The sequence below is a fragment of the Ceratotherium simum genome, chromosome 10 (genome assembly GCF_057802395.1).
Source record: "Ceratotherium simum simum isolate JZ-2026a chromosome 10, ASM5780239v1, whole genome shotgun sequence".
Lineage (NCBI taxonomy): Eukaryota > Metazoa > Chordata > Mammalia > Perissodactyla > Rhinocerotidae > Ceratotherium > Ceratotherium simum.
In genome coordinates, this window is record NC_141909.1 from 37,342,881 (window position 1) to 37,487,059 (window position 144,179).

Consider the following 144,179-nt stretch of genomic DNA (forward strand, 5'->3'; position numbering starts at 1 on the left):
CCTTCTGTTATTATCCCCGCTCCCACTTTACAACATCTAGCAACTGATCTGTTTTCTCTTCCTATAGGTTTGCCTTTTCCAGATTGTCTTATGAATGGAATCATACAATAAGTAGCATTTGGATTTGGCTGCTTTCGCTTAGCACAATGCATTTAAGATGCATCCATATTGTTGCCTGAATCAGCACTTTGTCCCTTTTTATTGAAATATAGTATTACGTTGCATGGGTATACCATGGTTCATTTATCCCTTCATCTCTGACAAACATCTGGCTTGTTTCCAGTTTGTGGTTATAAAGCTACTGCACATTTATGGGCAGTTTTTGTCTGACAACATCATAATAAGAAAACAAATATTTCAACTAAAATTATTTGATGAATCTGAATAGCCAGTTGACCAGAGAATTATACTAAAGGTGCAAGCATATTAAAAAAACTCAACATTATTAGGAATTAAGAAAATGTAAATTAAAACTACAGTGAAATACTACCACATATCTCCTAGAATGAATTTTTTTTAAAAACCTTTCAAGTTCATGGATATGATTGACTTTTGTATATTGATCATATATAGTGCAACCTTGCTAAACTCTCTTAAGCAAATAGGCCTCTTTTATGTCAAGATTGGCCATTTCAGTCTGCTGCCTCTGCACTGAGCCCTGGCGGGGATAGCCACGGTGAGTTTATATTGATCCTGTAAAGTGCTGTTTCCTAGTTCACTATAGCCTTGTGGGTCTCATGGACTCAATGCACGTTGGATTACAGAGCTAGATGTTTTGGCAGCCTGTCTCTCAAGTGGAAGTCTTAAAAATTGGGGAACCAGACGTGGGGTTCAAACCCTTCACTCCTCAAGGAGAAGCTGGGGGTTGTGAGTTCCCTCTTAATTGTATGGTGCTGTGCTGGAGGTCAAGTTTATGGTGAGAGTGTGTCTCAGCCTTTCCCTACCCTTTTTCTTTTTTTCCTGAGGAAGATTAGCTCTGAGCTAACATCTGTAGCTAATCCTCTATTTTTTGTGTGTGGGTTGCTGCCACAGCGTGACTGATGAGTGGTGTACGTTCTCGCCTGGGATCAGAACCCGTGAACCCAGGCCACCGAACTTAACCACTACACCATAGGGCTGGCCCCTTCTACCCTTTTTCAATGTGAGTATTTTCTCCTTTCCCCGATGTGTAGGAGTCACTCAGCTAGTTTCTGGATTTCTTTCAGAGGGAATTGTTCTGTGTGTAGCTGTTCTGTCAATGTGTCTGTGGGAAGAGGTGAGTTTAGGAGCCTCCTCTGTCACCATCTTGGACTGGAACTTCAAAAACTCTTCTAGTAGGAGTTAAGAGAGTTCAACTTTGGTCCTAGTTCAATCATTAACTGGTTGTGTGAGTTGAAGTATATCACTAAATCTCTGTCCATTTTCTCATCCATAAAATAAACTTTGTGGAACGATGTATATCCAAAGCTAAAAATTCTGTGATTTTGAATTATAGAGTTTGAATCCAAGAAAATTTTGTTTGTAAGATGAAGATATTTATCACTGAGAATAGCAGCTAATTAAAATAATAAAATTGGAGAAACATAAAGTGTAACCTTATAGAAAATCCCAAATATATTTTAAATAAAAAGTTAAAGTAGCTTTTAGAAACTGGCAATAGGATGTCTACAGAATGGTTTTTGACTTAGTTAAATAAGAAAGTGCAATGATAGGAAGACTTCTATTAAAGATTACGTAATTGAGTTGCAATCAAAATTAGATGATTTTGAATTGAATCACCTCGATATAAGCAGCAAAAGTTGTATAAGAAGTTACTACAAAAATTATAAAGGAGGCTACTATAAGGACTTGCATAAAAAATTTTTATCAAAATAAAAGTAAAATTGACCAAGAACAAAACTTAAGGATGCTCCATGGGCACATAATACACTACATTTCAAGAAATTAAGCTGTGTGGGTAGGGGACCCTACATGTGAAACATGGGGTAGATTTGTCCAGTTGGTATAGTTGGCAAACAGAGGCCCTGGAAGATCCACCCCAATAATTACTGATCATGGTCAAATCATCCTGCAAGTCACACTTAGAACCATATCCTGGTTACCAATCTCTAATAATATTGAAATCTCAACAGAGTTGAGATGGAAAATTCTCTCACCTTTTTTGTGTAGTAAATAGCTAAATTAGTTCAAGGTTTTTGAACATTTAGGGGAATGACATTTTAGGCTTATGTTTTTATTTTGAAATACTGAAGAGAATTTGATTAATTAGAAGTTTTAAAATGTGTTAAAGAACATTTGATTTGTTGGATTATTTATTTGATCAATTGTGTATTAGTTATAGAATAAGTAATAATTTTTCTCATTCTTGGATATTAAAGATACTAAAATACCTAATTGCCAATTCAACCAGCTTAGAGACAATACTACACACGGGCTGGATGACTTCAGAAGAATTACAATGACTATGAAAAACAAATAAAAATTATAATAATTATAAGGAAGGAAGTCATATTTAAGATTCCCCTATAAATAAACATGAAGAGGCTGAAGCATATTATTAACTACTTATTTAAATCACCTGTACCATTTTACTTCTAAGAATAAATAAAAGATTATTCTATCAATTGTTAATGCATATAAACATTTAAATTATTATTATTAATATATCTTTGTAAACTTTACGACAAAGTTGGTTGAGGAGGTCATTTTTACAATGTCTGAGAAGGGATTTGGCGAAAAGAAGAAAATCTTTAAATTTTTTTCTAGTATTTTTTTAGCCTTTGTCTTTCAGTAATTGCTAGAGGTAAATTTCCCCAACATATAGTTTGTCAATTGACATACGTTTATAAATAGATAAAAGTTATTGATTATTATTAGTAGTATTCGTACTATTACTACTTTAGGTCTTGGACTTCTCTGACTCAGAGTTTAAGGACACCTTTCCTCTAAGATACATAGCCGTGTTTGCACAATTAGCTTTTGTTTAGCTAAAGGCAAGTAGCTAACCCTAAACACAAGTGACATGAAGTATCTAGGGACTGAAAGATTTATAATGGGACCAAATACATATAGGTATTCAATAAATATTGAGTTAAATTCAGAAGCTTTTTCTTGGTACCACCAATCATCTTTTCTTGATTTATCATTCACTGACAATTTTTTCCCTCTTTGGTAATATCTTTTTTCACCTCCTTTCCAAGACCTAGTGCCTTCTTTCCTCTCTTCCATAACAGGATAAACGTTATTTTGTTGATTGCCAATAACATTTTCTTATAAATTATATAAAACTGTGTGTGTGTGTGTATGCCTGTGGGTTTGTGTGAGAGAGATTTACTCGACCAATATTTGATGCTTATTCTTGGTGTCACCTGGGAGCAGAGAAACCTGCTCAGATGTCAGATATCTTTTAGACAGCTCAGTAAGTGGAAAATGACCTGCTCAAGCAAACATATCTTGTTCCTTTTCATCTTGAAGTTCACAGGACTTCTTCTGCTCAAGCATTCTCCCTCCATCTCACCCCTTATTCTTGTTCCCTCCTTGCTTCAGCATACATGATTCTGTCTCCTGCCTTGGTTCTCAGTTCCTTGTGCATCAAAAATCTCAAGGTCTGCCTGTATCCAACATACTGCCACCACCCTGAACTACCCTTTCTTTTATAAAGGATGTGAGTGTAGGTGAATACATGTAAATACCTATGTGGACAACTACTAAATATGAAATAGTACAAGATCTTGGGAATACTGTGAAATCCCACATTATTTTTAGAAGCAGAATGAAGAAACAAAGGGGGGGAGGATGCTATTGGTGACTAAGAAAAATTATTTTAATTTTGTTACAATCTTAAACCCATTTCAGGGTTTTCAGTTTACGACTTTACGTATTTTAATGATTTGCACTTGTAGAGCAATTATAATGGCAGAGAGGGAGATGAGTGGGAAGCAGATTAGGAGTGGGGACACAATCCAAAGGTTCCCATAATCACTGTGAGATTTCTAATGATTCACTTAAAAATTAATGTGCCTTTTATGTTCAACTCTATTCTATGTATAGCAGTGTTCCTTATAATGATATTCTTTGAAAATTACTCTCCACTTAATAAAACTGCCATTCCAAGAAGATTCTGCCAAGTTATGCTTGCATATTTGTGTACTCACCAATCTACCCCTCCCATCCTAGGGGAGATTCATGTCCCACTTTGAGAAACATGGGCTTATTCCTACTAAGACTTTTAGCCATGTTCCTAAAACAGTACTCTAAGTTTTAACCTAAATATATGAACACTCAAATGGTAAAATTATAGGCAGTTGGCAAGGGGATCCTACTGATGCACCCATTTATAAGGAAAGTCCTGATTATTTTATTTGCTTTTTTCTAGGTAACTGAATACCCTGAATCCATCACCAGCTAGCCAAATAGTGCTAAATACTCAACTATGTATATATGAATATAAGGTTCTCCCAAGGGTGGTTAGAAACCACATTGCCAGAGAAAATATGTAGTAATAAGACATAAGAAAGCAGCTCTGAGACCAGAAAGAAGTAAACAAATTATTCAGTATATTCAATAATTCATTAGTCAATAATACTCTAATTTTCTGTATGAAAATATGCATCTATCGAAGAAAATTAGAGTTAAGTTCTAATATACAGTCTTAAATGAATAGTACATGGTAGTCAAAAGACTAAAAAGACCTGAATTAAAAATGTACACTTTTAGGGGCTGGCCTGGTGGCATAACACTTAAGTTTGCAGGCTCCGTTTCGGCGGCCCAGGGTTTGCGGGTTCAGATCCAGGCGCTGACCAACGCACCACTTGTTGTGCCAGGCTGTGGCAGCGTCCCATATAAAGTAGAGGAAGATGGGCATGGATGTTAGCCCAGGGCCAGTCTTCCTCAGTAAAAAGAGGGGGAATGGCAACAGATGTTAGCTCAGGGCTAATCTCACACACACAAAAATATATATATATACTTTTATTTCTTTTAGGTAAGCTATTTAAATAGAAGGAATATTGCAAAACAAACACACTTTTGGTCATATGTCCATGTCTGAAGATGAGCCTTTAAAATGCAAAGGAGGAGGGAATAAGATGGAGTATGGTTTTAGTTGACCAGGGTAAAGTCTAAAGGAAATATGGATGCTACTGAAAATGCAAATCTGAAGCCTAGATGTTTGACATTTCAAAGGTGCATAATCCAACAAGACAGTAGCAAAGAAGTGGGAAAACTGAGCTTGTTACACTCATATTTGTCTACCTGTGCATAGAACTTGATTGTTACTTTGTGTTTATTACATCTATGCCTCTCAAGTACACTCTTTGAAGCTAGGGATACATAATATTGTTTAATATTAACAGAAGAAAAATTGCTTTCCCCAAACAAACTTATGATAGACAATGGAAAATCAATCCCCAAATGTATTGTACTTTGCAGTTCAGCTTGCTGTGGTAGTTGCAGCATTGCTATTGATGTACAACCACACTGATTATAGCTGGTCATCATCTCTCTCCATGTTACCAGCACTCTCTACCTTGTTTGTCACTTGCAAATGTCCTATTGGTTTATATAAGGCTAAGAAATTTGTGACTATATTTTCTCCCTTGAGTTAAGGAATTGGTTATGAGCACACTCACTTAACCAGGACGGAAAAGAGACTCACTCAAGTAGATCTACAAGCTTATTCACCTGATTATTCTATTGATGAGTCAATCAGAAGGAACAATGAAAGAGTTTCCCATGCTACACGGTAGGATATGGAAAGATCTGATAGCAATATCTGGAAAATTTTGCATGTGGATTTTTCCTGGCTTACTCTCCAGTCTTCAGTTCATTTTATCAATATGCAATTGAGGTTACAATGGGTTAAGTACCAAGGCCTCATATTCAAGCATGAAGAGAACATGACATACTCTTTTCATTACAGGAGAAACAAAGGACCAAGGGTCTGTCCCTTTGCCTTATGATATTCAAAATGCCCACCTGGATAGGGCCGGCCCCGTGGCCTAGTGGTTAAGTGCGCGCGCTGCGCTGCTGGCGGCCCGGGTTCGGATCCCGGGCAGCACCAACACACCGCTTGTCAGGCCATGCTGTGGCAGCGTCCCATATAAAGTGGAGGACATGCGTCCCATATAAAGTCGAGGAAGATCGGCCCGGGTGTTAGCTCAGGGCCAGTCTTTCCTCAGCAAAAAGAGGAGGATTGGCATGGATGTTAGCTCAGGGCTGATCTTCCGTGCACGCGCGCGCGCGCACACACACACACACACACACACTCTAAATAAATAAATAAATATTTAAAAAAAAAATGCCCACCTGGGAAACAAAATAGACTGTTCTAGTGCTGGTGGAGATACTGGAAAATTATTTACAGACAAACTGATATTTTGTTAGAATTTTGCTTCTATACTTGAGTCTTTTTAATAGATGACTAGTGGGGATAAGCAAAGGAAAAGTAATAAATTACAAAGTATATACTTTTGAGGGCAAAGAACCACAACCTTGTGGCCTTCCCTTCCTAAAAATACTTTAAGAATATAATTTTAAAACTTCCCAGGGAAGTCACACTCAGTAACCATTGAGATAAGATCTATTTATTACATCTTCCAGTTTTAAATGAATAAATATAAAATTGAGCTCCTAATGTTTCTCTAATTATCAAGTCTTACATTACCAAATCACTCCCACTCTTCCATATGATGACACAAATGTATGTGTCAGTTGGCATGGTGATATAACTGTGCAGTGCAATAGGTTGCACAGAGAAATATTTCTCATCATCTTTGCAAATTATAGATTAGGGCCTTTTATTTTTGATGCACAAAGGTAAAACTAATTATAAAATACATTATATTTTATCAAGTGTAATACTTATTATTTAGGTAATAATAATTTTTGAAGGGGAATAATCAACTTAAAAAAAAATGAAATATAGGGGCCAGCCCAGTGACGTAGCGGTTAATCTCCTGCGCTCCGCTTCAGCTGTCCGGGGATTGCAGGTTCGGATCCGGGGTGCGCATCAATGCACCACTTATCAAGCCATGCTGTGGTGGCATTCCATGTAAACTGGAGGAAGATGGGCACAGGTGTTAGCCCAGGACCAATCTTCCTCAGCAAAAAGAGGAGGATTGGCAATGGATGTTAGCTCAGGGCTAATCTTCCTCACAAAAAAAAAAGAAAAGAAAGAAATATAGAATTGGATTTTCCTAAGGAAAGTAATACATTTTTCCCAATGGATCCCGATGGTGAGATTATATGACAACTGCAATATATTTGTGATTCTTGCTCAAATGGACGAGGAAAGTCAGATCCTCTGAGTATTCAAAGTATAAGAACTCAGAGGGTATTTGGCAATCATTTATTACTGGATAATTATCCCATTACACAGTAAGCATATTCTCCCAATATTCTTGGTATTCCTAATTGATTTCATTTAAATCTTTGCGTTTTTCAATAAAAGAAAGAGCAAACAATTTATATGTATACTTTTTTTAAAAACCACAAATCAGTTAAAAGATTATTTGTCAGATTATCTAGCAAAAATTTTAGTACAGAAATTTTGTATCTAGAATACACAGATGTGATGAAACTTTTTGCCCCAAGAAGTGTCTTACAAAGAGTCAGAGGCCACCCAGAAGCACTCATCTCACATCTGTTTGGAATTCATCTCAGTTCTTTTTTAAGGACTTAAAAATTTCATTGAAGTGTTTCTGCCTTGAAGATATCAAACTAACTTCCCAATATCCTTCCAAACCTTGTTTTCTTATTACAAACTGTTTAATACTAGATAATCACACCAACTGCTTACTTTTCTAAAACTTTACATGCAAAGGGAATACAACATAGGCATTTTAGTGAATGTCTACATTTTCAAAACATATAGAATATAATTGAATATAATTTATTAGTTCTTATTAACCTATTTGAAGTGTCTGACACTCACAATGAACAGTGCCAAGTGCTAGTGCTAAAAAAATGAAAAACATATATATACATATTTATTTGGAATAGATTTGTACATGTAATTTTAGTAGAATATGTAAGGAGTAATACGGAAGACTCCAAAGAGTGAAGATCCAAAGATTCTGGTTAATTATATTACACACACACACTCATTCATCCATTCATTTGATAATGCAATAATACATTAATGAAAGGCTTAAATATTTGTATTCTCAGATTAAGCTTGTAAATGCATTAAGTTGCAGTGAAAGAAAGCAACTCTTAAGTTGCTTTTACCTCTTAAGTTGCAGTGAAAGAAATCCAACACAAGTCTTAGTCAAGATTCATATTTCAGTTTTAAAGGCAGGAAATGAAGCTGCAGTGCCTTACCTGAGAGGAATTTATTTGTTCTGGGAATTCTTCCTTTACTCGTCTCAGATAGATGTCGGCACAAACTTCTATTAGACATTTTTGAGACTCTCTCCAACCTCTTGAGTAGGCTGCAAATGTCTTTTAAAACACTAATGATAAAGAGAGAGTATATTTTACATTTGACTGCAAAGCCTTGGAATGCCCAGAAGTGACTATCCATGCTTTCTTACTGACCCTTTTGCAGACAATGACTAGATATCAGGGTCCTCCTGACCAAATAATTTCTTTCATATTGTCATTATAATTGAAAATCCAGATTCATAAGCCCAAAGGCAAAACAGGTGCTCCCTTCACCTCAGCACACTAATGTTGAAAGTGTCTGCATGAGTTGTGCTGAGGTCGCTTTCCCGGCATCACTAATTCATATGAGTCACAGCTAGCCTCAAGTGTGGATGTAGTTTATGGCAAGCTTTACTTGATAGGAATTGTTATAACTCATAGCCTTTAAAATCTATTTAACTGTTACATAATCTAAATACGAGGATGGTAGAAACAGTTTAAAGCTTTTCCCTCTAGCAAAACTACGGAGGACAAAGCACTTTCTTTAGTCACTTTGACTTTATTAAGAACTCTCTGAGTGTGCTTGTAATCATAGAAATAATGCTTCTCATGGCATTTCTTTTATTGAGCAATATAAGATGAATATAAATTTTGGAACTAAATCTCTCAAAAACACTCTTTCTTTGTAAGCACACATTGCAATTTTTTTCCTCTGGTGTTGAGAGTGTACGGTTATCAATCTAAAAGAACAATGTAGGAGATTGCAATGGACTAGAAGAGATTTATAGGATGAGCTCACTTTAAAAGGAGTCAGGTTTATGAGTTTTCTTGAGAGATGGAGTGCTTCTCTTATTTACTCGGAGGGTCAGAACAATCAAATGATCCATGATACTAGACCAAGATCATCAATGGGAAAGCAGTAGGTGTAGTAAAGATGCACTTTGCTGCATCAAATAAAATGTCCATATATGATGAAAAAATTGTGTCGTAGGAAATGAAATTAGAAGCCCCAAGGAACTCAGGAATAAATACACTAGAAATTGAATATTGCATTTCATAGACCTTTAATTAGCCTTTGTTCACAGAACGGTATCGTGCAATAGCAGTTTTATTAAAACACGTTAAAATAAAATTATGTTCTAAACATGAAATATAATAATGCTGTATGTGAATATATCTCAAAATGATACATCTTAGTGACCAATGTCTAATTTATGACCTTTTTTACTCTTATGGAAAATGAAATATATGCATTTCTGAGTAGCATAAAATAGCAACCCATAAGGTATCATTTCATACATATTTTCAGAGCCTTGTGGAAGTTAGTTCAGGCCCACAGCAAAGTTATGTACTGTTAATATTACTATGTATTTGAGTTAGTGGGACAAATGCTTTATAGTAGCTTTTAAAACTGAATTCCAGCTCTAAGATCTACCACTTACTAGCTGTCTGAGGCCATTGCTCATTGATTTAGCCCCTTGGGGAATTATTTCCCTGTGCATTAAGAAATGACCTAGTAACAGCTGCCTTACCTGAAAATAGATTGAAGTGAGTACCTGGAAAAAGAAAAATTCTATAAAAATTCAGCTGTTGCCTGTTTTGACCAAAAGTATTTTGTATTTGTTCAAATATATTTACAATTAAAATTTAGTTTTTCTTGCCTAATGTCTCCTCCATAACACAGACAATAGGCACTGTAAAATTGCATTTATTGCTGTAAATTTGTTATGAAGTAAATTGAAAGCACTCCAAGATGTGTTATAGAGATGGAAAAAGCAGAGACTAGTGGCAATCATCCAGGTGATTCATATTAAAAAATAACACTTTTGAATTCACTAAAGAACTATGACATAAATGGATGTTTTTACTGGGAATTATCTATTCAGCACCTCCTGTTACTTATATTGTGTTTTTTCGTATTGATATAGATATAGAAATATGTGGATGTAGAAATATGGCTTTCAAAAGTATGGAGAGAGGTTTGTTTTCATCTTGCATAAGCAATCAGCTACCATTTGCTTTCAATCTTCTAGATTTCTTTTGATTCCAATACCTAACATACCCCCTTCTCCAAATTCATTGCAGTTCTCTGATTTCTGGCCTCAGGTTCTCTTATATGAACTCTTGCAGTAAATTTCTAACTAGACTTCCAGACTCTGGCCTGACTCTCCTCTTATTCATACTCAGTTTGTGTTAAGTGTCATCGTTTAAATAGTGTTCTTACTACAATAATAAAAAAAAGTACATGTAACTTTAATTTCACTATGTGACTTCAAAAAATTTCCAAAATGGGTATTACCTAACCAATAGCAGTACTTATATATTTCTGTGCTCCACATCCTTACCAATGTTAGGTACTGTAGGTTATCTAATATTTGGCAATTTGATGAATGTAAAATGATATCTTTTTATTTATTTATTTATTTTTATTGAAATATTATTGATGTACAACATTATGTTAGTTTCAGGTGTACAATGTAGTGATTCGATATTTATAAACATTACAAAATGATCACCATGCTAACTCTAGTTATCATCTATCTCCCTATGAAGTTGTTACAATATTATTGACTATATTCCCCATGCTGTATATTATATCCCCATGGCTTATTGATTTTATAACTGGAAGTTTGTACCTCCTAATCTCCTTCACCTATTTTGCCCAACCCCCCATCCCCCTCCCCTCTGGAAACCACCGTAAGTTCTCTGTATCTGAATCTGTTTCTGTTTTGTTTTGTTTTGTTTGTTCATTTGTTTTGTTTTTCTAGATTCCACATATAAGTGAAATCATATAGTATTTGTCTTTCTTTGTCTAACTTCTTGCGCTTAGCATTATATCCTTTAGGTCCATCCATGTTGCTGCAAATGGCAAGATTTCATTCTTTTTTATGGCTAATATTCCATTTTGTATATATATATCACATCTTTATCCATTCATCTATCGATTGACCCTTAGATTGCTTCCATATCTTGACTATTGTAAATAATGCTGCAATGAACATCAGGGTGCATATATCTATATTGCTAATAATCAGTCTATTCACATTTTATATTGCTTCCTGATTCAGTCTTGGAAAAATATGTTTCTAGGAATTTATCCAATTCTTCTAGGTTGTCCAATTTGTTAGCATATTATTGTTCATAATAGTCTTTTATGATCCTTTGTATTTCTGTGGTATTTGTTGTAACTTCTCTTTCATTTCTGATTTTATTTATTTGAGCCCTTTCTCTTTTTTGCTTGATGAGTCTGGCTAAAGGTTTACCAATTTTGTTTATCTTTTCAAAGAACCAGCTCTTAGTTTATTTGATTTTTCTATTATTTTTTTGTCTCTATTTCATTTATTTCTGCTCTGATCTTTATTTTCCCTTCCTTCTACTAAATTTGAGCTTTGTTTATTATTCTTTTTCTGGTTCCTTTAGGCTTCTTGAGATTTTTCTTTTTTCTTGAGGTAGGCCTGTATCACTATGAACTTCTCTCTTAGAACTGCTTTGGCTGTATCCCATAAATTTTTGAACACTGAGTTTCCATTTTCATTTGTCTCAAGGTATATTTTGATTTTCTGTTTGGTTTCTTCATTGACCCATTTGTTGTTTAGTAGCATGTTGTTTAGTTTCCACATATTTGTGTTTTTTCTAGTTTTCTTTTTGTAATTGACTTCTAGTTTCCTACTATTGTATCAGATAAGATGTGTGTTATGGTTTCAATCTTCATAAAATTATTGAAACTTGTTTTGTGTCTTAACATGTGATCTCTCCTGGAGAATGTTCCATTTGTATTTGAAAAGAATTTTTATTCTGCTGTTTTGGGGTGGAATGCTCTGTATATATCTATGAAGTCCATCCAGTCCAATGTGTTGTTTATTGCCACTGTTTCCTTACTGATTTTCTGTCTAGATACCTATCCATTGATGTAAGTGGGGTGTTAAAGTCTCCTATTATTGTACTGCTGTTGATTTCTCCCTTTATATCTGTTAATATTTGCTTTATATATTTAGGTGCTCTCATGTTGGGTGAATAAACATTTACAAATGTTATATCTTCTTGTTGGATTGACTCCTTTATTATTATGTAATGCCCTTCTTTCTCTTTTGTTACAGTCTTTGTTTTAAAGTCTATTTTGTTGGAAATAAGTATTGCTACCCCTGCTTTCTTTTCATTTCAATTTGCATGGAATATCTTTTTCCATCCCTTCACTTTCAGTCTGTGTGTGTCTTTAGATCTGAAGTGAGTCTCTTGTAGGCACCATGTAGATGGCTTGTTTTTTTTTTTTAACCATTCAGCTGCCCTGTGTCTTTTGATTAGAGAATTTTGTCCATTTACATTTAAATTAATTATTGATAGGTATGTAATTATTGCCATTTTGTTAATTGTTTTCTAGTTGTTATTGTAGTTCCTTGTTCCTTTCTTCTTCTCTTGATCTCTTCCCTTGTGAGTTGACTTTCTCTAGTGTTATGTTTGGGTTTCTTTCTCTTTATTTTTTGTATATGTATTATAGGTTTTTGGTTTGTGGTTATTATAAGGTTCATATATAACAACTTATATATATAGCAGTCTATTTTAAGTTGATGGTCACTTAAGTTTGAATGCATTCTAAAGGCTCTACATTTTTACTTCCCTCCACCAAGTTTTACGTTTTTGATGTCATATTTTACATCTTTTTATTTCATGTATCCCTTAACTAGTTATTTTAGTTACACTTGATATTACTACGTTTGTCTTTTAGCCTTCATACGAGCTTTATAAGTGGTTGATCCACTACCTTTATTGTCTATTTGCCTTTACTGGTGAGATTTTCTCATTCATATATTTTCTTATGTCAGGTTATGGCCTCTTCTTTTCTGCTTAAAGAAGTCCCTTTAACATTTCTTATAAGGTCAATTTATTGGTGATGTACTCTTTTAGCTTTTGCTTGTCTGGGAAACTTTTTATCTCTCCTTCAATTCTGGATGCTAACCTTGCTAAGTACAGTATTCTTGGTTGTAAGTTTTTCCTTTCATCACTTTGAATATATCATGCCCTGCCCTTCTGGATTTTAAAGTCTCTGCTGAAAAATCAGCTGGTAGGCTTATGGGGGTTTCCTTGTACATAACTAGTTGTTTTTCTCTTGCTGCTGTTAAGATTCTCTCTTTACCTTTAACTTTTGACATTTTAATTATGATGTTTCTTGGAGTGGATCTCTTTGGGTTCATCTTGTTTGGGACTCTGTGCTTCCTGGACCTGGATGTGTGTTTCCTTCCACAGGTTAGGAAGTTTTCAGCTACTATTTCTTCAAGTAAATTTTCTGCCCCTTTCTCTCTCTCTTCTCCTTCTGGGACCTCTATAATGTAAATGTTCATAAGATTGATATTGTCCCAGAGATCCGTTAGACTATCCTCATTTTTCTTAATTCTTTTTTCTTTTTGCTGATCTGATTGTGTGATTTCCACTACCCTCTCTTTGGAGTCACTGATCCATTCTTCTGTATCATCTAGTCTGCTGTTGATTCCGTCTAGTGTAGTTTTCATTTCAGTTATTGTATTCCTCAGCTCTGATGGATTCTTTCTTATGGTTATTTCTTATATGTTTTATTTCTTTGTCAAATTTCTCACTGTGTTCATCCATTCTTCTCCTGAGTTTGGCGAGCATCCTCATGACCATTACTTTGAACACTTTATCAGGTAGATTGCTTATCTTTGTTTTGTTTAGCTGTTTTTCTGATGTTTTGTCTTGTTCTTTTGTTTGTAACATATTCCCTTGTCTTCTCATTTTCCCTAACTCTCTGTGTTTGATTCTATGTTTTAGCAAAATGGACTCTCTCCCCCAGTCTTGAAAAAGTGGCCTCATATGAGATTTCCTTTGGGGCCACCTAAGTTTTCTCTGGCCACCTAAGCCAGACGCTCAAGGAGTATCTCCTATTTGGGGGCTATGTATGTCCTCCTGTTATGGCAGGGCCATGACTGCTGTAGCTGTTGGTGGGCTGAGCTGGCCCCTGACTGGCTGTTAGGTGCTTCCATGACTGAAGTGGCACATTGATGGACAGGGCTGGCCCTCTGCCCATCTGTAAGAGATGTCTGTGACTGCCACAGCACATTGGTAGGTGGGGCTGGCCACCTGTCTGTATGTGAGGCATGTTTGTGACTGGTGCAGCACTTTGACAGTCAGGGTTTTCAGCTTGGGTGGGGGAGGAGTGTGCAAGGGGGGCAGGTGCACACCCACTGGCACTAGCAGATTTGAATGAGAATTTCACAGCACCAGTATTAGCAAGGTAGACTGAGATCGCAAAAATGGCTCCCACCAATGTCTCAGTCTCCAGGATGAGTTCTGGCTGATTCCTGCCTCTCCAGCAGAAACTTTAAAGTTAGTAAATGGGTCTCCTTCACCTATGGTCTATGTGCTTTTCAAACTGGTGTTTTTCTACTCGTTTCTGGGTCAAGTGAGTCTTCCCATGAGCCCTTCAAGAGCGAGTTTTCCATTCCCTATGCAGTCATGCCCTACAGAATGTTGTTTTGCTCAATGATGGACCACATATGTGACAGTGGTCCTATAAGATTAGTACTATGTAGCTGGGTATGTAGTAGGCAATACTATTTAGATTTGTGTAAGTACAGTCTATGATGTTTGCACGATGACTAAATTGCATAGCAGAAGCATTTCTGAGAAGGTTCCCCTGTTGATAAGTGATGCATGACTGTAGTTTTATAATTTTCCTGGACGTAATCTCATTGATTTTCAAAGCCTCATGTTTTGGGAGCTCATTTCTCCTGCAGGATCTAAGGTCGGAGTGTCTCAAATCCCTTGCTCCTCAGGGAAAAGTTTCATAGCTTTGAGATCTCTCCCAATTGTGGATTGCCAAGGCTGGGGTGTAGTTTTTTCCTCGGTGAGCTTGTGACACTGCCTTTTTTACCCATCTTGATGCTGCTCTTTTATCATTTGTTATGGAGGCCTTGCTCATCCAATTTTCAGATCCCTTTCTGAGGGAATTACTCCAAAAGTAGTTGTAGATTTGTTGTGTCCATGGGAGGAGGTGTGTTCAGGATCTTCCTACATTGCCGTCTTGAACCCTGTCCACCCCTGTGATTTTTTTTTAATGATTTTAATATAAGGTCCCTGATAACTAGAAGTAAAAAGAATTCCAATTTGGAAACAAAACAAATAAATTTAAAAGATCTAAATCATCTAAAAAAAATGCCTGTTTAACAAAAATTTCCACTAATGACACTGAGGAAAATGTTTAATGGCACTTATTCAAGTCCCTTAAAAATATGAAGACTTTTCCAGCCTCAGGTACAAAATCCCTGATTTATATTCTGTGTGCCAGTTACAGGAATTGTTCCTTCAACACATGTGCTTACCTTTATTTATGTTCTTTACAGGAATGACCTTTCCATTTCACTACCTAGTGAGATCCAACTCATCCTTCAGGACTAACTTCATTGTAACATTCCCTTCTGAGTTCTCACTAACTCTCTTCTTTTCCTGAGGCAAATTTTATAGTTCTGTATCTGATATTGAACATCACCTTATTCACAACTACTTAGTATATCACTCTATCACAGTGAAATATGGGAGATGTTTGATACATTTTGAACCAGGTACCTTTTTGCATCAATCTTTCTTAATGAATCCATATGTGGTTAGGCAAAATGAGCTCTGGATAAACCTATAAAATATGCTTAGTTTTCAGTAGCTACAGGTCTACTTAAAAAAACATAAAGGTTAAAACATTTCTTGTGTAGTATTACTTTAATTTTTTTATCGACTGGAGCATTTATAATGTAATAAACCAAGGGGTATTTTAAAAACACATGTCTAAAGTCACCAAATAATTTAAAGAAGACTATCAACAACACTTTATAAAAATATGTTGACTATTTATATATAGATAGTTGGCATGAATATACAAAATTAATTTTAGGAGGCTCCATTACTGATATACCACTATGAAAGGAAAAAATAAACAGATGCGATACTTTTATATTGTTTATAATTTTATCTTATACTTATCAGTATATACTTAGCATATATTTATGCTATTCTTACTTAAATATGGAGTTTATCTTACAACACTTGAATGCAAATGGAAAATCAAGAAAATACAAGCGTAGTAAATTGAATTAAGTATTTCCAAAATCTTTTCACATTTACAGCCACATGCTTCTGAGATACCTTGCTACCAGAGTTATTGATATCAGAATTTTTCCACATAAGACTGTACCATCAAGAACATCGAAGTTGCAACATTTTAAGGAGTTCATATTGAACTAGTAGCCATTGATTCCCGAGTTCTTAAACACATTTGCACTTACACAGAGCAAGAGAACTTTTGATTGTTGCTTTAGAAATATTTCTAAACACATTTCTAAATCACCACTTCCATCCCTTCCTCTCCATTCCACTTTTCTCCCTGGGGTTAGTGCTCAGCTATTGTCTTTAAGATTTTGCTCAAAGCCACTGATATTCATTAAATTGGTGAACAGTTAGCCACTAATGATTAGGTAACTAGTAACTAAAGATTTTTTTTACAATTATTAATGATAGCTTTTTGTTGTCCGCCCACCCATTGTTAACTGTGCTGCTTAGGCAATATGTTATCCGACTCCCACTAGGTTTCTGTAGATAACATCTCCTTGGTACCTGGGTCACCATGGTAACAAATTTTAGAGCTAATTTTCAGGAATTAGCATCCCCCTTTGTAGCAGAGGAAGAATTTAATTGAATCCTTGAGTTTAACATTTGATATTTAACCTTAATCTGAAACCTTGTAAAATTTGTAATCAATAATTGGTGACAGTTTCTTCTTGTTCCCCTCGTATAATCGCTCACATGGTCTAAGATGACGCAGAAAGTTGATTTTGCAGAACGCAAGACACCTGGTCCCAAGGTACTGATAAGGAATGGATAAAGATAACAACTGACTCAACGCCAGAATGTCTGCTTGGACCCTTGCACCATCGCTCCCCTAGATGCCTGTGGTCATGCCCACCATGGCTTCTCCCCTTTGATCTCCAGTTTAAAAACCCTAACTGCTGGCGCTTCAGGAGGACAGTGGGTTTTAAGACATGAGCCTGCCACTTCCTCATTTGCCAGCAAATTAACAAACTACTTTTTTCTTCTCCTCAAAACCTTGTCATTTTGTTTTGTGATTCGGCTTCAGTGACAAGGACCAATTTTTGGTAACACTTTGTCCAGTTCAGGCTAGTTGAGACCACCAATCCATCAACTGGGCCTGCACAAGTAACTGATAAGTGACCCTTTTGATGTCAAAGGGCTGAAAACTCCACCCTCAGATCATGCTAACACCACCATTTTGTGAACATGCATCCTGTGAAGAGCCATGAAGCTTGACATGCTTGCACGGATCATTGATTACCTCACTTCTTCTTACCTGCCATCACCTATCCCTACACTTCAGACCACCTTGCTCCCTACACCATAAACACCTCTGAGTCCCCATTTTTGGGGAGGTGGATTTGAGATTGGTTCTCCTGCCTCCTTGCTTGGCTGCCTTGTGATTAAACCCTTTCTCTTTGCAAACTTGTCATCTTGGTGATTGGCATAATTGTGTGGCAGGAAAAATGAATGTGGTTTGGTAACATTCATTCTGTAAATCTCAATGCTAGCAGTTTTAAGAACCGTGCAATCATTGATAGCTACTTCATGATTGCAGCCTTAGACAAAAAACCATTGGAAAATGCCACTGACTGTAAGATGTATTTCAGTTTGTGATCTTAAAATATGAAAAAATATGTGACATAGAATCAAAGGAATATAGTATAATATTTACTGACATCAATCTGCAAAATCTTACTTTCATGGTGTATACGTATACCAATTCATCATGTTTTACACTTTAAATATCTTACAATTTTATTTGTCATTTATACCTCAATAAAGCAGAAAAAAATGTTCAGGATTTTATATTTTACATTGGATTAGGTATCTTTTAAAAAGTTTTCTTTTTTTTTATTTTTAAACAACTGTAAGACATCAAGTATACACACAAATTTTTATGTTCTTTCTCCTTTGAGTTAACCATGACAATATTCTTTTCCCAAATTGACATTTGATTCAAGAATTGCAACAGAAAATTTAAACAGTTTAAAAGTTAAGAATCATGTCTTTCTTTAGAGGAAAAAACAGATTCCATTTCACCAAGAAAGATTGCCCCATTAATTGAAAAAATAATTTATATCTCTTTAAAAGAGAATTGTTGGAACCTAAGATGTACACTTGGGTGACTTCACCAGAAGGACATTTCTAAGAATTAGTCAAAATCAGAATGCTCAGAGTAAAGTACAATGAATTCCCTAAAGTAAGCCGTATATTTAGTTGTTTGAAAGTATCTATATCTGACATTCAGAGCTTTAGACATTAATGTACTGACTATAACAACTGATACAGAGTCCCACAATGCTGCTGTAATTTTCATGATTAAAAATGTGTTGTTACTTTTCTTGAGCCACTTTGAAACTCTTTCATTATTAAAACTATGTTAGCTATTCAGATGTGATAAACCTGTAAATCAGAGTAGCTCATTTACAAAGGAACATTCTAGCCAAGGCAGCTAGCACTTAGAGCCCTGCAGGTGGTGTCATTCTCTTCACTTCTCTGCATAGCAGAGTATTTGTTTCTGGGTCCATCAAGCTTACTATATCTTTTTTTTTTTTTTTTTTTCCTTTTCAGTTTAGGTGGGCATGATTCTCAACTATGCAACATACATAACGTCCTTTAATTTTTAGAAAAGTCAACTTCATATCTATTTTGAGTCCCTTTCTGTTAAGGTAAAGGCTAAAGAAGCAAGGAGAGCACTGTGTACATCTAGTCCAAGCCATAGGTTTGCAGAAGTAAGCTCTTGAAATCATTCAATTGTACCTCCTGGCCTTTCCCAGTCCCTTTTCTCTCCTTGCTGCTTCTCTGACATATCCTTGGGATATAGTGATCTTCCTGCTGCTGTGATGTCTTCCCAAGGTATTGGAATCTACTGTATCCTAAGCCTAGATGAACAATACAAAGATTTATTTGGGGGGGGGCTGTCTTGCTGCTTTTACAGAATTTTGCCCAAGAAGCAGAATAAGAAAATCTTATGGAGCTCACTAATCTGGTTGTTCTCATCTCCTTTCCATATCTCCTGAAGCTAAATATCTATAATAATCTCCTTAAGGTCTCCCAGACTCACTTCTTGTTTCTGCATTCCTCTCTTTATTCTTGTCCTTTCGTCTTCTTTCTTCCCCTCTCTTCATCTTCCTCTCTCCCTCCTTCCTTTCTTCCTTTTTGAAGGAACACATTTCTTTCCTAAGATAATTAGTATAGAGCCTATTAGCTCCTTGAACAGTGGGAAAAAAAATGGGAAATTTTGAGAAAAATGAGCTCTGCTTGGTTCCATTTAAATATTAGCCTGCCACATCTGCTGTGGAATTCCATAACCCAGAACTAGAGCCTGAATAAGAGGACTTGGCAACAATTCGCTAAATAATGAAACTTACTCAAACAGACAAAGCTAATAATTTCACTTTTGTTCTTTATTGTTAGAAAAGATTTTATGTCCATGGACCTAGGAAAGTTGTGTTGGGGATAGAAAATGTGAAAAACAAAAGGAGGAAAAAAAATAGACATATATGGGCAGATAAAGCATACTGAGTAAGAGAGGACTTGAAAGAACATTAAATAGAAAATGGTTGTTATGTGGCTGAGGAATGTGTTAAACCTACAGCCCATCAGCCATGCTTTCCTCCAGGTTCCAGAAATAAAGGTGAGCTTAACTTGTAAACCCCTGTCTTTACCTCCCCAAGTATATTCTCCCGGTGGTCTGAATTCTAACTAGTAAATGTATTCTATATGTTTTGCTATGTGGAGGGTGGAATTTGAAAAGTACCCCCCTTTCATTCTGATTGTTCTTGTTGGACTCATTTTCCTTTGAATCCACCAAGAATATGCCATGTGAATGTCATTCTAGATACTTTTAAATAAATTAATTGTACTCAAGTTCATCCAAAAAACAGGCCTTGGGGAATTTAGGGGAATAAAATAGAAATATCTAGATGATTACACTCATTTCAATTGTGGTGGAAGATATGCATTAAGTCAGTTTAGCTATTCATTAAACATATATTTAAAACCTATTGTGTGCCCAGTATGATTTCAGGCGCTAAAACTTGGAAACTTGGTTCCAGAATTCAAAAGCATCTGGGGCAAAATCTTAGAAGTGGTGTGTATGCATATAACTGACCCCTCATCTATAAAATGACAATAAAATCTCCCATTTTATAGAGTTACTTTGAAGATTAAATAGGATAATGCACTTAATGCTTAGCAGAGTGCCTAGTTTATAAGGGATGCTTTACAATTATTAGGTTCAATTTATCATATACCATCTCAGAGGTAAGAGACTTATTCATTGTTCAGCAGTATATGAATACCCAGAGAGATCAGAAAGGGCTCCATAAAATAGATTATAGTTAAGCTGAGTCTCCTTGTTTCTTTTTATTCAGTTTTTTAATCAATTTCATTTAATTTTTATAAAATAGTTTTTTGATTATTAGAAAAGTATATAAGCCCAGTGTAAAAAAGTCATGTGTTAGTGCAAAGTAATAATAATGGTAAGAGCTAATATTGATTGAGGGTAAATTAAATGCTTGCTTGCATTTCTTAATCTTTGCTACAGTACCATGTTTTAAAATTGATTCTGTTATTGAATTCTCTTTTGAGGTAAGTTTTATTATTATTCTAACTTGAGAAATGAGAAATCTGAAGCACAAAATGATTACTTAAATAGTCCTGGGACACATAAAGTTGTGATGCCAAAGATAGACAACACAAATCAGGCAAAATCCTACTACAGAGAAATAATCACTGATATGTGGGCTAATTCTATGCTTAGATTAAAATATAATAGTTCATATTCATGTATATGAAATATGGGTCTGTTTTTGTAATAAAACTCTCTCTTCTACCCTTTACTTTCAACAGCATTTCCAAAACTAACTTTTGTTTAAATAATTACAGGTACACAACCTTATTTTTAATAGCTGCCTAATATTCCATTGTATGTATCACTCATTTATTTAACCAGTTTCCTGATGATGTAAAACTATTTCCAGATTTTCACTTTTGTGGAGAACACTGGAATTAATGTCCTAATGTCAATATTTTTCCTCCGTCATTTCTGAGGTAAGTAGGTTTGCTAAATCAAAGGTTTGAATTATTGGTACATATTGCCAAATATCCTCTAGAGCACTGGGACTGGTTTACAACGGCATTTCAAAATATCCATTCCTATATCTTGGTCAAATCTCTATATTATAATTGTTTGTGCCTTGTAAATCTTATAGTCAATAAAGAAAAGTCTGTTATATTAACTTGCATCTCTTTGGTATTAGTGACTTTGAACATTTTTTCACATGATAAGAAATATTTGTTTTATTTCATTTGTAATAGTTCTTGGTTTATCAGAGATTAAATCATTTCTCTGGAAATTATGTTGCAAATATATTTTATCCCTTTTATTTTTCACACTAAGTTGTTTGTACAAATGTTTTAAATGTTGTATTTTAAAATATATCAGTACTTACTTTTATGTTTTCTGGTTTCCATGTCATAATTGAAAAGGCTTTCCTTAAAACATTATGATAAAAATTGATCCATGCTTTATTTTAGTGCTTTTGTAGTTTTACTTTCTAGATCTGAATATTTAATATACGTGGCATTTATTTATTTTGGTAAAGTTTATGAAGCAACAATTCAATTAACATCCCCTCCTCAATGACAATCCAGTTGTCTTAATTACATTTATTCAGTTGTCCTGTTTTCCTCACTGATTAAAAATGACAACTCTGTGTTTACTACATTTCTACCTATATCTGGAAGAGACTTTTATTCTGTTTCATTGATATGTCTGTCTATTCCCAGTTCTGTTAATAAGACAACTCCACTCCCACCCTCGGCCATTATTTTTTATTTTTTAAGGATATCTTGACATATTTTTCAAGTGAACTACATATATATATATATATATATATATATATATATATATATAGTTTTTACCACATACAAAAATATTTTCTTTTAAGATATTTTTAGTTTTACACTGAATTTGTATTTGTGGAGAAATATCATATGTAAAATATAGAGTCTTTTCCAATGACATTTGTGGAATTTTTCAAATTTATTCAACAGTTCTTTAATATCATTCAACAGAGTTCTATCTTTTAAAAATAGAGATCTTACACATTTCTTATAAGTTTTATCTTTATAAGTTTTATAAAGATATCACCTGGTATCTTTACCAGGCCAGGGTGGAGGGTAGGTTTCGAAAGCACTGAGGAGAACATTTTAAACCGAGGAAACAAATACATAGGACCATGTGCAAATACATAGAAACAAAAACATTATGGGATAGTCCAGGACCTTCAAACTGACAAAAATGATGGCTGGACTGGTTAGTTGAAGGGAGCACTTATATTTTTCCGTGACTGTGACTGTGCTTTAAGGGATGCGATGCTGTGATTTATAACAAGAAATATATATTTGGTCTTTGTCCCTGTTTCTAGCACCCTTGGAATTGTCTAAGTGATGAGAGCACAAAGGTGTCTTTTTTTATGTTAATGAGGTGACGTTTGGACCTCACTAAATGATGGGGGCTGGTTGCAGGAAAACCAGCCAAGAGATTAGAGGGTTGGAACTTTCACTCCCCTCCTGCACCTCTCATCACTGGGGAGGGGAGAAGGCCTGGAGGTTCAATCAATCTCCAATGGCCAATGATTTAATCAATCGTGCCTACGTATTGTAGCCTCCATAAACTCAAAAGGGTGGGTTTGGAGAGGTTCTGTGTTGGTGAATGCGTGTGGAGGTGCTGAGAGAGTGGTGTGCCTGGAGAGGGCATGGAAGCTCTAGGCCCTTTCCCCATACTTTGCCCTATGCATCTCCTCCACCTGGCCGTTCCTGAGTTATACCCTTTTATATTAAACTGGTGATCCAGTAAGTAAAATGCGTTTCTGAGTTCTGAGAGCTGTTTTAGCATATTAATCAAACCTGATGAGGAGGTTGTTGGAACTTAGCTGGTTGGTCAAAAGTACAGGTAACAACCTGGACTTACAGCTGGCATCTGAACTGTATGGGGGAAAGGGGGGCAGTCTTTTGGGACTGATCCCTTAACCTGTGGGATCTGACCATATCTCCAGGTAGATAGTGTCAAAATTCAGTTGAACTGTGAGACAATCAGCTGGTGTCTGGAGAATTGTTTGGTGGTGTGGAGGAAACCCACACACACACACACACACCACACACACACACACACACACACGTTGGAATTAAGTACAGAACCCAAATAGGGAACTATTTTTCTTTATTCCCCATCAGAGTAATCTGACTGCTTAGGTAATTGTAGACTGCTGTATTAAACAGGCTGATTCCATTTTTAATGTTTGAACGTTGACAGTTTTTTGACACCCCGTCCTTCCTTCTTCCCAGACTGCCCCACGTCTCAGCAACCAAGAAGATCCTCACACCTTTGGCCCTTGTGGGAGGCTGGTAATATCAAGTGAACAGCCTCTAGCCCCCAGGCAGGAAATCCCCACTCTGGCTTCACCCCTGAAAGTCAATAAAAGCCGCAAACTACCCCACACTTTGCTCTCTTCTCCCCACATCCCTACTTGAACCCTTCCCTTTCTGGAACTCCCTGCTGGTTGTGAGTACCAAATACACTTTATTCATAGTCATTGGGGAGTGTGTTGTGATATCCAAACACAGTCCTGGTGAGCTATCATTTCTGCCACCAGGTGGACTGATCAAACAGTTGCTCGTAGCACGGAATGAGTGGCTGTTTTCCTTACCTTCTGAGCCCCCCTTTCATGTGCGAGTTGTGGCCAATGGAGCGTGTGGCAAAGCGATGCATGACACTTCCAGATCTGGCCTAATCTTTGAAGACCAATCTGAGAAGTATTCTGTTCCCATGTTTACTGGCTGGATGCTGATACTGCAAGGTGTAAGGATGTGTTGATGATGACAGAGTTGTTAACCTGGGTCCTCAAAACATGTTATTGAGCACAGTCCATTTCATGTCTCTGCCACCAGTTGTTGGACTTTATAAACTTAGGCCTCTGAAATTTTGGAGTTTATCTGTTACAGCAGCTAGCATTATGTTAACTGGTATACTGTTTATGCTGTGTCATTAAATAAATTGTAACAAATGTTATTTTGGACAATTATTTTACCTCTGCAGTTTACTGGAAACTTTCCAATATTATGTTAACAAAAAAACCCTAGGTCTCCAACTCAAGAAAATATACTTGTAAATAAGCAATATCAAATTAAAGTATTTTAACAATATTAAATAATGTTTTTATCATAAACTTATTTATAGACTATAGTCAAATTTATTTTTACTTAAATTATTTAAATCTTTAAAATAATTACATGGATACACTACTTAATTTTCAATTTTTAAACCTGTGCTCAGAGTATCAAGTCTCATAAGCATGCCATGACAAATCATAGTCATGATGATTTTTTCTCTGGCCATTGTATTGATGGAAAGGTGTAGAAAGAGTGACAGCTGAGAAGGAAGATGGAGATCTTTCAAGAAGCAAACATATTAATAACCCTTTGCTGCATTAGGTTTAATTGTTTTTCTTCTATTATTAATAGATTTAACATTCACAAAGTGTTCTTTATCAAAACACGTATATAGTGGGAAGAAAGATAATCAGGAGAGAATACTCTGTTTTACTATATCTTGTTTTACTTTGAATTTAAATGTAAACAACTAAGATAATTAAATTAACAATGACTGAAAATATGCTTTGACATAAAATTTTTTGGTTTTCTGTTTAAAAATTTATTCTGGTAAGTTCACTGGGAGCTAAGCCCAGAGGGATAGAGGCATACTCTCATTTTTGTTTAGTGTTATGTGACTTTGGGATTATTTCCTGAAATGGGAGTGAACAAGTTGTGAAGAGTTTATACTAAACACTTGCTCTAGCACTATTAGTGCTCTAGCACTCTAGTGCTATTCTCATAGCACTAATTGTAATAGAACTTTATTTTTAAAAAAGAAAATTTGAAAAAAATTCAAATCAAGGGAGACAAAAGTAGTAGTAAGTTTCAAACTGGCTACAAAGTGTCAAAGAGTTTGTATTTGACTTACCAAAAACTTGCTCTTTTATCCTACAAATTGCATTTTTAATCCCCAGGTCCTCCTCTTTCAAAAGAGCCTCATCCAGTTCTAAAGTTTCATGATACCTCAAGTAATCTTTATTAACAAAAATAAATGAATAAATCTAGAAAAATTTTACTGTTTTTTCTAGAGTTATCTTTTAGCTCTTTCTCTTCTTTAACAGTTCCCAAGGGTTTTGAAGTGAGGAAAACTATTTTTAAATGACTATTCCAAGGACCATAGTATTAACAATGAAGCTGCAATTTTAAGGACTCATTTAAAAAGAAACTAGATGCCAGGCTTTTAAAGATAAGCACTTAAGATTTTTGAAACTGCAAGTAACATTGTGTGTGACTATGCATAAAGTCGGAGCATTATTTTAGCCCATCTTTTGTGCTAAGAGAATTCAAATGTACAATGACAGCTCTTGGAAGTAAATTCTGAGATAAATATGATTCTGGATAGTTGTATTTTTAAATCTTGCCAAAGTCAACAAAAGTGGATAAAATACTAAAGTATTTTAGCAAGGCATTTTCTAATTGTTTTCCAAAAATCTCTTATGCAAAAAAAAAAAAAAAGAAAGAAAGAAAGAAACACTGCCAGGGGAATTTTAAAATAAAAAGAAGTTTTAAAATTTAAAATATAAAAATATATCTAAACCAAGAAAAAAAATACGATAAACAAAGCTATTCTGACCCATTCTTAGTCCAAATCTGTTTCTAATCCAAAAGACTTTGCTTATTTTTTCAAGGTTAGCATAAATATGCATGAAAAATGCAAAAGACCTTGATATTTCACAGATTTTGACCTTTTTGAGTATGCCTCATGAATTTATTCCCACATCTTGCCATTTAAGTTCACTTTCTCATAGCTTGAGTCCACATATTTACTGACCATTTAAATTACTTACCAACACCTCTCCAGAAGAAGGTATTCATGTTTTGCCTTTGTTTGTAACTGACTTTGTAACTTTTTTCCCATTCTGGAATAAATTATTAGCAATTCTTTGAGCATGCTCTCCTCTCTGGTTCATATTGAAAACAAGTTACTAATGCTTAGGGCCCTGGAGCATGGAGCAGCCATTCTTATTCTCCAATATTATCCTGAATCTGTAGGTTTTGTTTTGTTTTTGTTTTATTTTGGCTTTCTGTTTTTTGTTTTACCAAGCACTTTGGTATCAGAAAAATCTGTTTAATTTTGGCCCTGTCATTTACCATTATATAAAATCAGGGAGTTATAGGCTTTGAGAATTTCACAAAATATTTTCTTAAATGTCAGCATAGCAAATGAAATAATGACAACACATAAGGCACAGTAGAATTCTGCTACAAAATGTAGCTATTATTATTATTAGTCACATTGTTATCCAATGGTGTTCTCATTAGAATTATCCCTCAGTCAATGAACAAGTTACATCACTAGGATCAATAACAAAAAAATAAAAGACAGTAACGTTATAGTTTTGGGATTGGCTTGGAGCTGAATACTGAAAAATCTGCACCGAGGATTCAAAAACCCAACCAGGGGAGACTCTTGGAAGCAACTGGGGACTCTGGAAGGAGGCAAATTTCTATAATCTTACAGAATTAATATAAATGCGATTTTATTGTTTCAGTCACTGGCTAGTAAACCTGAGCATTGTGTTTATGTGATTATGCTATCAATTTCATTCTTTTCCAAATAATATTAATACTGCCATCATTGTGCTTAGACAAGGTGAACATCAGTTTGAAGATACATCCTTACTAAAGGACCAAAAAGGATACTTTGTGATTAATAAGCAGTAAATATGATTTTGTCACCCAAAGGAAGAAAGGACAGAAAGGAAGAAGGGAGTGAGGGAAATTAACATGTAAGAATATTTTATCTGTTCTGCTAGGCACTTTCACTTATATTACATCATCCTCTCAGCAATCCTATTTTTCAGGGTAATAATATATACTGGCTTCACAATAAATCTGCAAAGCTTCAATAGTAACATTCCAGATAGTGAAATCACAAGGGTGTCTGCCCTCATAAAGTTGGTTTGTGATAGAGTCAAGTTCCTCTAACTGTAAAGCCAGAGCTGTTTCTCCCACATCATGTTGATAGAGGAACTTATTTCTGGAAATAAGTCTAAGGTTAATATAAGTTATAATATTTGAATATTATATATTCAAAGAAAATAATGTGGATGAAATTTTCTTAATAATGTAATATATTCCTGTGCAAATAGCATTTCCTCACATGATGACGGTATATAAGCCTTTTTAAAATTTTTGTGAATTCAGTAAATATTTTTAAAAACATATGGAAGACCCAAATATATGATTTAAAAATTTATAATAAAACTCTTCACTTATGTTTTAAGATTACTTCACTTGGATACTATCATTTATAAATTATTTAATTAGTAGGCTTTCTTGAAATGACTAGGATTTTTTGATAGTTTGTGAGAAAAAAACCCAAACTAAGATGGTAAAATTTACCCTAACTTATTTGCCAGGTATTACTCTTTTTCAGGCATTTAGAAATCCTGGAAAATATAAATTGTTCTCTTTATTTTGAAATATCAGGGAAACAGCTATTTTCTGCATGGGAGAATTATATGAGATAGCTCTTGCTTTATTCAAATGCCATTTACTTTTAAATTTCATATTAATCATTAGTAATATATTTCTGCATGCTATTTTTCTGTGTTCTCAGATGCAATATCCCTTTACTCCTAAATCATGAAGTATGTTATTAAATTTAAAAGTGATACTGCGTGTATTTTTGAATCTTTGTGTATATATCAAGGAATGCACATCACATATGTTATGATCAGATTGATAACTCAGGAGATAACAGCACATTAATATTGAATTGATTCATTCATCCCGCAGACTTTAATTTAGCACTATTGTATGCTATTGTACGTTACTAGGTTCCTTGCAGAGATCATAACGCTGAATGAGATAGTCAGAGTCCTTGCTATCTGAAGCTTAAGGTCTAGCCTAGGAGGTGGTTGTGAAAGAAAAATTGTACCAATAAAGATAAAATCACAAATTTTGATATATAAGTACCATTAAGAAAAAGTAACTACCAGTTTGCTCAAAATAGACCTGGTTTATTTCTCTTGTGCTTATACATGTTTAGTTTATTTAAAATGTATATAATGTAATAATATAATGTATATGTAAATGAAAGAGTAAATCTTTCATTTTAAAAACGTCCTGGTGTGAACAAAAATGTATAATAGTCACTGTAATTAATGTTGAAACATCCTTTTATTACTGGAATCAATCTCACTTAATCATGATATATTTTTGCTGATATGATATTGTCTTCTGCTTACTAGTATTTTCTTTACAATTTTTGCATAAGTGAAATGAATGCTGGAATCTTTCTTTGTGCAATCTTTATAAGGTGTCAGCAATATTGTTGTACTTGCTTTTTCGACACTTTGCTATACTATATATTCTGTACTTTCTTTCCATATCCTTTAGATTATTTGGGTTTTACATTGCACAATATTTAGCTGTAAAATCATTTTTTGTGGGGGGAGATTTCTCTTTGATAATATTATTTATTTGTTTTCTACAGAAATACCTCTTAGAGTTTCCTTGCTTGGGCGACATTTAGTCAATTATAGTTTCCAAGAGTGTTTTCAATTTTATCCAGATTTTTAAAAATATTTATATAAAGGTGAAAACTAATATCCTGAGTTTTAAGTTGTTCTCTTTTGATGATTATTTTATTCTTCTCATTTCATATTTTATATATTTCTGATTTCTCTTTTTCTTAATTAGGTTAGTGGTTTGCATAGATAGTTTATTATTTCTGAGTGCTTTCTTTTCTAATCATAAAATATAGATTTTGTATTCATCTACTATGATATGATATATCACATATAATATATATAATATTTTATATATTATATATTTTTTTCTGAGCACTGCTATGTAATCTGATTTTTGTTTTTAAATATGTAAAAATTTGAAGGCATCATGAGCCAAGTCATTGACTTCTCCACAAAGCAACAACTGCTTACTTCACTCTTCAGAAGTTCTCTTTTTCAGGTGACATTGAGAGTGTAACAAGACTTCACTTTGATAAATTTAGGTACCAAGAAAATCCATAATGTAATTCAGCAGTGGTGCTCAATATATAGGAAACGGTATTTCCAAACAAGACACTAACAGTAAAACTTGCTTTGGAAAATTTAAGTCACATTTAAGTCTAAAAATATCAAGTGAAATGTGATCCACCATGTCATAATTTTCTGTTTTAATTTTAGTTATGTTTATTCCTTCACAGCCTTTCATAATCTATGGAATTAACCAAGACAATAACATAAAAGTCAATCTTGATGATCCATTCTTCTTGGTCATCAACATTCATTCTGTCCTTACAGACTTCCACTCCTGTCTTCTCATTAGATTTAGAGTAAATACATATGACTTTGCCTCCAATGACATTACTCTACTGTAAGTCACCATCATTTCTGGCCTGGGTAGTTGCAATAGATCCTTAGTTTCTATCCCTGAATTCACATTTGTACTCCTCAAAATGTTCTTGCACAGTTGCCAGTATGATCTTTATAATCATAAGTCTGATAATATCACTCCAAATTAAAACATCTCAAAGATAAAACTTCTAGAAGATAACATAGGAGAAAACCTAGATGACTTTGGGTATGACCATGACTTTTTAGATACACCACAAAAGGCACAATCCATGAAAGACATAACTGACAAACTGGACTTGGTTAAAATTAAAAACTTCTCTGCAAGAGACAATGTCAAGAGAATGAGAAGAAAAGCTGCAGACTGGGAAAATATATTTGCAAATGATATATCTGATAAAAGATTGTTATCCAAAATATAGAAAGAACTTTTAAAACTTCATAATAAGAAAACCACCTGATTAAAAAGTGGCCAAATACCTTGACAGACACCTCACCAAAGAAGATATACAGATGGCAAATAAACATATAAAGAGATGCTCCATGTTATATGTCGTCAGGGAAATGCAAATTAAAATAACAAGGACATACCACTGGACACCTATTAGAATGGCTACAATTTGAACACTGACAACACCAAATGCTGGTGAGTATGTGGAACGACAGGAACTCTTATTCATTGCTGGTAGAAATGCAAATGGTTCAGCCACTTTGGAAAACAGTTTGGTCGTTTCTTACAAAACTAAACATACTCTTGCCGTATGATCCAGCAATCATGTGCCTTGGCAATTATCCCAAGAAATTGAAAATATGTCCACACAAAAACCTCCATGTGGATGTTAATAGCATCTTTATTCATAACTGCCCAAACTTGGAAGCAACCAAGATGTTCTTTAGTAGGTGAATGGATAAATATACTGTGGTACATCCAGACAATGCAGTATTATTCAATGCTAAAAAGAAATGAGCTATGAAGCCATGAAAAGACATGGAGGAAACATAAATGCATATTATTAAGTGAAAGAAACCAATTTGTAAAGGCTGTATACTGTATGATTCCAACTATATGACATTCTGGAAAAAGCAAAACTGTGGAGATGGCAAAAAGGTCAGTGGTTGCTAGGGGCTGGGTAGAGTGGAGAGCTGAATAAGCAAAGCACAGAGGATTTTTATTATACAGAATATATTATACAGAGTGTATTATACAGAGTATAAAACCATAATGATGGATTCATATCATTATGCATTTGTCCAAACGCATAGAATGTACAATGCCAAGAGTAAAATGTAATGTAAACCGTAGACTCTGGGTGATTATGATGTGTCAATATAGGTTCATCAGTTGTACCAAATGTACCAGTCTTGTGGGTTATGTTGATAATGAGGGGGCTATGCATATGTGGGGAAAGAGTGTACATGAGAAATCTCTGTACCTTCTTATCAATCTTGCTATGAATCTAAAACTGCTCTTACAAATAAAGTCAACAACAAACAAACAGACAATCTCAATGGCTTTGCATTCTCTTAGAGGTAAACCTGAATCATTAATTTGAGCTGTAAGGCATTATGATGAACAGAATTCCACCTATGTATCTAATTTCATCTTACTCCATCTTTTGTCTCTGTTACTTTGGTCATTTTATCAATGTCTCACTCTCTTTGCCAAGCTCTTTTGCCATCTGGGAATCTTGTGCATGTGATTCATTTTGCCACATCTTTATTTCTTTCTCCTTTACCAGGTATCGATCTTAGTGTCATTTTTCTCAGAGAGGTATATTGCAACCATTCAATCTGTAACACCTTCTTTTTCATTCATGTGATTTATCGCAGGTTGTAATTACATATTTAGTGATATATTTATATCTCTTTCACTGTAGTATTAGTCCCAGTGGGCAAGAATTGTGTTTGTTTCTTTGTATCCTGCATGTCCTAGCATAACGACTAGCCCATAGTTAACCAAAAATGTTATTTTTGACTGAATAATTGAATATTACTTTACTGTTAGTAAATTTCTTTTACATCATTACCTTATCTTGTCCTTATAGCAGTCATGGCTGGCAGGTTATTATTATCCGTATATTGCATAAGAAGCTGAATATTAAAAAGCATTCTAAATTCAAAGCAATATAAATTCAGAAGGTAAAACATACTTAAATTCCCACTTCCTGTTAATTTCAAGGATATTTGTTTATTTGTATTCTTGTGAAGAATTATTAAATTGGACAAATCAAGAAATCCATGGCATGCAATGGCTAAACTGTCTATAAAAATTATTATATTTTAAGAATAGCAGGTCCTAATTTTTATCATGAATGGCATAAAGACTAACTTTTGAAAACTCTTCACATTTCTTTTTCTTTTTCTTTTTTGGCGAGGAAGATTGTCCCTGAGCTAACATCCATTGCCAATCTTCCTCTTTTTGCTTGAGGAAGATTGTCCCTGAGCTAACATCTGTACCAATCTTCCTCTATTTTGTATGTGGTACGCCGCCACAGCATGGCTTGATGAGCGGTGTGGAGGTCTGGACCTGGGATCCGAACCCGCAAACCCCAGGCTGCCGAAGTAGAGCTTGCAAACAACCACTATGCCACCGGACCAGGCCCTCTTCACATTTTTAATTGCTACTTATTTATTAATTATACTATCTGCTTTATAATTATTTTGATATAAATTTTTGAAATTATACAAAAGATTTAATTGTGTATGGTGGTGCAAAGAAAATGGAAAATAGGATAACAATAGGATATTATAGGATAAATATCAAGTTAATATACAAAATGTGTACTAGAAATGATGTGAAGATTAAAAGAGAATTAACAAGAAATACAGTCCTGGACTATGAGAGAAATGGCTCTCACGGGTCACCACAGAGAGGACACTATGCCAAATAATCAGAGACATCCTCAATAATAGTTCTACAGTAAATAAAATAACGAGTTTCATGGGGATGTGTAGTCAGTATCCCTCAATATAGGCTGATGGAATAACAGTAAAAATTAGTTCTGTGTGGAACAAAAATGATGCAGCCCTAGCAAACTCTGATGCAGAGCCACCACTAGGGTTTTAGTTAAATCATCTTATTTGAACAAATGTAGAATGGCAAGTTAAATAGAAAGTTATGGTGATCTTTCCAGCTATATTATCCCAAGCAACAGGTCTTTTCTTTTCTGAGGAGAAGTCTCAAGTATCAAATTTAAATAGTTATTTCTGCTTTCAAGTTAATGGATTTTTTTGTTCCCTTTGTATACTATAGCGAGTGACAAGAACAGCTAGCAATAAATAGACCAGAATTACCCTTAGTAGTTTCATATGGCAAATACAAGATTATTTGAGAACCAGTCATCCCCTAGAACCTTTTTCAGTTTTAAGGTGTCAAAAGAATTCCTTTATTGGTGGTTTCCACCCTTAGATATAGCCTGCCATGTTTAACTTATTTCTGATAAACTTCAATTCTAAAAGGCCATTTGAAATACTAGTACTTTCATGTAACGTTAATCTTGTGTTGGGATGACCATTTGGTTTAAGGCAAGAAGGTTTTTTTGTTCTGCAAGGTCAAAACTATAGTGTATAACCTGAAGCAATGTGGTCTCATTTTTCCCCTGAATTCTCAAATTTTGTTAGCAGAGCCCCACAATATATAACAGCCGCTAAATTCATAGGCTCAATTTCAAGTCAGACACAATTTTATTAAATGACTACCGTGAGAAACTCTGACTAGAGTAGTGAATTTAATAGATAAGATTAGATGATATCATGTGCTAGATGAAAAAGCTATAAATGAAATGAGTCAGCAGCTTCATCAGTCTCAATATCAAGGACTCAGAGGCTAATGATCTCACATGTATCTGGAAGGAGACAGGCAGAGACAGGAAGAACAGTTCTTTACAATGCTGACACCCTGAAGCAATGTACATTATCATTAAGTAGTTATTTATTGACGAGAAATGTTAAAAACTCTAATCTAATTATGTATATGCTCCCGAAGCCAGATTGATAAAAAGTCTAGTCTAGTTTTATGTATTACCTCCTAGAGTCAGATCGCTAAAACTTGAGGTGTTTTGGTTTGAACTATATCAAATCATCCCACAACTATTATAGTACAGAGTGAAAGGTGTTTCTGATGAAACTTGTTATAATTTTTAGAACATTTGGCTGTAACTTGTCACAGTGAAGTGAATGTGGTTTAAACTGAATGTTATATAAGCTTTTAATAAAGATGTGAATGAAAATCGTTTAGGAACAAGGAAACAAGCTAAAGTTAATTTTAGCTTCCCTCCATCATTTGAAATTATTGTTTCCTAGAATGAGAGCTATCAAACCAGTAAGGCTTTTCTGATGTCTTGTGCAAATGACAAATAGCAATGTTTCCAAATATGTTTGCAAACAATGACAAACAATAAAGACAACTTCCTATAATCTGAAAGCCAATAAAGAAGAAAAATTATTTCAGTGGCATATGGTAGAAATAGATTTTTTTCTGTCACAGAAGAAAAAATAAATGATTGACAATAGATTCAGTTTATGAACATATGCATGGAAAATGTGTGATAACTCAGTAATTAAATTGTAGACAATAGCACATTCCCAAATGTAAGGTGGCACATAATGTTATCAACAGCTTGGTGAAGTCATCCCGCTTGACACATCATCCAGAATATGATAAAATAGGTAAGCATAAATTAATGTTTTCAAGTTGCATAAACAGAGGATAAGGAGCAAAATAAGAGAATACTATTATTCAATAATTACTGATATTATTCATTTTAATTAAACAATTTAGTTACCTGTTCTTTCAAAGAATGATAAATAAATGAAGAACACAATATCAAAATAATATTTTTTTCTGGTTATCTATAGCAGCAGAATACTTCTATAGCTAGAAAATTAATTTATTTAATTATCCAAGGTTACTCAAAGGAGGCTTCAAAGTGGCGCTAAACTGGTTTTGACTATCGATTCCACCATTTATTTTTAGAGAAAATTAAAAGAATTTACTTAAGTCTCTGAACTCCATCTATAATTTTCTCATCTTAATATGGAGATATCATCAAAAACAGGCATAACATGAGGACTAAGATATTACATATTAAAACTTTTGTTACATACTTATTGCTCATTAACTGTTGAATTCATATTCTTCCATTTCTACATACACAAATAATCCAATGAAAAAATTATGCAATAAGATTTGTTGTAAAAATAAGACTCATTTGTTTAATCTATCCATTCCAGGCTAGCTTCTGTGTATAATCACATTAGTAGCTCTCTGACAGACTCAAAAAAGCAAAAGAAACAAATAAACAACATAAAAAACAAAACCTAAATCAGAGATAGTTCTTCTTTGGACATCATTCATATGAGTGTTATCTGCCGCCTGGAAGATTCAACCAAATATAGTTCCCATCATTTTGTTTTTTGGTCAGAGTGGTATTTTTTGGTCCTTTGGGGCCATTTTAGCAGAAATTTTTCTTAATGGTCTTCTTTAACTTAGAAGAATTAGTTTACAAAAATCTGAACGGCAATGTATGGGTGACATATGCAGAGTTATTATCAGCTCATTTCAAAACACAAATTTATTCTATTTATACTACAATCGTGCTTCACATTTGACACTGAGTCTAACCTCATCATTAGAAATTATATTTACTCTACACATGAATAGCTCCTGTCCTAGTATTACTTTCTTAGCTTTCATACATATTCTTAATCAGCTGACGTTTTTTGATGTATACAAGCTCAGAGAATTTCTCCATTAACAATCTCTCTTGTACAAATATTTTTGACTTAAATAATTTTGCTTGCTACATATTCCTTTAAACTTTATGTCTTTATGTGTAGAAATTGTCTTTTTTTTTCATATTGCTAAGTGGAGGCCACTTTTTGTTAACCAGGCACACATACGTCTCTGTTGACTATGAGTTTCTTTATCATATTAAACTATGCTGACTTTGTTTGCCTCCTCTCTTTTTTGCCAACTCCAGACTCATCAGCAAACCCGATGACTGTATCTTTGAAATATACGCAGAGTCTTACCACTTTCACCATCCCCACAGTTAGCACTTTTGTCCAAATCACCACTGTCATCGTCTTCCAACAGCCTCCTTTACTGCATCCCTTGCTACCTCCCTTGGACCTCTACAGTCTATCTTCTACACAATGGCCCCACTGATCCTTTTAAAATGTAACACACATTGTGTCATTTTTCTGCTTAAAATACTTCAATGGCTTCTCATTTTTTCCTGAATAAAAGTCAAACTCATTACCAGTTGCTGAAGTGAATGGCCCCAAATTTTGGACAACTTCTTTTGATTCTAGTTCTCCTTCTGATTGATGAAATGAGGTAGTGTGTGTAATTACATTTCTTTTGCTTTTAACAAAACCATAAAAAAGAAATCCAACAACACTGATGGGAAATAACCAAGAAAGCAAATAAAACTAGTAATTAAATCTGTAGTATATACTCACTTCATCAGGATAAAAAATAATACCAAATACTATAGATTGTATGTCATTCTTCTTCAGTCAAACCACTAGCTATTGTGAATATTAAAAATTATATCTTTTAAATTTCAATGAACACTTCTGGCCCTCATTTTCCTTTTACTTAAGACATAATAATTTCTGGATGATTTCCAAATTTCCTTCATAAGCCACTGTTCTACAACTCTATGTATGTGGAATATTTCAGGTTGAGTCTTATATTTACTAGAAATAGAGATAAAGCAATTTTATGTTTTTAATAATATCAGAAGCAGAATAATAGAATAAAAAATAATTTTCAAATTACATTTTAGTCTCCATTTTACAGAAAACACAGGAGGGAGACCAAAAAAATTGACTCCTACCTATGTAAATAAACGTGGACTTTTAAATATAATCACCATGTACTTCCAAATTTTAAGCCCCAAGTTTGGAGTTTTTGTATGAGGCTGCCATGTTTTTTAGCATTATGGATGAAATTCTTATCATGTCAACACAACAAGGTCTACTAACTCAAAAAAAATACTGACATTATATGTGAGGAAATCATTGAATATAAATATATCTTGGATGCTCATGCATAGCAGAAGAATAGAACATTAAAAAAAAAAGAGCGTGAAAAAATACTTTCTAATTTGCATAACTGCAAAGCGCTATAGAGCAGTATTTTCCAAGTATTGAGGCTCTGTCTACTTCTAGCTAGAATTATTTTTGCAACTCAAGCCCCTTAGTCAAGCTCTATTGAAATATATCACATCAAATAATTCTCCTTTAAAAGGGGTTCATTAAATATTCATATTTTTGCACCATAAGAAAGTTTTTTTCTATTTGCATTTAATTAAATCACACATTCAAGTAAAACTCCCTATGCCAGTAATCTGAATATTTTCACCTTTGTTTTTTTCTTTAGTATATATGAGGAGATATGAGATTTGCAAAAGCAATACTGTTGCTTATAGAAAATGTATCTCATTCCTGATTCTCCAATGGCTTTAAATTCTTTCTGACATGCAAATCCCTGAGGTTAAAATCCTATTTAAAGTTCACATTTGAGTTTATAATGCTTCTGCTTCTGTGCTGATTTCGATTTAATCAGAATGTGAAATAAAAAGAACACATAACCTTTTACATCTAAAACAGATTACATAATATTTGTAATTAATAAGCGTCACTCCATGGGTAAATGGCATTCTGCATGACAATTTTATAGCATCATTAATATCAATGGTAAATGTCAAAGTATCCAAATGTCAAAGCATTTTCTTTACCTTACAAATACTCTTCTTATAACAAATGGTGTAGCACCTGTGAATTGGTAATAAGGTCATCCTGGGATTTGGGGAAGAATTCATAGGCACATGATGAAGTAGCGAAATCATCACCCCAACTTATACAGGACTTCCTCGAATATTGTGTTCCAAAAAGTTGAATTTTTAGCTGAGCCAGTAATGTCAATTTAGGGTCAATTAGGGTATTAAGATGTTTAACAATTTATTTTGCCAGTGAAAACCTAACAATTTACTGAGCATGGAGTCAAATCAAACTGTCGTACTAGGACAGTTGTAGCTAACAGTTTTGCTGAATGAGTGCTCAGTTGAAAAAGAGATAGAGGTAACTACTTCATGTTTAGAATTTTATCATTGTGCATTATTTCGCTTCATTTCAATAACTGAAACTTGATTATTCTACTAATGTATGTCTCTTTCTCCAGTGTAGGCTGTTTTTGTCATCCTTTCAAATATACCTGCCACAAGGAAACAGTGTTTTCCATGACACCCTCTCCTCAATCTCAAAAATCGTTCTGCCGCTCCCACCTAACAGTCTCTCTGTTGAAGGTCTTTCATGACATCCCAACCTCTAACATCACAAGTAAATTGACAGTCTTCCTTCCTTCCTTCCTACCTTCTTTCCTTCATTCCTTCTTCTCTTCCTTCATTCCTTCTGTTTGTCCTTCCAGAGTTCTTGAATTATTACTGTGTGTTAGGCATAGTACCAGATACTAATAATAAAGCATTGAATGAGATATAGTTTCTGTTTTGAAGATTTTAGCCTTCACCTTATTGCTTGTCACTATTTTTGGAAGATTCATCTTTCACATTAAAGTGTTTTCTATAATCCCAGTTTCCAGCTTCCTTGATCACTTCAAGTCTAATTACTTCTCTTGCCACCTCACTCCACTTTTTTTTCATGCCCACTATCCATATTATGGTTTAGAATCTCATCTTGTGCTTAATGCTTCAAAGTTCACCCCAGATATTTGTTTTCCATAAAAAGTTGTTGAATTTCAACTCTTAAACCCTGAGGCATTTTCTATCTATTTTATCAACAAATAATCATTAAGTGCCTACTTTGTACCAAGAAAATATTTGCTTTCATTACTGGCTTATATGTTCACCATGAACTCCTCATATGCAGATTCATGTAAATGGCCTTTGAATCTGCAGTTCTGCCAAGCAGAGCATCTTGTTAGCTATTCAGTTAATATTTGTTAAGGTAAATCTATCTTGTTTAAAACAATGCTAATAGTGTTATTGATAGTATCACCCATTAAGTTTGTCAATAGGCCCAGAGTGGTCCAAACTATCTTAATACAAGATTTCCTCATTTGTATCAAGCAAAATAGATAACTACAGTTGCCTGAAAAAAAAATTAATATTATCTTTGTCACATATATCTTGTATCCATATAATGAAATAAATATGAAATCTAATAGTATATCTATCACAGTTATTTATAGTCAGTCACCAAGAGACCAGTATTATAATGTTGGGAAGAACAATATTTGATTTTTAAATTTCTGCTGTCAGATGTTCCAGATCAATGAACATTGGCTGTGACAGAATGCTGAGACCCTGAATAACCTTTGCCCCTCACATCATTCTGTAGAACTTCTAAGTCTGTGAAAAAATTCTGGCAGATCTTAATCTGGTCCTCTCTTCTTAAAGCCCTCTTTGGTGATGACTGTATCTTATCACCTCTGAAAATCACAAGCCTCCTTTTCTTTCTTCCTCAAAGAAGATATAATAAATTACTCACAAAGAAAATAAATAAAGTATTTAAAAAGTATATTTCTAAGAAAGGAAATAGCTACCATCAAAGTTCAGGAAATGGAAAATGGATATTCAAGTTGCACTTCAACTGGACACAATTCTTAAAAATTTGGCAATCAATCCAAAATATTGTATAGTACTTTCCCTGTAAAAGTCATAAGAAATAGGTTGCTGCAAATGAAAAAAAAATTATTCCTCAGGTAAAAAAAAGCATAAAGAGAATAGGCCTGATTCTAGGTCTTTTGTTATGGAAATATTTTTTTATAATATTTCTATGCAAGTTTTATATTTCCATATTTAAAATTGTTACTGTTCACCTGTTACAAGTTAATGTGGGCTCATTTTCTGCTCTATACATTTATATTTAATTTTCTTATACAGTGAATCATTAAATTATTTGTCCATGACCATGCACAAAAAGATTGTACATTTGACATATATTAAAGCACCTCCATCCAGGCTTCTCCCAGGTCACCCTTTACTTTGAGGATGGACTGTCACAAGCAAAATTAAACTAGTCTTGTCAAGCAGCCCCCAGCGGGCATAGGACCAAGACTCTTCCCTGTGCTCTGTTTGATTCCTTTGGCTGGAATCCCAGATACTGCTTTCCTTTACTGTGAAAAGAATAAGGCTTTGAGAAAACTCTAAAGTGATGTTGAACGGGTAGAAGGAAAAAAAAGATGTATAAACCTTCTGCACGTGAGGTAGCCAACTAGAGAGGTAGAATGTTAGTTCCCTAATTATATAGGGAAATAACTCTAAATTAATAGACTTTTGTTGACTAATTTCATAAAATAGCATCATTCATATGAGAAAATATAGCCTGGGTTCCAAGCAAGTGACTATTACTGACTACAACTAAATAATAAAGAAATATGATGTGTTATAAGTTGAATTGTGTCTAGGTATGATGATAGAGTTTAAAAGCTCCTGAAAATATAACAGTAATTGGATATTAGCAGCATCTAGCACTTTTTTAAATGTTAAAACTTAAAGGTAGATTTTCATTTTTAATGTTCTTTGAAGTCACTCTGCCAGTAGGATAGAGAGCATATATGTACATTTAAATCAACCAAATGCTATTAAAACATTCTGAACTAAGTGGACTTGAAGTTTCCGCTCAGTGATTAAGAGAATTGGAAAGAATGTGTACCCACCCTTATAATAACAACAAAATAGCCATAAAATCTGGAAGTTCACAAATTTTCTTGAGTTCATCAGAGAGCCAGGTTGCAGGGCAACCGACTAGTATGAAATCTAGGAAGAGACAGGCATCTGAAAGGACATACAAGATGTCAACATTTGCTTACTAGAGCTGAAACAGTTAGATGCAGACCAGTAAGAAAAACTCAGCAAGAATAGCTAACAAGTTGATGGAAACTAATTGTATGCTAGTGAAAGAGTGTGGAGACCCTGGGGGCTGCAAATGTAAAGAATGTTTGTACCTTTTTTCAGGATCTTTTGCCGCAAATCCCACTTGGCAAGATTCCTGAGAAAGCTCCCTTCATGGTGCTTGGGGTAAGGGAATAGCAGCTGTCAGGGAAGAGAAACTAAATTATGACCAAACCCTTCTCTTTCATGTCCTACTGTTGGGAAACAGTTTTCCATGAATCTCTCCGTTTTCACACATCTTGCAAGTAGTCAAAATCATAGAGACAGAAAGTAGGATGGTGGTTGTGAGGGGCTGGGAGAGGGGGGAATGGGGAGTCAATGTTTAATGGGTATAGAATTTCAGTCCTACAAGATGAAAGAGTTATGGAGGTGGATAGTAGCGAAGATTGCACAACATTATGAATGTGTTTAACACCACTGAACTGTACACTTAAAAATGATGGCGGGGCCGCCCCCGTGGCTTAGCAGTTGGGCGCGCTCCCTCTGCTACTGGCAGCCCAGGTTCGGATCCCAGGCGCGCACTGCCACACCGCTTGTCCGGCCATGCTGAGGCAGCGTCCCACATACACCAACTAGAACGATGTGCAACTACAACATACAACTACCTAATGGGGCTTTGGGGAGAGGGGGTAAGAAAAAAGGAGGAGGATTGTCAATACATGTTAGCTCAGGGCCAGTCTTCCTCAGCAAAAAGAGGAGGATTGGCATGGATGTTAGCTCAGGGCTGATCTTCCTCACCACCACCAACAAAAAAAGATGGCGATGGTAAATTTTATATGTATTTCACCACAATAAAAAAATTGAAAAAAAAATAAAAGAATGGCAAAAGATATAATACCAACATTAACCAAAAACAGCTAGAATATCTACATTTATATCAGAAAAAGCAGACTTCAGAACAACGAAGTTTATCAAGGATGAAGGAAAGTATAACATAATGATATAGGGGTTAAATCTCCAAGAAAACATGGCAATTCTAAACAGGCCTTTATCTAACAGCAGAACTTGGAAACACATGAAGCAAGAACTTTAGAATTGGAAGGTGAAATAGACAAATCCACAGTTTTAGCTAGAGATTTCAATACTTTGCTCTCAATAATTGAATAAAAAGATAGAAAAATTAGTGTATTACACAGAAAATCTAAAAAACAGTATCGAACAACATAACCTAATCAATATATACAGAAGACTTCACCCAACTCGAGCATTATTTGCAAGAACACATTGAACACTCTTTTTTAAGAACACACAAAACATACATAAAGATAGGCCATATTCTAAACAAACAAATATACTTAAAAATGGTAAAGAATAAAACTTACACAAAGGATGTTCTCTGAAAATAATTGAATTAAACTAGGAATCTATAACACATATCTGGAAAATCCTAAAATATTTTGAAATTTGACAACTACTTCTAAATAACCCATGGTTCAAAGAGGAAGTATCAATGGAAATTAAAAAAAAACATTTTGAAGGAAAATAAAAATGCACAGTATTAAAATTAGTAAATGCAGCTAAATCATTGCTTAGTTATAAAATTATAGCATAAATGCTAAGGTCAGAAAAGATAAAGATCTCAAGTTAGTTATCTGAACTGTTATTTTAAGATGCTAGAAAAGAGAAGAATAAATTTAACCAAAAGTGAAGGTGGTTCAAGATTTGATAATCATTTATTGTAATCATCATGCTAACAGACTAAAGAAGAAAAAATATGATCATCTCAAAAGAAACAATAAAAATAATTTGACAAAACTGAAGAAACATTCATGATAAAAACTTTGAGCAAATTGGGAATAGAATTCAATATTATAAAGATGGAATGCTTTCTCAGTAAGACAGGAAACATGATAATGTCCTCCCTCGTAGCATGGATTCAACATCACACTGGAAATCCTAGTCAATGCAATAAGGCAAGATGAACAAAAAGCATATGGACTGGACATGGAAAAAAATCTTTCTCTAGTCACAGAAAACATGAATATCAGAATAGCCCAATGTTTAGGTTATCATAACCAATGCCCAGAGAGTTTCCTAAAAGAAGCTGTCACAAAAATGTGCTACATTTAGTTATTTTTGTTATTTAGCCAGTGGCCTGAACTGTGAGAGATTTTGCATTCAGAATCAAAAGAATCCACTGAGCACAAAGAAGAATCTGAAAATATATCTTTGAAGATAAATTTTTTATTAGAAAAATAAAGGTGTTTATTTGTGCTTTTCCTATAATGCGAGGTCCTCAGAATTTTATGGGAATTTCTTCCTAGAATCCTTGACAAGGGAGTGAGCTCTGCTTAAAGCTTTTTTTTAGCACTAATTTATATGTAAATAAATGTGTACTTATAAATATATGTATATATAAATATATATATGTATTTCTTCCTATGCAGACCTGGGTGAACTTGGAGATTTGAACTATGATTGTTTTCCAAGAATCATCTCAGTACTGGTTTTTCACCCCTATGTGAAAACCTGGATAACCACAAAATCTGTTTTCTGTTTCTGAAAACCTAATGTTCTATGTAAACTGAAAAAGGTACAATCTCCATAACCAGAGATGAGAAATGCAGTAAAACAAGAAGATTCATGAGAAAACCAGTAAGAAGGAAAGATTTCATGTTTTCAGGAGCTTTGATTACCCCTTCACTCCTGAGCCAATCCCGCTCACAGTCTCAGCAACACTTTGGAACTGAGTCCTCATAGTTCCAGGTCAGGCTCTCACAAATGGAATATTTTCAGTGACTAGGAACTTCCCTGGCACTTTTTCTATGCTTTGAGTTGTCTTGCAGATCTTTGACTTAAGATATAATGAGCAAAATGGCTGTAATGTGTCAGCAATTGAAAGATGTTATGTGAGGGATGACTTTTCTTTCACATCCATTTTAAAGGCACGTTTGCAAGAGAACTTTTAGAAATAGATCCACGTCACTTTTGTCTGCTAGGATTTGATCCTATTACAGTCAGAGGAAGAAGATATATCCCATAGAAAACCTATAGCAGATATACCCTGTAGAAAGTATATCGCAAAATGTTACCAAATCTTTAGATTTGAGATACTACAAGTAACAATGATCAATACATAAGGCAGCTTAGTGGATTAGTTTTTATTCATGGTGAAATAAGTTCAGAAGCACAGTCACAGAACCAAGAGTGTATAAACCTTCAACTAGTTGTTGTCTTTTAGGTTAACCTACTTTGGTTCATGCTTGGTTGTTTGGAGACAGATTAGAGGAACCAACATGAAGGTATTTATTTAGTCTTTCATGGCAAGTTTTTGTACCTATAACACATGAGTGATCATGATAATTATTATTTATTATTTTAAATATTATGCAATTAGATACCTAATAGAAAATAGAGAAAGGAAAGAAAAACTGTTTGAGTTTTAAATAAGGAAAGAATGTACATAAGTTAATTTTTAAAGGGCCTGTTAAAAGTTCTTTTAAAAAATTAGAGATTCACTGACTGACTTAAGGAAAACAGAGACAAGGCTCCAATCACACCTACAACTCAACACACAGGCTCCTGCATACCTTCTACCTTAAATATACCCACAGAAAAACACATGGAGTGAGTTTTTCTGATTTATTTCACTGAAAGTACATGTCAGCCTCATCCTGCATGCCTGTCATCCTCTAGTCCTGCTCCTTGCTGCCTCACAGTCTTCCCTCCTGATCTTTCTCCCATCTCTGCCTTGCTAGGGCTCAACTTAAAAGTCATTTCCTCAAAGCGGCATCCTCTGACTCTCTCATTTAAATTGTGTAATGACCCTCCTCCAGTTATTCCTTCCTATTACAGGTGGTCATTACCTCTTCATCTGCCTGTTATCAAACACCAATCTCTCTCTATAGGTTTGTGAGTTCCATCCTGATAAAGTTATTGTGTGCTTGGCTAACTATTTTGTGTGTAGGGTCTAGCAGAGTTCCCAGCACATAGAAGATGCTATCCTCAACACCCGTTTCTTGACTAATCTTCCTCATTTTAGGAAAGAGAATCAGGCCAAAAGATGTCCTCCTCTATTTCTTTCTCACTTAGTCAAACTATTGGCAATTCCTACCAGAGCTATCTTAATATATACACTACCTTAAAATATGCACTTAAATTATACATCTGAGTACTTTTCATTCCCTTTACCACTAACATGCTAACCTATCCCTTTATCATCTACTGCCTGGGTTACTGTAATTACCCTCTAAATAGTCTATCTGCTTCCCTCTGGCCCCCAAGATTAGAAACCTCCAGGAACCTGAATGATCCTTTAAAAACATAATATGATCATGTTGTTCCTCTACCGAAATCTCTCCAGTGCCTTTCATCACGTTAGAACAAGTCCAACGTCCTTCCAAAGGTTAATAAAGCTCTCAGTGATCTGCTTCCTAACTTGGTTCGTCTCTTGCAACTCTTGCTTTTGCCCTCCCAGTCCAGCATGCTCCTCAAACTGACCAATGGACACCCATGTCAGGGCCTCTGCAGTTAGTGTTCCATGTGCTGTGCATCTGACTCATGAGCTCATTAGGTCCCTGTTTCAATGTAACATTATCAGAGAAGTTTTACGTGTCCATCCTTTCCAAAAGAGTTCCTTCCACAGTTTTTCCAGTTTTATTGAGATATTATTGACATATAACATATGTAAGTTTAAGGTGTCCAATATGATGATTTGCTATTCCACAATCATTTTCTATCTGAAGAATGCTTCTTTTCTTTTTACTTCATGCAACTTTATACTCTCTGCCATTTCAATATTTTTTGTTCTGTTTTTGTCTTTTTCCAATAGAATATAAACTTTTGAGAGTATGGACTTGTTTTGTTTTGTTTTAATTTACAGTTAATTTCCAAAGAACCATTGTGTTCTCAGTGAATACTGTTGACTGAATAAATAAATACTCAAAAAATAGTTATTTGAAATATGAATGAATAAATGAATAAAATAATAAGTGCATGAATGATTAAAACTGACAAATTAGATTGTGCAAGCAGTCATTCTCTTTGGCAGGCAAAAAACTACCCAAGGAACAGCAAACTTCCAGGTTGAATGTTCCAGTGTACGAAATATGCATCTGTGCATCAAGTTTTACTCATATGTCTATGATATTTATTTTTTATATTAGTCCATATGTTTTTCTATGATATTACTTATCTGCTTTATAAAAAAAGACCCTGAATTTTTATAGGCCATCATATACTGTCCAGTGTCTTTTGCCAAGCATTCAAGATCCTCCATAATAGGGCTATAATCTGTTCTCTTTATCTTATTATCGATATCATTCAGTGTGCAAATCTCTCATATCTCTTTGTATCACCCAAAATATTAAAAATCATGCTGACATCAAGCACCCACATCTTAGTTTCTAATACCACTCTCCAGTAAAAGAAACTAGAGCTCTTTTGAAACGATTGATCCTAGGGCTGGGGCAGGGACTATATAAGATGATCCATCGCAGTAATGGGAATATGTCAAATGGGCACAGAAACCAACCAAAAGACTCCCAATGGCCAAAGCTGGAACAATTTTCACAACAAAACAAATTAAGTAGAATTGGATCATAACCCAAAGTATAAAATAAATATCCTTCAGTCCATACTGATACAAATAAATGATTGAATTAATAAATAAGTGGGAAAAAAGTGACAAATCTGTACAGAAGAATTCCAGAGCATTTACGTGTCTACTCTGCCTTCAAGGATGTGGAGCATAACTCCCTACTCCTTAAGTGTAGGCTGTACATAGGGATTTGTTTCCAAAGAGTATAGGATGAAAAGGGATAAAAAGAGTAACTTTTACAGCGGAGAAACCTGACACACACTACCTCAGCCAGGTGATCAAGGTCAACATCAGGAGCAATGTCATGTAATTAGAATGTACCTTAATGTGTTGTGATGAGAATGACACTTGACCTCTGTGGTCCTCTTCCTCAAAACCCATGACTCCAGTCTAATTGTGAGAGAAACTTAAGGCAAACCCAAATTGAGGAATAGTCTATAAAATATCTGACCAATACTCCTCAAAAATTGTGAAGGTCATCAAAAACAAGGAAAGTGTGAGAGAGGGCCACAGTACAAAGGAGGCTAAGGAGATATGATGAGTAAATGTAATGCGGGATCCTAGATGAGACCCTAGAACAGAAAAAAGCATATTAGGTAAAACTAAAGAAACCTAAATAAAGTATGGACTTAAGTTAATAAGAATGTATCAATATTTGTTCATTAGTTGTGACGAATGTGCCATGCTAATGTAAGATATTAATAACAGAGGAAATTGGGTGTGGTTATATATTTATGGGAACTATACCATCTTCACAACTTTTCTGTAAATCAAAAAGAAAAAATTTAATTAAAAACAACTTATTCTGAGCCTACAGCTGGTACATGATAAAATGTTAGAAGGAATTTAAAGTTTGACATGGATTCAGAGCCATCATTTTATCTATCAAGAAATTGAGGCCAAAAAAACTTCTCCAGATACCCGGAAATTTTTAATAAATCTTTCATTTCTAAGCATTTCTATACAATGTTAGACATTTTGTTTTAACTTGTATTTGTCCAGGTCAATTTCGAGGATGTTCCCTAATGAAAGAATACTAGATAACAATCTTGTAAAAGTTATGTGAAGTTTGAAAGGTTAGAAGATTGATCTTTGAATAGTTCAGACTTGGGGAAATATACCTAAGATATATTGCCTTGGTAGTATTCATGTGCTGAATATTTCTAAATCAAATATTCCTTCTCCTGACATATTTTTACTCACACAGTAATTTTTGAAAGATCCATTAATGTTTCTTACTACTGTGAAGTAGAAAGATGTAGTACCCTAGTTCATTTTGGGGAGCTTGATTATTACTTAAACTATGAATATAGCAAAAACTTATTTTGTTTGTAAAGTCCAATATCTTTTACTGCTGAACTCTCTGTCATTCGTGTCACTGGTGTGAGCTATTAGAAAATCATTTTTGTCCTTCACAGCTTTGTATCAACTGTCTGTTTTACTTTGACCGTGGAGACCTGATGCCCAGTGTAGCGTTTGACCAAGGAAACAACTTGTTCATTTTTATCTCTTCTTTAGAGAATTGCTTTGTTTCTTGTATTGGCAGGAGAGGAGAATGCTGGCAAGATGATACTGAATCAGACTCAAAGCCAGCCAGTTTGGGTCATTAGCTTACGTGCCACGCAATAGCTTCACATTTGGCCTGCAAGCAAACAAATTTTTTTAACTTCCTAGTGCCAGATTTCTTTAATAATTTATCCTGATCCTCCTCATCATCATCACTTTACCACTGCAGAGATGCCACTTTAATAAGCCTTCGATTTCACATTATACTTTAAAAAGTTTGGCTTTAAATAGGAATGATTAATTATAATAAATATAATTAAATTCAAGAGATATTATCTCTAAGAGTTTTGCAGTTAACTCCTTTTAATAAGGTTTACATCATCTAGAGCTTAGAATTTGTTTTTAATGCAGGCTTTTTATTGTTTAATATATTTTTATAAAATTATTGAAATTATAAGAAACATTTTTAAGTGACATTCACAAGACTCATATGAACATTTGTATTTTCTTAAAGATTTTCCTGAATGGATTTATGTGTTTATTTTTAACAGGAGACAGACCTATATGAAACTGCAAGTTCATTAATTTTTAAGATGGAGAAGTTTATTTTTCTTTCCTATGTCAAGAACTTCTTAATATAAAAAGACTTACAATTGGCATGATAATGTACAAAACTTGGCAAACAATATATTAACCTGTTTGGCAGTGTACCAAATTATATCTAAACCTCTGTGCCAGAATGCTAATGCTTTTGTACTTGTAGTGATCTCTTTTAATTTGTCATAATGGCAGAGACAAATCTGTTAGAATATAATGGTTCTCACTGTGTAACAAACAGTAATGTCTAACTTTCTTCCATCTGTCTGCTAAACCACTGATAGCTACTCATTCATCCTGACCAGTTTCATTGTTTTTGCAGTGTTACAGTATGATATTTTGCTGTACAGGAACACAAACATCACAGAATCATTTTTAATGTAACTGAAATTTTCAATGTTAATTTCATTATAGTTGTCAGTTGATAGTCCTCTGGATTATAATTGGCTTGTATAGATGTTCAAAGACATTTATAGTACTAAAGAATTCTCCATTGATTAAATGCCATTTGATGGCTTTAATTCTATTACTAGAAACTTTATTGATTAGTTGAATGGTCATAAGGGAAGATATGGTACACTTATTTTTTTGTTTGTTTTTTATACATAAGCAACAAAGTCTATGGCACATTTTTTTCAAAAAGATTAAATTATTTAGTTGTCTTTTCAGTCATTCATCACCAGCATCCCCGATGTTTCTAAAGTGCTTTAGAGTTGAGAGTTTTCAACAGCATTTTAGTCATTTGGTCCTCACAAAAGTTTTACAGCCAGGTGGCAAAGTAGTCACTGGGCTCAAACTGCCTGAACAGCAGTCTTTTCACATGTTGCCTCTTTTTAGAAAAATCTTTGAAATATATGACATATATCATTTTTGTATCTAGTTTATACTTGGGGGATTTGTGGGCAACCAAAATAAGTTAAGTCAGAAAGTCTCATATACTTTTTCTGTATAATATGTGACACCAGAGCCATTATAACTGCCTATCTCCACCCAACAATCACTCTACTAAGTTGACACTGCTCGAATTTCACACACATCGGGGCATCCTTACATTCATCCCATTTTTAGAAAGCATTACATGCAAATGTGTCCTGACCCAGCATATATGAATTTATGCTAAGATATAAATCAATGGTAGACCAATCTAGTTACATATCAGAATCAATTGTAGAGTTCTTAAAACATACAGATGACCAGGTCCAGAACTGTGGAGTTAAAAATTTGAGAAGGAATTGGACAGCTGGATAGAAAGATAAATAGTGTCAAAGCAAAAATTGCGTGAAAATTAAGGTGTTAAGGAAGACTTCATTCAAAGCTATTGCACAAGGGGAAAGAGATTGAACTCCACTCCACAGAAATGAAAGGCAAGAGGATTTTTAAGAGCAGAAGTGGGGAGAATTGTAGGTCCATACATTCTGTATTCACATAGCAAATAGTTTTACAACTTGGAGCAAGGCACCCACCAAAAAGTTAGTCTCCTACTCTCCTAGAAGATTGGGATATAGGGGTGCTATATTCCATGATGATTACATTCAGAAGAGATGGTTTTCACGTACTTGAGAAAGACATTTCTGAATTGTAAAACTATCAGGAGGATTTTAAAAGGATTTGCATCTCGTAGAATGAGTTAGGGAGCTTCCCCCCCTCCTCAATGGGATTTGCATCTCAAAGGGAGAGAGGGGTATTAAAATCTCAAATGATAATTGTGGATTTGTCTATTTCTCCATTCAGTTCTATCAGTTGTTGCTTCACATATTTTTTAACTCTGCTGCTTGGTGGATAGATATTTAGAATTGCTATATTTTCTTTGTGATTGACCCTTTTATCGTTATATAATGACCCTCTTTGTATGTGGTAATTTCTTTTGCTCTGAAGTCTACTTTGTTTGATATTATAGTTACTGTTGCTTTCCTTTGATTAATGTTTGCACAATATGCATTTTTTCCAACCTTTTATTTTCCAACTACCAATATCATTATATTTGAAGTGTTTCTTATAGATGGCATATAGTTGGGTCATATTTTTTAATCCCTTTGACCAATCTTTATTTTTTGGGTGGTATATTTAGAACATTCACATTTAATATAATTATTGATATGTTAAGGTTTAAGTCTACCATTTTATTTTTGTTTTCTCTCTATTTTTTTTCTGTTTTCTTTTTCCTTCCCTTTCCTGGGTACTTGAATATTTTTTAGAATTCCGTTTTGATTTATTTTTCTTTTTGAGTGTATCTCTTTGTTTGGCATTTTTAGTAGTTACTCTAGCTATTAGATTGTATGCATGTTCCTTATCATAGTCCACTGCTGTTGTCATTTCACCAGTTTGAGTTACCTCTCTGTGTTCCTTTACTTGCTTCCATTTGTGATATGATTGTCTTAAATATTTCCTCTACATATATTTAGAACCACACCAGACAATATTATAATTTTTCTTCACTCTTAACATAAGATTTTTTTAAAAATCAAGAAAAAGAAAATCTAACTGTATTTACCCATTTTTTTTTGCATATTGTGTTTTTTATTCCTTCCTAATATTCCAATTTTCCTTTTTTCATGATTTCTTGTCTTATTAGAGAAATTTATTTAGTCATTTTCTTAGGATAGATCTGTAATTGAAAAGTTCTCTTAGTTTTCCTTCATTTGAAAATCTTGATTTTCCCTGTTTTACTGAAGGATATTTTTACTGGCTGTCGAATTCTAGATTGATAGATTTTCTTTTTAATTTTTATTTTTTTAACCAGGACTTGAAATATATTGTGTTACTTCCTCTATCCTTAGTGGTTTCTGATGAGAAATCCACCATCATTCTAATTGTTGTTTCCCCCTATAGATAAGATGATGATTTTCTCTGGCAGCTTTAAATACTTTGTTTCTTTCTTTTTCAGAAGTTTAAACAGCATATGTGTTAGCATGGATTTCTTTTAGACTATCCTGTTTGGATTTTACTCTGCTTCTTGAATTTGTAGGTTTATTTATTTAGCCTAATTTGGGGAGGTTTCAGCCATTATTTCTTCAAGTACGTTTTCAGCCCCTCCCCCTTCCTCCTTTCCTAGGATTTCAATCATGCAAATGTTGGTTATTTTGTTGTAACCCCACAGACCCATGAGTCTCTGTTATTTTTCAGTCTATTTCCCTCTGTTATTTAGATTGTCTGACTTCTACTGTTCCATCTTCCAATTCACTGATCCTTTCTTCTGTCTCCTCAGCTCTGTTATTGAACCCAGCCACTGAACTTTTTATTTCAGTTATCGTATTTTTCAATTCTAAAATTTTTATTTGGTTCCTCCTTCTGTCTTCTATTTCTTTACCGAGACTTCCTATTTTTACAATTGTTTTAAGCATGTTCGTAATTGCTCATTGAAGCATTTTTAACGTGGCTACTTTATAATCTTTATCTGATAAAAATAAGATTTCAGTCATTCAATGTTGGCATCTATTTTTTTTTTTTTAATAATTTTATTTATTTACTTTTCCCCCCAAAGCCCCAGTAGATAGCTGTAGGTCATAGCTGCACATCCTTCTAGTTGCTGTATGTGGGATGCGGCCTCAGCATGGCCGGAGAAGCGGTGCGTTGGTGCGTGCCCGGGATCCGAACCGGGGCCGCCAGTAGCGGAGCACGTGCACTTAACCGCTAAGCCACGGGGCCGGCCCTGTTGGCATCTATTGATTATCTTTTTTCGTTTAGTTTGAAATTTTCCTGATTCTTGGTATGATGACTGATTTTCTACTGAAATCTAGATACTGTGAGTATTAGGTTATGAGACTGGATCTTATATAAACTTCTATTTTAACTGATTTCCTCTCAAACTACTCTGGGAGGGGAAAGGGAAGGTTGCTATCATGTCAATTCCAGTTGGAGATAGTAATCCAGGTTCCCATTTGGCTTCCATTGTCAGTCAAGGTGAGAGAGTTCCTCCTTACTGTTGGCCGGAGTGGGATTTCTAGTCCCCATGCTGTCTCTATGGTAGGGACAACTTTGTTAATATTGGGTAGTGATGAGAGTCCTGATTCTCCACTAGTTTTCCTCTGACACAGCCCAAGTAGAGAGTGGGAGGGGTGTCTCATTACTGCCAAAAGGAATGGAAGTCCAGGCTTCTCTTGTGGTCACCACTGACATCACACAGATGAGGCTCATTGCCAATCAGAGGAAATGAAATTCTCCACTCCCTAACTGGCCTTTTCTGACACTACCCTCACAGAGGTTTGGGGAATTTTGTTATAGCCTTAAAAGTGTGGAAGTCTAGGCTCCCTACTCATCATTTGCTGGTGTGGATGAGAGTAGAACCAGATTTTTTTCTGGGCTGTTTGGCTAGATTAGAGCAATTATTCTTTAAAAGTTTTACATCTTGTTAGGCTATCTCTTTCCTAGTCCATCAGTTAGAGCTAATAGCTTTTGTTGGGAAATTTTTGTATGGGCCTGCTGGCATTTTCAGGTTGCTAGTGTCTTCAACCCTAAGATATCTGAGTCAAAAAATCAATCAATCAATCAATCAATAAATCTTTTGTATTGTTTCTTGGGTCAAAGTCCTTGACAGTTTTCCTTCTATCTTCCAGAGTCTTATATTTTTGCCTTTGATTTTAAACAACAATATTTGGTTTATAATTTTTAAACCCTTTCAATTTTTGAATATTGTTAAAATATTCCAACATTTTATGCAATTACTTCCAAACTACTTTTCTAATGCCTTATTTATCATTACAGGTATCAGCTGCCTAATGATGTTTTAGGTTCTCATATATTTGTTAGTCACTCCTCCTGAGGGCCTAGAGAGGTGAAAACTGATCAATTCGTTATCATAAACACTCAGCAAAGAGCTTTTGTAAATAATAAACAATATAAGAAGAGAAGGTAAAAATCAAGATGGGAAAATATTTTTATGTACCTGATAGCTATGATCTGAAAAAAAAAAAAAGACATACCAGCAAGCTAACTTTTTTAAAGGCAAGAAAATTAAGAGATAGTTGAAGGACTAAAGGCAAATGTCTAAAAAGAGTACAGGCAGATAATTCATTCATATTAGCAAACAAAAGCCAACAATAATACTATTTATTCACTAATTCTTTTGAAAGGAGATTGTAGATGATGCTGATGAAAGTATTCTCTGAGTGACAAACTCACTTGTATTGCTAAGTCAAATTAAAACCTGCTAAAATAATTTTTAAAATAGTTTGACATTATAAACCAATATCTTTAAATATGCTCATAAACTGGATCAGTATATCTACTGATGTCTATTATAAGGATATAACATCAATGCAAAAAATTGCGTAAAATAATAGCATTTTCTGTAATCCATCAATTGGAATTAATCTATTGTCTAACAAAATGAGAATAGTTAAGTATATTATGAGAGTTATGTGATATATATTATTGAAAATAATCTTTATCAAAAGATTTAATGACAGGGAAATACAAAATGAAAATTAGTGTATAGAATGGCATAGGCAGAATGATTTAGCACTGCAAGATATATTTTAATATATGCACATATCCATTACTTAACACCATTAACTAATTCCCTAGTGATAGAATCTTAGAAAGAATGAAATACTTAAAAACACAATTACTGTCAGACTAAACTATTACGATTCTATATGCTTTATTATCCGTCCCATTACATTTCTAAGTGCTTTCTTATGCTCTATCTTTCTTTATGGATCTCTTACTCTTTTGTTTGCCTTGATGCTTTTCTAAAGCATTTTAAAATCAATTTATTTTAATATGTTAGCCACATTTTCATGATTTTTTTTCCATTTTTTGTGTGAGAGTTAAATGTCTTCCAATGTACTAGTTCTTACAAAGAAAAGTCCTTGAGGACATTTCTAAGTTTAAATAGAAAGTAAGGAAGCAACTTCTGGCAGAAAAAACAAAGAAGTGAATACATTCAGGTTGAATGGAAAAGTAAGTGTTTTGGCGTTAGTTCAAAATTAAGATTAACTTTCTATTTTAATATTTTAAAAAATTGTTCATTAATTGTGAAATTTGATATATATTTTTTTCTAATTCACTGTTCTAAAAAAAAGAGAAAGTGAATTTTGACTAGTAAGGGATATGTAGAAAAAAAGGTTAGAAAGAAATTCTGCAAAATATTAAGATTTAATTGATGCTTGCTTGACCCCTCAGACTATCTGCCTGACCACTAGGCTATAATGACACCTCCCAGTGTAGGCTGTCAATTTTTGAATTCCCAGTAATACAAATGCCTTAGGAAATTTAGATTTTACAAGAAAAAAACTGAGGCCCAAAGAATTTAACATTGAAAATGAAAACAAAAATTCCCTTTGTGTTTGCATGTATATTTAAATAAAATTTATATAGTTATAAATTTTTTTAAAAAACTCATGAAACAATGTGATTAGAGTAGTCAAGAAAAGTATCATAGTTTTCCAATTATATTTGTATTTTTATATTATTATTTGATTTGTTGTGAACACATGCACATTAATGTGACACCTGACAGCTAATATCAGACTTAATAAATTGATGAGTTTTATTATAGACCTTTCATGAGTTAATGAGAGTTAATGACTCTCATTTCAAAGTGGAACATATCAGATTACTTTGAGCTGGATATAAAGGAAGGAAAGAGACAGTAGTAGCATAAAGAAACTTGAAAATGTAGGGCAATTTGACATTTGATGATAGATATTATGTCTGAGATCAATGTTTTTCTATAAAAATCTTGCTTAAGCATCAAACGTTTTTCTTGGCCCTGCATATTTTGTGCGCATTTAGGGACTCAATGATAACGTGCAAAAATAGCATATAATTAAAAAAAATTAAAACAAATCACTTGAAGTTACACTTTTAACATTTGTTCTTTTTAAAAAAATATAAAGAATTTATAACATTTTAGAATTTTTAATTTAGGACTATAGTTATTTGATTTACCTTCTGACTACTGCCCTCAAACACAACAATTTTAGTTAAGTTATAGAAGTGAAAAACTTATACTGAAACTAAAATACTATTTTTCTAAATGTCAGTTATTGATAGTAAATTTCTAATGCATATCTTTCAAAAAAGGTCATTATCTGAGGAATTTGAGTTATAAAAAGGGAATTTTGAAAAAAATGAGATATTTTGCAACTTTTTATTATTAATATTTCTGTGACTATTCATATGAAAATTTTAAGGTATTAACATCTTGCAAAAATTAATGCGATTCCAAAATTCAAGGTATTTTAAAGTTTCCTCTGTAATTGCTTAGGTTATTTATGTATATTTATAATACAAGTAAAATGATAGAGCAAATCAATGATAATCTGAGAATGGATTCAAGGAGATATGGGAGTACATATCTGTATGAATGAGGAAAAGTCAGTAAGAGCATTAAATGCACTCTACTGTTGTGTACACTGCCTCATGCCAATGTTGTAATCTCTATATCGCTAAATCTCATTTAAAAAATGTAAAGTGTACCTAATTATCTTCTCATGTGGAAAGGAGTCCTTTGGAAGTAAGGTATTGCCTCAAGTAAGTAATAAGTAAAGAGAGAAACTTTTGAAAAAAGGGGAAATAAAATTTGTATACATAATCATGAGTCAATTGTAAAATTCCGATGACACTTAAAATATGTACTTTAATATATTAAACTATGTGTGAGAAAACTGAATGTGTGTAAAATTTCTGTAAACATTGTGATAATTATTTTGTAAAATTTAAACATGCAGTTAACTAACTCAGATAAGCTCCTCTTTTTTAAACAAAAATTTTTTGTATAATAGACTAGACTGTGTTCTTTTCAAATCTATTTCTAGCACAGTGTTTGAACTATAGCAGACTCTTAAGGAATGGTTTCTGGATAAATGCTGTGTTAGATTCTGCAGATTAGCTCACTTAGCACCCACTCCAGACTCCTTAGTGTTCCTTCACAGTGTGGCTGAACTCTAAAAAAAAAAATTAACCAGATTCTTTCACACAAAAGACTCACTCCGTGACCTCAGTTAAGCCAAGCAGATGTATCCACTTGAGACTTGGGAGGCAGAAGTGAGTAAGGAGAGGAGGAGGTTCAAGCATTTGTTTCTCTTAGGGCAGCAGTAGCAAAGAATTTTTTGTTCTGTTTCTGGTGTTCTAGGGGTCAAGGTATAGCATTAACTTACTGGGGTTTCCACTAGAACAATCCCAGTTACAATCGGGTACTTCTCCTGGCTGTGTCATTCCAGAGTTGCTGCATTGTTGTATAAGTTTCAGGCCATGCTATTAGTCACACTATGTGCCCTTATCAAGCTGTGTGTTCATGGAGTTAGGTCTGCCCAGAGGGAAACCTTTTTCTAATTCATACAAATTTGCCTTAAAGGCTCATTGGGCCACCCTCACTATTAACAATATAGCAACCAACTTTGTTTATCTGGTCTTTCTAGAAATTTTGTAGGCAAACTAATACACTGTAAGATATCCTTTTCTGTTTAAAATTAGACTCTGTTGTCTGCAACTAAGGAGCCTAACTGAAGTGAATCTCTTGCCCTTTGACTTCATGCCTGGTAGTGATATTTCAACTCAGTGTGGTTCTCTTGTCTGTGTGTTTCTTGTTTACCTATTTACAATATCAATATTGAAAGAAACATTTAAGCCAACAGTCTACAAGATTGGAAGTGACTTTCTTGGTAGTCATTCTCTTTCTTGTAACTCAGGGAGAAAAAATTTTCAGTATAAAATATTGTATAAATGCTGACACCTTAAATACTTGCATATTTTTTTCTAAATTACCTTATTTTCTTTGAACTGAAACCAAGCATATAATAATGCATATATGAAACAAAGCAAAAAATAACAATTTTTTCTCCAGAAAACTCTTGTTCCAGTAAGATAACTTGTAAAATATCCCAAATCACTTCCTCAGCAAGAGCATGGCTTCTTCATTAGAACTAAACCAATAAAATTCTAGCTCATCAAGACTTTCTTTCATAGTCTTGCCTTGCAGCCTCCCTCCTCACCCAGAGCTATTATATCATAAATATTGCCCAATCCCAGTAAATTCCTACCTTTTTAAGGTCTGCCTTAAAATCACCCTGCCCAAGAGTTATAATTTAATTAAACTTAAAATTCTCTGGAAAAGAAAGAAAATAATGTTTAGGAATTAATGCAATTACAAAACAATGTTTCCTAATTCTATGTTCCTCATATATTCATCACAACTTTTTGTTGTGATGTAACAACAATTTATGTTGAAATGTAACCTAGCTTCAAAACACTTTCCCACTGTAATTCCATATTTTAAGTTCCAAAATTTAACCTAAGAGAATCTATAAAACCAAAGGATTGACAGATTACAATGAATGCCTGTAAATATATTGTTAATTATCAGCTTCAAGTATCTTTCTTGGATTTATAAGAAACCCAAAGGTCCATTTTCACATATTTTCTTTAATTCAACATCTGAACCCCACACAGCAGATATGCTTTTGTTTGAGTCAGCTAACAACTTTTTACAAACATAAAACTATGTTTGTAAACAAAAAAAAAATCCTCCACCTGATGTCAAAATTTCTGACCAGACATACAAATCACTGATATTTCTTTTACAGAAGACACAACTAAATGGAAAGATATTGTATGTTTACGGATTGGAAGAATTAATATTGTTAAAATATCCATACCATCCAAAGCGATCTACAGATTTAGTGCAATCATTATCAAAATTTCAATGGCACGTTTTACGGAAATGATAAAACAATCCTAAAATTCATATGGAACTCCAAAAGACCTTAAATAGCCAAAGCAATCTTGAACAAGAAGAATAAAGCTGGAAGCATCAGATTTTCTGATTCAAATTATATTACAAAGCTATATTAATCAATACAGTATGGTACTGGTATAAAAACAGACACACAGAACAATGGAAGAGAAGAGAGACCACAGAAATAAACCCACACATATATAGTCAACTAATCTTCCACAAGGGTGCCAAGAATACAAAATGGAGAAAGGACAGTCTCTTCAATAAATGCTGCTGTGAAAACTGGATAACTGCGTGCAAAAAATGAACCTGGGGTCCTATCTTACACCATACACAAAAATCAACTCAAAATGAATTAAAGGGCGAGCCCTGTGGCATAGCGGTTAAGTGCTCGCACTCAGCTGCTGGCGGCCCGGGTTCGGATCCTGGCTGCGCACCGATGCACCACTTGTCAGGCCATGCTGTGGTGGCATCCCACATAAAGCAGAGGAAGATGGGCACGGATGTTAGCTCAGGGCCAGTCTTCTTCAGCAAAAAGAGGAGGATTGGCATGGATGTTAGCTCAGGGCTGATCTTCTTCACACACACACACACAAAAAAATGAATTAAAGACTTAAAGATAAGACCTGAAACCACAGAACTCCTAGAAGAAAAAATAGAGAAAAAGGTCCTTGACATTGGACTTGACAATGAATTTCTGGATATGACACCAAAAGCACAGGCAACAAAAGCAAAAATAAGCTAGTAAGATTACATCAAACTAACGAACTTCTTCACACAAAGGAAACTATAAATAAAATAAAAAGACAATCTATGGAATGGGAGAAAATATTTGCAAACCATATATCAGATAAGAGATTAATATCCAAAATATATAAGGACCTTGTACAATTCAATAGCAAAAACTCAAATAACTCAATTTAAAAATGGGCAAAGAAGACCTACAAATGGCCAAAAAGTAAATGAAAACATGCTCAACGTCACTAATCATTAGGAAAATGCAAATAAAAATGACAATGAGATATCATACACACACACTTGTTAGGGTAGCTATTATTAAAAAAGAAAAGAAAAGAAAATATTGGTGAGGATGTGGAGAAAAGGGAACCTTGGGACACTGTTGGTAGGAATGTAAATTGGTATGGACACTATGGAAAACAGTATGTAGGTTCCTGAAAAAGTTAAAAGTAGAGCTTCCATATGATCCAGCAATTCCACTTCTGGGTATATATCCAAAGGAGTTGACATCAGGATCTCGAAGAAATATCTGCACTTCTCTGTTCATTGCAATACTATTTCCAACAGCCACGACATGGGAACAACCTAAATGTCTATTGATGGATAAATGGATTAAGAAATATGGTATATACATACCATGAAATATTACTGAGCCTTAAAAAATAATGTGACAACCTGGATGGACCTGGTGGACATTATGCTAAGTGAATGTCAAACATAGACCAATACCGTACGATCTCATTTATATGTGGAATCTAAAATAGTCAAACTCATAGAAGCAGAGAGTTGAATTTTGGTTGCCAGGAGCTGGGGGAAGAGGGAAATGAGGACATGATGGTCAAAGCGTACCAAGTTTCAGTTATGCAAGATAAACAAGTTCTGGAGATCTATACTACAGCCTATAGCTAACAATATTGTATTTTACACTTAAAATTTGCTAAGAGGGTAGGTGTTATGTTAGGTGTTCTTACCACACAGACATTAAAAAACAATAATAAAGGGGGTGGGAGGAAACTTTGGGAGGTGATGGATATGTTTATGACCTCATGGTGAGGATAGATTAACAGGTGTATACTTATCCGTAAACTCATTGAGTTGTATACATTAAATACGTACAGCTTTTTACATGTCAATCATATCTCAATGAAAAAATAAAAACAAAAACTTCTACATGAGACAGTAAGAGAGAAGCTTCCCTAAATCCAGTACAGGATTAAATGCATGAGCAAGTCATCTCACTTTTACATAAAAAATAAAAGAACAAGATTATTAACTTATTAATTATAAACTTTAGGAAAGGAGTCTTTAACATTTTCGGGAAAAAAGATCCCTAAGCTCATTATAAAGGTCATTTAAGGTGAAATATAAAATGTCATTTTAAAAAAGAAAAATTTCAATTCTCAAGGAAAAAATGGATAACTATGTCCACAGGAAAACAGTTTATGAGTTTTGTTGGAGAAATATTATTAAAAACAAAATCTTCTCCTAATCTAGAAAATCTCTCCACAAAGGTAATAGAAAAAGAAAATTATTGTTGAATAAGAGTTAAACCTGAATGTGATGTGAATCACAGGCTATCTGGTAAACGTTTGCAAAGACAGAAAGAAATCTCACCCTTTTAGAGACCTAAGCAGATACAACCTATTACACATGTTTTCAAGATAAATTATAACTGGTCCTCAAGTAAGAGGACTTGATAGCACCATTTGTCACATATCGTTCATTCTAACTTTACCTGGTAATTAGGGTGACCGTCTGGGTTGGCTAATTGACTTTATCTGGAGGAAAAACAAACTTCTCATTTCTTTATGACAGGAGGTAGTTTTGTCACTTAGATGGGAATAGGCACCCATCTAAGCCAGCTTCCTATCCACCCATAAAAACTGGGAGATCTGGGTGCATTTTACCTTGATGTTGGCACTTCAAAGAGATGGCTCCCAGGTTCTTGAAAAAGAAATCCCTGGGTCAAAATGCGGACAAAAAGACAGCTGAGGAAAGGCCTATCCAGCTTTGAAAGATTGATACACATTTCAAAGAGATGAGAAAATACTTACAAATTTTCTTTTCTTTTTTGGTGAGAAAGATTGGCCCTTATCTAATACATGTTGACAATCCCCCACTTTGTGCTTGATGAAGAGTGGCCCTGAGCTAACATTTGTGCTCATCTTCCTCTATTTTGTACATGGGTCGCACCACAGCATGGCTTGATGAGTGGTATAGGTCCACGCCTGGGGTTCCGAACCTGCAAACCTCAGGCCACTGAAGCGGAGTGAGCCGAACTTCACCACTACGCCACCACCTCCAGGCCTAAATGCTCTGACAAAAAGAAAGGGTGGGATAATCTCTACTCTCTTTCTCAGTAGGGAGAATTAAGCCTCTTATTTTTAATTTGTATGTCCTTAGACTTTACGTTTACAAAAAGCATCTACAGATGGCAGCGTCTAGAACCAAGGATCAGTACAGCAGCTGAACTTTATTAGTAAGAAAGATTAGAAAGAAAAAAAAAGCAAAATAACCAATATTTAAAAAAAATATTAAGATAACAGAAAGGTTTACCTTAACCATGTTTGGAACAAAGCAGAAGAAAGGAAATTATTTATTTCTTGAGAAAGACAACAATTTTTAAAATTTTTCATAGGGAAAGATATGTATGCAACCATAATTTTGTGTTGATTTTTTTCTCTATGAAGAAATATAATCTTCAAAATCATAGAAGGCAAGGTCCAAGAGATTAAGGTACTGTCTGTCTTTACAGCACTCTATCCCCAAAACCTGGCAGATTTCCTGGCACCTAATAGATGTTTAAATAATGTTTATTTATTAAATAAATGAAGGATTATTATGTTACAAGGCTTGGACTATATTGCATTCAAAAAAATAGGCATTTTAAGTATGAGATTGACATCAGATTTGTATTTTAAAGGAGATCTTTTAGAAGGTTATGTGGGAGTTGGATTTTAAATGGGCAAGACAAAGGCAGAAGAAAAACATGAAGACCTTTTGCAGAGGAGAATGCAACTCATATTTCTGCCTGGGTTTACTTTACCTGCTAAGATCTAGATAAAACTATCTTACAACCCTATAAACATCCTGTGGATTTCTTCTTGATTCCCTCACACCAAATACACTCATATGTGGCCGCTGTCTGTAGCGGACTTTTATTAGAAATTTTTGGAAAATGACAATTCACATCAAAAATCCCTTCAGCCTCTTGTTCCAAGTTGGGTTCTAGATTCCTCGTTGCCTATGTTTCTCGTGCACAAGGAACAGACAAACATCTGTTTGTGCGTGTGCATTCACACGCATCCATAGACAATATCCCTCCTAGGTCAAATAAACACTCTTTATTAATCTTTTTTTGCATACATTTTATAAATACTTAATACTAGAAAATTGAGCATTAATTTTTTGCAGCAACCATAAGTTAAAGAGCAATTGAAAAAATTAAACCTATTCCCTAGCATTGTAAAAAGAAATGTTATTCTCTTGAAGATGCTAAATACATCTTCAAAGTTATTAGTCAAGGTTATCCACAGAAAGGCTATTTTAGGTAACCAACAAAATAATCATTAGGTGGCACAATAAAAAATGAAATACAGGAACAAGAGTACACTTGACAGGCTAAATAGCCTTTATTTTTGCCTTGAAATATTTTCTTCTAACTTAAAACTTTCCTTAGGGAAAATGTGTCCTTGTTGCATATTCCTATTTAAATGTCCCAGAAAATGATTATGATACTTGCTATAGACCAATTTGACTAGTTTATGCTCATACAGATAGAACTGTGATCTTATAAATCTATAAATTGCCAAATATTTTTACATACTACTCTGCAACTTCCATGATATTCTATTTTCTTTAAATATTTTATGCTCTTGACAGAAATCCAATAGTGCTTGCATGGTTTGATAATGTTTTGGGTTTTCAAGGTCATTTGCAGTTGTTGATACATCGCAATCTTCATAAATACACATTTTGCAGCTCTGTATCTGGTGGCCTGTTATTGTGTAAAATTACAATTTGTTTTCAGTGTAATCCTGTTTTACAGATGATATTTCCTATAAACGATGATTATTATTCAGGAATTTATTTCCTTTTTGGAATTTACTGTGAAACAGTAACTTCTGAAATTGGAAACATCAAATTTAGTAGTTATAAACCAGAGTATTTCAATGGTTTAGGACAATATTTGAAATAAATGAAGTAGTAGGTATTTAATCTCCAATGGAGTAGATGGATAGATATAGACAAGAATATATATTATGCTTTTACAATTATTTAAATGATAACTTACATGTAAAGGAATTTAAATCATAGGAAATTAAAACTCAGTTTGATATGGGTATAAACTAATAATCTATTTTCCTATTATAAAACCAATATCCAATCTCACTCTTCAATTTCTTTCTTTCAAAAATTCTTGGCCTCTCTTTGTATGGATATGTCCATGTTTTGTGGAGTCTGTCTGTGTGACTCTAAAAAAAATATAGCAGAGATAAAGCAAAATATCTCTAAGACCAACCTCAGAGTCAGAAAGCACCTTGGCACTTATTGGCATCAATATTGGCATCAAGTCTGACAGCTAAAACATACTTTTCGTGGTACCTGTTCAAAATATACAGCAACTATTTTTTTTTGATGTTTTAAAACTTCAATCTCTCTCTTCCTACCACCCCACTTTCCTGAATGTAAAACAAAACAAAACAGAACAAAACCTTTCTTTTACAAAGAGTTCAGCATTCGTATATACCTGCCCCAAAACACTTTCCTGGATTACTGTGGTTCTTTGAAATCTGAAATACCTCATTTTAATTAAAACATATAAAAATAAAATGCCGATAAGTTCAACTTCCTTAGGAAGAAAGAATTCTGGACTTTGCCCTGGGTAATCAATAGTATGCTGCCCTTGGGTAGATAATTGCCTCTGCTATGGTAAGCTGGACTGTTTCCTGCTCATATATGGAAGGGTTTGATATTTAGACAAAACAGTGCATATTAAAACAGATGAAAATCTCATCCCAAATAAAGAATGAGAGTAGGTATGTGAAACAAATCTTCAATTGAATTGATTCCCGATAATAAGAGAAAACCATACCCATGGATATGGACACATAAAATATATTAAAATAGTTAAAAAAGATCCAAGGAATGTTTAATTCATCTATTACCCCCAAAAAGATATGCACACTCTGATAAGATGGAGAACAAGTTTTTATATTAAAAGAATTAATAGATTCTAAGAAAAAGTATACCTATATTGCAACAATTTATAGCACTCAGTTTTAATGTCTACTACATATATACAATTATTAATATAGATATATAGCTTTAAAAATCCGTATGAACAGCAATCAGTATTTAAAATGTAAAGGAATTTTTATCTCTTTTGAAATATAAAATTATGTGAAATCATTAAAATAATGTTTCCCAAAGTGTCCAAAAGCCCAAACTGCTATTAAAGAGCAAGAAAAGAGCCTATTAATAATTGAAGGTTCTGCAGTTTAAAAGGTGATTTTGAAACATAAACATAAGTATATGCAGTTATATATAAACTTAGATGTGTCAAAAGCAGCACATTTATGCGTTTTTAAATGGTCATTGCAGTTCCAGCAAAAAGATAACAGTGGGCTCTTCACCTCTATGTACGTGTGATTGAGAGGTAAGCTCCGGGATCAGCAGCTCTTGCCGTAGACTCACGCAGACTGTTATTTGGTTTGCTGTTAGACTTGCTGGAGGAATAGTCTGCAGCTATTTGCAATTGCCACTTTGTTCCATAGGCTGTACAATGCCTTTATTCCAACTGAGACAGGAATTGCATTCCAAATTAGATTCTAGCTTCTCTGTTGATGAACAGTGAGAGAAACATGCTCTGCACCGCATACTCCTTGAGACAGTGTCTTGACTGAGTAACAAATCATTCTTCCTTGGAATATATTTATTTTTGTATAAATATCATATATAAATATATCCTCAAGCCTCAATGAGTAGTGAAGTAGTTATAAATAGATCCCTGTTGTTCAGTTACAAACAGACACTCTATTCATTACTAATGAAAATGACATTTGTAATTCTTGGTACAAATCTATTAGAATAAATTATTAGAAGTAAATTTTAACTATATTATTGGCTTGCAAAGACTTCCTTCATTAGAAGACTATCTCTGGCAATACCTAGACCGGCTGGTAAAGTTTAATAGTTCATAAATTAGCGATTGTCACTGCTTTGAACTATATCGTTTATTTTTATTGCATTAGAAAATCTTGGCTTGTAGGTTTAGGTCATTAAACATTTATACACTTAACCTTCTCAGCACTAAAATCCATGATTCTTTGGCAGTCCCTCAACAGATTGTATGGTGCTTAATATTTTTGTCCTCATAAATTGGAATATAATTCAGTAATATAAATTACTTATCTAAAATTGATCTGACTCTGGAAGCTAACAAAGTAGGCACCTCATTTAAATGAGTTACAGCCTAATATGTCAGAAGATTTCATTCATTTTCATGGTCTAATTACATCAATCAGTTGCATCTAATAATTTTTAAAGTCAGCTTGCTATAAATCATAAATATATGGAGAACAAAATTACATCAATCAAATTCTCAAGAGACCCAGTTTTATGAACTAGTGTGCCAGAATTATGTCATAGCTATTTTACTCAATATGTAATTAATGATCTATTTTAAGTTTGCCAATTTAAATTTATTTTTTAAAGGCTTTACAGATTCAGCAATGAAGGAGAATGCCTTTAATAAGACTATGTGAACAACACTTTGCACCTTGTGCTGTTTTTAATTTTGATCTTCACAACAGATCAATAATTTAGATTGGAAAGTATCTTGATATTGGAACAAATGAAATACAATGAAAAGCAAACGGCCCTTGAAAGTTTTAAATGCGTTTGCCAGCCTCCATTTGAAAATCTTTCTTTACGTCCCCAGAAATTTCTTCATTCTGCATGAATGTATGCAATATTTCTTTTTATCGTAATCCGATTGGCACTTGTTTAATTTTCATTGTTGCAAAAGGACTTTAAGAAGCCAGGCTGCTGGAGAGGATGTTGGTCACTTAGCAGGGGCCCTCAAAGAAGCCCTCATTTTTGGAAGAATCAATTAGAATTATCCAGGAAACTTCTTCCCTCTTTGTGATTCCCAACAAATTTTACTATTATTTGCCACTTTTCTCCTTTCCTTATTTGGCCCCTCATTAAGTATTCATAAATTCTTTTCTTTTCTTTTCTCAACAGCTAGATCCTAAGCTGCTTGTTGGCAAGGTTAACTTTTTAGGTCTGAGTGTGCCACACAGCATCTAGACATAAGTGCTCAAAAACTACCTGTTGCATTAAAGACAATACTTTTCAAACATACATATCTTCATTTTCCTTCAATTTTAGCCTACAGATGCCAGATAAAATATCGGAATTTTTAACCAATATTTTCCCCACTTTTTTTTTCCTGGTCTATGACCTCAACTTCATTATTAGGATATTCTATGGCTTAAGAATGTTCTATAACCCTAGGTTTTCTACCCTCACTGTGAAAGGGAGTAAAGGATAGCTACCACTGCTGCTTATCACCACCAGGATGTAAGGTTGTCTGTGCCCAGTGATGGTTGTTTGGATAGGTGGAGGGAATAGCCATATGGTGAATATTAAGATGAAGTTGAGTTTTTGGACAAAACAATGTCAGACCAAGAACACAATGGAGGATTAAATGAAAATCTGTATGTTTATTAAGAAGTGTTTGTTATGGCAACTTTAGGGTATGTTGTTTGTTTTCTTCTTCATTTGGAATTAGATTTTAGCAAAATAAAATGCAAAGCAGCAAATTTGAATGAGCAGAATGCAATGCAGGACAGCTTGTTGTTTAGAGATGGGACAAGAACTACAAAGGGTGGGGAGGCTATAATTTGCTGTGAACAGGGTACGTTTTCTATGCTATTCCCATGAGAAAATGGTGTTTATTCTATGCTGAACTTTCTGAGAGTGTGGATATTTTTACATCACTAAGGCATAATTTATATTCCAATGCCATTCTCTCTGTGTCTCCGAGAACTCTAATTTAAATTATATTTCCTTCCATATGGAATATACCTGATTAAGCAGGAACACTTACTGCCATGCTGCAATGAGACTGTAGGGAGGGATTTGGGAATATAAAGGCATAACTCATGTAGCACTATAGTATCCAAGGTGGTTCAATGTGAGAGAAAGTGTTTTTTTTTTTTTTTTTTGGTGAGGAAGATCAGCCCTGAGCTAACATCCGTGCTAATCCTCCTCTTTTTGCTGAGGAAAACCAGCTCTGAACTAACATCTATTGCCAACCCTCCTCCTTTTTTCCCCAAAGCCCCAATAGATAGTTGTATGTCATAGTTGCACATCCTTCTAGTCGCTGTATGTGGGACGCAGCCTCAACGTGGCTGGAGAAGCGGTGCATTGGTGCGCGCCCAGGATCCGAACCCGGGCCGCCAGCAGCGGAGCTTGTGCACTTAACCACTAAGCCACGGGGCCGGCCCCGAGAAAGTGTTTTTATTAAAAGGTTCTTGTTCTGTTTTGTTTTTTGGCCAGACTTCAATCATGGAGATAAGTTTATTGCAACTTTCTTTGCCTCGTGTGGAAGAGTACATAACTCATTGAAAGAAGATACACCACCCCCCATGACCGTTTTGGAGGGAAAACTAAGCCTTTGTCTTTGAACATTCTATACTGAGAGAGTCAATCTTAGGTTCACACTTGAAGCAGAAAGCATTTTCTAAAGCTTACTGGAAGAAGCTACCCTCCTCAGCATTTCAGTACTAAGTATTACTTAAAAAGACCTTGTGAACAAATGTTCACTTAGACACTGAGAATGAGGCATCTGAAACAAGGAATTGACTACCTAACACTAGACATGGAATATGAAACATAAGATGTGCAAAAAAATTATACACACCTGTAAGAAGATTCCAGTTGTGGTAGGCAGAATTCTAAGGATGACTTCCCTAAGATTTCCATCCCCTGCTTATTCAATGAAACATAAATCTAGGTACTGCTGAGAACAACAGACTTTGCACATGGAAATAAAGTTACTGATTAGATCAGCTGACCTTAAAATGGGGAGATTATCCTGACTTCTAGGAAACTTGCCACAGAGATATTATCTGAAATCCCAAACACACACCTGACACTTAAGTTTATATTCAATACTAATCTCTTTTGTCTAATTCTTCTTGATCTCTTTGAAATACTTTAAACTATTGATGCATATTGAAACTCTCTTAATTTGTTTTATTGCATTTATCTCTACTCTTTCCTGTTCTAGAATGTATATTTTTTTTTCTATTTTCTTCACTATCTTCTATTCTTTATACCTCTCTCTCCTTAAAACTATGCTCTCTAATTTACTTCTTGGTCTTTTCCCCTCTATCTCAAATACGTTTCCTGGGTTTCATGCAATTCTATGTCTTTAACTATCAGCTTTTCTAGCTACATACATATTATGCATACTACAAAATTAATAGGAGCCAAATTAAATTGATATGCCTTTAATTTTCCTGCTAAATCTAGACATGCATTTCATACGCATGTTTTACATTTCCCCCTAGATTCTTCAGCAGCATTATAAATTCAGCATGCCCCAAACCCCTTCCTTTCCCAATGCAATCAGTTCCTTCTCTTTACTGTACAATATCTACAGATAGAATTATTCCTTAAGAAAAATCGGCTACATTCCTTTGGATGATCTTTGATGTTTTAAGAGTTTCTCTTTATCGAATTATTTTCAAATTGCTGTAGCATCCACCTCCACTACCTCTCTCATGTATAATGCCTCCTTTTCATTCTGATTATTCTCTAACCAAGATTATTGCAGATGTTCTAAATAACTCCACATTTCTCCAACTCATCCTGTGTGATGCTGTAGTTTTTGGAACAAATCAGTGCTTTTGTCACTCAGTTGGTCGAAAACTTTCCAATCACACTGCATACAAATTCTCCTTTCCCCTGTTTGGCCCCACCCAAGATATCATTTTAAGCTTGTATTTCCTCCAGTTTCCTACGTAGTCCTCCAGGTAAACCACATTTGTGGTTTCCTGCCCTCAGACTTTTCCTAATGTGATACTATCCACCAAGAATTCCAACCTGGTATCGTTAGCACCTGGGCATGTTTTATCTTTTCTCTATGAATTTCCTTGTGATTTCAAAGCTAAATGATGATACCTTTTTTTAATATCCACTGATATTCTTTAATGAAACTTATCTTTCTTTACATTGAATTTCTTGTGTTTATACCTCATGTTCTCCTATCAAATTGTTAGCTCTTTGATACAGTAATGGTATCTTATATATCTTCATAAGCAGCCTCCAGCACATTACCTTACTTTCAAAAGATATTTAAAAAATCTTTATTTATTTAATTTGTTAAGTTGAAGGAAAAACTAAGTGGGAAAAAACTACTAAATTTACCTTAGGAATAAATAATACATTTACATTCATCTTTCAAAAGTATTTTACTTTTCTCTCGATAAATGTGATAAGCCGTCTATTCATCTACAGCATTCCATAAACATTTCAGAAGGACTGCAGGAGAAGTGACATAACTATTGATGTGTCTTGACTTCCTACAAAGTAAAGTAGTAAAAGGTTTATTATTCTGTCAATTATTTCCAAAGAATGACCATTCTTTCCTTGAACTGGTTTATGTGTACTCTAACAATTCTAACACAACTTGACACTAAATGGAACTAAATGACAGAATAAACTAATATTAGAAAAAGACAGCATGTTGCTGTTGACCTATACACTGGATCTGGCTCACAAATAAAATGCAAGAGCTAGGATTCACTTTCCACGATATGATATTTGCTTTAATTACCCCTTTATCACCTTAGGGAGAAATTTTCTATAAGATAATGTAGAAGTATGTAACGTAAGAGCAGTAGCACATGCATGATCAACACGACTTAACACACAGCATTACTTACCCTTTAGATGGTCATTTAAAAGTCTTGTTAGTTATCTTGATTCCTCACATATCAATTTCATTTCATTTTCATTAGTTTTGTAGTGTGTATATTATTCAGGATTTCTCAGAATATAAGGTGCTCAGGTGTCACCTGAGGATCTTGTGAATATTCAGACTCCAACTCAGCAGATCTGAGATTCTGAATTTTTAATATGCTCTGGATTAAAGCCGATGCTGCTCATACAAAGACGGAATTTCAAGGAGCAAGAAACTAAACAGTTAAAAGAAATAAAAGTTTAATCAAATTAAAAAGAAAAACATCCCCCAATTCCATCTCTTGAGGTAAAATGAAATTGAAAAGAATTTGAAGGGATAGCCAGTGTCTCATATTTTAGGATAATATTAAGTTTCTCTATTTAAAAAAAAGTGCACTCTACTTTATAGAATGATTCTTAACCCTGGCTATACGTTATAATTTTGTGGTGAACTTTGAAAAAACACTGTGGACTTTTGTTCTGGTCATGGTGAAGTAACAGGGACTAGATGTAACCTTTCATCCTAAACAACTAAAAATTGGACAAAATACATGAGACAATAGTTTTCAGTCATTGCACAATAGAAGCACAGTACTATGAACTCTGAGAAAAGGAAAACAAATGAAGGGAACCGTACGAATGCTCTGATTTCTGTCAGGAAGCACATTTTGATCTCTGGAGCACAGACGGAGATCTCAAGTGATCTTTGTGGACTTGCTGAGTTGAGGACACAGATCAGTGTTCAGATGGATGGAAGTTGTGTGGAAGAGGTCTTGACGTGAGAGGAGCGTGCGCAAGAAAGAGCTCCAGAAATTCGCATTGAGGGGACTAGCTAATTATTAGTGAGTGAAGGGAAATGTAGAAAAGAGAAAGCTAAATAAGCACCAAAATTAAACAGTAGAAGATTTAATAACACTGCTAAATGTTTGAAGGAAAGAGAGAAGAAAGGGGGAATTAGTACGAATTAGCTAAATCCTCAGCTTTCGTATGGATTCAATAGATCATCACTAAAGTTAAAGAAAAAGAGATCAAGTTGCCATGCATTTTAATTTATTTAATAGTTTCATGAGAGCATATGTGAATCTCTTCTACCAGACACAGCCAAAAAGGTAAGAAAGGAATGTGCAATAAGTAACTTGTCTCACTTGAAGATATATTAGATTCAAGTTGGACCTTCCCTTGTTTACTTTATAATAGATAAAGCAGCCAAGGAATTTTTATTTAAAGTAATTTATCATATTTTTAAGAAACATTATTATTAATATATTAAACATACTAAGCAATGTTATTATCTAGCTGCTATGATATGGTGTTCTTTTTAAATTAAGCATAATTTGCTCTGAAAATCAAAGTGTAATTTTGGAAATGCCTAACCCTGAAGGTCATTATATATAAAATGAGGATAATAGATTTTCTTTATATAAGGTGATATAGTAAAGATGGAGAAGTGTAGTTGAGATTTTATGTTCTTCTAAAATGGATGAAAGTGTTCCTATTTCTTTCTGATTTTATCACTTGTGTGTCCATTGAGTAGATTGCACCACATTCCTTTTCATGGGTCTTTTATTTCTTTTACTTCAGTATTTTCTCACATGTTACATTGTCAGCAACCAAAACAAAATATATATTAAAAATCAACTGTGTGATTCAACATTTAAAATATAGCTTACGTATAAAAAATTCTTGAATGGATAGGTTGCAGTTTATATCACATTAGATTTACACCCTACTTAAGTGATGCTATATAACGGGTAAATATTCTCTAATCTTTTTCCACTAAAGGGAAATATGTTGCCAATTAACATATGCCAAGTAAGCACTCATCTTACAAAAGTTTGATAAAATAAGTATTAATATTTCCTATGTTCAAAGAAGGAGGAGGAAAAGGCAAGTAGTAAAAATCATAGTTAAATGAAAGAGAAAAACATTTTGTACATGTCCTTCCTACAAAACTTCTGTGTTTAACTTTTGATTACACAATGAAAAAAATTCATTCTATTTCATTTTTTTAAATCAGGTTGTAGAAAAGTCTCTTTTATTATTACAATTTTATCACTGTATGACTTGATGAATATAAAATTTAAAAACAACCTAACCTATTTCAGATATTTAATTCGGTACTGTTTCTTTTCCAATGAAGGCTGTGAGTTGTCACAGTGCTCTGCTCTCCTCTTCCATATGGCATATTTGATTTCATTTCTGTTTTCTATTTCCTTGACTGCTTTTATCAGTCCAGTGCTTGATACAGGCGAACAGCCCTGACATTTAAAGCAGAGGAGCTTGAATACCATGAACTTGGCATTCAGAATTACATTTTCCAGCTGAAAATCCCCAACCCTAACATCTTTCTAAGTATTAAATGATTTATTTAGAAAATCATGTCAGAAAGTAATATATACTTCTTTGAGTCCTATCCCGTTTTTTAACAGTATGAACTGACACAATAGAAATACTTCTAGAGAATTATTTAAACACAGACTTACTGTGGTTCAATACAATAAAATATTCCTTTTCGTTTATGTTAACTCAATACTTGCAAAGATATTCCTATTTTTTCAAGTCAATATAAAATTACAATTGTATGCATGTTTTAGGTTCCTTCTTTCTTTAGAGTATGCACATTTTGAATAGTTATTCAAAATTAAAGAAACTTCTGTTTTTGATGACATTTTATTAGATGATATCACTTGATTTTATGTATAACCTTAAATGCTGTTATATTTGCTGTTTAAAAATTATTTAAAGGGTCTAATTTTGGAGAAAGTATTATATCACGCTCAATAGATAAATCACTTTAATTTGCTAATGATATTTAGCTGGGTAAGCAATCTATAATTCCTCGTATCCATGCTTCATTGAGAAAACATAAAATGTAATCAAGAGAAAACAAATAAAGGAAGGCTTTCTTCGTCTGCCCTATATTTCTTCCTATACTGCATAAATGTAAGAGATCTTTCTAACTGACTACAGAATAGAGTAACATGTGTGGCTATATTTATTTAGAATTACTAATTGCATTTTAAGATATAACCGAACTAACTTAATTATGAAAATGCATTTTATTTAGAATTACTGAATGTGTTCTAATAAAATTAAAATACATATTCAAAATAAAAAATGATGCGTGCCATCTTTATCCTGCACTGAATGGAATGAGAGTATTTTACACAGTAGTGACATGCCATTTTAAAGAGAGTACATTTCCTTATTTTCAGGAATTTAAAGCAGAATTTATATATTAATTCAGATCTTTTGTAGTAAATTAGATTCCCAACTTCAGAATTTAATTAAAATTTTAGGATTTAAATTTAATTAACAGTTTGTTAGAATCAATAATAAGATAATATCACCCAAATCCTACTCCTTTGCCTAAGGGGTCCTAAGGCAGTAGAAAGCCCAGATGACTATTATTATGATGTGTCTCTCTGAATGCAGGTGTCTTGCTGCCTGGAGCAATGGTTCTTAAAATGAGGTCCCTAGGCCAGCAGTGTCAGCTCACCCAGGAACTAGTCAGAAATGCAAATTCTTAGGCCCCAGGTAATTATGATGCAGTGGTAATTATGAGAACCACTGCCCTAGAGTATCCCAGTAGTTTGTCCTTCTTATCTCACTGTAATTAGTCCCAAATATAGCTATAAAAATCTCTCTAACACCTTTAGAACAACCAGACCTTACTTCACAGAATTAGGGTTTGTCTTTCATGAGAAATAAAGACCAAAAAAGTGCTCATTGGACTCAAAAATTAATCTCTGTTACATTTAAAATATACAATAGTTTTCATTTTGTCTTCTCATCCTTCAGATTACTAGTAAAGGTTGAGGCCACATGAGTGCCGTTGTGAAAAGAACGTTTTTTTTTACTTATTTATACCAGAGTTCAAACCCTGACACTACCATTTACTGGCAGTCTGATCTTAAAACTCTCGTAATTGTACTATCCACAGCTATAGAAAGGGAATAATGATATTCAGGGATTTTTGTGTAGGTTAATGAAGATTTACCTTCATTTGGTACATGAATAGGCTAAATAAAGTATTTGTAAGGTGCTTGGAACAATGTAGCTGCTCACCTACGTTCCCTTTCTTATGTTTTCTTACCCATAATATCTTATTTTCTTGCAAATAATGTCGCAATAGTTTTTAAAGTGATTCTCAAAGTAAGGTTTCAAAATATTTCTAAAAAGAATAGTTTTACTCTCTGTAAAAGCTTACTTACTCTCTGTATCAGTAGCTCTGATAAGTATAAAGCATGCCTTGTCTTACTTCCCTTTGAATATGTAGCACTTCCTATAATGCTCAGATTTCACTCAGTTATATTTGTCAGTGTGTATAATTGTGCCTGGTCTATTTTGTCTTTCTACGGAGGTCTCAAGAACTTGAAAGTAGAAAGCATCATTAGCTTTTCTCCCTAATGCTACATTACCTAGTAAAAAGCTTTGCAGAAAGCATGCACTTATTTACAAGAGTGCATACCCTCGTCTGTGCAACAGTCTCTTCACCTCGGAAGAAAAAAGATTATTTAGTCATTTTAATAATTATCCTTCATTTAGTTCTGCATTAATACAATCTGCAAGTGCCAGTAAATTTTACTGTTCAAATTTTAAATATTAACCCCTTTTGTTCTCTTATCACAAAGATCTAACTTATTTTTCTTAAATTGGGTTAAATTTTAGTAACTCAGAATTATTTACCATGCCTATTTTTATCTTCTAATGTTGTACTAAATCCAAAAAGTTGCCACTAAAATTTATTTATTGCTTGTCGCGTATACGTGAAGACATTCCACTATTCCACCATTTTCTGAAGGCATAATTTATTTTATAAGTTCAATGACTGTGTAATCTAACTTTTCTTTTTCTCTTTAGTTCTTATTCTTTATATTATGTGCCATTGGCCTTAACACTAAAACAGTTTTTTTTTTAATTTTATTTATTTACTTTTTCCCCCAAAGCCCCCGTAGATAGTTGTATGTCATAGCTGCACATCCTTCTAGTTGCTGTATGTGGGACGCGTCCTCAGCGTGGCTGGAGAAGTGGTGCGTTGGTGCCCGCCCGGGATCCGAACCCGGGCCGCCAGCAGCAGAGCACGCGCACTTAACCGTTAAGCCATGGGGCCGGCCTTAAAACAATTTTTAACTTCATATTTTCTAATAATGTCTATTTTATTTCTTTCAGGATCATTTTTATGGCCTAGTCTCACTCACTATTTCAGTTATCTCCTGTATACATTAAAGAAGAAGTATATGGAATAAGTATGGAGGACACTGGAGAGACTATGACATTGTTTTCTTGAATTTTATGGCCAAGAATGTAATATAATGTCTAAAATTTCAATAAAAATATTCCTGTAAAAGGAATTCTTGTATCATGTTAATTCTGTTATTAAATACTTATTCTTTTGTAAAATTATTCTCTGTATGTGTATAATCAAGAACAGCTCAGCCACATTTAAATCCCAGTACTATAACTTGCTAAGTATATGACTTTGGGTAATTTATTCCCAAGGTCTCCATCCCTCTGTTTCATCATCTATAAAATTTGGGTAGTATTAATAGTACCTACTCTCTAAGAGTGTTTTGAAAATTAATGTATCAGTACGTATACAGTACATGGAAGACTGTTGTTAGTTCTGATATAGTTACTGTTGTGATAATTATTAAGCATGTACTTTTTTGTGTGTGTGTGAGGAAGATTGGCCCTGGGCTAACATCCATGCCCATCTTCCTCCACTTTATATGGGACGCAGCCACAGCATGGCTTGACAAGTGGTGTGTCAGTGTGCACCCGGGGCCTGTGAACCCCGGGCCACTGAAGTGTAGTGCACCCACTTCACCGTTATGCCATGGAGCTGGCCCCCGAGCATGTACTTTTTTAAAAAAAGAACAACATTGAGCTTCACATTAAGGGTAAAGGAGGTGTAAACACTTAATTCTAGAATTTGTAGCCTTATTTGCAAAATATTCCAGATATCTAAAGAAATCAACAATTTTAGGTGCTGTATGCTAAGCTACCCATGGTTAGGACACACAAAAATTACCATTGGAATGTAATGCAATTATATATTTTAGTCTTAGTGGGGAAAAAAACAAAAATTAGTTAGTAGTCTTGTGTTAACATTCTGACTTTGCCAAGTATCAGATAACGAACATCTAACAAGTTATATAATCTACCCAAGATTTAGCTTTCTCATTGTAAATAGAAAGGGTCACTATTACCTTTTATAGTTGTTTTGAGATTTAGATGTAATCTATATAAAGCATTGTGCATGCCAAGCGATGGGAGCACTCTTGGTAGGTAATTTTATTACTTGTAATTCTAATATCTTTAAAACACACAAAATCAGGATTTGAATTTGTAGAATAACAAATGGAATTCTTGATACTGAACCTGGACCACACAGAGAATTGAAGAAATATATGAATGAATCAACTAGTTCCACATGTATCTGAATCTGGATATAGCACCAAGACCTCAACTGTCAAAGCAAATAATAAAATCATCATCATTGTTAGATGCTCTCATAATAAATACACTTTCCTAATAAAAACTAAGTTTTAGAATCAACATGTAACTCACTCTAAGTTTGAAATAAAAATTGTCTCAAATACTAAAGTTACATTTATAGATAGCAAATATTGTCTTCAAATACTGATGGAAAGCCTATTATAAGCTCTCAAACATAATTTACTACTAACTGTAGTTAAGTACGTATAGGAAAAAATAATCAGTAAATAACTGGTTATAAGGGCATATTGATTTCTTGAACATATTTATGAACTGTCATGGCTAAAATTTTTTCTTCTTTTATTACTTCTCTCTAATTTATTACAAAACACTTTTAAAAACTCTTTAAAAATCTCTCCAAGATCCAATTATGTTTATTTTAAGTGATGACTCCTTGATATTTCTGTTTCTCTTTATAGAAAAATTGATGTGAACAGATAAGGCTAGAGATTTTCTGCAGGTGCTAAAAAAGGAAAGGTGTGAATTTGTAGGGAATGGATATTCTAATGACTCTAGAGAAGGGCTTAAACTTCATTTTGCCCTAATTTTTTTCTGATTATTTACTTTACACATTTTCCTAAGTTAATTGCTCTCTTAAATCTGTTTAATTGTGTATTTTGCATTCTTTTAATATATTCCTGAATGAATTTGTAAAGTTACCTGTCAAACTGTAGGTTTCCCTCCTTCCAGTAAATTAGATAAAGTATTTAAAATACCCAACCAAAATTGCTCAGTAAATATTAATTTCCCATCCTACTAACTTTCCAATCCATTCTCTTTATGTTGTCTATGACTCTTCTTGGCTGTTGCAATTATCATCCAGAATAGAAGTAATGGAACCTCACATAGCTAATAATTGTATAAGTGATTCATAGGGGTGTAGAAACATTTATCAATAGCTACTAAAATGCAATACTGCTTATTGATCAAAAATCATTTCAAAGATTTAAAGAAGCTGTTTTGGAAATGTCTCAGCCAGAGTTGCCTTGATAATATGTTAAAAAAAAAAAAAAAAGATACCTCTTCTGAATGGATAAAGGGCATTCCCCTTAGTCAGAAAAACTAGAGAAAGGTCCCGACCTGGATGTACACAGCTCCGAGACAATGAAAAACTCCTCGTGAAGGGAAAAGGAATTGATTTCAGTCTCACTGGGCCCACGAGTAATGTACTTTTGTGTAAGGCACAAACGACATAATCAGGGACAGAGGCTTTGTTCTCAGCTGAAGCCAAACTCCCTGTGAGCTTCTGACTAATTGGAGACTTATTACTAATTAAGCATTGCAGGGGATCTTTTCCTAATTGTATCTTAGGAAGAAACAGAGTGAAAAGGAGAGAAAATACCTCATAGTAAGAGACTTCTCATATTGTAACAAGTATAACACACTATTCATACAGACTTTTAAAACAATGAAGGTATAACGGACTTTTAATTTTAAAATGGTATTTATAGGTCTGGAAAAAATAGAAAGCTGGAAGTAAAATTTATAAAATGAGGGAGATAGAATGAGGGAAAACTAAAAACCAGCATTTTGAGGAATTATCTAGCTGTCATGTTTAAATTTTAAAATATTTAAATTTAATTTATTATTTATAATATATATATTTTATATTTCCAACTTGTCTTTTTTCTTTTTGAGGTGGATAGGGTTTGTCATCATTATTATTTTATTTTTTTGCTGAGGGAGAGTCTCCCTGAGCTAACATCTGTTACCAATTTTCCTCTTTTTCTTTTTTTCTTTGCTTGAGGACAATTAACCCAGAGCTAACATTGTGCCAATCTTCTTCTATTTTGTACATGGGTTGCTGCTGCAACATGACTGATGAGTGGTGTAGTCTGCACCTGGGATCTGAACCTGCAAACCCAGGCCACTGAAGCAGAACGTGCCAAACTTAACCACTAGGCCATGGGGCCAGCCCCTATGTTTTTGTTTTTAAGTTGCCCAGCTAAACTTTTATTTCTTAGCAAGAAGTCAACTTTTGTTTTCTTCAACAGGCTTATGACAGTTTAAACAATTTAAAAGTAGTTCAAATTGCAGGAAACTGACAAAAACCTCTGAAGGCAGAGGGTAAATATTTCTTCTCCATAGGCGGTTTGACTTCGAACCCATTAAATCACTTGGATCCCTCACTCAGAGGTTCTAATACTTGAATCCCCACTTGCTTACTCCATCTTGATCAATGAAAACACCCCAAATTATATGTACTTTTCTGCTCTCTATTTTTGGAATTTTTCTTTGAAGAAATTTCTGGAATCATCCTTAGTTTTCTCTTGTCTTCTCTTCCTTCCCCTTTTCCTCTCTCATTTCCTCTGCTCCTCCTCTCCTCTTTTCTCCTGTCCTCTCTCTTCCTCACTCACACTCTCTCTTCCTTTATTCAATAATCTTAATTATTATTCTATTTTCCATGATATTTATGCATCTTGTTTTCCAAACATTCTATTAAAATTTAATTTTAATTACTTTAACTTACAAGGACTATTTCTTATTTTATGAATGCAACTTGTTACAAGCATTTTGCTGTTATTGAATGGATTCAATATCTTCTTTCAACCCTCTGAGTACATTCATTATTTTGTGCTTTTTGCTCTTTGTTTTCAAAGACAATCTTGTGCTCCTGCCTTTGATTCACTTTCTTCCCAGTTACTTTGTTTGTTTGTTCAACCTTGCCTTTTATTATAGAGGCTTTCCTCAAATGTCAGATGATTTTTGATATTTAAGAGTGTTGTACTTTAAAACTAATTGAGAACTCTTGGTAATTAGTGGTGATGAACCACTAGTGACCTTCACTATGAGAGGAGTTATTAAATCCTTGCATTGGTAGATTATTTGCTGAGAATAACTGCAATTCTTTTCCCTTGAGCTGGTCAGTTTTCCCCAAGGAGGAAACCTTAATATTTTCTGCCAGTAGGTGAATAAGTCTGGTGACAGCATTCTTGCATGTGAGTTGTGATATGGAACTGGGATTTCACCATCAACAGTGTAGAATTTCATTTGATTCTATTTTAGTTTAACACATAAGGCCACAAATATCCCGGGGCTCCTCAAATTTAGTTAACTAGTCCAATATTTTCAGAGAAGAGTGATCATTTTGCTGTTTAGATTTCGGTTCCACACATATCCTTTTTTATTGGTAATTGTTGTCTTTGTTGTCATAGCTGCTGTGTGGGCTCTGAACATATCATTCCCACCCAAGAATTAGCTTTCTGCTTTCACCATTTTAAGACAGTTATTACTCATTTATTGATTTTTTTCTGTTTCTTTTATTCCTATCTCTTTTCTTCTCACTCATATGTTTATTATTGCTAATTCATGCCTAACTGTGTCTTCTTTATAATGGAATTGATTGAAGGAACATAGATACTCATTTGTATTCGAGTCACCCTGTCTCATTGCAAGTGCTGAAATACTTAAGGTACTTTTAAAATTTTATTTTCTTATAAACTTTTCATTTACCCTAGGGGTAAAATATAATTGCTTCTTTAAGTAGAAACACTCTAATCTATCCTGAACAATCTAACATTTATGAATGGATAGAAATTATATAAGAAATGTGTCTTTGGATTATGTTTGCCTAATGCAATGTCTGCTAATGGCATTTATTGCATGGCACATAGCAAAAAACGTTTCTTTAAAAATTAAATTATTGAGTGAATTATATTTTTTTCTGTAAGTACATTTTCATTGGCTCATTTATTAGAATAATCAAATTAGAGAACAGCAATGGAAAAGGAAGTATTGTCCTAAATTTCATGTTGCTGTGTTGACAACAGGGACTGTGTAGCATTCATCTTTGTATCTCCAAATTTGCTTTATCCAATTAATAATATTTGAGGTCCTATTATGGGCAAGGCACTGTTAGAGGAAAACCTATGATCCATTGAAGCTTATATTCTAGGTGAGTGAAGACAAATAATGAGTAAATATGTTACATTAGTGATTAGTGCTTTTAAAATTAGACAAGGATAATGAGGACGATAATAAACGTATTGCTTTTTTATATAGGGTACTCAATGCAAACTTCTATAATAATCTGACATTTGAATAGATTCTGAAGAAAGTATGGGATTGAGCCACGTGAATATCTAGACGAAGAGCATTCTACGTGAGGAAAGAGCAATTGAAAATGCCCTGAGATGAAGCATGCTTGTTGAATTTGTGGGATTACAAAGAGGTCACAGTGTCTGAAATGCGGTGAGTAAGAGAGGCTAAACAGTAGTTTCTAGCTCACAACATCCCTTAAAGACATGACAAGGGCTTCAGAATTTACTTTGAGTGAGATTGAAAATTATTAGAAGTTTTTGAGTAGAGCAGGGACATGATCTGACATATTTTAGTAAGATCATTGTATTATATGGATAACAGATTTAAGGGCAAAAGCAAAAGTAATAGTTGTGAAGCTTAATTCAAGAATCAGATAAAGGATGCACATGGGAGGACCTAGTGGAAGTAATGTAAGTTATCAGCAGTGACTGGTTTTGGAAAAAAGAAAAGTCAGCAGGATTATTTTGTGGAATGGATGTAGAGTAAGGATATTCAAGAATGACTACAAGTGGTTGGCCCAAGAACAGAAAGATAGACTCACCGTTTACAGAGAAGAGTGGAGGGAGAAAGCTATTGAACAAGAGGTAAGGGTTGGGCAGAAAGTAATAGTTCAAGTTTTTTACATATTCTCTATAAGATGCCTATTTTACATCCAAACATAAATGTTGAATTTTCAGTTGGCTATGTAAGTCTGGAGTTGTGAATTAGAAGCTGATTCTTAGGCTATATTATTATATACTATAGTTAAACATAATTGTTATCCCTCTATTATTTAATGGGGTTCCCTGTTTAGGATAAATGTTTTTGAGGGCTGAGAATTCTTCAAGTTCAAACATGAAAATTCTTTTGTGTGTTAAGACCACTTGGGAGTTCTCTGACAAATGCCAAATGAATGAAATAGGAACCAAATTATTTCCTGAATGAGTGAAAGAGGCAAAAGTAGGTCCTTCCTAATGTAGCTGGCAGAATTGTTAAAAATGAAAACAATCCATCATACCAAGTGTTGTTTTGTTCCATTTCTGTATGAACTCTGAAGGTAGAAAAAAATGTGTACTAATGTGTTAGAAATAAGTTAACAGGGAAAATTCTGTTTATTTTACACCTGTATTTACTATTATAAATAAAACATGGTAATTTATATACATAGCAGAATGATTATTTATGTCCTGAAGCTAACACATTTCAGGGTTGTTAATAATAACAGAGAGGAATCACGACTCCATTTCTTTCTCAAATGCCTCCTTTCTGGTGTTAGGGTAATCAAATTTCTTATACAAATACGTTGATGTTTTTCCCTTTTAGAAACATTTCTATTTTTGTATGTCAATTTTGTAGTAGATATATATAAACTACTTTCCTATTAAATCTGTAAATTTTAAGTGAATAAGTGTAATTTTCTAAAATATATTTACAGTACTCGTCTTATGACCATTGCATCTAATAAATCTGAAAATACAATGTGGACCTATCCTACACCAATAATTCCTTTGTTATGTTATCAATATCCACTAACTCACTAAGATCTATATTTCTGCAACCATATACAACTAATGTTACTTCTATAATCAGATAAATATAGTCAAACCTCTACTTCTCCATTTTGTTAGCTATAATGACAACCTCTAGATGGTGCACATTATATTTTCCAGACACAAAAAAATGTGGGTAAATTACATTGAATGAATGTTCTGCTTAGCTCCTTAAAGGAGTGGCATAGAATTTTTATATCTACTTATCTCTGTTGTATATATTATGCGTGGCTTTTAAAAGTTAGGTAATTTTGTTTTAGGTTAATTTGAACCTTTCTATCTAGATATAAAACATATATAGATAAGAATATATATTTGTATATGTGAACAATACTTTAATGCTGATATAACTTTAATTTTTATTTACAACTTTCATAAGTAGTGCATCTTTGAACTCTTAAGTATTACCTTAGATGTATGATAGACGAGTTTTTAGACTTTATGCACTATGCCACAATTCACACCTGTATAATGTTTATAAGATATTTTATATTGTGGTTTTTAGCTCAAGTTTCATTCATGGGTAATACATAAATGCTTGTGAAATAATTTAGGAAAAAAACTCATTTCCGTGCAGCCATTCAATTTTATCACAGTTGTTCAATCAAAATTTGTATTCCAACATAATCAAATTTAGGTATATACCTAGTGAAAAGCATAGTCACATGCATTTAAGCCAGATTTATGAGTCATATTATTCTATAGGAAGGACAGGTTTGGTCTTCATAAGGTAACTTGATTAGGCAAAAATTGAACTTAAGAGAAAGAATAAATGAAGGAAAGATGTCTTCAATTATATTTAGATATCCCAATCATCTCCTCTCTTGTGGGTCATGATTGAAGCCCAAGTAAATAGAATCAGCATTTTTAAACAGAAAAGTACTTGTTAATATCTGAATAACTTTACTTTTAATATGCAAAGCAATCAATTGAGTAAATATATGAGATGACTGTTAAATGTGTACCTAATTTTTTTTCAGGAAGAGTAGAGCTATTCAAATATTCAAGATATAGGCATCATCTTCAGGCTTATGTTTTTGTCGTCAATAAGTTTTATACTTATTAGATATGAAACCTCAATGCTTAAATTATGTATTTATTTAAATCTTCCCTAACTACTTTACATTGAATATTTACAATATGTTTCTTATAAGTCTGTATCTGTGCAAATGTATATGTGTGTGTATGTATATACACAATATACATATATATGCATATGTACATATGTATATACATATATGCAATATATATATGTACAAGTGTGTATATAACAAAAGGTACGTCCATTGTTATATTTTTGCTGCTCCTGAGTTGAAATAGTTTCTTGTATCTATTGGTTATTAAAAGTCCTTTTAAGAAATGCATTCTTAGGGACCACTCCTGTACTCTAAGACCATAAAATATTGTATAATTTATTTCAATAACTTTATAATTTTTTTCTAAAATTTCTTTAAACGGTTTCAAATTTATTGACATAAAGTCATTCATAATATTCTATTATTATACTTTTAATATCTTAGTATCATTCATTCCTGATATCAGTAGGATTTTGTTCCCCCCAGTCTTGTAGTACAAATAAGAACTGTAGTAGGTTCTCTTTCTATTTCTGTCCTAGGGACACCATGACAAAGTCCCTCCTGCAAATATCCCAGAAGGTAAAATCAGTCTGGGTGCTACTTTATCCATGCAGCTCATTACAATCACTCCCTTGTCTCTGGCAGTGAAATGCTGTTACCAGAATTCCACTCTTCTGGTAGCTGTTACTAATATTAAAATCAGGTTGCCTTTTTTAATGGTAGCATCTCTCATTGTCAGCTATTACTGTCCTGCACCACATAATAATGTTTTGGTCAATGACAGACTGCATATACGATGGTGGTCCCATAAGATTATAATGGAGCTGAAAAATTCCTATTGCCTAGTGATGTCATAGCCACCATGACATCACTGTGCAATGCATCACTCGTGTTTGTGGTGATGCTGGTGTAAACAAACCTACCGTGCTGCCAGTCATATAAAAGTATAGCACATACAATTATGTACAGTACATAATACTTGATAATGATAACAAACAACTATGTTACTGGTTTATGTATTTACTATACTACACTTCTTATCTTTATTTTAGAGTATACTTTGTCTACTTATATATTTAAAAAGTTTACTGTAAAACAGTATACTGTGTTATACCAGCAGCAGCCTTATACATTTTGTGTTTACTCTATCTTGTGATTGCATTGTTTTCTCTTGTGTTTGATTTAGCCTCGTGTTATTTTGTTCATCATGACCCCTAAGTGTACAAAATCCACTGCTAATGTTACTAGTAAGAGGCCACACTGAGTGATTGACCTAGAAATGAAATTAAAAGTGATTAAGAATTATGAAAGTCGAAAATGGTTATTTTCCATTTTCCAGTGATGGTTATCGCTTGCCAGTCAGGCATGTCCATTTCACCATAGGTACAATCTTGAAGAACAAGAACAAAGTGATGAAAGCTGTTAAAAGATATACTTCATTGAAGACAACAAGACTAACAAAACTTTGAGAAGGGCCTATATCAGACAGAGAGAAACTTCTAATGACCTAGATTAAAGACAGACACAGAAACTTATCCCTCTTAGCACCATGATGATCATGGCTGAAGAGAAAAATCTGTCTGCGATGTTGAAAGAAAAGGCTGGACCTGACTACAATGTTAATTTACTGCCAGCTCTGGGTGTTTTAAGTGATTTAAGAGTCATTATTCATTACATAATGTGAAAGTGAGTGGTGAGTCTGCCAGTGCTGATGTGAAGGCACCTGAAGAATTTTTGGAACACAAGGTAAGCTGATTGTGGAGGAAAATTACTTTCCAGAGCAAACATTCAATTTGGATAAAACATCCTAATTTTGGAAATGGCTCTTCTGCAAGGACTTTCATCCATAAGGAGGCCAAGTCAATGCCAGGTTTCAAGGCTTCTAAGGACAAGATAATAGTCTTGCTTGGGGGTGATGTTGCAGGCTGCAAATTGATACCCTTTGTGATCTGGGCCCGTGAGAACTCCAGGGCCTTCAAACATATTAATAAGCACACACTGCCAGTGTACCACAGGGGCAATGAGAAGTCGTGAATGACCCAGCTCCTCTTCCAATATGCCCTCTTGAATTGCTATGCCAGTGAAATGGAGAAGTACTTTCAAGATTTTGCTTATTGTTGATAATACTCCCAGACATTCTCTTTTTATTGCTGATCTTAATGCCCATATCAAAGTGATGTTTCTCTCTCCAAACACCACTCTTTGATCTAACCAACGGATCAAGGAGTTACAGCAGCTTTTAAGGCCTACTACCCGAGGAGGACTTTTGCCAGGCTATTATTGCAACTGAGAAGACACTGAGAAGGCACTGATGCAGTTCTGGAAGGATTACAACACCTACGACTGCATCGAGAATCTTGTTTGGGCTTGGGGCGATGTCACCAAAGATGTATGAATGGCATCTGGAAGAAGACACTCAAGAGGTTTGTCCATGACTTCAAAGATTTGCCAAGAATGAGGAGGTTGCAAAAATCAACAAGGCTGTGGTTGAGATGGCAAACAACTTTAACCTGGGTATGGATGAAGATGACACTGAGGAGCTCCTAGGGGTGGTTCCTGAGGAATCGACTCATGAGAAGTTGTTGGAACTGGAATAGGAAAGTATAACTGAAGAAGAGGTAAGAGAAAAGGAAAAAACATGGATCCTCAAAGCTGAAAGGTTTTCATTAGTGAAGAGGAATGTTAATGGTGAATTATCTGCTTACAAGCAAATCTGTGATGAAAAAAAGAAACAAACCGAGCAAACCGCCGTGGACATATTTCTGAAAAGAGTTACAGCTCCTCAAGAAGAGCCTCATGCAGGTCTTTCAGGGGTATTCCAGAAGAAGGCATTGTTATCATAGAAGATAACCGTTCCATGCGTGTTATTGCCCCCGAAGACCTTCCAGTGGGACAAGATGTGAAGGTGGAAGACAGTGATATTGATGATCCTGACCTTGCATAGGCCTAAGTTAGTGTATGTGTTTGTTGCCTAGTTTTTAACAAAATTTTAAAAAGTAAAAAATTTTAAAAATAGAAAAATGCTTGCAGAATAAGGATATAAAGAAAGAAAATATTTTTGTACAGTTATACAACGTGTTTGTGTTTTAAGCTAAGTGTTATTACAAAAGAGTCAAAAGTTAACAAAAATTTAAAAGTTTATAAAGGAGAAAAATTACAATAAGCTAATGCTAATTTATTATTGAAGAATGAAAAATATTTTTAATAGATTTCATGTGGCCTAAGTGTACAGTGTTTATAAGGTCTACAGTAGTGTACAGTAATGTCTTAGGCCTTCACATTCACTCACATCCCAGTATTGAAGGGGTGGGAAAGTAGTCACACATAACACATTTACTTCAACATTTCTATTTTCTGAAGTCTATGGTTTCATGTTTCTACATTAGGCAAAATTCTGGCATCTTAACTTTGCTTAATGTAGGTCACAGTTGATTTCAATTTCCAGTGAACCAATCAAGCACACTATTAGAAGCCCTCACGGGCGTTTAAGCCGGAACACAGAATCCTGAAACTCTGGCAAGTATGTGTATCTGATCTAACATTATGGGGACATTTTTTAACTTGAACCTCAAAGATTTCTCCGCTGGGTTTTAAATACCATTACAGTAAATGGCTAAATGCTCAGTAATTAGTAGTGTTGGCCATATGTCCTCTATTATGCATTTCTCTTTTAAAATTTATTCCCTTTCAGTTAAAATCATGATAAAGTTATTGAGGAGATTAGTGATAGCATAAAGCTGAGTGAGGTGGTGACAAGAAATAAAACCAGTTCTCTAGCCATTAGTACTAATGTACAGACACACTTGATGTTGACATGATCTTTTCTGCTTGCAGATCATGGCTGTCTCTGGATCCTCACTTTCCCTGATTTTTTGGTTTCAGATTTGCCTTCATAACGTGGTTCTCCATTTTGATCCAGATCCTGCATTTGATGCTTCAGATTTTAACTTTTAAAAAACTATCTTTTATATTCTCCAGGATATAATCTTTCATTGCCCGGTGGTTCACAGGTATCTTATCTTGTTGTTCTTCCCCGCTGACTGACAGAAGAAGAGTATGGGATTAAAGGTTGATGTGGATTGGAGGAGGATTGGCAATAGATGTTAGCTCAGAGTCGGTCTTCCTCAGCAAAAAGAGGAGGATTAGCATGGATGTTAGCTCAGGGCTGATCTTCCTCACAAAGAAAAAAAAAAGGTTTATGTGGATATGCACTTCTAAAGTCTTAACTGGCACTCAGAAAGTTTTCCCTTGGAAGGTTGAGTTTTCCAGAAGTTCCTCCATTAACTTCTAATGTCAAACCTATAGTTCAGCTGAGGTGGATTTGCTTGACTCTGATTCTAAAATAGCATCTTGATTAGTCTCCCTGTATTTGTATTTTCTAAGCTAGAAATAATCTTTAGATTGGGTTACTCTCCAGGAAGGCAAAGTCAGAAGTTCTCTTAATATAGTAAAACCCTGATACATGCCAACGTACACCAAATAGTACTGATCAATATGTCCAACCAATAAGTACAAACTGATTAACATATAATCCTTTAAAAATTGTTTTTAATGTACTTTGAAACAATATTAAAAAGTTTACTTAGTCCCAACATTTCAGGAATGTACCTATTATACAGACTAAAAACATTGCAATTTTGGAGCCGGCCTGGTCACCTACAGGTTAAGTCTGCCCTCTCTGTTTTGGTGGCCCCCGGTTCAGATCCCGGGCACGCACCAACGCACCGCTTGTCAAGCCATCCTGTGGCAGTGTCCCATATAAACTGGAGGAAGACGGGCACGGATGTTAGCCCAGGGCCAGTCTTCCTCAGCAAAAAGAGGAGGATTGGCATGGATGTTAGCTCAGGGCTGATCTTCCTCACACACACACACAAAAAAACAAACTGAAATTTTATCTTCTTAAGAAAAAATTGGAAATAAATTAATGCCTTTGAATAGCAACAAAAAACAATTCACAGTAATCATAATCCTGACTATAGACATTGTTTGGGATACAGTTCCCTTTATCTGATGACTTTATCTTCCAAGCATGTTTAAATCTTGAGCTATTCCTTCCTATACATGAGAAAGCAGGAAGCATTCAGATGCTTTTCTAATAAGAGGCTCTTATTGATGTTATTAATGCCTTAAATCTGAATGATGAGTCTGTGAGTGGCTGACGATCTTTGGATGTGGCTCCTCTTCATCCAGAGACCTATAACTAAAAAAGACAAGTTATGTGTTCCCACACCCAAATATAATAATGAGACAATAATAGCATAATCTGTATATACAAGCTTATAGCAATTACACCAGACACCAGTGCAATAACACCTGAAATTCTACAGTGTATACTTATTATGAGGTTCTACTAAAGGTAAAGAATATGGCTCAGCAAGAGAAAGGATGCTCAGGCAAACGCAAAGAGGCCCCAGTGCAGCTCCTAGAGCTCTTCGTTGGCTGTAGAAAATGTGCTTTGTCTTTGAACAGTGAACTGCCAGGATGCATCCGAGATACATTAGCCACGGGAGCCAAGGCTCAAGTGTACTGAGGAATCTTTTATAACCTACTGGTAAGATAGCTAAAACCCTGCTCTATAAGCAGTTGAACCAGGAGTTAATAATCAGTGTGTACATTTTCAATAATACAGCTGACAACCTGTGCCTCCAAGACAGGGAATTTTTAGACTTCAAAAAGCAGGTTATAATAAGTCATTCTCTTGTAGATTTCATCCCTATCTTGGCTAAGAGTAAGTACCAGAGTTCCAGGCATTTCGGGATATCACTACAGAGCTGCCATAGACCAGATGCGTGTTAACCCTATCCACTTCAAAAAGAGAAGAATAGTACACACATAGCGGCCACTGGTCCTACAAAGCAAATGTTTTCAGGTCTTCCCTGAGAGAGATAATACGTCCTCGGTAGGGTCTGTTTCTGCTTCCTGAGATTTCTTCCCCATTATGTTGTTCTCTTTTAATGCAGGCTCAGTTCTCTTAGATCTTGGTCTACCCTCTGAAACATCCTTTCTTTTCTGTAAGAAGTGGTCCATATTTGCAGCAAAGTAGCTTTCTTAGCCTGCAGATGGTTAGGAACACAGAAGCCTTTTTGGTAATTTGAGTAAACGCCATAGACTAAAAATTCCTTTTAGCCCAAGCTGGTGGCTTTTTTGCTGATACGACTTCCACACAATCTTTGTGGGATTTATATGTATCAGAAATTTTATCACTTCATGTGACAAAAGCCACACCCCCAATTCTTTCCCAGACAGAAATTTTTCACTTTCGAGTGGATTGTCAGGCTGCTGCAGAACAATCCCCATAAGATTCTTTGAGCCGCTTTTATTTAGGTTTTTTTTCTGTTTTTCTCTAGGTCCTAGTCTACTAAGCCCTGCCTTAAATCTTTCAGAATTCTTGAGGGTCTTACAGCTACACTCTTGATTTGATCTTTGGCCCCAAGGCACATATCACTTTGAGAATATTTTGCTAGCTGGGAAGACTAGGGATGAGAGTTTTATTTTTCCAACCTAGCAAATCCTGTCTTCTCTATATTGCCTCTCAATTCTTCTTGCAAACTGAAGCGTTCCTTCTTTATCTCATCTCTCTCTTGCAGCTATTTATCATTCACGGTTAATAAAACCAAACGGTTACAGCACTTGATCTGGGGATCTCCTTAGCCAGATTCAAACAGTCGTCGGATACACTTATTATTTTCCGCGTTACCACATGTGAGAGTTTGGCCATTTATATTTTCACTACTATGTAGCATGGGCAGGCAGAACTGGAGAAGCATAGAGGGAACTATTAGCAAAGGCTGATAGCAAGCCAAGGGTTAGCAGAGGCTGAAAAAGCAGTGAAGTAGGTAATTGTGGAGCAGGCTGGAAAATGGGGTGCCTGCCACCTCTTCCCAAGGGCAATACCACGTGTTTTAGATTTTGTTTTTACATCAGCATCCTACTTCCAGGAACCAATTTCTGTAAGAGTTAGCTATTGCTGAGGCACCAACCACCCCTAATATAAGCCGCTTAAAACAATGGCTGTTAATTGAGATCACCATCCTGCTGTTATTGTGTTACCCTAGTCTAGACCAGGTTCAATGGATCTGAGCTGGCTTGTTCATGTGTCTGCTAATGGTTAACAGATTAAGTGGGAGTGGCTTGTCCCAGACGGTCTCACTCCCAAATGTGGCTGGGATGACAATGGCAATTACCCTTGTGCTGCTCATTACCCAGCAGACAAGTTCACGCATCTTCACAGGGTAAACGGGTTCCAAAAACAGCAAGAGAGGAATTTGCAAGCTTTTGGAGGCCTAGGTTGGGAACTTGCTTAAGGTTACTTCCACCACATTCTAATGGTCAAAACAAGTCAGAAGGCCATTCAAGGCTGAGGACTTAAACTCCACATCCTTATCTTTTGGGGAGGAACTGAAGCATCTCGTGGCCATTTTTTAAATCACGTCATTCACCAGGATAAATACAGGCACCTGACCCTTTGTCCTAAACTGATATTTCTGAAATGGTCTTGGAACCTAGAACCTACTTATTTTTCTATTGATATAAGCCTTTTCCTTGATTAGTAAAATCACACTTTGTGTTAGATATAATAATCTTCATTCTCATTTGACACAGTAAAAAATTATAGAACCACATTGTAAAGGATGGTGTGAGACTGAAAATAAAACACATAATTTATTGATATTTTAATCTATATGCTAGGAATTGTTCTCCATGTGTTACATATATTAGGTTAATAGTATGTTAAGTAACTATACTTAACAAAGAACTCTGCTGTAACATTTGGTTAACGAATGAGTGTGAATGTGTTTTGTTGGATGGCCATTCTTTTATAATTTATTCTGTACTGATTTGTACTTGTAATCTTTGAGATGAGAAATAATGCGACAGCTCAATCTAGATAGCAGTATCACAGAATGATGTTATACCTGAGAACAGTCTAATAGTTGTCTAACAGTTATTGGCCAATGACATGATTAGCAATATACGTTCACTTCAACAACATTTAAATACTAACTGTATTGCACATAAGACAATGGAAATATACAGGAACACAGCTGTACTTCTATTACAAATATGAATAAAATATTGTTTCTTCTCTATCTTATTCTGTCTCTACATAAACTTCTGAATATGATGCCCTGTATCATATGGCTTCCATTAAACTGCTTTTAATTATGAATTTGGGAACCATGTGGATAAATGTGTTTGTAATATTTTCTTTTTTAGGTTTATCAGAAATATTGAGATTACCTAACAGTCATAATTAAAATGTAACATATTTATTTTAGGTTATTGTCAGTATAGCAATGTTTTTCATTTGTGTGTTGGAGTATGTTATAAAACCTTTCAACCACAGGGGAAACATCTTCCTGTTTAGAATAAGAAAAATAAGATTCAGTAAGTAGCCAATATATTAGTTTGTGAGGGCTACCATAACAAAGTACCACAAACTGGAAGGTTTAGAATAACGGAAATTTATTGTTTCACGATTCTGGAGGCCAGAAGTCTGTATCAAGCTGTTGGTAGGGCCGCACTTCCTCTGAATGAACTAGAGAGGGATCTATTCTAGTATTCTCTCCAACCTTCAGGTAGTTCCTTTGCTCGTGGCAGCATAACTCCCATCTTCACGTGGCATTCTCCCTGTGTGCATATCTACTGCGTCTCTAGCATTCAGCAATTTAATTTCACTCCCTTAAGCTACTATATTGTGATTTGTAGTAACATTTATAACAATTTATTTCTGTTTAATTTTTATAAGTGTATATAATCTACCTAAATAAATTTTTGGTTTATGTATAGCAAAATGTAAGGACCACATGTGGTACTTTTTTTTTTTTGTACTCATAGCTAAAGAATATTTTTCTTATTTGTAAATGTATCTATATGGAAAGGTGTATAAATATAAATATAACTATTAAAATATATAATCACCCCTTTGGTAAAGAATAAAATAAAATTACATAAAATCTGATTGTAGTGAAAATCTGGGATTTAGAATAACCACATTTAAGACCTCTATGGCTTTAAAACTACCAAAAAACTTGGTTGAATACAACAAGTAATTTTTGAAGTCTTAACGATTGACAGAGATAACGTGGTATCAACTTATGATGATGATCAATAGTAGGAATATTGCCATTGATGTAGATATGACTCCCTTATATGGTGCAACTCTTCTAATGAAGGAGAAAAGACACATTTGAGGGAGGTGTGAAAAAGTTTCTGGATTTTGCTCAAATGTTTCCTACTCCTTATGGTGCACCTCTTGTTGTTACTAGTGTTAACTAGTATAAAAATGTCAGAATGTTAACGAATACTTTTGTAAGAAATGTTTGCTGCTGCTCATATCTTCTGTGACACTCGCAAGATAGGAAAACTAGCATTAATTCCTTATCCTATAAAGATGACAAGATGAGAAATTTCTGTTACTAAGTCCTTTGGATGTTGTTTCAAATCAAGAATATGTTAATTTCTTTAATTTGAGTTCACTGATAATCTAGAATAAAAATAGAGAAGTATCATGTGTTGTGTATCTAAAACAAAACGCAAATAGTTACAGATATCTAGGTTTAGAAGCAGCCTTATAGATTTCATTGTTCTTTCCTTTTGTAGGTCATAAACCTCTGAAAATCAGAGAAAAATCCACATGTGCACATTACAGCACAGTTTTAGAAAAAATTTCAGGGATTTCACGGACTCCCTCAAGCCAATCTGTAGACCTTTACTAATTATGTGCCTTACATAAAAGAATCTGAACTAATCAAATATCTTAAGAAGACTTTTAAAGAAATTGTAATCCAAGAACTTGGATAAATTTTTGCAGATGATACAGTACTTTTAAAATAATTTGCAAAAACTATTGTGCTGGTTTTGTATGTGATTTTATATAAGGAAGGTTTTTTTGTTCGTGTGAAGAAGATTAGCTCTGAGCTAACATCCGTTGCCAATTCTACTCTTTTTGCTGAGGAAGATTGGCCCTGGGCTAACATCCGTGCCCATCTTCCTCTATTTTATATGTGGGACACCTGCCACAGCCTGCTTGGTAAGCGGTGCACAGGTCTATGCCCGGGATCGGAACCTGTGAACCCTGGGGCGCCAAAGTGGAGCATGTGAAGTTAACCACTACCCCACTGGGCCGGCCCTTAAGGAGGTTTTTAAAATTAAGTTTTTATTCTTTTCTTTTTTTTTAATGTGAGGAAGATCAGCCCTGAGCTAACATCCATGCCAATCCTCCTCTTTTTTTGCTGAGGAAGACTGGCCCTGGGCTAACATCTATGCCCATCTTCCTCCACTTTATGTGGGACCCCGCCACAGCATGGCTTGATAAGCAGTGCATTGATTCGCGCCCGGGATCCCAATCCGGGTTGCCAGCAGTGGAGCGCGAGAACTTAACCGCTATGCCACGGGCTGGCCCCAAGTTTTTACTCTTTAATTAATTCATTGAAAACAAATCTACCAAAAAAGATCTAAGAGCTGTATTTGGACACTCTTATTTACTTGCCAGAAATGTATATTATGCAGTCTAAAAGCAAATATGAATATTTTAAATACAAAATGGATGCTCTTCTATTATCATTGTATCTATTAATCCCAGAGTAAAATGATTAGCCCAGCATGAAATAGTCCTTCACCAAGAAATATTAGAGAAAACTAATTAGGCTGTGCTGGTTCTAATTAGCAAATAAATTCCATTATGACAGGACTTAAAAAACAAAATAGGAAAGAGCAAAAGCACATTAAAACCTTGCTAAAGAAATATAGTTGCCCCAGAGAAAACCAATAAATTATTAGATTAAGATATTTTGATATCATTTTCCCACATTTAATTTTATCTGATTTGTATTGAGTTAATCACCAAACAAAAATGCACTACTTAATAAAGCCAATTATGCACAAGTAGGCTTTGAATAATTATCTGAAAGGTGCAACATTTCAGAAAGTGTTGACTATAAAGGTAGTTAAAGTAGTTTTCTTTTCTTTGCTTATATGCTTTCAGGATCAGTAAATTAGTCATACCTATAATTTAATGATTATAAAGTACATTTTGTCCACTTAGTGAATAAGGAAATAAATATCGAAGTGTTATTGAAAACATTCTTTGAATTGAACCATGTATTAAAAATTAACTTATGTAGGCTCTGCTGCAACTCTGAGCTAATTACCAGTGTCATTTCCATAATTATGCACCATATTCATTTCACAGAGCAACACTTAGTATGGAAATAACATAATTTAGCATACCCACTTCAGTAAACTGTAGAGTTGAAAATATGCACGAATAAATTTTAAGGTATATGAGTTCTTGGAACAGCAGTGTCACAAAATGTCTGGGAAATAAACATTAATACCATCAAATTAGTTATTTTAAACAACCTTGAGCTCATGACTTTGCATAAGCCTTTATTTAAATTCAAAACAGTTAAATATAATTAATGCAAATTCCTCTACGCTGAAATCTGTGATTAGATAGATACAAACTGGGTTTAATTTTACCCTATCAAGGAGATATTCATTTAACATAAGCATTATGGTCTGTATTTCAAGAAACAGTCTTAATTTTTTGATAAAACAAACTTTTTAAAGCACTTTTTTTAAGCTTAAGAACTGACTTCTCCACGTGACAGAAGAAGAAATGAACTAGCAGATTTAGCATACTCTTCGGTAATTAACACGATTGTTTAGAAAGAAACATTTCTTGAGCTGGCATACACCAAATTATTTAATCCCAAAATAACCCTGTGACAAAGGGATGAATATCATCAAAAGATCAAGCATTAGAGAGGTTATTTGGTTTCTGAAGATAACACAGAAGTAGGTGCTAAACAGAGATACCATCCTGGTCAGTCTGGGCCCATCCTGCTCCAAATCTAGTGTGCCCCCAATACACCACTTTGACATAATTCTGACATTTCACTGAACATTTTAAAGATATTTTCTCAAAAAAAAAAAAATGTACATTGATTCCTATTTTAAATTAATACAAACTAAGAGTTTAGTAGAGACTCAGATGAAAGTCAGAGATTATAAATACATTGGGAAATAAAGTTTAGTAATTACCAATTTGCTTCCCTGCTCACAGTTCCCCACACTCTGCCCTTCATTTTTTGCTCCATTTTATTGCTCCAGTCCTCTCAGTTCTTCTACAATTGACCAGACCACACTTCGTCTTTTCTAATTTCCTACACCCTGGGCATGTTATGTGGGACTATCCACCACGTTGATTCTGCACTGCCTACTATTGATTAGCACACGACTACTTTATGGCTGAGTGAGCAGACTCATAATCTCCTGTCAGATTTCTAGAGTTTTGCAAAAACACACAACACACAGATTTTTTTCCCATGCTCTTTTCAGATCTTGAGATACATTTCAACCTAACTGAAGGCAAGATTTAGAAAAAGCCTCTCACACAAAACTTAAATTTTTAGCAACTAACAACACAAATTTTCCTAATTAGTACATAGCTGCTGTTTTCTCATTTGAATAATTTCAATTCATTTGTATCTGCCCATTCACTCATTTTATAGTTTATTTCCTTGAAAACTGGAAAATGTGAAGAGTGCTTTATTTTTAACATCGGTATATATAAAATTAATGTTTTAAAATGCATAATATATTGAGATATTTGCTTTATATAAGTTAATGTAAAGTTATAAAGGTCTTTAGTACACTCAGTTTATATTCTAAAACCATATCATCTAGCATAAACCACTAGCCAAGCATTTTTCTTTTTCCTCTAATCTATTCCCATTTGCTGTATATATATGTCTAATCTATCATATTTTGATAATCACCTGGTTCTGTCACCTTTTATTTCATTTTATCTGTTAACTCAACATAAGTTTAACATGTGGAATTGCCGAGGATAATACCTGTCCTGTACTGTGTGCCCCAAATTTCCTTCTGTATATTCCCAAAGTGAAAGTATTTTGTAACTTCTTTAAAGATGAAAAGACAATGTTTCAATGTTTTTGGATATTAAACAACTAAGTGTTTTTGAATCCTTCCTATATGTCAAATAATCTGCTCATCATTTTACGTAACAAATTTAATTCTCACAACAACCTTGTGACAATATACTATAAAATATATAATAGTACATTCATGTACTTACACGATTATTTAATTTATCCATTTAGTTGACAACTTTTCCAACTACCATATGCCAGGCCACCTACTAGGTTATTTATCAATGGTCTCTATCTTGGGGCTTTATTTCTAACAATAGGGAGATATAAGTAAACAGAAAATAAATAAATAAAATGTAATAAATCCTCAATAAAATATGTAAAGGATATTGTACAAGCACTGATAATGGAATAGTCCATTTTAGGGGAAACTAGATCATGACTAGTAGCCGTGTATCTGTATGAATAGCAGTTAGAATCAACTCACAACCCGGTCAATGGTTAATAATAATATAAAAAATTTTATTTTTTTACAATTATTTTTATTCCTACCAACATTTCATTTTTAGTAAGTATAGAAGAGTATAATTGACCTCATTTCTCAAGTGATGCTCTAGTTTTCATAGTTCAAGCAATTAAAATAAAATACCATTAATACAAGGTCCAGGGCCAACCCCATGGCTTAGCGGTTAAGTGCGTGCGCTCCGCTACTGGCAGCCTGGGTTCGGATCCCAGGCGCGCACAGACGCACCGCTTCTCTGGCCATGCTGAGGCCGCGACCCACATACAGCAACTAGGATGCACAACTATAACATACAGCTATCTACTGGGGCTTTGGAGAAAGAAAAAAAGGAGGAGGATTTGCAATAGATGTTAGCTCAGTGCCGGTCTTCCTCAGCAAAAAGAGGAGGATTAGCATGGATGTTAGCTCAGGGCTGATCTTCCTCACACACACACAAAAAATACAAGGTCCAAAGAAACATGAGAATTTTTTTTATTATTAATGCACTGATAAAATAATATCCTAGTCTGTGGGACTGAAAGAGATTTGTACCTGGCCTATCTGTAATGAATTTTAAAAATGAATGGAAATAATTAGCAATTAATCAAGCTCCATACAAGAATCCTGGCATTTTTTACTTCTTCTCTTTTAAAATCATGTTGTTTTAGACTTCTTGGACATTTTGAGTCGGAAGGATAAAGATTAGTTGTTGAACTATGTGATTTTGATGTGCTCTTTGTAATTTATCTAAGTAAATATCAAATTTGAGAAATTTAAGTGATAAGTCTTAGTGGCAGAACTATAAGTTGATGAAGAATTGAATTCAGAAAACACGCAGTCCTCCTTCTCCATTTCTCTCTAGTGCTGTAACCTAGGCCATATATCTTAAATTTACAGTGCAAGAGTTAAAGGCAGACATACTTGTTTCAACAACTAGATGTAATTAATGGAGTACATCCAAAGGTCCAAGTTCTTGCGGTTTCTATGATCTCATTTATATCAACCAGTCACTATCAAAGGCATTTTCTCAGAGTAGCAGATATTGTTTGAAGTCAGATAAATTCTAGAGTTAGGAAATTTGGATTGTGTGGGTGTAGATGAAGAATGGTTCAGTGAGTTGTCTGTTATCAAAATGTCTAAGGTTAATTGGAGAATTAAACTGACCAAGGCCTGCAATCTAATTTCCTAGCCAGGCAGAGCAGCAGCTAACTGAAAATTCCTTTAACAGAAAATTCCTTTCTCTGTAATTACCTACTACTTTTAACTCTTCTAACATCTGCCAGCAGGAGTCTCCTAATTTTATAAATGACTGTGCTATTAGATAGATTTCATTTTTTTTCAGTGTTTTCATAAGTCTTTCAGAGGAGAATTAGAAAACGCCTTTCCTTGTTTTTCTCTCCAAACTCTCACTGCTTCACAAACTGTAATCAATGAGGTAATGTGAAGAAGTGACAGATTTGGATAACATGTATCAACTCAAAAATTTATACCAGCACTCTAATATCTTATCAGTGTTGTCGGTGGTAAAAGCCATGCCACTTGGCAAAATGGTTTACTGAGGAATTGCAATCTTGAGCTTCCTAAATTAAAAACAAAAAGTAACAGAGTGGTATTCCACACATATGCCCAATTTATCAATTTCTCAGTTATTAGATGAATGTACTGAATCGTCTATATACTATGAGGAACACAACAACAAAAGTGATTTGTCTTCTAACCATGCAAAGTTTATATTCTTGGAGGATACATAAAACATTTATATGAACTAGAAATATTTAGAGTATTTATGTGGGTTTAAAAACGTTACATTGTATTTTAAAATTCACAGATTTAACATTATCCATCCATTTACTTAACTATCCATTTATTATTAATCTAAATTCAATATATTTATAATCCAATTTAGATATGAAGTGGACTCCAAGGACAGAATGTACAGGAAAATGTAAATAATAAAGTTAAGAATTTAACCTGGGAAAATACAAATAAAAATACCACATGAAGAAAAAGTGAGGAAAAATCCAAATAACAAAGGCAATATTGCTAATGATTAAGAGCAAAGACTCAAGACTGACAGCCTGGGATGGAAGCTCAACTCGAAAACTGGATATCTGTGTGTTGGGCAAGTTTGGCAGCTGTTTCCTCATTTATAAAGTTCCATAGCTTGCAGTGAGAATTAGATAAGTTAATATATACAAAGGGCTTAGAACAACACCTACCACATACTAAAAGCAATGTGTTTATTATCATAAAGTATGTAGATAAGAAAGCATCAATGGCTGTCATAGTTGATTTCAAATATACACTTTAAATAGATCTTTCTAGTAATAAAAGTGGAAAGAAGTTCAATTTTTTAGAGTCTTTTCATCTGAAACTCTGTTTTCTCATGTGAGAATTCCTAGGCCACAGAATTGTTATAAGAATTATGAAATATATAAATTATGGTCTAGCATATATCTAGTACTTCTTAATTGTTATTACTATTATTCTTATTATATAATTCTCATTATTACTAATAAATACAGTAAAAATTTGAGGTATCAAAGGTTGTTTTAAGTTTCTGTTTTTATTTATTGTGGGCTTTTTAGGGCTAATTCATGGCACTAATCTTTCATGTGGTGGTTAGGAAAATGATATAAAAAATGCCAAGAACATTTCTAAAAACACACAAAGTAGGGAATTTCCTAAGCATCTTATCATAAAGGTTGAAGTAACAATGTTTAAATGCAACACAATAGATATAATTTCTGAGAGGATTTAAATTAATACATGACAATATAGTTCAAGACCGTAGCTGCCTTACTTCTGGATGGGCTGCATACCTTTTTCTAAGCCATCTTAAATATTGTTTCTCTCAGGAGTGTTTAGACAAGAACTGACTAGCAGACAATTTAAGAGTTTCAAGTCCTGGAATTCTTCACTACTCAGTATGTACTGAGTACATACTCAGATTGTAGATAATTATACCTTAGAAAACTTATAATGCAAAGTTGTATATATGTGAGTATGTATGAGTGTTGTTCCTTAAACAAAACGTATCTAAAAGGGATCTTTACTAGATTATAAACTGTCTTATCTCCATATAAAGGTGAATTCCAGAAGTAGCTCCTTACCTCCCTATAAATATGAATAAAGCCAGCATTTTTCTTCAAGAAAATGTTATGATTTACATCAATGAAAATAAAAACACTTCTATAGTCCCTGAAGTTTACATGACAGCCTAGAGCCAAAATAATTTTAGTTTGGACTTTTTTCATGCTAATTGTCATTAGCTCTCTACCTTTTCTATGGTGGACTCTTAAATATTGCAATATTTAAATGTGAAGTTTTGAGAAAGAATTTCCTAGTTAATTCTACTGATACTAGAATGTTTTGATTGAAAATCAATGTCATAATAACTAAAAAACAAAAAATCTTACTATATGGGGTCATCAGATTTTGATGTTTATTTTTAAGGATCATTTCTTTTGTTTTATTGTAGTAAACAGTAATTCTTTCTCCAATACTGTAGTTAACCACACATTTTATGTTGAGAGGAGTTGCAGCTTATGAATGTAAGAACTTCCATTACTTATGGAATCAAAAGTGATTTTAAATAATCAAGACAGAAGAGAAATAGATTGGCGGGAGTCTGGCATCTCTCTCTTTCCCCACTAAGAATTTCATTTGGTTTTTCAGGATCAGAGTTGAAGATCAGTTGTTTTATCATCCCTGAATCTCAAAGCGTTATTAAAATTCAGGATTGAGGCATGGATTATTAGCCAGCATTTTATATTGGGTTAGTATAGACTAGGTAGTATCTAGTTTCTACCCACGGAGTCAAAAGCCAATGAAAAATCAGTAAAAGTTTCGACCACTCTTATTACTCTTGATGAAATTTTCCAGAAATTGAGTGCTTAGCATAGATAAATAGTTGAGTTGTGTGTCTAAAGCCTACTGGATTTTACAATAGAATGATGGCATAAAATATCTCAGTTTTAAAAAGGAAATTGGCACCACACTTAGTGAACCTTCCTGAAACCTAAAATATAAATGCGTTTTGAGTGGTTGGACAATTTCCCTTTTGAAACAAAAAATGAGTATGGCCTATGCTTTGAGTTTATCTCTTTGAGAATCTAGCTGCAAATTAAAAAAAAAAATGTAACAATATTTTGATATCTAAACTTAGGAGTCTTGGTATTCAGTCATGAAAGTGAAAGGACTAGTGAGAGAGATTATAAATTGGAATATGTATTTTTAAAATAATCCTCCAAATATTCCATACCCCTACCTCACTTTTAAAATGCTGTCCTGGGGGGGTAACTGTAAGAAAACCTTTATAGCAAGTTGAATAGTGTAAGAAAAGTTAACATACAGGTAGAAGACACATGTGTATTAACGTCACAGAAATCAAAAGTTTAGAACTTTTGAAAAAAAGTTTGAGTCACAAATGATCAGGCTATGTTAAGGGATAATGTGGAAACTAGTACCTGAAAGCAAGAATGGAAAGCCTCTATTTAGCCTGAGGGCCAAGGCAAGAGTTTCTGTCCTGTGCTGTGCTCTGGCGTGGGATTCGCTTGTGTGGTCCAAAGGTTACAGCCCAGATTCTCTTATTTACGAATACATAATTGTGCTTACCTATTTAGGTTTACTTTTTTGTAATCTCTTCCCAATCTGACAGAGACAACTATTTACCTTAGGGATGCTCAGATTCTTAAGAAAGGATTAAAAGGAAAAGAGAAGAGGGATGTTCAGCTTTAGACATCAAAAATAAAATTTCCAAGCCTACAGAATACAATATCATGAAAGTCAGAGTTTGTCCAGAGAAAAAGGAATTTATAATCTCAAATACTTTAACTTTACACATCAAGAGGGAAAACTGGCCAATTCAGGAATTATAGAATTTTAATATAACTCATAAATTAGAAAGACAGGAGAATATGTCATAAAGGGAGTTCCAAAAGAAAGAAAAGAATATTGTCAAAACCTTTCCTCTCTGATTCAGAGAGAAAGTGAGAAGATTGTATTAAGTACGGTGGAAACCAGAACTAGGCTGTGTGTTAGGATTCATGAATTCTAGCCTTGGATTTGATAAATATGGGTCTTGGACCATTGGCTTTCAAAGCATAGTCCACAGGCCCCTAGGAGTCCCTGAGACTTTTTCAGGATGTCTCCAAGGTTTATTTTAAGAAAAACCTTAATTTATTTGCTTTTTTCATTGAATTGACATTTTCACTCATGATGCAAAAAACAATGGTAGGTAAAACTATGTGCCTTAGCAAGAATCAAAATGTGGCACCAAATCATACTCATAATCATATTGGTTTCTTCACTATCCTGCATTCAAGTGAAAAATGAACAAACAAACAAACAAAAAACAAAAACAAAACTCTCCTGTAAGACTGTTCTTAATAAAGCAGCAGTAAAAATCATTAATTTTATTAAACATTGACCCCTGATTGCCATCTTTTTCATATTCTGTGTGCCACTATTAGAAGTCTTCACAATGCAATTCTGCCACATTCATGCCAGTACCACGACTTTCTCTAGAAAATACACCTGGACAATTTTTTGAGTTGCAATCTCAACTGTTTTTTGCATGAAACACCATTTTTGCTTGAAAAAACAGTTGACAAACTATGATTATTCAGACCTGGACATATAGCAGACAGTTTTTCAAAAAGGAAGGAAGTGAATCTGTCACTTCAAGGAAAAAAATAACTGAGAGAGTTTGTTGTCAATGACGATCATCTTCTATCATCATCTTCGTGGTTACTCTGTATATCCAGACACTATTAGTTCATTAACATTTTCTAAAAGAAGAGCTTTAGAAAGCTTATATTCACCATTTTGAATTTGACAGCATCTTAGACTTCTCTGTTGAGATTGATGGTGATATTAATATTTGTGATCTTTTTAATATATATTTTATATTAAAATGTGTCAACCTTTGTAAGATTTGCATAATTCAGTGAACCAATATTTTCCAAAAGACCAATGCGTGATGTTACAAAATCACGCTAGTAAAAATTCCATTCAAGGTGCAAGATAGACCAATTTTAATGTAACAGAGAAAAAAAGTTTTTTAATAAGGTTTCAGATACCACATTACAACTAAACTTTAAGAAACTACCGCTCGAGATTTGGCACAGTATCAAAGAAGAATATCCGCAATTATCTGAAAAGGAGAGTTGGAGGGTCACAGAGGTACATCACTCATATCTATCTTCAAGAGAAAGCCTGCAGTGAGGAGCATGCAAAGCTAAGGAGCATTCAGATGCTGTGCCACTGAGACACACTGCAGCAAGCAAGCTTGTTTTCCTTCAGCTGCTCTCATCAATGAGCAGTGTGGGTACTGGAGCCAGGCCATTTTTATCTTGAGTTGGAATTCCACTGATTGCCAATCTTTACTCTGGTGCTCCTCATTAGTTTAGCAAGGATTCTTTAAAAGTTAAACTGACATCTGAGATCTTCTTCTCACATCCTTCTTCCTTCTCTTTCTTCTTTCTCCTTTCTTGGGTATCAGACCAGTATCACAGTCTGAAAGCTTTCCCTGACTAATCTTGCTCTCTTTCCTTTTTATCTTTCAAAAAGGTCTCCTCCAATAAATATCTTGCCCTTCTATCTTTGCATCTGCCTAAGAGAACTTATCTGGCACACAATTCAAATGCATTCCCATTTCCAAATAAATATGTATGTAAGATGGATTTTCTTCATGCATGCCAATGGAAATTATATATTGTAATAGAATAAATGAAAGCAGATATAAAAATCCAGCTGCCTTCTTTTAAGTCAGATATTGAAAGATTTGCAAATCATAAGATAATGCCACTCTTCTCACTGTACTTTGGAAATATAGGTAATTTTCATAAAAATATGGTTTTTATATTAACATATAATGAATCTATAATTGTTTTTAAATTATTTAATATGTATTTTAAAATATTTAGATCCAGTGTGTATTAGTTTTCTATTGCAGCTGTAACAAATTACCACTAACTTAGTGGCTTAAAACAACTTAAATTTATCTTGCAGTTCTGGATATAGAAGTCTGAAATTGGCCTTAGTGGGTTAACAAGGTGTCACATGGTGGTGTCCCTTCTAGAGATTCTAGAAGAGAATCTACTTCTTTGCCGTTTCTAGCTTCTAGAGGCTGATCATATTCCTCGGGTCTTGGCCCCTTTCCAGCAATTGCATCACTCCTACCTCTGCTTCAGTGATCATATCTCCTTCTCTGACATACTCTGGCTTTCCTACTTCTCTCTTCCATCTTTTAAGGATCCTTGTAATTACATTAGGTCCATCTAGATAATATAGGATAATCTCTCCATCTCAAGATCCTCAACTTAATCACCTCTGTGAAGTCCCTTTAGCCATGTAAGGAAACATATTCACAAGTTCCAGGAATTAGGGCATGGACGTCTGTGAGGAGGAGACAGTATTCTAATACACAGTATAAGAATGAGAGACATTAAGGAGGTAAGTATAAGAATAAGAGCATTTAAGGAGGTAAGAAGTTATACTATGGGTTGGAAGACTATGTTACTCATTGTTTAAAGATGGATAAGAGTGCAGAATGTTATCCTTGAGATTGTCTTTAGGGCTAAATGTATTTTTGGTGGATAGTTGTAAATACTTAAGCAAGGAAATAACATCAAATTATCATTCTTTTTGAACTGGAAGACAGGCTTCTTAATCAGTCCATTGCAGTTTTAAAAATTATTTGTGACACAAATCATTTATCTCTTGAAAAATCATGTCTTATTAATGCACTAAGTCATTTAGGAAAATATCTTTAGTTTTCCACTTTAGAATTAAAATAAAAATTCTCCTCTAATTTCAAATGCTGTGGAAATTGAAAAATCTATTTCTTTAGGCTAGCCAATGTCTCTCCTACAAAAATAATTTAAATACATTTTTTCTCACTTTTGATTCTTGAGGAAAAAAAAATTGATCTGGGAATTGGGGGAGAGAGGAGTGACAGGAGATAAGAGTGATGACAAGGAAGCATCATCGTTTGCCAATGGCCATTTATTAGAACTCAAAATACCTTGAGCTGAAGTTAGGCTGTTGCTTAACTTATTCTCCAAGTATGCTTCAACCCTGAATCATTTTCAGTTTGACCTGAAAGTCACTAAAAATATGATTGTATGCAGCTACATGGTATGTTGAAAATAACACTGAAATATGAAGTAGTTTTACCCGAGGATACAAAATTGTATGGCTCTATAGCCTTTGGCAAATCATTCAACATCTTTAAGTCAATTTCCCGGTGCATGATAATAATTGCTTCCCTTGTCCTTTCAGGATTGTTTGAATAACCAATGTCATCATTTATGTGAAAGTAGTTTTTATCTTTTTTTTTTTACCATTAAATTGTTACCATTAAAGATATTGCCAAGAATCAGGAAGCTTCTATGTATTAACTTTTCCTACCCTTTCTATGAATATCATTATACTAATATCTCAGACTAATTATGTTATTTCCTTTCAAAAGGAAGTGAGTGATATTATTTCACTAGGTACTGACTCAGAATTATAAGTGAATCATTTTTAGAAATCAGATGTTAGTCATATTCCAGAGGCTCTCAATTACCTGAAAAGTTAAAATTTTCTTTGTAAAAATGTCTTCATATATTATTTTCTGGTGTTTGTCCAAAGGTTAAAGTAAAATTTTAAGAAGTCAACTGTGTTGAGAAGATGTTAAGTATTATTTCATATAACATACGTAATATCTTCAATTTATATGCAACTCATGTAAATATTTTGGTTAAATATTTTATAAAAATAAATTCAGGGCCAGCTCCGTGGCTTAGTGGTTAAATGTGCGTGCTCTGCTGCTGGCGGCCCGGGTTCGGATCTCAGGTGTGCACCAACGCACTGCTTCTCTGGCCGTGCTGAGGCTGTGTCCCACATACAGCAGCTAGAAGGATGTGCAACTATGACATACAACTATTTACTGGGGCTTTGGGGGAAAAAATGGAGGAGAATTGGCAATAGATGTTAGCTCAGAGCCAGTCTTCCTCAGCAAAAAAAGAGGAGGATTAGCATGGATGTTAGCTCAGGGCTGATCTTCCTCACCAAAAAATAAATAAATAAATAAATAAATAAATAAATAAATAAATAAATAAATAAATAAATTCAGTTCATACCTTTAGGATTGGAAATATTCAGGTTAGCAGAGTGGAATTTCTCTTTAATAGTGATGCACTGACTTTATGGCAGATTTTAAGTATGCATTTAATAAGTAAATAAATCACCCCCCAAATAGATTAGTTTAGAAAAACAGTCTTAAATATATATGTATAAGGTAAACACAAAGTTAATCCTCTTAAGGATACATAAAGTCACCTGTCCTATACAGTACCTTACTGGAACTAAAAAGTAATCTACAAAAACCTCAGTTTTTACACTCTTTGCATGTGAGTTACATCAAGTACAATATATTCTCTCTAAATGTGTATTTAGAGGGAAAAACTATAAATTCACTTATGATTAATGTCTGCTCTGATACATACATACTTTCAAATAAGATTCATGATTTGCTTATGATTATCTGGTGGAATATTTGAAGAAGCAATTTCTCCAAACATTTTCTAATTGATAATATTTGAGGCTTATGAATTTTTAACTTTATGTTTTGGGTCACAAGAAATATAGCTAGCTTTTAGTTATAAATGGAATGTATGGAATATATGCATATAAGCATATGCATATTTTCTTATATTTAATCAAAAAATTAAAAATATATTATTTCCAATTTTTTTACTCAACCAAGTGATCATGATCCCATACAATCTACCATCCTTTCCATACCAACAATTACCCAGCGGGTGGCCAAGGGTGGACGATCTCGATAGCAACCATTTACCCTTGCTACCAGGGCATGGCCACATTTATTAACCAAACTACTTTACTAAGGTACAGCCCAGGAGGAGGAGAGAGAAGCAGAGTCAGAAACCTTTTCGAGTTGATTGCTTTTTTATCGTGGTAAAATATACATAACTTAAAATTTACCATTTTAATCATTTTTAAGTGTACAATTCAATTCACTAGTATTAAGTGCATTCACATTGTTGTACAACTATCACCACTATCGAGGCCCAGAACTTTTTCATCATCTCAGACTGAAACTCTGTACCCATTAAACAGTATCACCCCATTACTCCTTTCCCCCATCCTCTGGCAACCACTATTTTGCTTTTCATCTCTTTGAATTCAAGTTAATTTTTGAAAAGTTCATTTCAAATGAAAAATACCAGATGCCTAAGGATGGTAGAAAGCATGGAATAGCCATCAAGTATCTTGATTACCAGTCCAATGTTTTCTAGTGTTTGTAAGAAAATAATTTCATTGTCAGACTGTAGATGGTGTAGAAAGATGAATACATAACACAGATTAGTTTCAGGGGCCATAAAGGTGTTTCAAGAGTAAGTTGATTGGACTGGACTAGTAAGAGCTGTACTAGGCAGAATTCTAAGATGACTCTCAAGATTTCTCACACTCTCCCCCTTATGCATAATTCTTGGTACTATACATAGGATGGGTTTTACTCCCAAGGTTCTGTTATGTTATGTGGTACATTCATCTTAAGATAGAGATATTATCTAGGTAGGCCTGACCTAATCACACGATCTCTTTAAAAACAGAGTTTTCTCTGGCTGGTAGCAAAGTGGAAGTCAGAGATTCAAAGTATGAAAAGGATTCTACATGCTATTGCTAGCTTGAACTTGGAGGGGACCAAGAGTCAAGAAATGTGGGTGCCCCTACAAGCTGAGAGTGGCATCTCACTGACAGCAAGGAAACGGGGACCTGAGTCTTCCAACCCCAAGGAAGGGTTGTATTAAAAAGAATATGATTGGAAGTGAATTTTCCCCCAGAATTCCAGGCAAGAGCTCACCCTGTCCAGCACCTTGATTTTTGCCTTGGAATACACTGTGTAGAGATTGCAGCCCTATTAAGCCAGACTTATGACCTATAGAAATTTGAGCTAATAAGTGGATTTAGCTTTTTATTTGTTGTCATTTATTACACAGCAATAGGGAACAAATCCAATAGCATAGTCTGAAAAAGTGTCAAAAGTGGTGAGACACCATTAGTAGTTCCAGGAGGGGGTCAAAAGTCCAACACAGTCAATTTGTCGGTAAAGGGAGGAAGCCACACTACGTGTAATGTGGCTTCCTTCACAGTGAGGCAAACGGGCCGACCTTTGGCAGCAGTCACAATCTGTCGTGCAGTGATGGCTTCTGTATGAGAACATGTAGTCCTTTAGTGGATGCCATATATTGCCGTGCTTAGTGCAATATAGATCCAAGTGGTCGTGATCAGTGGTCGTGATCTGATCAGTGCATGTTTGATAAGCAGCTTGATTCCTGTGAGCTTCCTCAGAAGATGGGCCTTACCGTGGGCACCTGTATGAGTGATCCAGACAGTTCAAAAGGTAGGCTCAATATTTTTTAACAGTTTGTGGCCTCAAACAGGATGTCTTTATTTTTACTTATTTATTTATGTAATTTTTTGTGAGGAAGATCAGCCCTGAGCTAACATCCGATGCCAATCCTCCTCTTTTTGCTCAGGAAGATTGGCCCTGGGCTAACACCTGTGCCCATCTTCCTCTACTTTATAGGGGACGCCGCCAGAGCATGGCTTGACAAGTGGTGCGTCGGTGCGTGCCCGGGATCTGAACCTGCGAACCCCGGGCCGCTGAAGCGGAGTGTGTGCACTTAACTGCTGCGCCGCCAGGCCGGCCCCAAACAGGGCATCTTTAATCTGCCAGTCTAGAGTTCTTCAAGTGCAGACCATCAGCTAGGCCATTGGCAATAGTCCAAGAATCAGTAAAAATATAACCCAGTTTACCAACAGTAGCATTGGCCAGAGCTATGAGAATGCCCTTTAGTTGTGACTAGTGACCAGAACAACAATGTCTGATTTTAGTTTTACATAGTTGACACTGAGGTTGAACAATATTAGACTCACCATAGCCACTATCAACTTTTAACTTAGCCAAACCAGCAGTGAATCAGGGTCAGGCATTTAGGAAAACATCTGTCAGTCAAGGCTCACAGGGAGCCTGTGCCTTTGCTTCAGGCAGTAGAATGGGACATAAGGTTTCCTTCAAGGATAGCTGCCACTCATCAAACAAAACCGACAGGGCACTAGGACTAGGCCATGTGTCCTATTGAATTTTCATTTGAAAAGCAAGATATGTTGGGTGCTTGTCATCTTGTTAGTCTTTAGTCAGAGTTGACTCATGTCAAAATAGTAATATCAGGCCAGAGAGTCACAAGGTCTTCATGGGTCAAGTGTTCAGTTGCAATGAGAAACCAGAGCAGGCCAAAAGCTGCTTTATGAAAGGGAATTGCCTGTAGCTATGTGAGGGAAGGAAGCTATACAAACCCCGAGGGATGCCTCTGGGAGGAGGTAGCCTGCTTTGCCAGAGGCTCCAAATTGTTGTGTAGATTAAAGGAGACACTAGGGTTATGGGGCCTCAAAGGTAAAGAACCAGCTACAATTTGAAGGTCAGCTTCCAACACAGCCTGTTGTTTCAGGTCCCAAACAAAAGAAGGCTGATTTCCAGGTAGTCAATATAAAGGGCCAGGTAAAGTGCCCAAGTGAGGCACACACCATTCCCAATACTCAAACAATTTTACAGCATGCGTAGGCTCCTTTTCGGTAGCGGAGGACCAATGACACAACAGAGGAACTGTGGTATATTCCCAAGAAGTATATTTGGTGAGCAGGATCCTGACTTTCGTCAGGGTTTATCAGGCACCTCTTTTGCTGGGGATGTGATGTTATCTGCATTCAGTTCTGCGTACAGAACTGAGACTGAGGCTTCTGATTTGGCAGCTAACTGGGTCTGATCTATATTCAAAAGCTTTGAACTCAGAAGGTACAGGCTTTTGTGCCACGTCTGGAACTACTAGTAGTGGCAAAAGGCAGGGAAGTTTAAGCATCCCTACAGGAGCACTGCAGATATGCATTGGAGACCTTTTCAAATGAATGTGAATTAGTCTTGGTTTTCCAGTGTCAGTGGAATAGAAAGCAAGGTGTTGGCAATGTCCACAACAGCATATCATGTGCCGTCAGTCTCAGCGATGGATAAGGTTGTAGTCATGTTATCTGGAATAGCTGGGGTTACTTGAGCCAATACTGAATTCAATTGATGATATTCTACTTTAAGTCTCCAGCACTTGTTAGCCTTTCCCCCGGCCATGCGGGGCTGTTGTATTGAGATAGAGCATCTCTCATTATTCCTGCTGCCTTTGATTTCTTAATCAGGACTGTGATTTTTCTTTCACCTTCTAGGATTCTGTACTGTTTCCATTGGACCACAGGGGAGGGGTCAAGAATCACCTCTCTGTATGCAGCAGTCCCTAAATGGGACGATCTCCTTGGACACTTTATGAGCCCTTGAAGTACAAGTATGTAAAAAACATGAATGCCAGTTATACATTTTCACAGCAACAGTACATTGATTTGACACTGACAAAGTCACTTTTGATTCATAAACCGTATGAGTTGAATTTGTTTGTGTGTGTGTTTTTGTTTATGAGCAGGTGTGCGTGCGCATATGTATTTTCTTCTACAGGACCACAGACAAAGACATTTAACCCTCTTCACAAGGAGAGTGCAGAACAACCGGGAAAACAGGGGAGCCTAGCCTATAGGGAATGATCAGGGAGGTTTTTATCTTTTGGTTTCTTGCTTCAGAGACGGTGCTGCCTCCTCTGCTGTGTACCAGATGGTTTCCGCCAGCACTCAAAAACTAGGGGCTCGTTTGCTCCCACCTCTGTTGCTTTCTGCTTTCAACTGTTTCTGCACAGAGCTCCTCATTAGCCACAGATATATTGCCTGTCAGCTGGAGAGTGGGAATTGCTGTCCTGTTGTCACGATAACTTCTCTTCATCTTCCCGTCCAGAGGAGAGTGAGCAAAATTCAGAGCACCAGTTTGGAGGCTTGCTTTAATCCTGATGCTTACTGCTTAGCCTCTAAACCTCCTTTCACAGGAAGAACCGGGGGGGTCCTTATTTCAGCTGAGTCCTGTGGGATGAGAAAGGAGTTTGTTTGGTGTCCAGTCTCCAGGTAAACTTTGTGAGGAAAGCCATATCGTAGCAGACATTTACCTAGGCTTGAGACATAGAGCTGCAGGTATCCAGCACAATTTTTACTGCCTCTGGATATATTTCAAAACTCACAGGTTTTGCTGATGGATTGGATGTGAAATGTAAGAGCAAGTGAGAAGTGAAAAATGACTCCGAGCTTTTTTTTCTGTTCTGCCGTATGGATGGAGCTCATTTTTAAAAGTTGGAAAATATTATGAGAAGATTTCATTGCAGGCAGTTGATCCAGGATTGGGGTTTTAATAGACCTGAATGATGAACTGAGAATAGCTCAAGGAAATTAAGAGAAATGTGTGAATATAAAGATTATCTGTGGAACCAAAATGAAGACAGAGGAAAGTGTGAATCTGGACATGTTTAGGAATAGTAAAGAGAGAATAGAAACAACAGTTTGTAGATTCTGGCAGAATTAAAGAATTATAGGTGATGGCATGCCAGAAAGACTTATCTAGAAATACAAGAAGTATTTATCAGGGTGGAATGATTAAAATTGTGACTACAGAGTGGTTTTCAGTAATGAAAATGACTAGGCTATTAGTGGCCAAGGATATTCAATTTTTGTTGTTGCATAACACATTACCGCAAATTTAATGACTTAAAACAACCCACATTTCTTAACTAGGTTTCCATAGGTCAGGAGTCCAGGCATGGCCTAGCTGAGTCCTCTGCTCAAGGTCTCCCAGTCTATAATCAAGATGGGGGCTAGGCTATGTTCTCACTTGGAGACTCAGCTAGAGAGTAAATTGACTTTCAAGTTTATTCAGATTGTTTTGCAGAATCCATGTTCTTGTGATTGTAAGTCAAAGGGCCCCAAATTTTTACTAGCTGTAGGCTGAAGGCTGCCCTCAAGTCACGTGATCCCTGTCACGTGGTCCTCTCCAAAGGCAGTTTACAACAGGGCTGTTTGTTCCTTCAAGGCTAGAAGGAGAATCTCTCATACCAATCGGCTAAGATGAAGTCTAACGGAATGGAATGGAATCAAGAAAGTGACATCCCATCACCTTTGCCATATTCTATTGCTGAGAAGCACATCCAGTTTCCACCCTTAGTCAGAGGTAGAGGAAAACATATTGTGAGTCCCCTTAAGATATGTTTGACACACAATGTGTTCAGAAATGATTTATTTATAACTGACTAATGGTAGATAGATCAGTGAGAAGATATTTTCAGACATTAAGTTTGTGATTTTTTTCCTCTGAACTCAATGAATAGTATATTTTCCTTTTGTTGTTGCTATTGAACTTACCAAACAACAATTGTCCACCATTGTCCACAAACCAATTAAAAATTCTTATCTACAGGATTACAAGTAGAAAGTCAATAAAAATATATAAAAATTTAAGAATAAAAAAAGGTCATGTCCAAAGAAGACATAAAAATGGCCAACAGGTACATGAAAAAGTGCTGAACATCACTAATCATCAGGAAGATGCAAAGCAAAACCACAATGAGATATCACCTCACACCTATTAGATTGGCTGTTATGAAAACTGCAAGAGATAACAAGTGTTAGCAAAGATGTAGAGAAAAGGGAACCCTTGTGCAATGTTGGCGGGAATGTAAATTGGTGTGGCTACTATGCAAAACAGTATGGAAATTCCTGAAAAAAATAAAAATACAACTATCATTGATCTAACAATTCCACTTCTGGATATATATCCAAGGGAAACAAAATCACTCTCTAGAAGAGATATCTGCACTCCCATGTTCATTGCAGCATTATTTACAATAGCCAAGACATGAAAGCAAGCTAAGTGCCTGTCAATGGATGAATGGATAAAGAAAATGTGATGTATACACATATATCACATTTTTATATTATTCAACCATAAAAAAGAAAGAAACCCTGCCATTTACAACAATATGGATGGACTTTGAGGGCTATATGCTAAGTGAAATAAGTCAGACAGAGAAAGGTAAATACTGTATGATCTCACTTATATGTGGAATCTAATAAACAAACCAACAATAAAACTGACCTCAGATACAGAAAACAGAAGAGCGGATTGTTGGTTGCCAGAGGCAGGGGTTAGAGGGTGAGCAAAATGAGTGAAAGTGGCTAAAAGGTACAAACTTCCATTTATATGATAAATGAGTCCTTGGGATGTAGTGTGTAGCATCGTGACTATAGTTAACAATATTGTAGTGTATATTTGAAAGTTGCTAGGAGAGTAGATTTTAAAAGTTCTCATCACAAGGAAAAAAAAAATTTGTGACTATGTGTAGTGATGGATGTTAACTAAACTTATTGTGGTAATCATTTTGCAATATATACATATATCAAATCACTATGTTGTACACCTAAAACTAATACAGTGTTATATGTCAATTATATCTCAGTAAAAAGGTCTCTGTACCCATATGAGAAAATGGTAATAATATACAATTTATATTAAACAGTTAATATATTAAAAAATAACAAACTCGGGACTGGCACCGTGACGTAGTGGTTAAGTTCATCACACCCCACTTCGGTGGCCCAGGTTCACATGTTTGGATCTTGGGCGCAGACCTACACCACTGGTCAGCCATGCTGTGGCGACAACCCACACACAAAATAGAGGAAGATTGGCACAGATGTTAGCTCAGGGCTAATCTTCCTCAAGCAAAAAAAGAGGAAGATTGGCAATAGATGTTAGTTCAGGGTGAATATTCCTCAGCAAAAAAAAAAAACAAACACCGCATATCATAGAAACAGAGAACAGATTGTTGATTGCCAGAAGTGACGGGTGGGGGGTGGAGATAGGCCAAATGGGTGAAGGTGGTCCAAACGAGGTACAAATTTCTAGTTATAAGATAAATGAGTTCTGGGGATATAATGTACAGCCGAATGACTATAGTTAACAATACTGTATTATATATTTGAAAGTTGCTAAGAGAGTAGACCTTAAAAGTTTTCATCATAAGGAAAAAAATTTCTAGCTAGGTAAGGTGATGGATGTTGACTAAACTTATTGTGCTAATCATTTCCCAATAGGGCCATGTGCTACAAAATGATGTTTCAGTCAATGATGAATTGCATATACAACAGTGGTCCCATAAGATTGGAACCATATAGCCTAGGTGTGTAGTAGGCTATACCATCTAGGTTTGTGTAAATGCACTCTATAATGTTAGCATAATGATGAAATCGCCTGACGACACATTTCTCAGAATGCATCCCCCTTGTTAAGCCATACGTGACTGTATATACATATATAAAATCATTATGTTGTACACCTTAAATGAATACAATTTTATATGTCAGTTATAGCTCTACAAAACTGGGAAAAAAACTGATAGATGTCTTTTCTACTTTTCCAGAAAATTTCAGAAGCCTGACACTATATAATATGAAGATGTATTTAAAGCGATGTTCTAATATATTTAATTGTATGACATACTTAAAAAATTTAAAACCCCTCAAATATAATTCATTTTGTAATATTTCTAACTTTTCAGATCTTGTTACTAAAAGTTTCCTCCTAGTTTCTTCTTCAGGAATAAAAAATATGATTTCCTGTGGGAGAGATTTTAAAATGTTTTCATAAAAATAAATAGTTGCTTCAGCGGAGCATTAAAATATAATATAACCAAGTGGTTTTACTTCCAACATCTGTCTAAAGCACATGATGAATTAAACATTTAGTATTTAGTCTGTATATTCAAATGATTCATGCAAACAAATGAGGTCATTCAAGCTATATTGATGCCTGCCTTTCATAATAATAGCAAACATCAATATAGTATTTTCTTACTGATTATCAGTCATTGTTCTACATGCATTACATATAATTACTCAATTAATTTTTACAACAAACTTATGAATTAAGTTGTTACTATGTCCATTTTATAGATATAGAAACTGAGGTTCAGAGAGGTTAAGTAGTATACTCAATTTCATACAGCTAATAAATGACACAGTGAAGATTTGAACCCAGGTAGTCTGCCTCTAAGTTCTGCATCCTTAATACTGTGCAGCACAGCAACAGGAGATATTATCAACGGCTACTATGTAGTGTCATCTACCACGAGCAGCTAGTATTTAGTGTTACCAACAGCTAGTATTTAGGCATCACTTAGTGGCCACATTTCTACTTAATTTAACTCTATTATTGCATTTTACACACGCACACACACACGTTTTTGTCTTCCTCATACAATGTATTTGAAATCAAGGAAAGCAAGAATTTAAAAATTTCTTTTTTTACTTGATTTTGCATATGGTATCTTATTTAACATCAAATTAGAATGTGACATACAAACAACTCACACCATTCAAGGCTTGAAGACTCTAATCTTGATCTTAGAAGTTGGGCTTAAGAAGAATATTTCAGTTTGTGCCCCAAGACTTTTATAAGAAATTGACCATCTAAGCAAAATCAAACATTGATATATGACTGTACAATTTTAAAAATCATTAGTAATCGATTATTTATCTTTCAAAATTGTTAGCATATATTATTTTAGAGATAAATAAATATTAATATTATAATTTAATAATATTAATTTAATAATATTAAATTTAATAATATTAAAATAAATATTTTAGAGTTCACCTAGAAAATTGCTGACAAATTAATCTACAAATAATCACCAGATATTATTTGGAATATATATAAAGTTAAAATGGTATTGCATACAACTATGTTACACAACTATGTACTGGGGCTTTAGGAAAAAAGAGGAAGATTGGCAACAGATGTTAGCGCAGGGCCAATCTTCCTCAAAAAAAAAAATTGTACTGCATTATTTTCAGAAAATAAAAAAATAATTGAATACATAGGCACATCTCAAAACGTCAGAAAGGAAGAAAAAATAGTACATGTGCATATAAATGTATGTGTATATTAAATAAAAGATATGCAGATATATAATAAACAAAAATCTTCCACATATTCTATCAACTGAAAATTGTTTTCCGCATAAAATAATCCAGAATGTATAACAACTCCAAATTTCTTATAAGCTGAAAATTGCAATACTTTCTTCATAAATATTCAACAACTGTCTAGAGTTCGATAGATTCGTATGACCCAAGAAAGAAGTGAGGCTAATAAAACTGGAAACTCATTGAGTTTTAAAACGTGATGACCGTGGACCTAGAAGTGCAGTGTTTCAAACTGACAGGGTGGTGTAAATCTATGCTACACTCCCTGGATACAGACTTGTCACAGGTAGAATTGTGGACCTAGAGAGGGAGACTCACTAACTGGCAGCAGCCTTATCAGAGAAAGAAATGGGTGAAAAGGAAAACCCTGTTCAATTAAAGCAAGGGTGCTTACTTTTGTTCTTCTTAAATCATTAAATGAAAAGCAATCACTTAATTTTATTAGAAATTCTTTCACTGTCTAACTACCTCATACGACTATTTATTTGATACCTGTTATAGTAGTTTGAGTCTAAGTTAATTTTATGTGTTGTGAGTTTTAGGGAGAGAGATTATCCATGCACGTATTTTTTTGAATGTGAAAATACATTTATTCTAGCAGATAAGTTGGAATATTGAATATTCTTTCTGAAAATTCTTTTTCATCTCTCTGCAGTCAACAGCTAATATGAAGAAAGAGTTTATTTTTCCTTCATGGACTAATCTTTTGTGTGTGTGTGTGAGGAAGATCAGCCCTGAGCTAACATCCTATGCCAATCCTCCTCTTTTTGCTGAAGAAGATTGGCCCTGGGCTAACATCCGTGCCCATCTTCCTCTACTTTATATGGGATGCTGCTACAGCGTGGTTTGACAAGCGGTGCGTTGGTGTGCAGCTGGGATCCGAACTTCCAACCTGGGGCCTCCGAAATGGAGTGCACGCACTTAACCACTATGCCACCAGGTGGGCCCCTGGACTAATTTTTAATTACTAAATTTAATTAAAAAATCTGACATTGATTACTTGCATTTATACCTAAGCAGGAAAAAAAAAAGAAATTGACTCTAGCACTTTATATTGAATGACAAAACTATAACATGAACTAAGTAAAGTTTCAGATTGTAAAAGTCAACATTTTAATAAGTGTTGTTTAGGCTAATTTATTTTTTAATGAAATATTCGAAACAAACCAATTCTATATATTTGATTTTAATTTGTATAAAATAGTGTGTATTAGTTTCCTGTTGCCACTCTAGCAAATTACTACAAACACCATGGCTTAAAATGACACAAACTTATTATATTACATTTCTGGAGGTAAGATGTCTAAAATGGGTTCCCCAAGCTGAAACCAAGGTGTCAACAGGCCCATGCTCCCTCGGGAGATGATAGGAGAAAATGTATTTTCTTGCCTATTCCAGCTTATAGAACTGCATTTCTTGGCTCACGCCCCCTTCCTCTGCCTTCAAAGCCAGGGGCATAGCATCTTCAAATTCCTTTCTGCTTCTGTCTTCACATTGGTTTCTATCTTATAAGGATCTTTATGATTATATCTGGGCCACCTAGATCATCCAGGATAATTTCCCATTTCAAGATCCTTAACTCAATCACATCTGCAAAGTCCCTTTTGTCGTATACAGTAACATATTCACAGGTTCTGGATATTAGTACATGGACATATCGGAGGGCTATTATTTAGCCTACCATACAGTGTTAGGCATAAGTTAGAAAAATATTTCCAAGCTAACTAGTTCCTGTTTCACTAAATCTAAATATCTCTATGGACATAATAAAGTACTTAGAAAAACCCAAAAATATTTGAATACAGATAATGAGAGATATTATTTGGCCTATAATTTTTTTTCATTTTAAAGGAGATTTTTCTTTCACTTCTTTATATAATTACATAAAATACTTTACTCAGACATATTTCAATAAACACAAATGAACACAGTAATGAACAGTATATGGAAGAACATAGGCATGAAATGCACTTATTTTCATATTTTGATGGTCTTTATGCATAATAAGCAAAAAGATGACCACATAAAAAATAGTCAGTCATATTTTAGTGTATAGCTTTTAAATTTACTGTTAGAAAGTTATTGTCAGACATTTACACAAATAGCAACTAAGTTAATTTTAGAAACTATTCAATAACATGACAATACTGTATATATTCATGACTGAGAGGAATATAAGTGTAACTATTAGAAATATAAAATAGAACAAACACAATAAAATACAGGCTTTAGAAGTAATAGAAATACATATCCTCCAAAAAGAAGTACATAGTTATTTAATCATTTAATGATTGAGAATAGTTGTGCATACATAAACAAAATTTTATTCTTTTGTCACAAAGTCTTATCCAAGTCATTGATGTCTGCATTCCAATATTTAAGTTGGTGGTGTATTAATGTAATAAAGAATTATCATACAAATACCAATCTTATTAGAAACAATGTATATTCTAAGTTATAATATTAGCATAATTAAAGGGTAAAAATCTCAAGTTCAAAGTCAAGACAGGGAAGAAAAAGCAAGTTTCTAATCTTTCTGTCCTGTGGTGTGTTAAACAGATTCATAAAATTTTATTTCCTTCACAGAATATTTCTGTGAACTATATCGTTAGTACAAAAAATTCCATCTAATTATACAATTTAAAAACTTAATTATTGGCATTTTTATGACAAAATGTATTTGTACCTGCTCAGTATATTCCTTCTATCTTATGGAATCACATATTGTCGATGCAGCAATAAATTGTAAGCTCTCTGAGAACATGCACCTTTAGCCTGTGTGGATTTTGACCAAGACAGCACTGAGTCACTGTCTAAAGAATGGAGGAAGTGATTTTTAAATGATCAAATTAACTTATATTTCTTCATTAAAATCAATTTTCTTAAAAATTTCAAGGCACTTTTTCTGCCTAGTTTTACTTTCTGGATCCCAAAGTTGACATTCTCCATGGAATATAAACAGAGGACATATCTTCATTGGAGTAAAAAGTTGTTTAATAATTTCTAAGCCCGAGAAAAAGCAAATATACTCTTTTTAAAATTTCTATCTTACCAGCAATTCAATTTCAATAATATTTCCTTAACAAGCCAAGGTTTTGCAATTTTTCTGGTCATAACATAAATGCTGAGCTATACATGCAATCTATTTCAACAGGACACAAAGTATCATTCATGCCTGTTCAAATTCAAATTACTAATAATGTCTTTTGATATATCATCTTTGTACATATTGGTTTAATCCACATCCCAGTACAACATTCATTTAAAGAAAAATAGAAGAATATCTTACAAGACATGGTTGAAGTAAAACTCTAAAAGGCCCTATGTGTGCCTTCAGTCATAAAAGACTAGGAGAGAGAAAAAAAAACTCTAGTTTATACCAACTTCAGACAAAACAGTCCTTAATTTTTTTGACAAATATGTACTGAGATCTACTCTTGTGGTTTAAGGAACTGCATGCCCAGATCATAAGAGAAGAAAAATGCAAAATATATGTTTATGGCAGTAAGTTATTCAAAGTAAGAGGTGGTATTTCTTAATGACTGTATTATATACTAATACATAACTTTTTAATGTGTATTATGGGCATAAGAACGTATTTATATGTGGGGTGTGTATATGTGGGAGTGTGAGTGTAGGTGTGTGCATATGTATGTGTGTGGCTATGTGAATGTGCGGGATGTAGATATGTGTGTATGTGGATGTTTGGGGGTGTATGGAAGTAAGTGGGAGTGTCACGTGTGCACGTATGTGTATAAGTGGGTGTGTATATAAGAAGTATATTTGTGTCAGTGGTTCTCAACCAGAGGCAATTTTGCCCCCAGGAGACATTTGGCAATATCTGGATTTATTTTTGGTTGTCACACATGGAGGGGAGGTGTGCTACTGATTTCTAGCAGGTAGAGGCTAAATAGTTACCCAGCAGATGCTGTTTAAACACCTACAATGCATAATGCAACCAAGCATAACAAAGGAGTGTCCGTCACAGAGCAGAATGCCAGTAGTGCTGAGCTTGAGAAACACTAGTGTTTGTGTGTGTGGTGATTTTTACAAGGAAGTTATGAAACTTGCACAGAGTAAGGAATCAATACCTTGCCCACGATTTTATGCTTCATGTCATAAAGAAAACCAGAGGTGATCTCTTCATGTTTTTTGCATCATTGATATCCAACATCACTGCAAAGGTTCTTGCTATTTTTGCCTGACAAACCATTTACTAAGAAACATTTAGCACCTAATTAATGTGAGTATGAGACTTACAAGATTTTTTCAAAACCACAAACATATTCTAACAAAGATTCTCTTTTACAGACTCGCAGAGAAGCAACTTTTTAAGCTACTGAAAAAACCCATTACATTTTGTTAACAAAAGAATAAGTAATGCCTATTTAAGATTAAGAGTCTCTATGGAAATGGTTGATTTATTATTATTTGCTTTATTTGTACATAAATAATTGAATCCATTTTATATTTGAAATCTGTGTATATTGGATGTAGCATATTAAATAGATCAAAATGTGAAATTACTTTTATTTGTACCTTTTCTCATCTATTGTCCATGAAAGGCTTTCTGGCATTGAAAGTCCTGCCATTCACTGATTACATCTGTTTGTTTCTAGGAAAGTTCTCCTTTTTCAGCCACATCATAAGCTATGAAGTAAGTAGATGATTTAATGCCATCCTTTTCATTATTATTTCTATTTTCTCACTTTCCAGCTTTTCAGGCTCATCCTGGCAGAAGAAAGGCTGAAAATGGTATCTCCAACTTATTACTGCATTTGTCTGGGGGCACTTTTCTGATTGAAATGACACTAAATCCACTGGGAAGCAGAAACCGTGGGCTTGATGAGGATGCAACCTACACAGCTGTGATCAAACCTTTGACTCTGTTACCACAACTGTCAAATAAACTGAAATGAAATATGAAAAAATGAGAGTTCTTATTTTTAACTGCCAGATATACTGCTATAACTGTCTGTTCATTATACAAATATTTTCTGTTCATTATATAAGATGCACACTTTTTCTGTCACGAAGTTGTAAAATGCATAACAGAGAGAGATTGTGTATGTGTCAAAGGCAAGTTTGTTTATTAGCCTGAGGACATGCATGCTGCAATCTCATAGATAAGGTTATTACTATCAACCTGCATATAGTTTATTTTTAAAGGATATATTTATAGTAGCTATGTGCTGTCAATTTTTTCCTGAAATAGTAATGCAGAATGTCACAGTTGATATTTAGCTATTATTACTATACATTATTCCATGTATAAAATGCTCTTTTCTCCCTGCAGAAGAATACTAACTGCGTGCCTTTTCAGGGTTCTGAGGAAAAATATACCAATTTATTTTATTTGCACTTTCTCTCACATCTGTAATGGGATCCAAGTGGAAATATAACCATTGGGGTAGTTTTACATCCATTTTCTAATAAATTTACTGTTGTTTACAATAAGCTAGCTGATATAAATATATTATTTGATATACTAAGTTTGGGTAGTTGTCTTTTGGTCTGCCTAAAATGCTGCAGTTTTCTTTTCCTCTTTAAAAGCATTTTACAAATGCTTTAAAAAAATATCAGAGAGAAGGGACAATCAAACTCATCTTCTGCCTGTGGGTTCATCTTTAATACATTATTATCTGTCTAGTTTTTCATTTTGATAAGCAAGGCAACCTAGATGATACCAAAGTCATTTATCTCTTGAGGTTACACCAGGGCATTGCTGCTGCCTTGATGAGCAAACACATTCCCTGAAGAGAAAGACACACTGACATTTTATTTCAGATTAAATAGAATTTGAAAAAATAGTTATGAACTGTCAATCACAAATCATTGCAAATAAAACTGTTACACTTTCTTCTACTGAAATTTCTAGATTTGGGATTGTTTCATGGTCATGAAATATGGTACCAAAATAGGATAGGAATCCTCCCATCGAGTGGGGATGGTATACTGGAATCTGCAAATGGGTGTTGAAGAATGTCAGGTGACATGAGAAAAATGGCTTTCAGGTAGCAATTAGCACATGAAGAACTGGAGAATATTTGGATTCCTCTTATTAACAACTGCTTTTTAATCAGTCAATAGAGTATTAATGCGTGATACAGAACCCAATAATCCATGCTCCACATGAAGTAGTTTGATTAGCCTATTCTTTTAGTTTTCCTAGTTCCCAGGTTCTCAAACCAGATTTTGCTGTGAAAAGATAAATACAGCCCCAGTTCTCCAAAATGGACCAAATATAGTGACACTGTACTAGTCAATATGGAAAACTGGGTATGTTACTAAGAATCTCAAGAGATTTAATTTTAAAGCAAGACTGCAAATTTGAAAAGCAGATATTTCTTTCCCTATTAATAATGTATCTAGATTAATATTTGAAGAAAAGTGTTATTAAAAGCAGTTTAATTGCATTTAGGATATATTTAAATATTTAATGAGAACAACATAAAGAAAAGCATGAGGGTACAAAATGGTGAGAGTCATTTTCCTATATTTTGGGGAAGCAGAACATATTTAAAGTGGTCAAAATTCTTTGCCTTTCTCTGGCTCATTTCTATATTTTCTCTGCATCTTTGGTTTTCAGTAGTTTGACCATGATGTGCCTAAGTGTGATTTTCTTTTTACTTATCCTGGTTAGGGTTCACTGACCTTCAAAAATCTGCAAAATTATGTCTTCAACATATTGCAAAACTCTCAGCTATATTTAAAAAATATTTTCTCCCAATATCTTTCTCTCAGCTATCCATCTATGAATATGTATACATTTTTGATAGTTTCATTAAGTTCTGGAGGCTCTTTACATTTTCCATATTCTTTATTAATATGTCTACATGTTTATTGATTCTTTCCTCCACTGCCATCTCCATTGTGCTGTTCTCTAATAGAAACTGGAGTTTTCCTTTCTAAAATTTCCATTTTTTAGGAGTTTCTATTTCTCTGTTGGTATTTATCTTTTCCTTTACTATTATCATACTTTCCTTTTTCCTTGAGTATAGGGATATAAGTACTCATCTATTAATTCCAACATCCGAATCATCACAAGCTCAGTCTCCATAGATTGTCTTTTTTTGAGAATTTGTCACATTTTCGTCTTTCTATAGACGTTGCATAATTTTGTGTTCTATCCTGAATATTGTGAGGTTATGTTTGGTGACTCTGGATTCTGAATTCTGTTGCTAGTCCTTCAAAGAGCTTTTTCTCCATTTTCTTTTTTCCTTCCTCCCTTCCTCCCTTCCTTCCTTCCTTCCTTTCTTTCTTCCTTCCTTCCTTCCTTCCTTCCTTCCTTTCTCCCTTCCTTTCTCTCTGTCTCCCTCTGTTTCTTTCTTTCTCTCTCTCCTTTCTGATTTTAGCAGGCAATCAGATTGGTAGGATGGAATCTGCCAGCATTCTGGAGTAGTAAGTCAAGTCTCAGTTCAATTCTTGGCTCCACAGGCAGACTGCTTGAAGCCAAGCAACCACTGTTCAGAGGTCACTCAGGTGTTTTGGATTTGGACAGAATTTATACATAGACTTTGAGCCACTTTCCATAGCTTTCTCCTTTCCAGAAGCTCTGCTCATCCAATTTTCAGTCATGGCAGTTGACCTGAATCTTTTTCTCTTGTTCTTCAGGGCAGAAACACTGTGGGTTTTCTATGGAAATTTTAACCATGTGCATGGTGCAGCCCGCAGGCCATGGCCTGCCGTCAGGCTAGAGGCTATAAAAATGGGAAAGTCATTCAATATTATTTCCTTATTTCAGACATCAAATACCTCTAGGATCTGCCTACATTTGGTTGCTCCCTAGTGATGTCAAGTAGGTAGTAGTTGCTTTTTTGCATTTTGTTCATAGTTCATATTGTTATTGGCAAGATCGTTTGCCATGTAGTATCTTACTCAGACAAAATGGAATTGGAAGTCATTCAGCACCAAAATTACAAATATTACTTTTTCTTACTAGAAAAGATAAAATAAAATCCAAAATGTTACCCTGAAAACATAAAATGATTTTTTTTCTAGTACTAAAAGGATTCTCTCTCTCAAGCACAGATTGTGAAGATCAGATGTATTAACAGAGTACTTTTTTTACTGACTATCCTCCAGAAATTTACTTAGAGTAAAACAACTGTCACTATAATAGAATACTCCTATCATGAGGGGAAAATTAAGAAACACCTCTGTCTTACTGTGAAATATGTATTGAAGTGAGGAAGACCCTAGGAGTTTATATATATCTCTCTGAACTTTGAGCTGTATATAGGATGTTGCCACAGCATGGCTTGATGAGTGGTGCACATGTCTGTGCCCGGGATTTGAACCTGTGAACCCTGGGGCGCTGAAGTGCAGCACATGAACTTAACCACTATTCCACCAGGCTGGCTCCGACTTTTATTTTTAAAATAAACTTTTTGTTGCAGTTGAAAATACATAGGGAAAGAACAGTCATGAATATAGAAATACACTAATGATCTTAAAGTAAACACACTGGAGCGACTCCACCAGGATCCAGGCATATAGCATGGGCATTCCAGAAGATTCCTCATGCAAACCCAGTAAATATTCCCACAATCTTCCCCAGTGGTAACTACTATCCTGACTTCTAGTTCCAAAGTGATTTTTCTTATTTGGATACTTTATATAAATGGAATCATAGTATATGTATTAGTGTGTGTCTGGCTTCTTTCATTCAACATCTTTATTTGTGAGATTATTCCTTGTTTCACTGCCATAATGTTTTCCATTTGTATGAACAGTGCTCGAATTATTTATATTTATTCACTCTACTGTTGATGAATATTTGTGTTGCTTCCACGTTCTGGCTTTTAAGTATAGCCCAGTTATGGATATCTTGTAATGTTACTTGGTGCTAATATTTACCAAATTCCTCTTAGAGTAAAAATTCAGGATCATAGTCTGTGCATATATCCAGCTTTAGTAGATAGTGACAAACAATTTTAAAAAATGGGGGCCGGCCCTGTGGCTTGGTGGTTAAGTGCGCGCGCTGCGATGCTGGTGGCCCGGGTTCGGATCCCGGGTGCGCATCGAGGCACCACTTCTCCGTTCATCCTGAGGCCGAGTCCCACATACAGCAACTAGAAGGATGTGCAGCTACGACACACAACTATCCACTGGGGCTTTGGGGGGAAAAATAAAATAAATAAAATCTTTAAAAAAAAAAAAAAATGGTTTTCTACTTACCCTCTTAGAAGTAGTGTTCAAGAATTTCAGTTATTCCAGATCTTGGACGATATTTCGTATTGTTAGTTTTTAAATTTTAGGCAGTTTTGCAGATGTGTAGTACTATCTTATTGAGGTTTTAATCTGTATTTCTATGATGACTAATAAGGTTAAATAAATTTTTATGTATTTATTGACCATGTGGATAGCCTCTTTTGTGAAGTACCTTGTTGAATCACTTGCATCTCTTTTATTGTCAATCTTTTCTTTTACATATCATATGGATTCCAACTAATTGTGAACATATTATGAATGTCTTATGCCACTCTTTGGCTTTCTTTTTACTCTCTTAAGGGCATCTTTTGATAAATTCTCAATTTTAATAGAGTCTAATTTATCAATCATTTCTGTGCCTGATTACGGTTGGTACTTGTTATAACATTTTTAATAAGTATTTACCCATCATAAATTATCAAGGTACACACATCTATTGTAATCTAGAATCTTTGTTGCTTTGCCTTTAATTTTGTGGTATCCAACAAACGAAACTGATTTGCTTTAAAATAAGAGTGAAGTTATTTCACAATATCCCACTTCAATGGCTTAATGATATCATCTGGGATTATGATTACAAATTGCCCTATTTTTTTCATATAATTCCTGTCAATTCTTAGAATGAACTTTTTTACATTGATCTTGATTTGGAACATAAAGTTCCAAATATGTATATTTTTAAAAAATTCAACCAGTCTTTTTACTAGTGTAGAAAATTCACTTTTGTTACCCATAGTGATTTTCTCTCAAATTTTATTTTGGCTGATATTAAAATTGCTAGCCCAGATTTTTATTTATTAATATTGGGGGTATATCTTTTCTTAAATTTTCATCTTTCTTATCCGTTTTTTAAATATACTTCTTATAACTTAAAAATTGCTGTGATTTTCATCTGAGTTTTAAACATGTTTTATTAAGAATTAACTAAGCAATTTGTAAAATATTTTTGAATAATAGTGTTTCTTTGCTTTTTTACCCCTCACCTTCACTAAGTTCTGTTAGATAGATCTAATTTTCTTCTCCAATTTTTAAAGTTTTGCAATCTCTAGTTTTTTAAATTATTACTTTCCTACTTTATCCATACACATATTAGAGCTTATTTTGTGTCAGTGTTTAATGGCACCTAAGTATCATACTGGTTAGAAAACTAAAGCTTGGGTAATTTGAGTGAATTGCTCAAAAATATACAAAGAAAATGCTAAAACCAGGCCTAGAAATCTGTCCTCTCAATTGATATTGTCTCCATCACATATTGTTCTCTCAGTTGATATACAAGTAATTGACGTTAGGTAATATGACACAATTTAAAATAAATTAACATTGGTTTAGGTAACACATTAAAAAATGTTGAAGAGGCCGGCCCGGTGGCACAAGCAGTTAAGTGTGCGTGCTCTACCTCGGTGGCCTGGGGTTCAAGTGTTCGGAGCCCGGGTGTGCAAAAAAAAAAAAAATGTTGAAAGTGATAATTAGAGAAAAAACATAAAAGTAGATTAATACTTATTTGGCACCTTTTGTAAGACATTTTAAAATGGATAGTCTCATATAATTCCAGGGAAAATCTTAAAAAATAATGACCTCCATTTCTAGAGATATAGAATTAATGTTTAGAATAGATACATAAATTGTTACCATAATGGCAGTAAGTTATAATTTGAACACATAATTTGTGACTCTGAACCCATGAGATATATTTTTTTTAATTTTTATTTTTCATTCCTTTCGAGCATCAAAATTCTTCTCATTATAGATGGATGAGAGCTTAATTTTCTTCCTTTTTATTCCTATTTTCCCAGAACAATATTTTCTAAAACTTGTTCTTTTTTTCTTTGGCATAAATTAAGACTTTCCATCATTCACTCACTCACACTAAAATACCAGCACACTTCAAGCTGTCCTCTTCCCAACTGATCCTTTGCAGGAAATATTATCTCAAGAGACAACAGATCATTTCTGTATGAAAAATGAAATGGATGAGTCATATGGGAGGGGGCTGTCAAGCAGAAAAAATGCAGAGAAATCCCTTCTGTCTGTTCCTTGTCAGTTATTTTTTACTTCCTACACAGCAGGCTTTGTTTTAAGGTCTTAGGTAAGAATATTAAAAAAATTTAAGAATTAAAAAGAAATTGTTTTATTAACAGTAAAAAAGAAAATTGTTTGCCTTTTATGTACATTTTATCTAAGACTTTGTTATAGCATAATTTTGGACTCACAGTTAAATGTTTGTTTACTCAGCCCAATTAGATATTTTGCTATAACTTTTGATGCAATCCACCTCAAGCAAGAAATTATTCTAGATCAATACTAGAGGAAAGGGAGTCTATATTCATGGAACTCAGCAACTGATGGTTTCTCCTTGATCAAACCTTAGTCAGGCTGTTCTGAATCCCCTTCTCAATTAGGCCACAACTTTGGACTTCCATGTCAGTCTTTGCATTGCCCAGTTTTAGCAAGAATCCCAATAAGTTGGTTTAGCCAGAATTCCCCACCCTCAACACCTCCACACCCTCAATATCTGACCAAATTCCTCATCTCCCACCACCCTATAGGTGACATTTGATCCTCCTGGCCTGCCTTCAGCAAGAACCCTGTTAGGTCAGTTTCATAAAGAATTACCCTACCCTCTTAGTAATTTTCCTTCCACCAGTTCCCCCACTCTGCTCTTTGGCTATAAATCCCCACTTTCCTTGTTGTACTCAGAAATGAGCCCAGTTCTCTTTTCCTCTATTGCAATAGTTCTAAATAAATCTCTTTTTTTTTTTTACTTCTTTAACTACTGTCTAGCTCTGGTTTCCTTTGACGTAGCTCAACCACAAGTCAGAGTTTTCAGGAGTGAGGGAAGAGTTTGAAAAGGAACTTTTTCAACTTCAATAGTTTTTGTTGCATATAAAGCAACCTCAAGAGTTCAAGTCTTTAAAACAACAAATAGTTATTTCTTGGGCATGTAAAATGAGGTTTGTGGACAACTGCAGATTGCTGGGCTCAGCTGGGCTTGGTTTGGCTTCACAGGTCTCCCTATTCCCAAACCCACGGTGCAGGAGTAGGTGTAGAAATGAGAAAAAAATCAGGATTCTGCTCAGTTAATCCTTCTAGAGCTCAGGATTGGGATCTGGATTAAAAGACAAGCCTTGGACCTTAAAATATGACTGAATGGATAGTGAGAAATGTTCTTCGCTCCAAGTGTGAATTTATATTTCAAAGGGGAGGGGGATGAAGCCCAGAGCCATGGAGCCAGCTGTTTACACAGTTGTCCCTCGGAGTCCATGGCAAGTTGGTTCCAGGAGCCCCATGGATACCAAGATCCGCAGATGCTCAAGTCTCTTATATAAAATGGTGTAGCATTTGCATATAACCTATGCATATCCTCCTTTATACTTTAAATCATCTCTAGACTACTTATAATACCTAATACAATGCAAGCGCTCTGTAAATAGTTGTTATCCTCTATTTTTTTAGGGAATAACGACAAGAAAAAAAGTCCGTACGTGTTCAGTACAGACACAGCAAACGTAGGCCTTTCAATTTGTGGTTGATTGAATCCGTGGATACAGAACCACAGATAGGAAGACCAACAGTATTCCAAAGGAATGTAAATGACTAGGGAGCAAATGACAGAGGGGACAGCTGTCCTACTGCTATGTAAACTGCCAGATTCATGATTTCAGGGTTCCACTCCTGTGGTTCAAGAAACCCATCTGCATATGCTAGCCTAACCATCTGGCTTTTATCACATTACTCTAGAAAGGAGAGGAACTGGGGTGTGGTGAACCACTGCAGTTATTGCTGTAAATATAAATAACCTGTCCTTGTTTTAGAAACCTTGTTTAATTTCAGGATAATATATATACAAATATAGGCACTAAAAACTTAACGGTAGCCACTGATCTTACAATGAAGAGAAGGAGCAAGGAGTGGCTCAAATATATATATAACGTCTTTCACAGCTTCTGCTTAGAATTTCCGCATTTACTTACATTCTACTGGCCTGCACAGGTCACATGTCCCAGCACAGAATCAATGGGCTGAGAGAAGCATGGCAAGAACAGGGAGGAAATGAAAATTATGAGCAAATATTGCAATCCACCACAGTCTACTGGTCTCAAATATTTGCCTCCTTCCTGCACACAAAATATGCTTATCCCTTTTCAAAAATCCCTCCAAGTTCTTATCCAATCATAGCATCAAACTTAAAATCAAGGTTGTGGATAAAATTAAGTCTGGATCTAATTCATTTCTAGAACTGGTGTCTCTTGACTTGAAAATCAAAAACTAAAGCATAACGGCTCATCTGCTTCACATACACACACAACACCCTACAATGGGAAAGAGAGACAGGATGACTACAATAAATTATCACATTAAGAAGGGTACATAATGGGGACCACATAGGCAGTCTCTGGCTCATGAAAATTTTGAAATCCAGCCAGGGGGACAAAAGTTGCAAGGTTATCCTACTCTTTGGTTAGGGTATGATTTTTGATTGGGCCTTGGTGTTGCCCCCTGAGGTTAGGTATTTTGTCCTTTATTCATCATAGTTTTTGGCTCCACACGTTAAATCCTTCCTTTCCATTATTCTCTCTGGCCAGATTTGAAAAGGGAGTTGGAGAATATACCTTCCTTAGCAGCTGTGTTGCTTCTTCTGCCTGCTTCCTGCCAAAGATATTTGAGGTTTCTAGGGTCATTTTACATCTCATTGAGTCAAGGTCTCTTTTAACCCAAACCAAAGGCATTTTTATTTTTATTAATTTATTATTTTTTTTGTGAAGAAGATCAACCCTGAGCTAACATCTGCCAATCCTCCTTTTTTTTTGCTGAGGAAGACTGGCCCTGGGCTAACATCCATGCCCATCTTCCTCCACTTTATATGGGATGCCGCCACAGCATGGCTTGACAAGTGGTGTGGTGGCGTGCCCAGGATCCGAACCAGCGAACCCCGGGTCCGCAGCAGAGCGCACGCACTTAACCGCTTGCACCACCGGGGCAGCCCCCGGAAGGCATTTTTAACGAGAAAGCCTTTTAAAACACATTAGTGCTTACTTTAGACCTTTCAGCATCACACCTATATAGCCACACCCATAATTCTTTCTAAGATCTCTCTCTCTCAACTTAATTAGAGATACTTTGAGTTTATTAGGCTTTCATTGGATGACGCTTTATGATTCTTTTACCCAATCCATTTTGTTTAACTGAAAAGATGTACTAATATCACTTTATTCCAATCAAAGGTTTTTTTAAAAATACCTAAGAGTCTTTAGCCTTTGTTCCTATGTTGTGTCCTAATTTGGAATGCTGGAAAAATAATCTTTTAGTAGACAGATATTGTAATAATCTTTGTACTTTCAGATGAGTATGAGTATGTATGAAGAGTATGCAAATCGTTTAAAGCTATTTATATTAGCATATTATACTATACTAATCGTTACTCTAGAAAGATAAATTTGTCTTTTGTTTTTTTCAGGTGTTCTTTATGCCGAGTTTGGTAGGCAAACCCTTTCATAACAGTTTTGCATTTAATTTTAATCTGAATAATTTTTAGAGAAATATAATTAGCCCTATTGTTCTTCCTTTTAATATGGATGAAGCAAATCTTTGTGTTACCTAATGACCATTTTAGGAAACCCAGAGATAAATCCAGCATAAAAGATCTTAATGGTTTTATTATTCAGAATTTGGGAAAAACAAAATCAAGCATAAGTGTTACAGAAAATAAAATATGACTCAGAAGTATCTAAAGACAGAAACGATTATAGATAACTTGATAAAAATAAACAGCATATAAAAACAATAGTTATTAGAAACAACCCTTTTTAATGCAAGACATTTTTTAAGTGTTTTTAAGGTGTATTAAAAAGTATTGAGAGTTAACAATAGTTTGGTGACAAAAGAAAGCTCTACTAAACTGAGCATAAAATAATTTACGGGGCCGGCCCCGTGGCTTAGCGGTTAAGTGCATGCGCTCCGCTACTGGCGGCCCAGGTTCAGATCCCAGGCGCGCACCGACACACCGCTTCTCTGGCCATGCTGAGGCCGCGACCCACATACAGCAACAAGAAGGATGGGCAACTATGACATACGGCTATCTACTGGGGCTTTGGAGGGGAAAAAAAGGAGGAGGATTGGCAATAGATGTTAGCTCAGAGCGGGTCTTCCTCAGCAAAAAGAGGAGGATTAGCATGGATGTTAGCTCAGGGCTGATCTTCCTCACAAAAAAAATAATAATAATAATAACTTAGGAATTTTACATTAAAAAAACCCCACAGACTCTAATATTATTCCTTTAGTACATTATTTATGTAACAATCTACTATGAAGAATTTTTCATTATAACTTTTTATGTATGTTTACACAGACTCAGATACATAAGAATATAAATTGTAATAATATAAAGCTTTTAAATATAGCTTTAAAATATAATTTACTTAGTATATTAAATAAAACAATGTATATTTCATATTAAAATTTCCATCTGAATAACCTATAATGACAATTTTAATAAATAGTAAACACATCAATCTTATTTTTAAATTCATATTTTTCTGAAATTACTATACCTAGTATAATTAACAATTTATATTAATTACCACATTTAACCAAAGTAATCAACATTTCTCTTCTCCAGACACAACTGAAACCCAGAGGATAGAAAATGAAAAATAGCATTTCATTTTATGTGAACTTTTTTATATCATTATTAAAACTTGATGAGGCAAAAATAAACCATTTTAGTTAGACAAAGCCTGGTTTCTGCTATAGTAAACACTTCTTGGTATATCTACATACTACAGAGCAATTAGAACAGTTCATGAGTAGGCTAAAAAACAAACAAATAAACTTTATTATTTTCTAAAACAGACTCTGTTGAATTCTAGGCCATAGTTTCATTGCCTGGACTTTAATATCTAGGGCCCTGGCTTCAATCCTTGTTACAAAAACTAATAACCATTTTCTTGTTTCTGGTAACTGTGCATGTTACGGTTGACCAATGTATTATATGTCTAGAGTCTTACATGCTACTCTGTAGCCATTGTCACACAGGAGGATTCAAAAACTCATCTGGGAACAAAAGGAGGAGGGAAGATTAATCCTAGTCCAGCCCCAGACAACATTCTCTGAACAAACTCCTGATCAGCAAAAAGTTGACAATGGTGAAAATCAGGATATCATGGACTAATGTTATGGTGCCATGTTCATCTGCTCTTGACCTAAAAGTGAGGTGGGGTCGGGGGCAAGGAAAAGAATAGGGAGACTGGGAGAGATTGAGAAAGATAAACATAGTCCCTGACATCCAGGATCTGGCCTGACATTAACAATTAGCCTTTGGTGTTGTTAGGAGCTGGCACTCACAGCCAGGCTGTGGTATTCTCCTGCTGATCAGATGAGGGGGGTGACGTGATCAAGACAAGGTGAGACAAAAAATACAAGAAAGAAAAACAAAGTCACTGTGCAAATCATAAAAATATTAATACTCCTGAATATCAGCTAATATGAGTGATTGTTGCCTCTTTATCAGTTAAAGCTTTAAACTTCATCTATTCTTCAAACCTTATAGATAGATTAATTAAGATGCTCAGTCATAGAATTACCCCCCTTCCGACAGCATCCAATCAAAAGCAAAATCCCACTTCCTGAGCTCTCCCCCAAATCCCCTAACAAACACGCAAGTCCTGTAACACATTTTTTCTAATGTCCTCTTACTGAGACATCCCATACTTCTCTCTGAGTGTGTTCTCTCTTATTGTAGCAAGTAATAAATGTAACTTAGTTCAACTACAGGAATCATGAGAGTTGAAAATGATTCTGTTTGGAGAGTATCTATCGGAATAAAATAGATAAAGCTTTTTACTTACTTGGAGATTCTGCCTTCTCCCTTTAGTGGCATTTAACTTTGCCTAAATATGAACTGAAATGAAAAATGAGCTGATAGCTAAGCCAATAAAAATAGACCTTAGTTTTAATGTTTTAGGATTGAGAAGGTCAAAATCTATTAAGAGTAATGCTAGTGGGTAATACGGGCCTTTGAGAATCAAACCCCTACTTATGACAGAAAAGAATGAAGAATAAAGAAACTCTGTAAATTATTTAAACTCTAATCATAAACTGGCCCAACTCTTAATCTTATCCCTTGAAACTTTTAATGATGTTGTGATATTGGCAAAATATAGGGGCAGTCTATAATTAAACACTGTTATACTCATCACCTACTATATTTGTCTAAAAGGAAGACATCTACAACATGAAACTATTATGTTTGAGATGAAGGCACAAGTGTTGTGGGAACAATATTTGATTTCACTACCGTTTCCCATTGTCTTTAACAGATATCTGTTTAAGTATCCTGGAAACATGGATGCTAAAATTGGTCCTTTGATATAGGTCTAGTGAGGACAGGAACAGACTGGTTTTGCCCCATATTCAGTCCTTTTGATAATGTAGGGGTTATCTAAAAAAATAATGTCTATGTAACTGAAAGGGTTAGAGTACCAGGCACATTGTAAGTTGTATATTATTATTATTATTGTTATTACTATGACTACTATTTTCTCTAAAACATTTCTATCTAATCACTTATATAAGTCATTTCTTATACTTTTATCATTATTTCATATTATTTGAGTTTTCCCATGTGCTGAGATTATTGGTTTAAGCTTATATCGTTGGTGGGGATGTAAATTAGTGCAGCTACTATGGAAAACAGTATGGAGGTTCATCAAAAAATTAAAAATAGAACTACCATGTGATCCAGAAATACCACTTCTGGGTATATATCCAAAGGAAATGAAAATAGGATATCCACGAGATATATGCACTCCCATTTGCCGCATTATTCACAGTAGCCAAGATAAGGAAACAACCTAAGTGTTCATCAGCAGACGAATGGATAAAGAAGATGTGATATATATATATATATATATATATATATATATATATATATATATATATGTAACATTATATTATTATCCTTGTTTAAAATATTCAAAGATGAAGAACAGAAAATAAACAATAATAAAAACCAATGCACTTAGAATATTGTTTGAAGTTAACTCTTACAGTTCTTCATTTTGAAAGATATGACCCTTAGCTTTAGGCTATTCAAGGAACAACCGGCATGTGTAGACAAGATGGATTCTTAAGATTTTGTTTAGACTAACTTTTAAAATTCCTCCAGTTTGATATTTTAGGAAATATTTTTAAACATGAATCTATCTGTCCCACGTGATGACCCTAACTTTGTCAACAAGCGGCATTTCCCTCAGTGAAAAATTGAACATAAAATTGAGAACATATAGATATAGGCAAAGGTATACAGATATATCGCACTTATGACAAAAGATACATAAACACACACAAAGGTTTTTAAGAGCTGTTAACTTGTGATTATGATTCACATGTTTGAAACTTTATATGTCCTGTTTTTTCAATTAAAAGTCATTGTGGTAGAAATAGACTGTTCCTCTAAACCTCACTCAGTTCTACTTATTTTGTGGTATTTTTCCTGATGCCCTTACTTCCTAAGTGTTGCTGTCCTATTTTACTGACACTGCTATTATAACCCTCTTTTCTTCTTGTATTATAGTATTTTGAAAATATAGTTAATGTGTAACCCTAGGTTTGGTTTAAATTATCTGACAAAAAGACAGAGGCTGTGCATGGCAGAATTCCAAAAGAAAACTCAGAAGACTAGCCACCCAAATTTCTAATATAACTTTGCTCTCCATTACCCAGTTGGATCACTGGTTGAGAGAAGCTCATGTTCTAATGCAGATGCAATGAGTTTTTCACTGTGGTCACTCCTTTAGATCAGCCACAAGATTCGCTTATCAGGGTGTTAGTAAGCAAACAGGTTGGTCCACTGCACTGCCTGCAGTAGACACAGCCTCCAACTTCCTTACACCATAGATGTGCGGTCCATTTAAAACAGTATGGACTCTTCCATATTAAAAGAGGAGCTCCTTTTTGGAGCTTGGCAGGTATTATAGAAAGTTCTAAGTGAAGCTACTGAGTTTGTGTATCCCTCGTGGTCAGGGGAAGCAAAGCACAGGATAGCTGCTCTGTGCCTGGGAGCCATGGACTTGAATGCAAAGCTGGACATTTTCCATAGCTGAGGGAATTAATTAGTATTTAATAAGTCCCTGTTCTAATGGTCAACTGGGGGAAGCAGGAAAATTAGACTGCCCCAGGTGTTTTCTGATAACAGGATATATCACAAATGAACCTTCAGCCCATTTTCTGAGTTCACACTTTTATTATCTCTTTCACTAGTTTCTTTTGCTATAAATCTAAGCTTGTCTTTCATTGGGCCATTTTCCCAAGTAGAAGTTTATTTCTTATTGGCACACTTATCTTTATATTTCTTATAAAATACAGAATATTTTAATATATTTTATATGTTATATATTTATATGATATATAATATATACAATATATGTATGTAAAATTTGTAATGGGCAAAGTTAAACAGTTAAGGAAGACTTTATTCAAGGCTATTGCGATATTGTTACGGGAAGAGAGACGCAATCTGAACTCAACTCCGCTGTCACAAAAGCAGGAGAATTTTAAGGGGTGAGCTAGTGGAAAAGTATTGGAGGATGTTAATGGGAAGATTCATTAATGGAATGTGCCAAGCATGATGAGTTATTCCAGTCTGTGCAAATGTTTTCCTCTGATCAGGCCGTTTGTGTTTGCTAATTGGCTGCCATGGAAGTTAGGCTCCCACCCTCCCAAAGAGCTGGGATATAGGGACCCTAGCTTCCTTGATTATATTTCAAAGGGATGGCTCCCAGGTCCTTGAGAAGGCCATTGTGGATGTGTAAAATTGACAAGAGGCTTTAAAAATTTGCATATCAGAGAGGCAGAGAAAAAATTTATAGTTACAAGTTTGCTAAAGTAAATGCTCTAAGAAGAGGGAGTTCAGGCCTAGAGTCAAGAAGAAGACTGTCTAAAGGTTAGCCAAGCTGAAGACTGCCTTAAAATTTATTAACTTTATTTTTTAAATTTATTAAGTTAAAATTAATAATGTATATAATTTTTTTGTAAAGAAAATACACAAGAATGTTTTTCTTAACACAAATGCGTGAAGCATTTTTTATAAACACGAGTGTTTTTTCTTAACACAGCACTTTCTGTAAACAGAATTAGGTTAGGCTCATTCTTATTTCTCTATCTCCAGTTCAAGATGTAGTGGTCTTTTTTCTTTTGATTTCACTCACCCTCTAGATCTACTGTCTACCTTCCCTTGCCCATTTCTGTCTTCCTAGGAGACAGATTCCCATGGACTACATGAACCAGGCTCACTTGCTCTCTGGCTAGATTCAGTCCATCGGAGGTATGCGTGGACAGTAGAGGGTGGGCAGAGAGATAAACAGGGCACTGTTTCTGCTCTCCCTGGCTGCCTGATCTCCACCATCACAGAGATTATGATCTAAATCTATGGCTCCCTCACTCTGCTTCAATCTCTCCTCCCTCCTCGTGCTCCCTCAGGCCACTGGTGGTAACAACTCCCAGCTCTTCCTAGCTGCTGGATACCTCAGCATACTTGTCAATTTCCCTTTAACTTAATCACTATTTTACTCTTTGATAGTCACTTGATTAAACCATCATCATCAGACTCCGAATGTTTCTTGTGTTTCCTTCCAGACCCTGACTACTCACTAATCCAAAGTTCAACTTTTCAGATAAACTTCCTAAACACGTGCCCTCTATTTCTTACTAGATTTTAGACTCCATTAGAGTCCATATAATTAGTTGGTTACATTTCTACCAGCCTGTGTCCCACAACATAGCTTTGCACATAAGTGCAAATGATGATGTTAATTTTAAATCCTTTTTATCACTTCTAATTGATCAGTCATTCATCTCCTTCTCTCTTCTAACCACTCTCTTTACTCTCAAACTCATACATTGATTCTCTCCCTCAGTTCTCTGACTTGAGTACTGTCTTAGATCGGATTCCCAGAAACAGACTCTAAGATTGAGATTTGTTTGCCAAAGTTTTATTGGGGATTTTATCACACAAGGAAATGAGGAAAGCAGGATTGGGCAGAGAGAGAATCTGACGTACAATAAGATTGTAACTGAGGCTTCTCCTAATTTTTTGGGAAGCTCTAGAACTGAATGGCCCTTCAGTGTTATTTCCAATGGAAGTAAGGGGCAGCTTGCTTTTTATACCCCTGTGTCAGGTAGTCATTGGCCACAGGCCGCCCGCTGGAAGGGGCATAATCTTGGGCATGACAGTTTTCTGTGTGCAAGAGCAATTCTCAGGGAAGAACATAGCTGAGAGTCAGCAGGCAGTGATGCCAGCAGCTAGTGGATGGGTGCCATGATCATCTGGTGGGACATCACGATGTCCACTACTAGCATTTTCCCATATTTTAATCTTTAGATGCTATTTTTGAGGTACAAAATTTTCCTTTTATACAACCTCAGATATCATTTAACAATTCTCCTATTGTGATGAATTTAGATTAATGAATAATTACATAATCTAGCATTATATTGATGATTCAATCATTTCTGGACTATTTTAAGTAACATTGTTTGGCCTCTACTTCTATTTTAGACTACAGTGGAATGGATTCGGCCAGCTAGTGCTTGCTTTTTGGAAAGGGAAAAAAATTGCTGATAAACTTCTAGATGGGGCAGAAAACCCAGGAGACTTCTAAATTATTAAGTCCAAAGAAGCAGGCACTAAACAAATCTTAAGTGAAGCATCTGCAGGTGACAAAATTCAAGAGGCAGCATCAGGTTCATTCTGCAGAACGTGAGGTAGAGGTTTACAGAGGGATGAGCCTGTCCTGGAGAAGCAGCTGTGGAAATCTTGAACAAGGAGGGAACTAGATCTGAGGCACAGTTGCGTTCACATAGCACTTTTCCCAATCTCCACAAATGTCACCACACAGATACCTCAATAGTCAGCTTACAATGTTGTTGTATATGTTTCATATGTTGTTGTATTCTCTTTGCCAAATCTTAGAAGTAAAATTTCCAGGTGAAAATGGTAGATTAAATAGTTAAAATAGCAATGTTTAACCACTAATCTCTAACACGTATGAAGTTGGAAAAGTAAGTAAAACTGGTACAGAAGGTATGGGAACAATGAAAAAATCAGTTGTTTCAGAAGAAGATAATTTTTTATTAAGTAGTATAAAGTGATGTTTCTTGTAATGACATTTATCCATCTCAGGAGAACATGCTGGTAATTAGGGAGTCGATTCCACATAGTAAGGATCTTTCATATGTAAGCTGATTTTTTATTCTCTCTCCCTTGAGTGGCATTAGGATATGTGTGAATATGTCATACATACTTTAGAGATCTGCCCATTTAACAATGAACATGGATAGGTTTGTTCTCCTGAGTGCCTGTCTTCTGATGATCTTTGTTCTCAACTTTATCTAACATTTTCATATTCGAATCTCTCTACGTAAATCCTCACTGCAATCAGATGGGATTGTGAGACCATAAAACACTATAGCTAGTTTTACCTCTTAGCAAGATATGCTATTTTAATTTCAAAACCTTTTCTCCAGTGCAGCAAGAGAAGTCAAGGGATAATGACATCCAAGCTTCTTACAATGCCAGTTTAGAATTCTAGAGTTTTCTTTTTGGTTCTGAGAATCAAGCATTCTCTCTTGTTATCATTTACTTACATGAAAAATAATTCTTCTCACAATATTATGAGGAGAAAGCTCTCATATTTTTATATTTAGTTTGAATCTGCACCTTTAAGAAGTCTCCAAAAAGGCCTTAGGAGACCTATTCTTGTTAATAATTGGCAATAAACTCCCTTTAGCTCAAGGATTTCTAAAATTTTCCATTTATTTTCCAAGATCTCACATCTCACACCATTTTAGCAGAGCAACTGAAATCCTTTCCACACTTGTGGCTACTTAAGAAGCTCTTGCATCCTCTCATATGACCACAGCTTTTGAATCAACACGATACATGGTTCTAAAGAGAGAAGGGGAAAAAGATGGTTATTTTATTTTTTATGCAAATGTCAAAACTTACCTTAATCAGAAGAGAGTGTAACAACTTCTTCCAAGTCCTGAGGAAAAATAACCATCAACCGCTTTGTGTACCAGAAAAATCTTTCTTTTAAGAAAGAGGGTAGAGATTTCTGATTCAACAAAAACTAATAGATTTCCTAGCACCAGACCTTCTCTAAAAAGACGTTCAAAAAGGAAGTGACCCCAGAAAGAAACTAACAAAAATTATCTCAAAAAGAAAATAAAAGCATGGACATATAGGTAAATCTTTTTAAAAAAAATACCAACATCATATTTGAGAGTTTAAACCAATGCTTGGCACTAATAGCACATAAATCAGGAGAGTAGGTCAGAATTTATTGGTTACTAACCTAACCCATATTCCTGTGATCTTCAATAACAGATGTTGGCAAATCTGGTTCCCTGCCTGATTTTGTACCGCCCAGGAGCTAAGAATGGCTTTTGCCTTTCCATATGTTTGAACAGAAATCAAAACAAGAATATTTTATGATACATGAAAATTATATATAATTCATACGTCCATAAGCAAAATTTTATTGGAAGACAGGGCACTCATTCATTTAGGTTTTCTATGACTGCTTTTGTGCTACAACATCAGAATTGATAGAACAAAAATAGTGTGTCTGCAAAATCTGAAAAATTTACTATATGACCGTTGACAGAATAGTTTGTCAATCTCTCTTCTATAATCCCAGCCTCATTTACTGATATTTATGACTAATTTCTGAAATCTGGCTAATTTAGACTCATTTATCATCAGCACACAAATTTGTGGAGTGCAGTAAAAACAGTGCTTTGGGGGAAATTTATCATAATAAACACATATAATAAGAAAGAAGATATCTCTAAAAAACAATCACCTAAACTTTCACTTTAGGAAACTCTAAAATGAAGAGAACTTTAAGCCTAAAGCAAATAGAAAACAAAATGAAATAATAAAAATTAGAGTAGAAATCAATGAAATTGAAAATGGAGAGAATTAACAAAACCAAAAGCTAGTAATTTTATAAGATAGATACAATTGATAAACCTCTAGTGAGGGTAACCCAGAAAACAGAGAGAAGATATAAATTACCATTCTGAGAAATAAAAAAGAAGCAACCACTGTTGATCCTATGGACGTTAAAAGAATAATAAAGAATACTACAAACAACTCTCTATCTGTAAATTGATACCTTGGAAGAAATGGACCAATTTCTTGAAAGACACAAACAGCCAAAATTTACACAGGGAGAAATGGGTAATCTGAATAGGCCCATATCTATTAAAGACATTAAAACAATAATTAATAATCTTCTGAAAAGAAAGCACCATATGCTGAAGACAGTTTCACTGGTAAATTCTACCACACATGTAAGGACTCTCCTAAATTCTCTTCCTGAAAATAGAAGCAGAAGTACAACTTCCTGACACGTTCTATGAGGCTAGTGTTACCTTAAGAGCAAAACCATGTAAAGGCATTCCAAGAGAGGCAAACTACAGCCAAATAACTCACATGAACACAGATGCAAAAAACCTCAATAAAATATTAACAAATTGAATCTAATAATGTATAAAAAGAATTATACCCCCAAACCAAGTGGGATTTATTTTACATATGCAAGGCTGGTTTGATATTCAAAAATCAGTCGTCGTAATCTGCCATATCAACAGGCTAAAGAAGACAGTCATATGATCATATCAGTTGATGCAGAAAAAAGCATTTGACAAAACTCAACACACATTCACATTCATGGTTAAAAAATAAACACAACTATTAGCAAACTAGGAATAGAAGCTAATGTGGAGGAAGAAGAAATTTTCCTCTACCATTTTAGGTTCTTCTAGCTGTTCTAAGAATTAAATGACATGACATAGATTAGCAGATGATAATCAAATATAATTACGTACATATGGGAACACCATGTACATGAGAGGGTCAGAGACCCCACAAACCCCAAAGAGTCTGAGACGAAAAGGTAAAATGAGATATATATGCCATCTTGAGCTAAGGAATGGGATAGGGGCCTGAGGCTTCAGAGGGAAGGAGGGGAATTCACAGGATAAGAAGAGCAAGATGTTCAGTAATTAGAAGTTTGCCCTGCCATTCAGATAGGTCATAAAAATTTATTTCTGGTAATAAATCTTATTTACGGGCAAGCCTTCCAATTTAAATTTTTTAAGGGAGAGGTAAAAGTTTCTCTTGAGCCCACAGAGTCTTGATTGCCTTTAGCTCAAAATATTCCACACGCCAAAGTGGCACATCTCGGGGAGGCCTGTTCTGAATCCCTTCACTAACTTCCTGGACTTGAAACCTGATGAAAGACACCTACAATAACCTAGAGCTAGCATCATACCTAATGAGGAGAAACTGGATGCATTCCCCTGAGGTCAGGAAAAGGAAGGGATGTCCTTTCTCACAAGTCCTAGTCATCATTGTGCTGGAAGTCGTGGTAAGTGAAATAAGATAATAAATGGAAATAAAAGTATATACAAATGGAAAAGGAAAAAATAAAACTGCCTTTATTTGCTGATAACATGATTATCTATATAGAAAATCTCAAGGAATCAATAACAACAAAAAAACAACTCTAGGAACTAGTAAGCTACTACAACAAAGTGGCAGGATACAAAATTAAAATACAAAAGTCAATTGTTTTCCTATATACAAGTAATGAATAATTAGAATTTCAAATAAAAAAAAATGCCATATGCAGTAGCACCAGAAAATGAAATAAAGTACAAATCTAGTAAAATATATAAAGGATCTATATGTGGAAGACTACCAAATGCTGATGAAAGAAACCAAAGTGCTGTATAAATGGAGAGATATCTATTTTCATGGGTTGCAAGAAACAATATTGTTAAGATGTCAATTCTTCTCAACTTTATATTCAGCACAACACCAATCAAAATCACAGGAAGCTATTTTGTGGACAGCAACATGATTCTAAAATTTATATGAAATGGCAAAAGACCTAAAATAGCCAACACAATATTGAAGAAGAAAAATAAATTTAGAGCGTTCATGCATTCCAATATCAAGACAACAGTAATCAAGACAGTATAGTGTTGTTGAAAGAATAAACACACAGATTAACGGACCAGAGTCCATTCATGGACCAGAGTAGCGTTTAGAAACATAGTGAATTGAACTTTGACAAAAAAATGAAGGCAATTTAATGGATAAAAGAGAGTCTTTTCAACAAATGGTGCTGGAACAATTGGATGTCCATATGCAAAATAAATGACCTAAACACAGACTTTACACATTACACAAAAATTTACCAAAATGGATCATAGACTTAAATTTAAAATGCAAAACTATAAAACTTCTAGGAGAAAATTTATGTGTGCTTGGATTTGATGATGAGTATGAGATAACAATATCAAAACTATGATCCACAAAAGAAAAAAAAAGATAATCTGGACTTTATTAAAATTAAATACTTCTGCTCTGCAAGATACCCTCTCAAAAGAATAAAATATGATGAACAGATTGGGTGAAATCATTTGCAAAACACACATCTGATAAAGAACTGTATCCAGAATACAAAAATAACTTTAAAACTCAAAAATAAAATAAAATAAAAAGTGAGCAAAAGTTCTAAAAAGACACCTCACTAAAGAATATACACAGTTAACAAATAAGCATATGAACATATGCTCAACGTCATTTGTCATTAGGGAATCATGAATTAAAACTACAATGAGGTACTACTACATACATATTAGAATGGCTAAAATCCCCCAAATTAATAATACCAATTACTGGGATGGTTGCAGAGCAAAAGGAATTCTCCTTCATTGTTGGTGGAAATACAAAATGTTACAGCCACTTTGGAAGAGAGTTTAGCAGTTCTTAAAAGCTAAACAGTCTTACCATGTGATCCAGCAATTATACTCCTAGATATTTCCAACTGATTTGAAAACTTATATCCATGCAAAAACCTGCACATAAATATTTATAGCAGCTTTATTCATAATCACCAGAAACGGGAAGTAACCAAGATGTTCTTCAATAGGTGAAGAGATAAAGCAATGTTGGTACAGTTATACGGTGGAATATTATCCAACAACGTAAAAAATTAGTTATCAAGCTATGAAAAAAGACAGAAGAAGCTAATATGCATATTGGCAAGTGAAAAAGCTAGTCTGAGTAGGATACATACTATATGCTTCCAATTATGTGAGGTTCTATAAAATAGATGATAAGCTAATAAGCTGTTTCTGTGGGTTTGGGGGAGGGAAGAGGGTTATATAAGTCAAGTTCAGAGGCTTATTTAGGGCATTGAAATTATTTTGCATGATACTGTAATGGTGTATACATGATTCTATGAATTTGTCTAAATCCATAGAATGTTACAACACAAATAGTGAACTTCAGTGTATAAACAGTTTTAAAAAAAATCGTTTAGGAAGTTGTTGATCCCTGGAAGGAATGTAAACTGTGACAAGAGAATAACTGTATGACAATGAATGAAACAACTTCATTGAAGCAGATGGGGTGGGGGGAGTGCTAATCTAAGTACCTAGTAAATGGAGTCTGTTATACTAAAAGACAACTTATCTGCACATAAGCACTGTACTCTAGGTGGTAAGTTGTTTTCTACTGAGGTATGAGGTATCAATTCGGCTTCCACTGCATTTGGTGCAATTCTTCATTTGGTACAAGCGAACAATTCTGCATTTGGTACAAGTCAAACGCAATGTACGTGTATACTAGAATTGAACAATTAAGCAAATGAATGATGGATGGTGGGAGTCAGGATTTTTACTGTTGCTGTGGGAATTCACAGATAAGCAAAGGGAAGAGGCTAGAATGACATGTGAAATGGATCAGAGATGAAGACTTTAGTAAGAACTCATGGTTAGTTAATAGAGATACACATGATTATGTATAGAAATATTTTCTGTTGATAGTAATTATCAATATTGATTCATTCATTGTGACAAATGTACTGTACTAATGTAAGATGTTAATAACAGAGAAGTTGTGTATAGGATATATGGGAACACCCTATCTTCACAATTTTTCTATAAATCAAAAACAAAAAAATTTATTTAAAAAACCCAATTCACCTAATATATGAGTACTTTACATATATGAGCTACAAAATGCTATTTTATATATCTAATATTATTGCTGATTAATTTATTTAATGAATTTATTCTTCATCATTGAATTATTGAGAGCTCAACACTAATATGTTTTTGACTAATATGAGGTAACTTTTGCTGGTGACTGCAATTTGTTTTTTTATCTCATATAAATAATTCATCTTTATGGAAATGTAATATTAAACTGACAATTAAATGTGTATGATGGATGTCTATCTGAAATTCCTCTTGAGATTTAAATTATGGATTTCACACCTGATGTGCTCCAGTGTATGTTAATAACAAACGGAAAACACTTCTGTGTCATGGCCAGCTAAATGATCTCTATTAACTTGCTGGTAAATGTTCCTTCATGCCGTGTTTGCACAAAGCACAGCCTACATTACAGATCAGGTGTATAGGAAATATATTTGATTGGATATTAGTGAGAGTGACATGCACGTGAAAAACACATCATTAACTTAGAAGATAATTTGAAAGTTACCTCATCATT